This window comes from Elgaria multicarinata, chromosome 5, assembly GCF_023053635.1.
Source record: "Elgaria multicarinata webbii isolate HBS135686 ecotype San Diego chromosome 5, rElgMul1.1.pri, whole genome shotgun sequence".
NCBI classification, from domain to species: domain Eukaryota; kingdom Metazoa; phylum Chordata; class Lepidosauria; order Squamata; family Anguidae; genus Elgaria; species Elgaria multicarinata.
In genome coordinates, this window is record NC_086175.1 from 49,457,128 (window position 1) to 49,601,306 (window position 144,179).

Genomic DNA, 144,179 nt, shown 5'->3' on the forward strand with positions numbered 1-144,179 from the left:
TTCAAATACCTGATATATTCAAGAAGTCTTCTAAAGCAGAGCAGTAACAATTGTTTGTTTCAAGCTTACCAAGATAGTTTACAGGCAACACATTGGGGGTAGCTGATCCAACAGGGTGCCTGCCAATGCTGAGTGTTCAAAGTCTTCTTTATGTAGATCTTTGGAGGTTATAAAACATGTTTACATTGTTTTTACTTTATAAATATATATTCCATTAAGCCACATTCACGTTGGATACATTTCAATTCTTTAAATCATTTGTCTAAATAACATTACTACTTATCAAGATAAATGATTGTAATAAAATACATATAAAAATATTCCATAATGCCTTGACATGTTACAGGTGCACTTGTGACACAGGAATTATTTCTTTGATTACATCCGGTCTTATGAGTATGTATTCTCAAAAGATATCTTTTGTATTTATGATCTGAGAACATCATCCATTACCTAATATGATCGCATTCCTATTGCTATGATACCTTTTTATAATTTAGGTCACTATAAATCTGATATGGGCACTGGCTTCCTAGCACCACAAGTGCAAAACCTGGCACCTATGGTTCGGACTACTTCCTTATCAGTAAAGAGTAACCTTGAGCCAATCATCAATCACAAATGGTTTTGCACTGTTTCCCACCTGGGAAGCTTAAAAAATAAGACAAGTTTAATTACTCTTGAACCAAGAGGTCAACTTGAGTTATATTGATTTTTGGAATTCTATATTTTAACCTAGAATTCTCTTGGATGATTCTAATAACTGAATTTCCTAATTTTACCGGGGGGGGGGGGGGCAAAGTGGTGCAAATATGAAAGAGTTCTGTAATCTGCCACAAAGAGGGATTGCCATCCTTGGGGGGGGGAACAATCGAAGGATAAACAACTTTTCTGGGACACAAACTTTCCTGCCTCCACAGGGGAATAATGGGATGAATTTGCAAGGACACTTGCTAGAGGTTATTTCTTTCTCCTCCATCAGGGGCAAGAGCTGGAACTCAAGGAGAGGGTCTTTTCAGAGGCTACACTTTGGCTTTGGAACCTGGCATCCAATTTGTATTTAAATATATAATTAAATAAATAACAAATGACCAAAGAGGGGTAAACTCTTTACCAACCGCTCCTCTACAGGAAGAATGGGAACTTCTACCTCCCCCAAATGACTATCTATTATTCTGACCCTCTAGTTCTGCTGTCCTGAATGAAAAGGGAAACAACACATAGAAATTAAATATACCCCATTGTAAAAGGTATGCAAATGTTTAGCACTGTGAGCTTGCACTTTTGTGCAGAGGTTTTTACTGAAAGCTTCAGCAAATAGTTCTGCATGTGTGTACATGTATTTAAATAGTGAATGATTTAGTCCATGTCCTATGCATGCTGTTGGGCCTGTGTGGCCTCCCCATGCATGCAGCTCTCCATGTGCAGAAGGGCGGATAATTGAGGCAGGGAGGATTTGGAACAATAGATAATGCTCTGGCTCCTTCACCCTGCAGATCCCACATATGGCAAAAGCTAACTGGTCCGGTTCCACAACCAAAAAGCATTATTTGGCAATGTGAGAAGAACATGGAGGTGAGTTCAAAAATATTTTTAAAGGAAGATTTAAGATAATATAAAGGTGAATGGCTGTCTTTTTCTATTCATAAATTAAATTTAAATTAAATTCTTTATTGCTAAGTAGAAGGTGCCATTAAATAGGATGCTTAGAATTCCCCTGCTTGCCCACTGAATCTTCTCAACAACCCTGTGAGGTAGGGGCTGGCTGCAAACTATTCACTGGCCCAAGGTCACCCCACCAGATGAGCTTCATAGATCTCCCTGGACTTGATCTGACACTCTAACCCACTCTTCCCCAACATGGTGCCCTCCAGATGTTTTGGATTTCAAATCCAAGCATTCCTTCCCCCTTTTTTTGTTGTGAATATTGGCAAAATATTGATAATGTTATTAGGTCCTCGATCCATTGCATTATGGGAGGTGTGGATTTGTCCTTCCAATGTGATAGTATAAGTCTTTTGGCTGTCATAAGGGCTCTGAAGATCCATCTGCACTCACCATGTGTTAACTTGCAAGAAGCCGGTAGATAATTTAGGAGGACATGCACATTGTTCCATTTTATGGATTGGCCATGCTGCCTGGGGCTGACAGCAATAGAGCTAGGTTGAGGAAGATTATTATTATTATTATTATTATTATTTATTTATTTATATAGCACCATCAATGTACATGGTGCTGTACAGAGTAAAACAGTAACCTTAGCCAATCAGCAATCAATTTATTGAAGGCAACCAAATACAGGTTTTAGCCAATTACATAGACAAAAGTTATACACAGAGTATAAAAGTGCATCATATAAAAAAGAATAAATAAAATGTTATAAAATGTTAAAACATACATGCACATACAACTAAAACCTTACATGTTAAAATATTAAAACATACATGTGCATACAACTAACACCTTACATCTCAAGGCATACACTATATGCTACACTGTAAACTGTATGAAACACCTAGGGAAAAATATTTAGAGAAGCTCTTAAGGGTGATTCCTACCCTCAGTGATATGGACAAGGTCAAATATCTACTGTCCAGTACAGACAGGTTTGTAATGTTTAACACAGCCAAATTTGCTGTGAAGGCTGCTCAGCTTAGCCTTAGCCAATGCACCAAACTGGCCCATCCTCCCTGCTTCCTTCGCAAATACCCTTCCTTCTAAAGGAAGTCTGGTCCCAACATTCTTTCTGTTGGACTGACAATATCCCAGTGCTACGTAGAGCTGCTTCAAGCCATTTCTTCTAAAATAAATAGGACTTTCAAATAAATTGTTTTGATTGGGAAATCTTGAAAAACTAAGCACACAGAATACAAATACCGTATTTCTTCGATTGTAAGACGTCATCACTTGTAAGATGGACACTAATTTCAGTACCACTAACAGAAAAAAATCCCTAAGAAACACCCACAATTCTAAGATGCACCCCATTTTTAGAGATGTTTATATGGGGGGGGAAGTGCATCTTAGAATCGAAGAAATAGGGTAGTGCTACACTGAAAATGTATTATACATGGAAAGTTACCGTATAAAGAGAGATCGTTGGATTATGCAGCTTTAATTGCCTATACATTTGGAAAAATAAGGAGAGAAGCTCAGTATAAGCAACATATTGTTCTGGCTTTGCATTGGTCATGTCAAAAGAATTTTGCAGAATAGAACTGGGGCTGGGACAGTTATGAGCCTTAGAATTAACCCAAGAGGATTTTCTCTCTTCCCTCTTCTAGAAAGCATGGGTCAACCAGATACCAACAGCAGAAGAAAAAATAACAGTGGTGGAAGAAATGAGTACAAGCTGCAGAAATGTATGAGATATTTTCCTTGACCACCAAGCTACAAACCTATGAAACTAGAGAAATACCAACATTTTGGGGTGCTTCAAGAAAGACGGTTCATTAGTGCTAGTGTATAGCACTTATGCTCATATAATACTAATTGAAAAAAAATCATTGAAAACTGTCTAGAGAGTGTGTCCTGGGCCCCAACAGTTGTCACTACTGTTATAAACCATTTTAAAGCAGTAGTGTAGACCCTGCCCCTCTCTCATTTGTAGATCCTGCCCCTGCCTCATTTGCACATGCAGTTTTTCAACTGCTGTTCATGTACACCATTCCTTTATGAGTAGGTCTAAGGGTGACTGTCCTCAGCTCCTGTGGTCTAAATCCTTTGACATATGCTGCTTCACTATACCTTTACCTGTCTTCTCCCATGGAAGGGTTCCTGTTGGGCCTTTCCTTCAAGAAGGTTCTCTCCAGGGAGGTAAAAGAGTTTGAGTTCTGATCCTGATAGGGATCTCTCAGTGTGGGTTTTTCTTTCTTTCTTTAGTGTATGTCATCTCTTACCATGGAACACAGGTGCAGCAGAGAACACAACATTTGTAGTCTTATTTGCCTCAGAAAGGGGCCTTTGGGAGATGTTGCCACACAACCTCATTCATATGCACCTGTCAACTTCTGCACGTTTACATGTAATAACAAATGGAAGTCTAGCGAGAACCTTTACCAGAGGTGTGGTGTGCACACAGTAGATTTGTACACTAATCTCTGACAAAACGGGGAATAGCTACTTCTAGAATGGGGAAGTTCACTCATTGAAATTCAAAAACATAGACCTCATTTTAAAGATTTTTATCTCAATGCACAAAAGGCATATGCATTACAAAATGTACATGAACAAGTATGCTAGTTCTAAAGGACTGAACATATAGACAAAGATTGGAGAAATTTCTATTTGCAAAATAAGGAGTGGAAGTTGCTATGGAAATGGCAACTGTTAAAGATACAGGAGCCCTGTCCTCCTTTCCGTATGGTCACCCTAAGCACTGACTCATATGTGTGGTATTTTAGTTTGCGTGTGTATGTGTGTGCGCATGTGTGTGCACATGTGTATGTGATGTGTGTGTAATAGCAAAATATTACATCAATTAAAGTTTATTTCACATGGAAATAATTAATTTCCACATAAATGTGTTCTGAAGAGCATTGTCAACACATCTGCACCAAAGTAAATGTCAGAATGTCAACTCATGTCTCCTGAATGGCTGGTTTCACTTAAAGGACTCTCACAGCTCTAACAAAGAAAAAATTACTGCTCAAAATAAACATTTTGTTGCTACATATAACAAAAACCTCTGCACACCCATTTATACTCAACTATTGATGTTTTTTAATTATAAATATGCATGCAAAATAAAAGCAGTTTCTTCACTGAGGAAAACATATTAAGGTAGGGCATGTGGACAGTTATTTCCCCCTGTTTTTGTAAACAGGGGTGCTTCCTTTCTGGAGATGACAATGTCTGGACACCCCCGTAAAATTCTAGGAATGAAGCAGTGCAGTTGCACAACAAAAGCCTTACCAGTAGCACAGGGGTTTTTATTCAAAGTCATTTCTCTATCAGACCTCTTACAGAAGTATAACTGTTTCCTTTCCTGGCGGCATCATATTAAGCTCCATCACACCTACTTGTTTTTCCTGCTTTGCCTCCGAGATTTCCACCTCTGTTTTACTAGCACCTCAAGCTAATGATCCCTTTCATGTGGGTTTGGGTTATTCCCACTGTACAAGTGAAACCTCCTTTCGCTTGTTCACTCTCCCACTCCACCCCATCCTTTCTCCTTCCCCCTCCAGTTCATTGGTTGAGACATTGTGATTGACGTGGGAGCCTTCCCCCACCTCCCGGCTTTGTTGTCTAGTGTTTTACTGATTTAACGTTTCATCGGCTGGGTGCCATTTCTGCAGGCAATGAGAGTGGGGTTGGAGCAGCAAAAGCTTGTTCAACTGACTCAGCACAAGCCCATTCATTCCACATGGCGTGCTGGAGGAGGAGAACCACCCCAGCTTCCCCTTTTGTCAGCAAGACCTCCCTTCAAAGCACACACCTGCAACAAAGGATATAGTATGAGGATGAGAACACATGGGGGCAGAAGGGTGCTTTAATCTCACGTGGAGGAAGTAAGCCAGACTTTCCCTGCTCTAGGAAAAAAAAGCAAGGCGGAGGGGAGAAGCAGGGTGACTGCAGGACAGGCATGACGTCATGTGAATACCACACTGCCAAACAGCCAAACAGCCATGATGAGAGTGTGATAAAATGCTGGTGTGATGGAGCCTATTGTGTATTCAGCTAGAAAATGTATTCCTTTAGCAAGGCACAATGCTTTCCACCTAATTTCTACCACTGATTTCCTGGTATTCTTTCAAAATGTCTTCATTTCCATCTGGTACAAAACAATGTTAATTTCAACTGGCTCAGAAGTGCATTCACCTTATTAAATCATCTAAACCTCAAACCAGAACATTCACAGTGTAGCTAGCTACCAAAGCCAAGCCCAGGCACTGTTAATTCATTCATCAGCAATTAGTTTTGAAAGGTAATTTCCTACCTAAGGCTCCTGGAATTTGTCTACAATCAAGTGCAATATCAAGCCTAACTGTTTCTCTTATTCACTGACAAAAAAAAGTCTTTGACAGGAGGAGGAAATACCTTTGTAATACAGCTAGGGGTTCAGATGATAAAACCAGACATGTTCCATATCACGCCATATCATTTAAATATATGATATTTCATATTATTATAAATATATTTTAATATAAATAAATCTATTTGACATGCCTGTCACTTTATCCCACATTCCGAAGGTTATGAAAACTGGAGGGTCAGAGAAAAAACTGATGGTAGAGACTTCCTAATTTGCCAAAGAAAAGTTAAAGGGATCCAAAATTACTTATCTGTTTTTCCCACAAGACTTCCAAAACAGCAAAAGGCCAAGAGCTGGAGCCAGGAAATACTCATAGTAGCAGAGAGCAGGCCCTAACTTTGGGCCTCCAGGGAAGCGACTTCTGGTAGCTGAGGGGAAGTAAGTTGCCTGTTGTTCACTTTGCCTCAGCCTTTTAGAAACCTCTTTCTCACCCCACATGAAGAGGAGAGGAGAAACATAACAGAGATGGCCCTGCAAACCTTTGAATAATTCCACCTGAGATGTCAGCTGCTGGTTGATACACTGATTTTGGACTAATTTCATACTAGCTTTTGTGGGATTTGTGCTGGTTGTATGGATACTGTTTAAAAACTATTCTGATGTCATTGTGTTTTATTTTAGATTTTGTTGATTTATATGTCTATAAACCACCCAAAGGAGTTGGTTGATGGGTAGTATAAAAATGTAATAAAGAAGTTAATAAATACGTGTGGATCTTGCTAAGTTCATCATCACCTTTTTCAACATCACATGTACTACTCTTCATGGGGATGTCCGGACTGGAAAGCTTCTGCAGTTGTGCAGTGTTATGATCTGCTTCCTAATAGGTATGCTGAGAAGAGAACAAAGTCTGACAATGACACTGGCTATCAATTAATTTCCTTGTCTATACTGCTTGTTTACTCCGACCTAAATGTGCATATTCACATTTCAGGACACATGACGCAGCCGTCCATTCACCATAGCGCAGGGGTTTTAATGTGATAATGCGCATATTCACATTTGCAATTTACCGTGACTTTTGGATCACATCTGAGTTTGCACCATGTTATGGTTATGTGTCATTGGAGAAGTTAAATCGCATTTTGACATGTGAGTGTAGCTTTGGGGGTAGGACAAAGTGATTGGCCGATTTCCCGCCTTCCCACCTATCGGCTGCCTTGTTCCTTCACGTCGTTTTCAGCATGAATCCTATGATTCTGCAGAGTTCTGCATATAGAGGTTATTAAAACAAACAGGGGAACGGGCAGCCAGAGGGAGGAGACGTGTTCAGCCCCTCTCTTGCATTCTCCTCTGCTACCTTGTTCCTTTCCCCCCCCCTCCTGATTTTTTTCTTCTAGGAATCTGTGGAGCTCTGCATATAAAATTTATAGATTCCCTCATCTCTCCTCTGTATCATCGCATATGCGCATGTGTGCATTAATAACTGCACTACAAAAAAAGGAGATAAATCGCTGTTGCTGCTGCCTAGATTCGAATCAACAAAAATTCGGGTTTACATTCAATGAGGAGCAATCCCATTGTCATATAGACAGGGGCCTGGCCAACATTCAGGTGCAGTTTTTAACCTTTAAAGACCTTCACAGACTGGGACCAACATACTTCAGAGAGGCTCTTGTCATATAAGCTTCTCCAATGCACTTGTTGAGATCAGGGCAGTGTCAAGGATAGGCATGGTTGAGCACCTGCCAAGGGCAAACAGCCCAGCAGGGGCCCATTGACAAAAACAAACAAACAAACACCAGGAGTTGCTTCACTTCTTCACCATTGCAACCCGAATGTTCACCTGCCTCTCACTCTGGCTCAGAAAATGGCGGAACTGAGGAGGAGCAGAAGCAGTAGATGCCACTGCTTACAAGTGGTAGCAATGATGAGGAGAAAGAGGATGAAGAGCCATAGCAGCTGCTCACAATAATGATGAGCAGGTAGACCATCTGTCAGGGATGCTTTAGGGTGGATTCCTGCATTGAGCAGGGGGTTGGACTAGATGGCCTTGTAGGCCCCTTCCAACTCTGCTATTCTATGATTCTATGATCTGCTATGTGAGGGGGTCCATTGAGAGTGACTTGCCCAAGACAAGAGCCTTCCAAAGGCTGGAGCCAGCACTGGTTGAGATCTTCCAATAAATTCACTGTTCTGTATTACTTCTGTACAATAGCAAAGGGAGCCCTCTTCAGGCAATCTCCTGAACACACGAGGGCTTTACATGTAGGTTGGGACAAGCATACTGGCTCTGCCACCCACATACCAGTGTGCGCTAACTCCCTCCCAGTTCCCCCGTCATTGTCGTGTTGAATCACAATGTTGACAGGACAGTTCTTCTTTTGTTTGCTTGAACAAGTTAGAACTCCCAGCATGATCAGAAACCCAGAATTCAGAGGTAATTCAAATGCTGACAAATTTTATGATGTTTGAAACAATTTATGGAATATGTAAACAAAGAAAGTGGAAGTTGCCCACCACAATCTGAGGGTCAGCATTGGAGAGGAGTAATGAAATGATCTGGTGATATGTCCTAGAACTGTCTTTCTTGTGATGCAGTGATCTGAAAGACTATCAGAAAAGGGAACTTCTCTTTGTGATACTTCCATGCACATGCTGCTTTTTACTCTGTGATTGCAAGTGGCGCTGCTTCTCGTTTCTGGTTTCTTGTCTGTAATAATAAAAAGTGGAGATGTGGACAGATCCCCCCCTCCCAGCCTCGATTTAAAGCCCAATTCAGTGCTTTGGAAAATGGCTCACTTCTGCTCTGACCAATTTGGAGTTGGTTTGCCTTGACTTGATACCAAACCTGAGCCAAGTTTTGGAAAAAACAGTGCTTTGTGCTTGCCACGGATTATCATGGGAAATCCAAAAATGGCTAAAACCTTTTCTTCTCTTGGTCAGAACTGGATGGTATTTGCAGGCATAGTAGCCTCTCACATGGGGATTACCCCTGCCAAATGCCAGAGAAATAGGTGCTGGGAATTTGAGCCACATGCATTTATATTTTGATTTTAAAAAAAATGTGGGGGGGGGACTGCAATCACTTTTAATTTCTGGACAGAAGTGGATGAAAATTGCAAGGAGAGCTTCCTGCTCTCAGAGGTTGAAGCTTGCCAGAAGTAGAACCATCTCACTCCCATTCTTGCAAATCAATCCCTCCACCAAAGCATATTGATTGGGGGGGGGGGTGTTTCATCAGTCGAGCGTTTTATTGCACGTTCACTACTGCCCCCTCACAGTTTTTCGTGCATCCTTTGGATGACGATGATGTCTGCCTCCCACACACCTCACGCTCCTTCTTGCCTTTTTTCCATCACAAAATGAACCCCTTTTAATAATCTTTTTTTGGGGGAAACGGAACATGCCGCCATTTCCTGCAGTGTGCAGGGAAAGCAGCACTATAACAATGGCCCCTGAATGGACCATGTGGTCTTGGTTTACTTCCTCTTTCTTCTCCAGGAACCGTGATTTCCCACCCATCTGATGATGCTCTGGATCGACTGATAAAATGCGCCCTTGTATTAGGTGGGTCTTTCAATCACCCAAACCCAGTCCGTGCTCCACCACTCCCATTGAAAGTTTTATTTCTGGAGTCTGTGCTGAGCATGTATATCCATAACACAAGTCACAATGAAGCCTTGTTCTGGGCTGGGGTTTGAAACCCTACCTGAACTCAGGAACCATCAGAACCAAACTGAAGCTGCTCACTGCTGCCCAAAGTTTAGGATTCATCCAAAACTGTTGCATATAAAACTGATTTTAAAATGATTTTTTTTAAAAAGTAAAAAGGAGTGTGACTATACAGTTTATTATACTCCTGTTTGCTTCAGAACATGCCCTTTCCAGGGAGGGCAGTACGCAAGACCTCACATATGGAGCAAGCCATATGAACATTAACAAACAGTTCACTCTAACTGAGAAGAGAAGGAAGGAGGTCCTCAAACAGACACTGAGACTCTCAGCTTTTCAAAGTCTGAAAGATCCTACATCAGAAGTTTCTGCACACTAGAAATAACACTAGTTGTTACGGAAGTAGGCACAGGGTAAGAGAGAACTGATCACAAAAGAAGATGCATTGTGGTAACTGCTACATCCTGCTCTCTTTGAGGTGGTTTCTATATACCAAGACGTATAATGAAGCAGCAAGATGTTTTTTGGGCAAGAACATCTGTAGTGCACATATTAATTCAGTGGGCTTTCTTAAGTTGGAGAATTATTCTTCGTGCACCATTAAACCAAGACCATGAAAATCTTTTGGGGATATATGCAGCAGTCTTATTTATGTTGAAGAATTAAGAACATAAGCCAAGCTGGATCAGACCAAAGGTCCATTAGTCCAGGCACCCGTCTTTATGGCGACAGGTTGGCGCTGCGATGCCTCAGACTCCCATGTTGACGCTTCTTCCCAGCATCTGCATGGGAAGAAGCACCAATGTGGAGTTGCCGCCACCATTGCCGCTGGGCCAAGCACTGGCGAGGGGGGCAGACGGCTCTCTGACCTCCCTCCGGCTGCCCTGGTCCTCTCCCTTCACCGATTTTTGTGCGCTGTGAAATCAAGAACAATCTTTTGGAAAGGACATCTATAGGGAACCTTTTTATTAAATGGGCTTATTCATGGTGAATTACAGTACCATCCTGAATGGGGTGTGTGAAGCCTAAGCTCTGCACTCGCTTGCATCAGCCAGGGTGGGGATTGACTTACTTCATTTTGTCATGCACAGGCCTTTGATTTTCTTCATTCCCTACCATTAAATGAAGAACAGGAAGTTCTTTTGGCCTTGTTCTTCAAGCACCATTAAATCAAGAACACAAAGGGGACATGGCAAGACCTCATGAGGATTCAGTTAATGAATGTGAACAGCATATATAAACTTGATTTCTCAGGTGAAACCCACTTAACATCTGCACTGCTGCAGTTTCCCTCAAACTTCAGCTTCCTTGAGGAGGAGGTAAGGACAACTCCCCAGCCAGCAGATAACCAGCGGCCAAACACACACTTTTTTTTTTACCATGCTATCACTCATTTTGAGGGGGAAAGGGGAACACTAGGAATAGTGCTTCCAACACCCTTACCATCCAATCCCACCCTGCTCCCCCTCCAGAACTTACTGCCTAAACCTTTTTGTCAGCATGGCAGCAATTACCAGCTCCCACCAGCACCATTTCCTAGTTGCCACCTGCCATTGCTTGCCCTCCAAGCTCTGCTTACATACCACAACAGGTGCTTCTGCCTTTTCTACTGGCCTAAACATCTCTACCATCCAGGCCTCCATCTTGCTACAGAACGCTCCCCCTGCCCCCACCCCCCAGACACACAATCCACACCCTTTCAGGTGCTGAAAAAGTTGTGTTGCAAATTCCACACTCTCCATACCTGTAGATTGCAACAGTTTCTTGCTGGAAAAGTGATTTCTGGGTTTAGCTGAACCTTGCCCATGTGGTGGTGGTGGTGGTGGGGGAAGCTACTGTGATTTTACACAAGTAGCTTTTCTAATGCTACCCCGAATTTATGAGCCACTTCTTCACCAGTTCCTAATGCAATGGAGGAGAGATTGATACTCATTAGTAGAAACTACTAGGTCACAGTGCATTGCTTCCTTGCCTTACAGATTTATCCCACCTCCCCACCAGAATGGGTATACACTTACATTAGTCTTTTATATGTATGTATATATACTTTTGAATTTCTGCATGATTTCACAGACTCAGATTTCACAGTGTTGTAGTGTTATTATTTATAACAACCATTTTATTGTAAAAGAATTTGGAAATATACTATATATTTTAACTGCTATAACCCGGAAATTTATATATATATATATATATATATATATATATATATATATATATATATATATAATCAGATTGTTAGGAATCTGTGTTTATTAAATCAGACAAAAGGATAAAGCTTAGGAAATACTGAATTCTCAGTAACCAATGAAAAAACAGAACACAGAGAACAGGAATAAATGGTAAACTCTCCCAATGGAGGGATGTAAACAGTGGGGTCCCACAAGAAGCTGTATCAGGACAATACTTTTCTACATGTTCATAAATGATTTGGAATTACAAGTAAGGAGTGAGATGGCCAACTAGCAGCATGGTATTGCACAATGCAGAATAAAGTAAAGCATTGTTGGGCAATACGTAGGGTGACCACATGGAAAGGACAGGGCTCCTGTATCTTTAACAGTTGTATTGAAAAGGGAATTTCAGCAGGTGTTATTTATATGCATAAATATAAATTTATGCATATAAATAACATGCGCCCACTGCTGGGCGCCCACTGCTGTTTCCTTCTGACTTAGCCCAACAAACAAAAATACCATTACATTTCTGCAGCTGCAATATCAGTGGCAGTAAGGTGACCATAAGGAAAGGAAGAGAGGGCTCTAGTTATACTCTAGCTATACCAGAGTGACCAGATACAAAAGAGGGCAGGGCTCCTGTATCTTTAACAGTTGTATTGAAAAGGGAATTTCAGCAGGTGTTATTTATATGCATGCAGCACCTGCTGAAATTCCCTCTTCATCACAACAGTTAGAGCTACAGGAGCCCTGCCCTCTTTTGTATCTGGTCACTCTGGTATAGCTAGAGTATAACTAGAGCCCTCTCTTCCTTTCCTTATGGTCACCTTACTGCCACTGATATTGCAGCTGCAGAAATGTAATGGTATTTTTGTTTGTTGGGCTAAGTCAGAAGGAAACAGCAGTGGGCGCCCAGGAGCTACCTAGTAACATGAAGCCAAGCCTTATGTAGTTTATGACATCAATATGTTCCACATGGGATCTTGGTCTAACTCCTTTCTTTCATTTTAAGATTTATTCCTGTCTATTTAAAAAAGAGGGAAAATCATAATGGCAACCTTTCTAGGATTTGCTCATTTGACCTGGCTCACTGTGTTGTGCTCCATATTATCTATTACTTTTGCAGAGGAAAATGGTGAGTATATATTTATAAGATGATTTTGACGTTGTTTTAATTTTAATTTTTAATTTGCAATATAACAAAAACAAACACTCAGTGTCAGTTCATAACTAGCCATTTTCCTCTTAACAAGATACATAACAGATGTTGTCTTTTGCTGAACCATGCTCAATTTTGCATCTAAGACATTCCAATTCCTTATTCCATTTGCCCCTAACATTTTAACATCCGATGAACTACATTCCAATAAACCTTCATAAAGTGCTATTATAGATTTAGGGGTTTTGGGAAATCTGTCCATACATAGGCACCAAGAAATGTTGTAGCTGGAAATATTGCCAATCAGCACTAGTTGGCAAATTGAATCTAGACTGCAATATTGAAAGTAGTTAAAATTCTTGATGTAACTACATAAAGATTCCACTATCACCCAGTTCTTCCACAAGAACAGGCCACCTGCCTGTTTTGAAATCAGGGTTCTCCCATAAAGTTAATTTAGCATGAGAATATGGATCAACTGCAGTTCACTACATAAATGCTATATATGATCATCCTTGATTTTATTTCTTTCGAGGCATGGATGGAAAAAAAGCTGAAGGTTTCTCCTGTGTGGTTAACTCATACACTTTTAAGACTCCTTCTATGAAATGCACTTGGAAGGCTGGTAAAAAGGCTCCACGAGATACCCAATATTTTCTGTACTTTCAACACTACATAAGACGATTTACGCTAGGGTAATTCACTTTCATTTGTTAAACTGGAAAAAATGGTTTCAAATATGTGATTGTTTTGTTTCTAAATGAATGCTTTGGCCTACACAGGGGAGAAGAGAAAGAATGTCCACAGTACATAAATAATAAACGTGGAAGACATGTTGGATGTTATTTTCCAAACATAACTATCAATCAATACCACGTTCACTTCAGACTGACTGGGTCAAGCAAAGATTCAATCATTCAGCCTTCCACGTATGATCTCCGGCTATATGAGCATGGTAAGAGGGTGGGGCTTTTAAAACTTTAGTAAAAATGTTTTACTGCTAGTGATAACATAAATCTTGAGATCAATTATAAATATAAATAATGTGGTCACTAGTGAATCACTGCTGAAGCCTGTCCCCTGTAAGCCATGAATGTTCACTTCAGAGTGACTGGGTCAAGCAATGATTCACATATTCAACTGTTTACTTACGATCTCCGAGTATATTTGCTTAAAGTTGTTTTAAGATATATGTTGTCTTCATGTATACTGTTTCTTTATGTGTTTTATGTAAATGGTCTTTTAACTTTGTATACTGTATATTAATGTTTTTAGTCTTTGTACACCGCCCAGAGAACTTCAGTTATGGGGCAGTGTAAAAATGTAATTAACAGCAACAGCAACATATGAGCACGGTAAGAAAGAGAAGGTGGAGACTGGGTTATTTTTTTTACTGTTTCCTTTTTTAATTTTAATTAAATTTATTATTTAAATTCATCTGACCCCCTTCATCTACAGGCTGCTGCTATGCAATGTGTAGTGATGCCCCCCCCCAATTTGGATGGCTTTAAAAGGGGGGGTGGATAAATTCCTGGAGAAGAAGGCTATCAATGGCTACTAGAGTGCTGGACTAGATGGACCCTTGGTCTGATCCAGCATGGCATTTCTTATGTTCTAATCAAAGCCAGCATCAAGGGCAGGCATGATCAGGCACCTGCTAAGGGCTCTCATCCGAGAAGGGGCCCACTGACAAGAGTTGCTCCTTATCTTCATCATTGCAACCTTTCGCTCTGAGCCAGACAACAGTGGTGGTGGTGAGGAAGAGCAGTAGATGCCCCTGCCTACTTGTACATTGGCTCTCTGCCTATCAAGCAAGAAAGTGGTAGCAATTTGAAAAAGAGCACGAGGAGCAATGGCAACTGGTGACAACGGCGATGAGGTCAACTCACTGAGGCAGGAGACCCATTGAAGGTGTCTTACCAGAGGGCCCTCCAAAACCTGGAGCCAGCACTGCTAATGATAACAGAAGCCTGCCCCAGTGAGACACAGTCATGGATGTTAGAGGGAGGGGTGTTCCAGGTTCATTCTTTGAATTTCCAGCACTCATTTTTTTAAATAGTTTTTTGCCATTATAGTTGCAAGCAAAAGCATGAAGACAGTATTCTACCCATTCCTTTACTAAGTAGTTAATCTACTTCTGTCTTCCAGTGCTCTGTCTCATGAATGCAAATGCATTGAGATAACTGTCAACTCCTAGGCCCTTATTTTTAAATGTTGAAAATAACATTTAATTTTAATTTTTAAAATGTTGAATTCATTTAAATAACTCAAAAATAAATTAAATTACCTGTGTTTAGGTGTGTTGTGTTCTGCACCAATTCACAACTCCACATCCCATCCAACCGCAGGAACCCTGACCACAACATTTCTGGCTATAACTTGGCCATGCACACCCAGCAATGTATGTGATTCTCCAATATTTGTGGAGAATGTAAGGGACGTGGTGTTGACCCAGGTGTCTGTAAAAATTCCATGGGTCTCAACTTGTCAACTGCAATATCAACAATTTCATTCCAGAAAGGCTTGACCCACCACATAATATCACTGTGAATTGCCCTCGACAGTCAATCTTCTGTACAGTTAAATGGAGACCCCCTCCAAGCAGCCGTAATGTTTCTGATTACTGCTATAAGTACCAAATCAAGGTAAGATGCAAATTGTTTTTGTTTGTTGAACAGCCTTGGATTGCCTTTGCTAATCCCATGTTAATGTTGATAGAGAAACGCATATCAAAATAAACATTTCAAATGTATACAGAATTTAGTTTTAGTGCTATTCCATATCTTCTAAACTACATAGCAATACTTGTTCCATCCATTTCACTTGATATATTTGAAGGTAGAGGTGGGAACATGGGCAGTGCTTCCTAGAGTAAAGAAAGTACTATGAATAATCTCAGAAAGGCTGCAATGTGTGGGTTACACCGACATGCAAGTACTGCTACCCCATGTGTGCAGGTGCCTCAGTGTTCTTCTGTGAAACTGTGTCCAGTGACAACTTACACACCAGAGATAGGAGTTCTTCTTAGCTCCACAGAGTGCACCTCTGCTTAAGAAGGCATGCCTGGATCAGCTGTTCACTCAGACAGAGTCCGTCCTGCACGTGCGAATTGGCCAGTAGAAATGGCTTACTGCAATACAGGAATCAAGGAGGAGGGAAGTGGGATGGGGAGCTAAAGCGGGGGGAAGGCTCCTGTGGTATTGGTAAGGTACATGAAGGTCCTGCAACTTTCAAGCAGCCATAGCACCAGCTGGGCTGGGAGAAAACGGGTTGTCTGGCTGAGGGTTAGAAGTGCCCCCAGCAAAATGACTAAAGCCAATCCTGTTTACAGTGGAAGGCAATGGAAGAAGAGAATATTAAGGGGGAAGGTGATTTAGGATGCAATTATATGCATGTTTAGACAGAAAAAAAAAGCCCTACAACTCCCAGCATTCCCCAGTCAGCCACGCTTAAAAAAAATCTACCCACAAGGAAGTCAGACTTCCCGCCCCCACCCCCAATCTTATCAATTGCTACTACTGTCTTCCTTGATCAAGTACAGATTGAGAACATTGAATACAAATTTTTATACAAATACTAACAAAAAATGTAACTTTTGTTTCTTAGGATGTTGTAAGAAATATTGTGTTCACTGTAAGTATCGTTACCTTATATCAACATAGAATATATGTGCACTGAATTTACATAGGCAATATAGAATTCTTTGATCAAATCTGATTTGAATGGAGGTGAAGGTGTACACATGGCAGAGACAGGACTTGCTTGGCTGTGGAAAGACTCTGTGTTTGTGTTCTTGGTTGTGTTACATTACACACAATGCTAGAGTGTACACTGAGCACCACTATAAAGATATATGGAGATTGGTCTACAAAGTTTCTGAAGAATACTATTTTTATTCAAAACAGTAATACACCAAGGTTCTGTTGACTTATATCATGGATATGATGGATGACTGTTATGACTAATATATGTACATTGGGATCATTGACTTGTTGTGTAATTTGGTACATACAATTGATTGTTCCTTGTGTGTGTGTGTCCTAAATTTCTTATGAATTCACACCATATATATAGTGGCATTTTGCACTTCAAGAAAGTTCCTTTGAACCTTGTATGTTTTTGCTGATTTCTTATCAGAGATCCTGTCTTTTTTTGTGGGGGTGGGGTGTTGACTTGGTAGACATTACGGTACAGCAGATGGAAGTTTTTGCTTATATGGATGCTGTGAAGCAACTATTATTAGAGGGGCAAACCCCTGTTTTCCTTTGGGTAAAATTCTAGCCAAATTGCTATTTGGAGTTATTTTGAGAATGTCAAAAAAGGGAAAACTAGATAGGGCAACTAAAATGATCAAGGGGCTGGAGCATCTCCCCTATGAGGAAAGTTTACAAAGGATGGGATTGTTTAGTTTGGAAAAAAGGAAGCTAAAGGGAGACATGATAGAGGTGTACAAAATCATGCATGGTGTGAAAAATGTAAATAGGGATTTTTCTCCCTCTCCCATAATACTAGAACCCAGGGTCATCCCATGAAGATGATTGGTGGGAGATTCAGGACAGATAAAAGGAAATACTTCTTCACACACTGCAGTTATACTATGGAATTCTCCATCACAAGATGTAGTGACAGCCACCAATTTGATTGGCTTTAAAAGGGGGTTGGATAAATTCCAGGCTATCAATGGCTACTAGTCCTGAAGGCTATGTGCTACTTCCAGTATCAGAGACGGTGAGCCTATACACACCAATTGCTGGGGAACATGGGTGGGAGGGTACTGTTGTACTGTGTCATGCTTGTGGGTCCCTGCTCAGCAGCTGGTTGGCTACTATGTAAACAGAATGCTGGGACTAGGTGGACCCTTGGTCTGATCCAGCATGGGACTTCTTATGTTCTTATATGAATTACATGTATCTACTTTGATTGAATATTGTAAGAACGAATATTGTAAGAATGAATTTATCCATTAGGATCTTCACATTAAATGTATTCCAGGGATGTTTAGGGAGGAAGAGGCCCTAAGGAATAAATGGTCTGACAGCTTCAACAAGTGTTCGCTTAGACTTACGTTACTCTTTATTGAACGAACTAATCAGGAGATACTCACCATGGATTATTATTATTATTATTATTATTATTTATATAGCACCATCAATGTACATGGTGCTGTACAGAGTAAAACAGTAAATAGCAAGGCCCTGCCACATAGGCTTACAATCTAATAAAATCATAGTAAAACAATAAGGAGGGGAAGAGAATGCCAACAGGCACAGGGTAGGGTAAGCAGGCACAGGGTAGGGTAAAACTAACAGTGTAAAGTCCGCACAACATCAAGTTTTAAAAGCTTTAGGAAAAAGAAAAGTTTTTAGTTGAGCTTTAAAAGCTGCGATTGAACTTGTAGTTCTCAAATGTTCTGGAAGAGCGTTCCAGGCGTAAGGGGCAGCAGAAGAGAATGGACGAAGCCGAGCAAGGGAAGTAGAGGCCCTTGGGCAGGCGAGAAACATGGCATCAGAGGAGCGAAGAGCACGAGCGGGGCAATAGTGTGAGATGAGAGAGGAGAGATAGGAAGGAGCTAGACCGTGAAAAGCTTTGAAGGTTAACAGGAGAAGTTTATATTGGATTCTGAAGTGAATTGGAAGCCAATGAAGAGATTTCAGAAGTGGAGTAACATGGTCAGAGCGGCGAGCCAAGAAGATGATCTTTGCGGCAGAGTGGTGAACAGAAACCAACGGACTGATGTGAGAAGAAGGAAGGCCAGAGAGAAGAAGGTTGCAGTAGTCCAACCGTGAAATAACCAGCGCATGAACAAGCGTCTTGGCAGAAGAGACAAAAATGATCGAATCCTGGCAATATTATACAGGAAAAAATGATTTAGCTACAGCCTCAATATGAGGAATAAAGGAGAGCGAGGAGTCAAATATAAAGCCAAGGCTACGAGCTTCCTTGACAGGATAGAGGAGATACTAACTGTATTTAAGTCCTCTATGCCAGGAGTCCCAAATCTTTTAGGAACCATGGGCACATTTGGGAATTTGAGATACTGCTGTGGACACCACCACAAAATGCCTAATCAGTGGTTCACCACTTTGGCAGCTACATTTCGTGTCACATGGATGCATCTTATGCAACAAAAACTGCCATCTCTCTTTAATAAAGGAATGCCTAATTCAGCTAATTGTTAGCAATGCAAAACAGCTAATGCTTCTTTTAAACATGTTACTTTCCCCCCGCTCAGGGAGGTTATTATTTAGAAAAATATATAATAGTCACTGATGTACATGCTTCATAGAAATTAATAAATGGTGGCTGTAAATGGATTGTCTGCACCTTTTTGACACCTAAAAGATTGATATTAGATATTAGAACACTGGAAGGATAAATACCTCCTATAATGAAATGGATTGAGGGCCTTACACACTTTCAATATTTGAAAAGATTGCATATCATCACCTTCAAATGGATATTTAATTGGATATTTGGTCCACTTTTGTTGCAGCCTATGTCTAATTGCTAGAAAACTGTATGCATTTCATGCAAAGTAATGTACATATTTTTTTTAAATGGGAAAAAATAAAAAAAATAAAAAGTTTTGGGAGCCCACGGGTGCCATATTGGGGACCCAGGGATGCTGCATTTGGGACCCCTACTCTGATGGTTTGAATGTCGGTTTGATGAAATTGGAGTCTGAAACTAACCACTTAGAATAAGATGTAAGTGAAAGGTTTCTTTCTTCAACAATTATTCTATGGAAAATGAAAGCAGTGAGTATCAGGTATCTGGGACATCTTTTGGATAAGGAAAAAAAGACTTCAATGGCTTTTTTTAAGAGAATGTGTGCAGCAATGATTTCCAGCCTACAATTACTCTCGGACTTGATGCTGCTGAAACAGCAGGATACAGACATTGTTGTTTTTCACATCAAGACATTTTTTTTAGTGAGGAGTGTAGAATATTGAATTTTGGAGGGGTGGAAACTTGAGGACAATCATCATAATCTTATTCGTGTGTTTTAACTATAAACATGCCTAATTGAATAAATCCTGGAAAGTGGAGGGCATAAGGTGGAGGGCAAAACCTCTTCTTGGTCACAGAGAATACCTGAGGAGACGGAAGAGATAGCTCCCCCTGCCCAGTTCCAGCCCATTTAATTTGTCTGTTAGAACTCAGGGGTGAGGTGGGGGCTAATAAAACTAAGCTTGGCCCATCTGCATTGCCCTAGTCTAGATTCCATGTCCAGGTCATACTACAGTGTGCTAAAGATTTGAAACTGAGGAAATAGAAATATTGGAAAGAGGGAGGAAGGGATAATTAAATCAAGACAGCAACTACAATAACATTGGCATGTGTATGAATCAATGTGAAATAGCAAGTCATTTCACTTACACTAATGTAAACCAAACTAATATTCTACTTTCAGATATCTGAGGTCACTTCCAAAGATTTCCTCAAGGGTTTGAAGTACAACTTGAAGCTTCGTACAGCCGGACAATTTTGTGCCATTACAACAAATTTTGGTGGATGGAGTGAATCATTTGTGTTTGGTAGGACTATTGGAGGCTTTCTTCTAATTATTCCCCCCTCTTTGCCCAGTCATTCCTTCTGAACAGCAAATTCAGGTTGTTGAATACCTGTCACTTTGGAAGTGCAATGAGGCCATCCGAACTAAAAGCTCCCTCACAACAGCGTTATATTCTGCTGTCGCAGTGAATTCCATGCAAAGGACTCAGATGACACCGATCATGTCCTGCTGTGATTGCGGTTCTTCCCCAACCCTCTTAGTGACCTATTTTGGCATATTATTATTATTATTATTATTATTATTATTATTATTATTATTATTATTTTATTTATATAGCACCATCAGTGTACATGGTGCTGTACAGAGTAAAGCAGTAAATAGCAAGACCCTGCCGCATAGGCTTACAATCTAATAAAATCAAAGTAAAACAATAAGGAGGGGAAGAGAATGCAAACAGGTACAGGGTAGGGTAAGCAGGCACAGGGTAGGGTAAAACTAACAGTAGAAAGTAACAGTAGAAGTCTGCACAACATCAAGTTTTAAAAGCTTTAGGAAAAAGAAAAGTTTTTAGTTGAGCTTTAAAAGCTGCGGTTGAACTTGTAGTTCTCAAATGTTCTGGAAGAGCGTTCCAGGCGTAAGGGGCAGCAGAAGAGAATGGACGAAGCCGAGCAAGGGAAGTAGAGGCCCTTGGGCAGGCGAGAAACATGGCATCAGAGGAGCAAAGAGCACGAGCGGGGCAATCTGGCCCTACCCTGTTGAATGTCATCATACAGAAAGTCTGCTTCTTCCGGTAATAAGAAAGCACAGATCTCTTCATCATCAAGAGAAGCTATTGCCAAGGAAAAAGCAGAACAACACTTAGTAGCTCCATGTCCATCACAGTCAGTGCAGGGGAGTCGGAGAGTTGTCCAACCACCACCACCCAATAAAGTGTAGGGGGAGGTACGAAGGAGATCCGCGGGTGGATGCAACAGCGATTCACAAGTGCGCAGGGGAGGAGAGGAGTAAAGATGCATGAACCCTAAAAGTGCACAGGTGTAAGTGATCAGGGCTTCACAGGCTATGGAAACGAAGGGGGATAATATGAGGGCAAAAGTGTAGGTGTGATGGAGCTTTAAGATCCTTCTGCATACTCAGGGAATTCCTCCGGTTTACAGAAGTACATAAGTTTCTGCATTGATGATGATGATGCATGGGAAGGACCTGTAAGCCTCCAGGTCTTAGGGAACATTGTTGGCAATTCAACATATACAGATATGAAATATAGAATAACTGCCCCTATTATTTGGAGCTAAAACTTCTAGGTTCACACTGAACACCAAAGAGATGAACTATTTTCTTTGGTGCTACATTTGTAGGATGTGGAGATTGTGTGTACAATACATGAAAACCCTGGGTTTCTCTATTGCTTTCTATAAGGACCTATCACTTCTACTCTGGGGGAAGGGGAAAAAGGAGTAAAAAGGTACCAGGTATAGGACAAACTCTGTTAGGCTGGCAGATAAGTCTGAGGTTGAGACCAGTTGAGAGACAGTACATTAGGGCAACAGCTGGGAGATAAAAAGCAAAATGGTGGGGGTAGCAGGAGAGTGAAAATATCAACCTGCTCAAGCCCCATGATGCTTGTTAGGAAATAACTGAGAAGGGGGATTATTAATGGGGGGAGATTGTCATTACATTAATAAAACCCTCCCTACACTATACAGGGATGTTACAGAAGGGGGGAAGGAGATCTGATCATTTATCCTTTTGCACTTTCCAACCTCCATACCCTCCACTATATAGCAATTAGTAGGGCTGTACACGGACCCCCTGATCCGCTCTGGATCCCGATCCGCAACTTCCGGATCTGGTCCACTCCGCCCCGCATCGATCCACCTATGCTCCGCTCCGATCCACTGCGGGGCTCCGGATCCGAGCTCCGTGTCCCCCCCCCCCCATAGATTTGCATTGAAAATCAAACGCCTATAACTTTTTTACTTTTAATGTTAGAAATCTCAAAATCGGCACTATGAGAGCTTATCCATGTATCCACATTCATGCCCAGTTTGAAGCAAATCCGAGCATCCAGAGCCAGGTAAGGACCCCCTCCCCCCTTACCTGCCTCCGCCGAGGCCTCAGTTGAAGCTGCCGCCGGACCACGACAGAGGCAGGTAAGCCCCCCTGCCCCCTTACCAGACTCCGCCACTGTCACTGCATGGACTGCGGCGGTGCCAGGTAAGCCCCCCCTCCTGCCACACTTACCTTTTTTGGGGAGCTCCGGATTGAGGCGAAGGATGCACTTCGTCTCGATCTGCTTCATCTCAATCCTCAGCTCCCCCGACCTGATCCATCTCCGTCTTTGTCAGAGGCAAATCAGGCCATTCCACTATCGGTTCTAAGAAGCGAAGCGGAACACAGCACTAGCAATTACATATTCAAGTTTGGGGCAGGCTGAGCAATCTAATGCTACACAGCACAGGGGAAGGCTTGGAAAGGGGGGGAGGTGTCTTGTCTTTCCCCCCACTTCCCACCTCCTTAAACTCACTACTGCCCTCTCTCTGAGGCATAAGGTATACCATCAGGTAAGGTTATACTGAATTGGTCTCCAGCTATTGTGGCTCCATTTTTGGACTGAATTTGGAAGCCATTTTATCTGATTTTCAGAAGTGTACGGTTTAATTCTCCCCTTAACTTGGGGTGATCAGGCTGCCAAGATCAGAGGCAAAAAAAAAAGGAAAAACAATAACTCAGAAGCTCCCTTGCTAAAGTGAAGGATCCCCAAGAAAGTTTAGTGTGCCCCCATATCCCAGCAAATTCACCCATTTAGCAGCCTGAATTTACTCCCTCCTCCATACATATTGCTTGAACTCTTTTAAGTTCAGACAGTTCTGGAGCCACAAACAGCACCCCCCTTATGGGGTGGAGAATACAGTACAGCATCTCATTGAAGGTCCCACATATCTGCCTTATAAACTAATCCCTGATTTGTCCTCTGGGAGAAAAAAAAAGTTTGAGGGTTGTCTCCCAGATGCTGGCAAATTATGGAGATAGACATCTAAGCGAGACTAATTTCCAATTTGAACTGCAGTAATTATTTCCTTATATTAGTTTGAATCCAAATGTTCTAACATAGGTTGATTCAAAATATAGTAACACCGAAGGCTCTTCTGATGGATTTTTTTTTTTAATACACCATGGGCGCGCATGCACATATTGAAATAGTTCATGAGTTAATTCATGTCCTAAGCTTGTTGGATATGTGCAGGCTCTCCATGCATGCAGCTCTCCATGTGCAGGAGGGAGGATAACTGAAGGGAGGATTTGGGACAATGGTTGTCACCCTTAATTCTTTCTTTCTACAGATGCCCCATCTACCAAAGGCTAACTGCTTCAGTTCCACAACAAAAAGACATTATTTGGCAATGGGAGAAGAAAATGGAGGTCAGTTCTAAGTTGTGTGGAATACAATGATCTGCCCCCACAAAATCAGTTAATATAAGGGTGATTTTTTAAAAATCCACAAATCAATTTTACGTACATCTATACTGCGAAGTAGGTGCCATTAAATAGCTGGCCCTTTACTACACACTTGCATTCGTTAATATAAATGAAGGGAGATTTTATTTCTGAAGCTACTGAAGTAGTTCTATGGAACCATCCAAAAGTATTTAACAATGCTATCTGAATTCTACATCTTATGTTTTAAGTCTTCAAAGACCACCCCTATTTTTTCAAGCCTACCTTTACTGCTGTAAAGGTTTAAAATGTACAAGTTCCTAGACCGCTTGCCTGTAACAGCTTGGAGCCAGATTACCTGAAGGACTGGCTCCTTTCATATATATTTGCCCGGACCTTAAGATCATCCTCAAAACTCCTCCTCTGGATGCCCCACCAAATGAGGTGAGACAGGTGGCTACTAGTGAAAAGGTATTTTCAGTGGTAGCACCCCAGTTGCAGAATGCCCTCCCTGGAGAGGCTCACTTGGCACCTACATTGTGGTGGTTTTTTGCACCAGCAAGGCCTTTTTGTTTTCCTAGGTTTCTTAATCCTTCAGTTTTAAATTTAAATGTGTTATTAATGCTTTTAGATCTTTCCCTGCTGTTGATTTCTACTCTGATTTTATTGTTTTAAACTTTTAAACATTTTATATTGGTTTTTTCATGCTGTGTTTTGGTATCTTAATTTTTGTTTATTGACTAAAGATCTTTGGCTATTGAGCAGTATAAGATGTATTAAATAGGTGAGGTAGATTACGCTGACACTGATGGTCCAAGATAGCCCATGGAGGCCAGATTGCTTTCAGGCTAACCCACAGGGAGCCAGATGACCAGTCCTAGCAGTATTTCTGTTGCAACTCAGAAATTAGTAATTTTATTGACAAGCCCCCAGTGCTAAGGATAGTTTCTTCAAATAATTCCATCTAAAATAAAGAGAATTTTCAACTAAATAGTATTACATAACTGGGTATCATGAAACCTGTACTTATAAATAGCACTATGCTGCAAACGCCTAATACACTGAAATTTTCATAACGAGATTGTTAGATCTTACAACTTGCTAGGGAACGGGGAATAGAACTGACTATGATCAACAAGTGCTTTGGCTTTGTACTGGGCGTAGAATTTTGCTATGAGCTAGAACACAGAAATGGTACTGAAACAGTCAGTCGTGACCCAGAAGGTGCTTCCAGACAGAGGGCTCCTACTACTACCAATCCAAAGACCTTGTGCAGCTATCCCAACTTTTCCTGCTTAATGGGTTTTTTATGGAAGAAAAGAGAGAAGGCTGAAGATGTCATAGGAAAACACAGGAAGGGTAATAAAATGAATCTATCATCTACATACCCCGTAAAATTCTTTGAGGCAGGCCACTTCTCTTTTGCAGAAAGAATGGGTGGACCCTATACCAACAGCAGAACAAAAATCACATCTAGCTCAAAAACCTGAGGAATTTTCCTAAACTACCCATCGACAAACCTAATAAATTAGAGAAATGCTGTTATTTTTTGTCTCTCCTTCCTTTCCAACTGTGTGTACACATGCACATTCAAATGCAAGTGATGGGACCCAAGACAGCGGCTTCCTGCTGGTGGAAGGCAAGTGGGGCTGCATCTCCTCTGAAAGCAGCAGCTGGAGGTGGGTGTAAGTGGCCATATAAGGCAGGGTCTGTTTTTACCACCATCTTGTCTTGGCGGAATATCCATAGCTCCTGAATAAGCCAGGTAGTTTGTAAGATTCTGCACGTCAAACTGATCCCCAGCACCATGGCTGTTTTGAGTGTTCCCTGAGGGGACAGGTGGCTATTAGCTCAAAGGGAGGTTTAGCACAAGCCAATAGTTCCTCAGTAAAATCCCATACGGGGAGGGGAGGGGAGGGGAGATTGTGGACGGATTGGAAAGGCCACTGCTTTTATGAATCTGCTCACCGGTGAGTGTTGTAATACAACTGCCTTTCCTATGGCCAAGAATGCTTGAAATTGCAGCCACTTCACATTTTAATATGCTGGTTCCAAGTCCCTTATCCAGCAGTTATCACAGTATGAAACCTTCTGCATTCTACTTCATAGCTGCGACTGTGTGCAGTAAAATCCCAAGGCTGTAACCCTGATCACGTTTACAAATTACACAGTACAAATATACTAATATTGTTCTATTAAATCACATTGTGTTGACTGAGCGCCCCCAAACCCAGTGTCAATGCTGATTTCTTTAATACCTGATTTAGGAGAGATTGTTTTCCTTTATTCAAAATCACCAATGTAGCCTCAAGGTTAAAAGAAAAAGATAGCTGGATCAGCATGAAAGCAAAGTCTGCTGTATCATCGTACTATCAAAGGGGAATGTTACAATTGCCTGTTACAACCGCCAGCATAATCCTTTTCATTGTGTGGGAAACATTAAGAAAAATGCTGCTTTGGTCTTGATAAGAAAAAAAAACTTACCCTTTGTGGCTATGCTGACAATACAGTACAATCATTTATTCTAAGATTAAGATTAGGAGTCCAGAGAAACCCACACTATCTAGTTTGGTAACTCTCAATACTGTTCAGCTGACCGTGTTTGGATTGCCACAGGGATTGAGTTCCTACAATGCAGATTAAAAGTGAGACTGAAAGCTGGTCAGATTTTATTCCCACATCCATGTGGCTTACCTAAAATGAAATCGTTAGAGAATACACACAATAGAAAGTAATCCTTGCTGAAGTGCTCCAAATTCTCCCTTTATGGGGAAAAAGGTCTTACTGTCTTTTTTCCAATCTCAGTGAAAAATCTAAAATAAGCAAAAGACTAATGTAGCATTTCCCCATAAGCAGCTGCATCAGTTCGTAATCAAGTGATTTTTGAATACTTGGGCCCTTTTTGAACACTACTAGAGCACTGCACAATTTATCCCATATGAAAAGCCCCCTCCCTTAACAGCTGTTAAATGCTCTCCTTATACTGAACATACAAAAATAAGATTTATTCAATCTTGCACGGCACCCATTTATAGAAGAACTACTTCCCTCGGAAGCATTTTTTTTTCATTGACTTTGGTAATTTGACAGCAGACATTAGCAGTACAAACAGCAGAACAAATCTAAACACTTATCTATTTGCTTTCACATGTGCTTTCTGCTGCCTTCCCTGAGATGGCCAAATTTCAGTAACATTACACAATCAATATATTGCCAAGACATTTTATTAGTATTTTGCAGACTCTGTTTTCTCCATATTCAGAACACAAGATTTAGGTCCTAGATCAAACTATTTTGCCCACTTTTCATAAAGGTGTAGTCAAGTCCCTTGAAGCCACACCTAAACAGACCTCATTTTTTTAAAAAAGTGAAAGTCTCCAGAGATTAAGAGGTCCAGTGATCAAGTGCAATGTGAACAGTACAAGCAGCTGAAAACATTTCATTGCCTGAAGTGGAGCCCAATTGCATTGATCCCACCACCTACAGCCAACAGTTTAAGAAGTCTTCCTGCCCCTCCACCACCACCACACACACACACACAGTGCTGCATGAAACTAGTAGCTTCATCTTCCTCTACGGATGGCCCTGAATGTCAAGGTGTAACAGTAAATTCAACATATGAGTTAATTCTGTTTATTTTTTCACGGAATGCCTCAAATTTAAAAACAAATGCTAGATGTTCAGCTGTGCAAAACAGTACATAGTGCTTCAGTACAAGTGTAAAAAAACCCATGATTTGTTAAGTGAGTACTTCTCAAAACATTATTTTATGGTCCTGTAAAATAGGACTTGAAACGTCCTGCTGATCTCCAGACAAGTGCAGATCAACTGCCTTGGAACCAGAACTGCTACCACTACAATAAACACCAAACAGAGACAAATCTAATGAGCTGAATTGTCTGTTTTGATGCCTAAATAACGGTACCTCAAAGTTTATCAGTTCACTGAAGGCAGTTTCTAGCCCTATTTAACACATGATTTGGCCCCGAGAAATAAGACTGCACAGGAATTTTTTTTGAAGGTCAATGGTCCATAATGGCAAGTTATTCTACATGATTTGCAAATTTAAGTTACAATTCTACTAAGGTTTGTTTTACATGACTTTCTTTAACTCATCATACAACACCAGCACAAAAGCTCCACCCATGCCTCGAAGAACATTAGACCATGCACCCTTGAAGAAAGCCTTTCCACCTTCATCTTTTGCAATCTTCTTCCAGCAGTCAATTGTTCCAGAGTACATGATGTCAGCTGCGGGCAGAATAAAATGATTTGTTTGAAGTATTTAGTTTTAAGGACATCAAAACTACTGCAGTAATTTTTTTCCAAAGGAATTTAAAAGCTGCACAGAGCTAAGACATTTTAGATGCTCTTCAAACTACATAAAACACAACTACTTTTTATTGGTGGGAGGGAGTAAAAGAACCCAACTGATTAACTAAGCACATCTTACAATGCTTATATGAAGTCATCCCCAAGTCTCATGACTGCAATAGGACTTCACTACAGAGACAGTCTATTGAATATCTGGGTGTTTGCCTCATTAGCAATTAAACATTAACTATTTAGAATCATTACCATGTCTATACAGTGGCTAAGCCATAAACTCAAGAGCACACCAACCTGTTTGCGAGATACTTAGAAGACAAAATATCTGCAATTATTATTATTATTATTATTATTATTTATTTATTTATTTATATAGCACCATCAGTGTACATGGTGCTGTACAGAGTAAAGCAGTAAATAGCAAGACCCTGCCGCATAGGCTTACAATCTAATAAAATCAAAGTAAAACAATAAGGAGGGGAAGAGAATGCAAACAGGTACAGGGTAGGGTAAGCAGGCACAGGGTAGGGTAAAACTAACAGTAGAAAGTAACAGTAGAAGTCTGCACAACATCAAGTTTTAAAAGCTTTAGGAAAAAGAAAAGTTTTTAGTTGAGCTTTAAAAGCTGCGGTTGAACTTGTAGTTCTCAAATGTTCTGGAAGAGCGTTCCAGGCGTAAGGGGCAGCAGAAGAGAATGGACGAAGCCGAGCAAGGGAAGTAGAGGCCCTTGGGCAGGCGAGAAACATGGCATCAGAGGAGCGAAGAGCACGAGCGGGGCAATCTGGCCCTACCCTGTTGAATGTCATCACCTTTTAAAGCTGAGGATGCCAATGAAGTGCTTGGCCAAGTCTGGCCAACCACCTGTATGCTTGACCTTTGCTCCTTTTGGCTTATTACATATTACAGGGAGGGATTATCTGGCTAGGTACAGGGTGCCTCATTGAGAGGGTGTTAATTAACTATAAAGGAGGCTTTGACACAACTGCTCCTGAGAAAACAAACCTTGGGCCTGGAAAATCTGAACAGGTATCAGTTGCTGGCTAATAACCCCTTTCTGGACAAGATGTTCAAGCAAGAGGTTTCTAAGATTTCTTGGATTAAACTGATTTTCTAGATCCATTTCAGTCGAGTTTTAGGCTTGGTTTTGGTATTGAAACTGCCTTGGTTGCCCTGCATGATAAGCTCTGCCAAGAGACAGGGAAAGAAACCCTATTAATTCTCCACAATTTGTTAATGACCTTCAATATAGCTTCTGGAGAACTTGTTTGAGCCAGGGATCAGAGGAACTGCTCTTCAATGGTTCCACTCAGATTTGTGTGGCCACTTTCACATGGTGGTACTGGGGGAGTTCTGCTCAACTTGATGGAAACTCTCTGCTTTGGCATCCCACAGTTTTCAGTCTTATCTGCCATTGCTGTTTCACACCTATATGAAATTGCTGAACAAGGTCATTTGGAGATTTAAAGTGTGATGTCATCAATATGCACAAGACAATGGCAGGAAGAAAGCTGAAAGACAGCTGTTCTTAGCATATAAGCCTATGAGTGAATTGCAATCATAAAGGTTTAAGGCTCATATAAAATTAATGGTGGAGGAGAGGCACAAGTACATTGGGAGTTTTAAAGCTGAGGAGCCATCACAGAGAAGGCCATGTTCACTGTACTTGAAAGCCTAACAGGTTACACTAGTACTTTGCCATCTTCATGGTTCCCAGTCAATTTCTGGGCCCAATTTGAAGTCCTTGTTTTTTAAAGCCTTCGTGCTTTTGGACCACAGTACCTGGAGGATTGCCTCTACTCTCATGTATCTACCTTGACACTGAGATCATCTTTGGAGACTCATCTCCAGGTATCCCCAACAGATGAGGTGGGGCCTGCAGCTACTAGTGAAAGGGCCTTTTCTCTTCAGTAGTGGCACCTTACAAGTACAGTCCATCTGGCATCTATTACACGGCCTAATTCACATATAAGGCTACCTACGGTACGGATTATTGAATTCTGGGTTGTTGTGATGTTTGACCGTAGCCGCACTAACAAACCATGATTTGTTAAACACAAATAAGATGGGAAGATAATCCATGTTTTGTTTTGGGGTTGTGAAGACTGAATTGTTAAAACCATGGGTAGTTCATACATGTGAACCCAGAAACATGGATTGTTTTGTCAGGCTACAGAGAAAACAGGTAAGGGCAGTAAACAAACAAACTAGCTACTTTACATGCCAGTACTACAGCACTGCAAATATATTTGGGATACAGGGAAGGAGTGGGCAAATGAGGTGGAAAACAATCCAAGGACTGAGAAAGCAAACCACACTTGGTTCAATTGTCTGCCAAACAAACTCTGGGTAGGGCAACAAATAGGTTATTTCTATGTGCAAACCCAGGCCACTGTCTTTTCAGTACCAGGCAAAAGGCCTTTTCTATTCTCGTAGGACATTTCCTAGTACCTTGTGGTTTTAATTTTTGTGAACCCAGAGAGTTTTAGCTATTGGGCAGTGTATAAATGAAATAATAAATAAATTTTGACTTGAGTTTGACTTTATGCTGCACAACATTTTATAATACTGTTCAAGTGACTGCGATTGATTTTTAACTTGCTTTGTCTTTATCCTGTAATGCCACTGAGAATTTTTGTTGCATGGTAGCTTATGAATACTTTAAAGAAAGTAAGTTTATTCCCCAACCAGAACTACTAGAAACCACCTATGGCTGACTCAAATGCCTACAGAAATTGGCACAGAGATGGAAGATTGCAGACTTTCATCTCAACTCCCCTAAACATACAATCCAATTAAGTTGATAGGAATAAACAAACTTAAGTCATCGTACTCCACTTTCTGATAGATGGTGAATGCTGCTGTAAGGCTTCAAACCAAAGTAATTCAAAATCGTATCCTATGAAAAGGTATCTTCGTGCTTCACAGGAGTTTGTGTTGCTTACCTGCTTTACGCCCAGACTGCATCATCATTCGACGTCGCACGGTGTCAAAGGGATAGGAGATCACACCAGCAACAGAAGTCACTGTCTGTGCAATCATCCAGCTTATCACAATATGAGTATTCCTGGGATCTGGGAGCATACCTATAACAAGACAAGAGACATTCTGCATTTTTTCTAAAAAGATAAGCTGTTTTCCATTAAATGAGAACTTCAGCCAATATATACTCTCAAGCCTAGAATGCTAAGGGCTGCATAGGGCAAAATAGCAGTACTTCACTCAGCAACTGCCTATTTTGCGCAGTTAGTAGACCCATGTAGTGCACTTCACTGAGTCCTAGCTGTGAACTACCTTTTCATATGTTTCACTGTCACCAATCTTCTTTTAATTGCTTATCTAAGGATGCAGTCTCAGTTCCTCCAAATCTTTTAGTAAAATTCTGTTGTTGTTTAAACCCTCTTTCTTTCTGTTGCCTCTCATATGCGAGAGAGATTCACAAGATGTCCTGCCAGGTGTTTTAAAACAACTAAATCTTGAATATTACAATATCCAAACACTACTAAAATTCATCTTGGCAATAAGATACGGGATTAAAGCTGTTAGAGCTATTTTAAACTATTTCTCTGCTCCAAACTATTCAACTGCTTAAACACCTATTTTTATTACTTTGGCCGTTTCTACACCAGCCCGAAAATCTGGGCTGGTCATGGCTGAGTCCCTGTGTGTTCAAATGATGCACAGGGACTCCCGGGAGGAAGGAGGGATGAGAACCGGTTTTCCCAGGGACAAGTACTCCTTGGGAAAACCCAATTCTTCCCATGGTCTTGGGACCATCCCGAGACCGCAGGGGGTGTGGCCGCCCATACCGGCTTCTTCCCTCCTCTTCGTAAGTAGCGAGGATCAGTAGAGGGAAGGAAGCAGGCTGGGCGGAATTGGGGGGGGGAGTGGGGTTGAGTCTTTTTAATAATAATAATAATAATAATAATAATAAATTTGTTACCCGCCTCTCCTTCTGGATTGAGGCAGGGTACAACACAAATGCAAACTCACATTTAGTTGGAGCACACATGCACTCATCTCCTTTTGTCCCTTCTTAATAATTACACAGTGCTATAAAAGTCTTCAAAAACACCAGAAATATGGTTTCTGAAAATCAGCTTGAACTTCTCATTTACCTTTTGCCGTGTCATAGATTCCAAAGTAGGCAGCTCTATAGATGATAATACCCTGGACAGAGACATTGAAGCCTTGATATAAGCCACGGAGACCATCAGACTTGAAGATTTTGACTAGGCAGTCCCCCAGACCTCTGAATTCTCTGTCAGCACCAGCTTTTCCAACATCAGCAGCCAGACGGGTTCTTGCAAAATCCAAAGGATAGACGAAGCAGAGGGAAGTAGCTCCAGCTGCACCACCAGAGGCTAGGTTACCAGCAAAATACCTCCAGAATTGTGTGTGCTTGTCTACTCCTCCTAAAAATACTTGCTTATACTTATCCTTGAAGGCAAAGTTGAGAGCCTGGGTTGGGAAGTACCTGATGACATTGGCAAAATTCCCACGCCAGAAAGACAGCATTCCTTGCTCTTTAGGAATGCGGACTACACAATCAATGATGCCTTTGTACTGTTTGTCAGCAGCAATCTGTCTGCTTGCATGTTGTACCTGTAAGAAAAACATTTTCATAATTACTCTGAAATCTTTTTATGGATTGAAATAAGCATTACTTAGAAATCAAATCTAATAGCTGTTCCTTATTCTTTCCACTTTAGTATGAAGTGTACACTTTAAAAACCTGAAGCCAGTTCTTACTTATGAAAATTAGAAAAAAATGCAGATACATATTATAAAGCAGTATGTTAAAAGACCGCTTGAGACCAGCTGAAGAAATAAGCAGAGTATCTTTACTGAGAAAGCATCTTTAAAATGAAGGCTACATCTATTACTATTTTCTCAACATAAAATGGAAACTCAATATGCAAACTCTAGATGAAGATTAAGAGCATTCAACATGGTAACTCACTCTCCAGCCACTGTTTATTGTTAAAAAACCCCAGTAAAGGCTGAATTTTCCTCAGTCTTGCAATATATGCTTATAAATAGAAAATAATTTTAAAATACAATTGATTGTAAAGGTGAACCAATGGATGGTCATTATTCCTACTTAATACTGGAAGAAATTAAACCCATAAGGGTACAACCCTGCCTAATAAAAACAATGGGGTTAAGTTTTTAAATAAACCTGTTTAGGAAAAGAGTATATTAGTTAAAGTGAATGCATTTTAAATAATTGCCTTAAGTTACTCTGATGTATGTTACTCTGGACATAAAGAGAGGTCCTGCCAAGTTGGGATGCCCAGATTTCAGGACTAGAATGAAGGAGTGTTTCTTCCCATATATCTGCTTGGACCCGAAGATCATCATCATCAGCAATCCTTCTCTGGGAGCCCTCGCCAACTGAAGTGAGGCAGGTGCCTACTAAAAAGAGGGCCTTTCTGTTGTGGCACCCGTTAGGCTCGCGTAGTGCCCATGTTATTTATTATTTATTAATTTAATTTATATACCACCCTATAGCCGAAGCTCTCTGGGCAGTTTACAAAAGTTAAAAACAGTGAACATTAAAAAGTATACAAAATTTAAAACCATCAAAAACATAAAAGCAACAGTATGAAAACAACGGTATCCATTTAAAAACAACAGTACATATGAGGAGAGGTATACTGTAACAGGGTACTGTAATATCCTTCTATTTCCATGATATAATCCAGCATCTGTGCAATATGATATATGAGAAACTGTTAGCCAATTGCCACACAGCATCTTTGAGAATGACATTTATCCCAATCATTGCAAAGAACAACTTTTTAAGAATGGGATGTGACTGGGATGTGCTCTTAGGATGTTGTTTTTCAATTCTACTTAAGAAGGTTCAACATGGGCTGGATTGCATGTGTATAGTTTGCTGATATCTTTTTACCAAGCTCCTCAATGGTTAAACTGCTATCTTCAGTCTTAGTGGATCTACTGCAGGTCCACAGTTAGCAGCATCTAACTGATTATAGTCCTCTATTAAATCTGACAAAGATGAAAAGGCTTCAGAGAAACAGCTCTGCTCCATTCCATCAATGTGTAGGTAATGATGAAGATGAGCTTTCTTCTTGTACAGCTTTATGAATCTCTCCTTGAGCTCTATAAAAATTGGCTTCACACAAGTGTTATTTGCCAGTGCTAACAAGGAGTGAGAATGGCCTACAGGAGGTACTGAACATAAGCCAGTTCTCCATCCTTCTCGATTCCAAAAGACAAATTGAAGTGAGGGTTTCAACCTTTCAGTGTTTCTAGGAAGATCCGAAACCTGTACGTTTCTGTGCTTTGGGTCAGCTCATAACAGTTGGTGATCTTTGCGAAAAGCATCTGTTGTCATCTTTTCTGTGCCAGGGGAATACCTTAATTTCGCAAGCATCTTGTCTTTCAGTTTCTGTTGTTTTAAAATCTGTTGCTCAATCTTTACACTGCTGCTGGTTTTTACTTTGGCTTTATACTGTAGTTTGGAACTTATAAAAGTTTTATATTATGTTTTATTGTATTGCATTTTACATTTTTAGTTGTTGCTTTGCCTCTTGAGCGCTACAGAAATGTAATTGATTAAATTAATTAAACCGAAGAATTTATAGGTTGCAGAGCGATTGGGGCCATATGCTTACGGGAGACTCGTTGCAAGGGGGCAATTTGTGCCTTTCCCACGCGAGGGAAACAGCCTTAAAAGCTCGTGCTACCTCTATGCAGGGGACGGGCGTGCTTTGCAGCTCTCAGGGCTGCTGCATTCAATTAGGAAGCCAGTTGCCCAAGAGTAAGGGCTGGGCCGGGCGCGGCTGCATCACTCGACGCAAGCAAGTCACCTCGCTTGCTCCGCAGGGGTCACGTCTCACTCAAGTCGCGCGAGACAGGAGCGGGAAGAGGCGGAGCCTGCCGCCGCCGCCGCCGCCTCTTTGCCTTGACTGGGCTATACGTCTGCCGCCGCGTCAATCAGCGACACGTCGCCGGAAGGAAGATGGCGGCCGCCTCCCTCCTTCGACCTCCCTGCATTCCCGCCTTCTCTCCCTCTTTCTGTCTCAACGGAGACTTCGTGGGAAGGGAAGGGAAGGAAAGGAGCGCCTGCCTGCCTGCCGTGTGGGAGGATAACCTCCTCTGGACTCCGCCGCGCACAGTCCAACCGCCACTTGCTTCACTCCTGCGTCCAACGGACGTTCTGTAACGGAACCGGCCTGACAGGAACCTCCCGCGCGCGCTGCGCCCAGAGAGGAAGAGCGCCGGCACCGTCGTGCCTCTATTGTCCCTGCGGCGAGAGCCGCGTAAAAGCATTTGACGGGCAAAAGCGACACCCACACACAAATATATAAACCCGCCCGCCCCACTTCTTATTTTTGCAGTAAGCGCGATGGGCGGGCCGACCTGAAGCAACAGCTTGACCCGCTCGATAGGCGCCACCGCCGTCTTGCTGATGGCCGCTGCTACGCCGCCCGCCAGGAAGTCCTTGGCGAAGGAGATGGCTTGCTCTGTCATGGTAGCGCTGGGTCGGGAGCCGTTGGGTGGCACTGAGGGGGGGAGGGCCGAGATGCGAGGTGCCGCGGACGCTGCTCAAGACACCGAAAGGAAAGGGCCGCCTCAGCTCAGGAACTAAATGGCCGGCTCGGGAGGCTCCGCCCGTGGGGCGCCATTGGCGGGGAAGGCGCAGAGAGGAGGGCTTCTCTGGATGCGATTCGCCGGGGAGGAAGCGGCGTGTGCGCGCTCCGACATTGGCCTTCCTCTCCGGGTCCACGACTTCTCCGGCAGGCTCCTCACACACACAATAAAGTCTTGGCATGAATGGCGAGCCGCCGTATGCTTTCAGGGCTGCGATTCGAAACACGCGCACCTCGGGGTGGATCCCATCGTACTCAACGGGATTTACAACTCCATCCTATACATGTCCACTTAGAAGTAAGCCCCAACTGAGTTTTTAGCTGTGGCCATTGAATCTGGACTTATGTAGACATCCTCCAGAAACCACTGCAGAAGAAACCAGGGGAAGGATTGTTATTGCTGCCATCATGCATACACACATCCCAGGCGCTGCTGTGAAGAGTTTCCAGAAGCTGACAACTGAGAAGGCTTCCGAGATACCTGTAAATATATTTTTCAGGTGTTTTATAAATTTGCAAGCTCTGTATGCTTTTGAGTTCTACAGAACTCATTGGGCTGGTTGTTAAAAATAGCAGATGGGGGAAGGGGAGAAAAAAGTCCAAAAATAAAGCCAGGTGTTGCCAGAGGTATTCTGTCCAGTCCCAAAGTTGAGATTGTGGACAGAATGAATTAGTCACTGATAGGTGTTGCAAGTATCAGGTAACACCCAGCATTCTGGGACAGTGGCTTGCCCTCATTTCTGAAAACATAGAAGTTGTCTCTTGGGCTGCAAAGGTTCCTGGATAGGCATGGAGCAAAAGTAAAGAAAAAAGAAATGTCACTTTATATTAACAAAGCTGGTAAGTCCCTTATCTCAAAACGTCCAGTCCAAATGTTACTATGCTTTAATTGTCTTTAAGCTAGTCATGTAGACATCAAACTTATTTCTCACATCTGTAGACAAAATGAGTTCTGAATCAAAGAAGGTATACCCCAGAGCTGAGAGTGATGAAACAAAATAGGAGACCACTTGAGGGCAGATGGAGACTAACTCCTAGTGGTAAGTGCCTATATAGTAAGGAATATTCAGGGGCAGTGAGGGCAGCAAAAAAACAACAACCTTGCTGCCATTATCAAATCGTCAATCTGCCATCCAGCGGAGCTTTTCAGAGTTGTCCAGGGGCTACTACATGCCGGTCCCAAGGACATTTATTTATTTATTACATTTTTATACCACCCAATAGCCAAAGCTCTCTGGGTAGTTCACAAAAATATGGTAGAATCTTCTGGGGCCTACTGTAATGAATTTGCTAGGCACTTCCAGAATAAAATCTTTTGCATCTGCCAGGACCTAGACTCCAGGTTATAGCAGGTGAATCTCGTGGTGTCCAGAGCACAGCCTTGTCGTTTACTTGGATGAGTTTCAGTTGGTACAGCTCAAGGATGTTGACAAGGTGCTTGGACAGGTTCGTGCGACCACCTCTGTGTTGGATCCTTTCCCTCTTGGCTAATAAGAGCTAGCAGGGATGGAACGGCTGGCTGGGCTAAGGAAGTGATTAATGCCTCTCTGCGAGAGGGAGTGATTCCAGGCCGTTTGAAAGAGGCAGTAGTGAGACCACTCCTGAAAATATCATACTTGGACTTGGAAAATCTTAGTAACTATAGGCCGGTGGCAAATGTTCCTTTCCTGGGCAAGGTCCTTCAGATGGTGGTTGTGGGCCAGCTCCAGACACTCTTGAATGAGACTGATTATCTGGATCCATTTCATTCGGTTTTCAGGCCTGGTTTTGGCACGGAAACAGCCTTGGCTGCCCTGTATGATGACCTATGTCGGGAGAAAGACAGAAGGAGTGTGACTCTGTTGATTCTCCTTGACCTCTTAGCGGCTTTCAATACCATTGACCATGTTATCCTTCTGGAGCGACTGACTGAGTTGGGAGTGGGAGGTACTGCATTGCAGTGGTTCCGCTCCTACTTGGCTGGTCGGCTCCAGGTGGTGCTTGAGGAACATTGCTTGGCCCTGTGGATTCTCCAGTATGGGGTTCCGCAGGGTCAGTCTTGTCCCCCATGCTGTTCAACTTTTACATGAAACCATTGGGTACGGTCATCTGGAGTGTGTGTCATCAGTACGCTGATGACACACAGCTCTATTTCTCCTTTTCATCTTCATCAGGTGAGGCTGTGGATGCACTGAACTGGTGCCTGGCTGCGACAATGGACTGGATGAGGGCTAATAAACTGAAACTCAATCCAAACAAGTCTGAGATGCTGTTAGTGGGTGGTTCCTCTGACCGGATGGTGGGTGTCCAACCTGTTCTGGATGGGGTTGCACTCCCTCTGAAGGAGCTTGAGGGTTCTCCTAGAACCATCTCTGTCCCTTGAGGCTCAGGTCGCCTCGGTAGCATGGAGTGCCTTCTACCAACTTTGGTTGGTGGCCCAGCTATGCCCCTATCTGGACATGGATAACCTAGTTTCAGTTGTCCATGCCCTGGTAACCTCTAAATTAGGTTAGTGCAATGCATGGGTCTGCCTTTGAAGACGGTTCGGAAGCTGCAGCTTGTGCAAAATGCAACGGCTAGATTGATATCCGGAACCAGAAGGTCCAAACATATAAGAACAATTCTGGCCCGCTTGCATTGGCTGCCTACATGCTTCCAAGCCCAATTCAAGGTGCTGGTTTTAACCTATAAAGCCTTACACTGCTTGGGACCACCATACCTGATGGAATGCCTCTCTCGACATGAACTTACCCGTACACTGCACTCAACAACTAAGATCCTACTCCGAGTGCAACTTGAAGGACAGCAACAAGGAAGAGGGCCTTCTCAGTGGTGGCCCCCCAATTATGGAATGATCTCCCCGATGAGGCTTGCCTGGCGCCAACATTGTTATCTTTTCAGCACCAGGTCAAGACTTTTCTCCCATGCATTTAACAGCATATGCCGAGAATAGTTGTTTTAAATGGATATTGTTTTTTATACTTTTGGTGTTTTTAAATTTTGTATATCTGTTTTTAATGTTCATTGTTTTTAACTTTTGTAAACCGCCCAGAGAGCTTCGGCTATGGGGCGGTATATAAATGTAATAAATAAATAAATTTCAACAAACCACTTTCAGAAATTTTATTTTTATTTTGGACCATCAAAAGATGCTTTGAAGGATATATGCCAGGATTTTTCAAACTATGTAGTTCACATGGGCCCCATAACCTTTTGGAATTGCTCTCCTAACAGTGCAGCCTTTCTAGATGTTTACTCATAAGTAGTTCCCACTAAGTTCAATGGGGATTCTTCACCAGTAAATATTGCTTAGGATTGCATCCTAATTGATTTGGGCTCCAAGTTTAAAAGTGTGTGTGTGTGTGTGTGTGTGAGAGAGAGAGAGAGAGAGAGAGAGAGAGAGAGAGAGAGAGAGAGAGAGAGAGAAGTGAACTTGGTGAGCAATTCTCTCTCCCTTCTGTTCAGTTTATTTGGTTTCATCACTGGCCATAATAGAACATAGAATACACACACAAATAAAACAAGGCTGATGAGGCAGCAAACAAAAATAAAGGAAACTCAAAAACTAGCAACAGTACAATACAAATCTAAACTCGACAGCAAAACATAACTATTACAATCAACAATATGTGAATAAAAATATTTTTGCTATTGTTTTGTAGCCAATAGGGCAAAACTAAACACAATATAAATTCTTCTTGCTTCTATTTGCTAGGAGAAACTTTTTCTGTTGAATGAGCTAGTACTGATTTGGTTCACACATAAGGACAATCCATCCATTTAAAAAACAATAGAATTGTCAGGCATGAGTAGATGTGCTGCCTGCAGGGTGCCTGCCTCTTCCGCTTTACAGCACAACCTGTGATCAGCTCCTTCGTAGGTTGTACAGAATGATGTGTGAACCTGGATCACTGGTTGCTTAGGGGCTTAACAGCAGTTAACCCATTATTTGTTTTTAAACAGATGGGTTGTGGTTATGTGCGAACAGCCTCAGGCTGTAGCTAGACCTAAGGTTTATCCCAGGATTGTTCTGGGGTCAAACCTGTTCATCTAAGTGCCACACAAGGCATCCAGCGCTCAGGCAGGATGGGATAAACCTTAGGTCTAGCTACGGCCTCAGTGTGTGTGTGTGTGTGTGTGTGTGTTGATGTATACACACAAGAAGATTCCTTTTTCTGTGGTCTCATGTTTCTCCAGCTGTTCCTATTGCATGGTAATTGAGACGACTGGGCATAGACAAGAGGACTGGCATAGATATACACTGGATGCACATTCATCCCTTTTCAAATACTGCTCTATGGATGCATCATGACTAAACGTTTACTCAGAAGTACCACTGAAGTCCGTGTAGCTACTGGTGAGAAAAACAGCACTTTAAAATGGCACATTTTTATTTTCTCTGGCTTCCTTTTTGAATCTTGAATTTCTTGAACTTTCCTCAAAGGACACACAGAAGGAAAAATAAGCAAAATGGATTCAGAACCAGAAATTGCCACTGGTTATAGAAAGATGGAGGCAGTACATTTTCCAGAGAGGGGGCGAAAGTCATTAGTGATTTCCTTAGTAGTATTTTAATCAACAAAACCAGGATAAAAGGTTTTACAGACAGTTCATAAATTGTAACAGAACAATCATTAGAGCAACCCGAAATAGAAACATACCAATTTGGACTGATGGGCAGCGCTAAATTACAAATGACTTGCTCACGTTATGTTTCATCCAATTTAACGGGCAGACATTTTCTTAAAGCACAAAATTACATCTAATAGGTTTCCTGTGATCTTAATCTGCACATTGATGAATCCGTGCTTCTCCAATAACTGTTTGTACTCCAAGCTACTTCTTTGCTTGCCTTCTGTCATACTGAGGGACTGTAGGACTGCCCTAGCAGGGTTTGTTCGCTTCTCATCAAGCACGGTTTCTGCTACTAGCAAAGCACCTCCTGCATTTCCAAGAAACAGAAACACCGCAATAAAAAAGCGGTTAAGTAACACATCCCCAACTTCGAGACACTGCAACAGGGAGATTTTGCATGAAGTTATTAGATTATTTTCCCATGCAGTTTTTTTTTCACCTCGAAATTGGGTCTTTTAAAAACAAACACAGAGAGAGAACGAGAGAGCAGTTCTTTGTTTTAAATAGCAATAGGAGTGCCTGATCTGGACTGAGCAGTGTGTGTGCGTGGGTCTGTGGTAGTGGTGGATTTAACTCTTTCCTGCACCAATGGCAGCTTCCTTCCCAGGCCACATAACAGCTTCAAACTTCCAATTTTAATCATGTCCCTGGTCTGTGTGTGTGTGTGCGTGACAGGGTTAACCGCCACCTGCTACCAACATACTGCTGTCAGATTCTGATTTCCCTAAGGCTGTCTATGTTAGGGTAAGTCTTAAAACATCAGCTGGAAGGGGTTAAAATCAGACTGTGGCATGCAGGGAATGAGATTTAACCACCCCCACATGAAAATGGTGGTGGTGGTGGTGAGCTGAAACAGGAATACAGACTAAAAGGACAGCTGTCATTGGTGTGGGGAGAAGGGTTAGACCTCCCCGCCCTACAGGGCTGTGATCCCCAGTGCCTGCTATTTTTTAAAAAATCAGATACAAGAATTGTATTTACATGCAGATTAGTACAGCTAGAGCAGGACCTTGGGCCATGATCCAGGTTCCACATCCTTCACCCAGAGATGGAAGAGCTGCAAACAGGCCTGGATCCACAGCTTCCTTCTTATTTTTAAAAACAATTTATAGTCAGGTGTGGGTGTCAGTTGGGTATGTACATGGTCAAAGATGATTTTTTTAAAATTACCTTTACTTTAAAAATATATTATCTTTTTCTACAACAAAATGGAGGTTATTCCCAGGCAAAGCTGTTCAGCATCAGGACAACAGAAGCAAATTCCATTTTTCCCCCTGTAGTCATGATGGTACTATGATTTACGTGGATCTAAAATGAAAACCTTAACATGTTTACAGTATTACTTTTGAAATGTCAGTATGTGTGTGGGGAGAGGAAGAGAACAATATGTGCTTCACAACATGGCCATCTAAAACTTCCCGACTGTGGAATGATCTCCCCGATGAGGCTCGCCTGGCACCAACACTGTTATCTTTTAGGTACCAGGTCAAGACTTTTCTCTTCTCCCAGGCATTTAACACCATTTAACAACGCTAAGTTTGTTTTTTAACGGACCCCCAGAACTGTTGTTTTTAAATAGATACTGTTGTTTTTATACTGTTGTTTTTATGTTTTTTGAATTTTGTGTACTTTTAATGTTTACTGTTTTAACTTTTGTAAACCGCCCAGAGAGCTTCGGCTATGGGGCGGTATATAAATGTAACAAATAAATAAATAGAATAAATAAAGCCCGCCCACCCACCCCTGTTAGAACAGTAAGTCCAGGGTCTATTCTTGCCTAGCTCCACCACTGTACATACATTTTATTTGTCATTTAATTTGGCCTTAAGACAGTATTTCCTCAAAAACAAGGAAGTTAGAGCCTTTCCACACAGATGTGGTGTTGTGCAGAGAATGCATCATGATGATTCAATTGTTGCAAAGCATCTTTCCTCTGTGTTGGGGAAATTATAGTTTGAGAGCTAGAAAAAATTAATGTTTTGTCTCTTGGGGGAACCTTATCCCATTCCAGAATATTCTGATTGGTATTTGAAGTGCTTACGGACACCTAGGAGTTAGGGCCTGCAACATCACTGGTCTCTGGTGATGCATTCCTTCATTCTTTTAAAAGAACGTACCTTTTAAATGCATTTTTCTAGGTTTACGATTTGTACTGTACCATTCCAGTTCTCATGTAGACTTTTAACATTTAGAAACAAAAATAATAGAAAGCACCAGCAATGTAAAGCTTCATTGCCTCATTTGTTCCCTGTTTCCCCATACAAAGTGGCAAGGTCATATGAACATTTTCCTTCTTTTTAAAATGATAATTCTTGGCTGTACACTTCTCCCCAGCGCTGGCGTGTACATCATAATGTCTAGAATTTAAGGGATCCGGGGTGGGTGGAGCTACAAACAGGTGATCAACTTGTATCATAGCCACTCCTCATCCTTTGAAAAGGCTTATGCAACTTTTCCATGTACAGTAGGCCACATTTTCACATAACATTAAGCCAAAAGTCCATGATATATACAACTGACACGCATGTGCGCACATCCTCTTTCCTACCACTTCCTTCCTCTCTTTGTGTGAGCAGCAAAGCAAGGCAAAATGTAGTGCTTAAACATACCTTTCCGTGACATGTGAACCTGGAACTATGATAAAGTGCTTGCAAACAAGCCAAGATTGAAATCCAGCTTTAAACCAGCCTTTGAAATTTGGCTTACAAATCCTGGCTTGTTATAATTCTAATGGCAAGATGTTTGGCTTAGTGTTATGTGCTAACCAGGCTAATCAGTTCAAGAATAAGGCTGCAATCCTAGCACACATGCTCCCAAGTCACCCCAACAGAACTCAGTGGGACTTATTTTCTGCTAAGCCTACACATGATAAGGCTGTAAGGCTGCAGTTCTTTGCAGATTTAGAACAAGTCCCAATAAATTCAGTAGGATTTACTTCTGAGTAAACATGCACAGGCTTGGGCTGCAAGTAAGTTGAGTTCAATACTGTTATGAGATGGAGAGTTGGAAGGGATTTCCTGCTGAGGTCTATCTCCAGGTGCTCCCCAAAGGAAAGGTCTTTCTCAACAGTGATATCCCAGCTATGGAATGCCCTCCCTATTGTAGGATATATGCGGAAGGCTTAACAAGTGCATAGACAGCAGTTGCAATAAACAGTCCATTAAGACTTATGGTAAAGGTAAAAAAGAAAACAAGCAGCTTTATTCTAAGGAAAAGTATACATACGTCATCATCTCAGATACTGAATACTGGAGAAGCAAAAACAAACTTCATTTCAAAGTGAGGAGGTAAGATATAAGAAATGGAGGTGTGAAGGCAGAACAGATTGGAAAGGGAGTTGTCAAGATATAGGAATGGAAGAAAAGGCAGAACCAATTAAGCCAATAAAGAGAAATTAAAGGAAGATTAGTCAGGTTAACCCTTTCCAGACAAACAACAAGAGTTGTTGCCCATTTTGAACCCCTAAAGAGACTCAACAAGCAAAACAACATTCTTATTCCAGGAATAATCTAATATTTGATTGTTTTGCGATATAACTGAGTGTAAATCACCCTGAAATCCTGATGGTATGGGCAGTCTATAAATGTTTTAAATAAATAAAGTATCTTGACGTTAAACTTTGGCTCTGAAGTACCATTCAATTCCTGCTAACATCATAAACATCTTTCCGTTCTGCAAGTATAATGCAGGATGTCATGTTGTTCTGTAAATACAAGGGAAAAGTTGGGAAAAGAGTCAAAACTCTTACCTGGCTTGCAAACAGCATATATTTTGCTTAACAGGGTATGAATCCTTTCCTCAGAACAGTCATGCAGAATTCGTGAAAGAATATAAAGATGTGCTTCTGGAAGATTGTCTTTTAAAAAGTCACCTGTTTGAAAAGACATTTTTATTTGTTCTAAAAAGTGTGACTTTTTTTTTTTAATCTCGGCAGCTTCGTATATACATTAATATTCTAACAGCAAGTAGATATTTAAATTTCCCAGGTGTGCAGGGCTGAGACATCCAGGAAAGGAACAGGTTTCACCACTGCATGTTTGTAAAGGACCTTGCAGCCATGTTTAATTATACTGCTCATAGATCCCAAACAAACAGTGGTCAATTTGCATCAAAATAAATATTTGGCATTTCAGAAGTGATAGCGTACATATTTTTTTCTATTCATCTCTATGTAGAAAGCCATCTTATATTAAGCAGCATCATATGTCCTCTTTTTCACCAGCACATTTGTAAGAAACTGAGTGTTTAAGAAAGCGAAAACCTTGGTCAAAACATGCTGGGTTCTGCATTCTAATAGTGGAAGGAACCAGAGCCAGTAGAATGGATCAGGGTTCACATTAAACCACATTAAGGTCCCTACAGGTTCTCCATTTCTGCCCTCTAGTCTGCACTGCACCTAACAGGTGTGTCTACCTGACGTGAAGGATATTCGAGTAGCATATTGTCTTGAAGGCTGAAAGCTGGACACGCTTGTGATGACATCTGGAAGGTCAAATACAGTGACTTTCATTTCTGGGTAGACACGAGCTAGCTCATAGGCTAAAGCTCCTGTGCAACCTGTAGAGAGCAAAATATTCAAACAGTAGAGGTTGCTATTAATGTTAATTCAGTTCAAATATATAACTGAGATATATATCTAGGCATGCTGACTATAAGGTCAGTGTGGTATACACAATAATTAAATAAAACAAAGTTCTCTCTATAGATAGATATGACTGATGTATTAACATTTAGTCCTTCCCAACTTTGCAAGGGGCTTGCACAGGCTGTGCAACATCTCTTATGTAACCTCCTCCTTCAGAAATTACAAAACTATGCATTCAGCTGGCTGCATGGGATCATAGCACCATATCTATCTATGGTAGTTGCTGGACAGTGAGACTACCACAAAGAGGCCCTGACTTGCTATGGAGTTTTGAGCATCTTAGCTAATTGAAACCCAAACAAAAGGGTATTAACTACCCCAGTAAAAAGATTTGGACTGTTCTATGTACTCTCTCTGAAGTTACCCAAAAGGCTATTTTACCCAAAATGTCATAAGGAGGCATACTCAAAGGGGAGCAAATTTATTTTTAGAATCGCAAGTTTGATCAGCATTTCTATGATGATTATGATTATATTTTCTATGAATTTACACAGATGTTATTGTAGGAATACTTACCTCCCAAATCACAGACTGCTCCGAACTGTGAAAGATCAAAAGCTGTCCCTACATCTCTTGCTGTCAGTTTGGAAGTGCAGTGCATAGCACTCATAAAATGCTGCTTCACCTCTCTAGTTTGGCAACAGAAATCCTTTTTGAAAAAGTCAGAGGAAATACTTAGAATACACAGCATATATAAAACAGTGATGTTCCTAAACCTGAAAATTATAGTATGGGTTGTTGTTGTTTTTGGAGTCTTGATAAAGAAATAACAAAGGCTTATAAAATCAGTTAAAAATGAATTCAAACATTTCAGACATTCCAGGAGGAAATTTCAGAGCACAGAAAAGGTAAAAATCTACAATGATGACGATGGTAATGTTGATGATGTCAGAAAAGAGGACTCATTGATCTTGCCATTAATGAAATCTGCAATCTCCTAGGTAGAATTTTGTTAATGCTGGCAAATTACATTTAGACTGAAAACAAAATTCATTTGGACAATAAAAAAGAAATCACAGTGTGTCTCTAGCACTCATATGACTGAATGATCCTCAATGCAGAAAAACAAAACAAAAAAACCCATCTCCCTCCCCAAAGGAAACTAGATGGCAGGGAGAAGGGTTCTCTTTGAGTTGTAAATTTCCTATTAGAAAGATTTTTAATTTTATATTTGGTAGAAGTGGTACAGCCAAGACACAGGTTTCCACCTCAGTGAGAACTTGGATGTATCTGTTTATTCCACTGCCAGAGAGCTCCATATCAACAACAGAGATCATTGATTTGCAGACTGTAAAAATTTTAGGGTTTAAATGTGCACTACAGACTTTAATTTCCCTCCACCAGGAGGTTGGTGGGTACATGTAGCAGGGCCTTTTCTGTAGCACTACCATCACCTATTTTTGAATTTCCTTCCTAGGGAGGGTAAACTTGCTCTCTCTTTGCCTCCGCTCTATCCTATCCAGCTTTTGATAGATTTTAATTTCACTCTATTTTCAGTTTTATGTTGTCTCTGTTTTGCTTTGAATGGGTTATTTTGGATATATATTGTTGCTTTTTAATTGTACATTGCCTTGAGGACCCTTGTGGGCAGAAAGACAATCAATAAATATTTTAAATAAATAAATGTTGTGCAGCAAGACTTTTAAAAAATAATTCCTGCGTGTGCTGTGATAACTCTCACAAAAACCTGGTCACTGACCATTTTCAATAGTCTTATTGTTTAAAATTCAAATTTCTTTTACAGATTTTCTCACATACTCTCTAAATAAAGAATATGCAGCATCTACATTACCTGAACCAAATCATCCACTTTCTTCCCAGATGTATGATGCTTTTGTGAAGTTCCTCCTTTGACTGCCAACTCCAAATGTGTATACAGAGGCCACAAGTGGTCATTACAGTGGAGAATGTAGTCATGAAGTGAATATTCACTCTTTGATACTAGATATAAGTTTGTCAGTTCTGCATTGCTATAACCTTTAAAGACATTAAAAAAAGAATCCTAATCCTGGAAAATTATCTTAAAAGTACACTTTTCAATTAATTCATCCAAAAAGAGTACCTCCTGATAGAGATTCACAGCTGTGTTGATTTCCACAGTTCTGCATATAGTTTAAATGAACCAAGTATGATTTTTGCTATACTTATACAGTTTGTACATTTCCTTGCCAGCAAAGCATACATTGCAATAGAAAGCACTGCTCTAAAACACATCATTTTCGAATGGGGATGTAACAAAGCCATGGAAGTGGGAATATGGGAAGTCTCCCAGAGACAGGCAAGTACCTTTTCCTAAAGGGCTGGACACTGTCATACAGACCCAAATGCTGGTCCAAGATATTTCGAGGGCCCGCGGGAAAAAATCTAAATGGATCTCCCTTCCTGCTATCTGCTGCGAAGTTAGCAACCATCTTCAAAGCTGCTCTTTGTCCCTGAAAATGCCCTTCAAACAAATGGTACATTTGGGGGACAAATAGCAGTTTTGTGGGGGAGGGAACAGCATGGGAGAAAGGATCAACCCCCTTCTCCCATGGTCCCAATTCAGATGAGGCCCCTTTCCCCATGTGTCTGATACTTAAAAAGAAAACACTGGTGGGAAACAGACAGACAGATGGTGCATTTAACATCAAAACCAGTTGGGCTCTAATTGATGCTTTTTCTTTAAGGCCATATATCAAATTCATTTTTATGGTAATGAAATTTCATTCATTAGTCTAGCCACACGTTTCCCTCCTCAGTTATAAATACCCACACTCTAGTGAACAATCCAATTGTTTCACGTGTTACTACAAGTTGTTCTTCCAGCCCTCCTCCCTCGATTGTTTTAAAGCAAAAGGTCACCTTGATGGGTCTTTTCCAACAGGCCAAGAGACGTGCAGGCATCAAGTAATCTTTCTGTGCCACACAGAGAGGTATGAAGTTGATTTGCAGCATCGACGGTGGTCATGGTGCCCTTATCTTTGAGAAGATCAAATACCTTCAGCTTGCAGGCCACAAACAGAGCCTATAGATGGGAAATATGCAGTCATTACTAGAAGTAAAACCACCACCCCTAAAAAAATATCAAGTCCATCCATACACCCAACTTAGACCTGTTAATGTGTATTTTAGCTGGTTCAGCTCTTCTGGGATGAGCTAATTCACATGCAAGTTCAGCTGCTAAAATGCCTTGGTGATCACAGCATTCAAGGGAATATGACCAGTATACAATAGTGCTTAAGATTTCTAATATACAAGAACAGGTTGTTTTACAGCAGCCTGTGTCTAGTGTTAGCTCCTGAAGAAGGATTTTGTTATAATCCAAAATGCTGAGCCTTTGATACAAAAAGAACTATTAAAGATTTTATACTTTTCAATAGCACCAGAGCCTGTCTATCATTTATCACCAGTATACAATAGTCACATGAAAGCCAGCCTTTGGGGGAATTGTTTGTTTCTATTGATTTTCTTCCAGCTCTGCACTGTTACGTTGATCACAGTTTGTTCTGAGGATAAACTATGGTAATGATATTACAAAAGAAATGATGCTTGTGAGCTTCAGCAAAACCAACCGCCTGAACACATTTCTGACTTAATGGCACTGAATGGATACTCAAGTTTTCTGAAAATGCAACTTTTTGAATATGGAAAATATCCAAAATTGGTATAGCTGCCAAGGATTCACAACTGCACATCATTAAGCAGATTAAAAAAGGGGGGAAAGAAAAAAAAAGACGAGAAATAAGTATACTAGAAATACATTTAACAGCAAAGTAGTTATGAGCAGAAGACAGTAGGTAACAGCTTGTTTTTGTTTATCTTTTGGGAGAGGCAGTGTTTCAGTTCACACTGTCCCAAAGCTAGGAACATAGGAAGCTGCCTTCTACAAGGTCAGATTATTTGTCCATCTAGCCCAGCCTTCCTCAACCTGGGGCGCTCCAGATGTGTTGGACTACAACTCCCAGAATGCCCCAGCCAGCTCTGCTGGCTGGGGCATTCTGGGAGGTGCAGTCCAACACATCTGGAGCGCCCCAGGTTGAGGAAGGCTGATATAGCCCAATATCGCCTGCTCTAATGGGCAGCAACTCTCCAGGATTTCAAGCGGGGGTCTTTCACATATCCAAAACATATGTTCTATCCCTGAACAATGGTTCTTCAACTAACCTAATCTGTTCCAATTAGTGGAACAGAATTTTCCCCAATGCTGCTTTAAATCAGATGTCCCCAAACTGCTGCCGTGTTTCGGACTACAATTCCCAGCATTACTGACCATTGAACATGCTGGCTGGGGCTGGTGGGAGTTGAAGTCCAAAACACCTGGAAGGCACCAAGTTGGCAAAGGCGGCTTTAAAGACTGAGATTTGCCCTTCATATGTGGCAAGGGACATAGAGAAAGGCTCCTCCTATCCCATGTATCTGGATTGGCAGACCAGCTGTATAGTCAAATCCTGAAGCTTCTTCTGCTGGCATCAACTCTACATCGTAGCACTAAAGAGAGTAGTCCCACTTCATCATGAGCAACACAGATTCAAATTTCTGAACAGTTAGATATTAATAGAGTATTGTTGTTTAGTATCTCAGGATGTACAACAGCTCAAAGTCATCAGTTACCTATTTAAACTAAATCTGGATTTCTGCTTTTTAAGGAGGAGGGGACAACCAATGGACTAGAGTCTAGATCTGGAACTTTAGTCCATGAATAAGTATAAAGTAGTGCAGCAACAGCATCTGCCCCATACATAATTTAGAAAGGGGCACATCATTTTAATATTTGTCAAATATATTGAAGTTAAACAGGTTAATCTTTTCATTATTAATGGTGTTCTCAGGATAGAGATAGTAGATGAAAAAACAGAAACCAGCTTGCTAAGAAACTTCGTGAGGGCATCAGACAGGCCTGAGGGCATACTAAAACTTCTCTTTGGACCTGTAGCTTCAACACAATGCAGTACATCCCATTTTCACCAATGTATTCTTCTGCTAAGGAAGGAAGATTAGAGAGACAACACCAGACAGCATCTGATTGCACAAGAACATCTGAGCAGAAGATGTCTGAGCAGAGAGGAGTGTCGTTTCAACATTTTCTTAACGATTCATGGCCAGTCGACTTGCCTCTCTGCTGGTTTGGGGGAGTGGGAAGATACAGAGGAGCCTTCAATGGGCATAGCCATCATCAGTTGCTGCATCGAGTCCATGTCGTGTCATCAGCCACCTCCCACATCCAACAAGAGACGGAGGATTTTGGAGTGGTATTTTACAGGTGCCTTAGACCTGCTTTCAGGTCTTCCCCAACAAAGGGCCAGTAAGAAATGTATGAATCAGAGTGTAAGATTTGTAGCTGTAAACACAGCAATTTATTACATTTTATTCCAACAATGTACAAAGCTATACAAAACATAACTGCCACTCCCCTCTCTACTGGGAGTAGGGTAAAACATCAGTACATTTATATTAATGGAGCTCAGACGGTTGTCCTTAAAATGTCAGCATGAGTCAGGCCCACCAGCCCATTCTACCTAGCAAAAAATCCAAAGAATTTGTTACCTTTGATGCTCTGAAACCATCCAGGAGATGCATAAGCTTTGATGGGACTTGTGTTGCATTTTCTGCTACTCCATTCTGACTTTCCACAGGCACGTTATAGTTATGAATGCTGTCTATGCAATTTCCCAGGCTGTGGGCAACTCCAACACTGTCTAGCTTTTTAGCATCTTCAAACTGCACATGTTCAGAAGAATCACATTCCCCATCACTTAGGATCTCAAACGTCTCTACTGAAGGGATAGAGTCATGCTTTATATGATGGATGGTGTGCTTTGGGGGTGGATAATATAATTCGGCTAACTTTTTGCAGAAGTGATTCAAAGGAAATCCCACCACATTCAAGAAATCTCCATGAACGTATTCTACTAACATTCCCCCAAGGGCCTGGATTCCATATCCACCAGCTTTGTCCCTGAGAAGGTCAAAAACAAAAACATACATTTAAAATGTAAGTAGTGCTTAAAAAAAGCTGAAAGTCTAAGTATTTCAGTTCCAACTAGTTAATATATTATACTATGTATTTAAAAAGCTTAACAGATTGGCCAGGATCCAAAAAGCTACAGCGGCCCACATAAGGAGCTTATGTTAGCCCAAGGGAATTTGTGTCTTTTTTGTTTTCTTTGAACAGTTGACCCTACTGCCACAACATAAACTATTTTGACCCCCTCTCCTCGGTTTCAAAAGAGGTTCACCATGTGGCATAAAGGGCTGCTGTTTAAGACCCATTGAACTCATGTTGCAATTCTTTGGCTTTTGGCCTTTGTCTACAATCTACACAGGAAACAAATAGAGCTTGAGTCTCAAGCAGCCTGCCCTAAACTGGTGCCCGCTGGATGATTTGGTCTTCAACTCCAATCAGCCACAGCCAGCATGGTCAAATTGGTCAATGGTCAGGGATACTGGGAGTTGTAGTCCAAAACATTGGAAGAACACCAGGTTGGGGAGGACTGATCTAGAAAGCTTTATATCCAGTTCTTACATGAGGGTCCCTGTGGGTCCCATCCAAGATACTGATCAGGTCTGCTCCTACTTAGCTTCAGCAACTCTGTGACAGCAAGTGGTCCCAGAATATACACTAGTCCCTAATCGCTCCAAGCTTACCCTTAATGGCTGTGATTAAACAGAGCCATCTGGATCCCATATGAAGAACACAGTCAAATTGGGTATCTGTTAGAGTAATATTATATTAAGCTTTCAAGCTACTTATTCCACTCTAGGCACAATTCAAAACGCTCGATTTGGAGTATACGTTGACTAGCATTGCCAGCACAAAACTAAGGTGCCGTGCAGCACATAACCCATACATTGTTAACCTATAAGGTGCCGCTGGACTTTGCTGCAGCAAAGTAAATCAGCGGCAAATCCAAAAGGAGCAGTGTAATAACGTCCGAGATGGTTTGTTCTTCTTTCTCCAGGGAAAGAACCACGGAAGATGAGCATACTCTTATTTCTGTCTCATTTTCATAGACATAAAAACATACACTTTTAAATCATGGTCACTGCTGTAAGAATGCAGGAACTCATTATTTCCCTAGGGCCAAATCTGGCCCTCCTGGGGTCACAATGCAGCCTTCTGGGGTTCCCTGGAAGGCCACGCCTCTTTCTCTGGCCCCACCCCTTCCCCTGACCACCTTTGATTTGGTGGTTTTACCACTTTTGCACAGTTTTTTCCTCCATTCTGAAAGGCTGAAGTGCCCTTCCGAAGGCCTAGTTACTAGCAGGAAAAGCTTTAAGCAAACATGACCTGTCCCCTTTTGCCTTCAGCCCTGCCCACCACTAGAATGCAGCCCCCAAAAGCTGCTCTAAGATGGAACTCAGTCCTTGGGCTGAATGAGGTTCTGCACACCTGCTATAATGTATCAGCTGCACTGGATGGAGCAATATGAGCTACAAGAGTAGAGAAATCCTCTTTCCTAGCTACCTGCAATAATTCTAGGTTACCTGTGGTTTGTTTAACCTACAATTGACCCATAGTGTCCAGGTTTGCATGTCTCAAAATAATCTCTGATTGGCCTGATGGGAAGTTGCATATTGAAAATAGAGGCAGCACACACTGTGGCAAATCGTCGGTTAATTAACCCATGATTTATTAACCCACATTTTGCCACTGTTATGTGCGAACAGGCCCACAGTTGAGACCAATTTCTAAACCGAGAGGGCATGTTTCTCTCTCTAGGTCATACAGTTTTAAGGCTGACTGCATTCTGTTTCATTTTGAGATCCCATGAACTCTTCACCCTTCTGAAGCACATATTTAATTATGAGTAATGTACATAGTCCTGGCAGTAAGAGAAACAGCCAAATCCACTGCCAATCCCTCCCAACAACTGCGTTGCAGCAGCCTTTATGTATTGATCCGAGCAGAGGTCATAATCTGAACATCTGTCTTTCCTCGTTGCAAGACTGAAGGTCTTCCTAAGCGCCCCCTAGCATTTACCATGCAAATCCCACTATTTTGATCAGTTATGTGCTCTTGAGGAGAAAATATTTATTTATTTATTTATTACATTTTTATACCACCCAATGAACGGTTCACAAAAATTAAAACCATGAAGAGCATAAAAAACAGCCAACAATCTTAAACACAAATACAAAATACATTATAAAAAGCACAACCAGGATAAAACCACACAGCAAAAATTGATATACAGTAGATTAAAATACAGAATTAAAACAGCAAAGTTTAAATTTAAGTTAAATTAGGTGTTAAAATACTGAGAAAATAAAAAGGTCTTCAGCTAGTGATGGAAGGAGCTCTGGGGAGCTCGTTCCACAGCCGGGGTGCCACAGCAGAAAAAGCCCTCCTCCTAGTAGCCACCTGCCTCACTTCATTTGCCAGGGTATCACAGAGAAGGGCTCCTGTGGATGATCTTAAGGTCCGGGCAGGTACAAATGGGAGGAGGCGTTCCTTCAAATAACCTGGCCCCAAGCCATTTAGGGCTTTAAATGTTAGTACCAGCACTTTGAATCGGGCCCGGACCTGGACTGACAGCCATATTGGGATTTGCCTGTTAATCTGTGCACTGCAAGCAGAAGTGCAAGGAATTCTGAGATTGCCCCTCTTCCAGAATCAGCTCCCTGTGGTGCCCAGCAATTTCTAAAAAGAAAAATCAGGAAAGCTTTGGGAGCAGCCTTTGATCATAGCAGGCAGAATTATACCCAGGGCAGGGCAGGCCATAGTCCATGCCCAGAAATATTTGTGTGCAGAGTATTCATTTAAAATATGTCTATGTTATGCTGTATTTAAAGGACAACCTTCTCAAGGCAGCTTACAGAAATAAACATAACATTATATACAATATCCATATAATCCAATTAACTAAAGCAGGAGCATTAAAATACCATTTCAATGCAAATAAAAATAAATAAATAACAATAACGATCTAAATTATAAACAAATTATAGGCCAGCATCAGTTAAAAGTTGACTGAAATATACAGCACTTTAAGACCCATTTAAAGAAGATCAGGGCAGGAGCCATGCGTATCTCCAACAAAAGGGTGTTCCATAAGGTAGGGGCCACTGCAGAAAAGACCTGCATTTTCTCTTGCACCTGCCAACCTGATGATATACTGCTTTTCTGCCATTTAATCTTTAAAATATAGTAGCCTCTGAACTTTGCTGTGAACATTTCTCTCTCTTCCCCACCCCCAATCTGAAGTTGTGCCACAAACTATCCCAGTCTTTATAGAAGACAAACAGAATGAGATATTTTACTCCACTATGTTCCCAGACTAGCACTTCACGTTTGCTTCACACACACCCTATTACACAGCTGATTTTCCTCACGGTACAAGCTTTACAGCACCAACAGGGTCTGCACCCAAGTCCTATCACAAACTCCGAATAACTGTACTTACATTGGCTCACCACTGTGAATATATTCCCATAAGAGTTCCTCAGAGAGTTCAGAAAATTTAACTTTAGTTTCTTCATAGAAATCTGTAATGTCAGTCTCTAGTTGGTTATCTAGAAAATTAGAAGTTGGGGTAAAAACAGTTGTATCAATAAAGACATTGAGATGCAACTTGTTAAGAAACTTTGGACCATATGATGTGGAAGCCAGAACTAGGTATTAGTGGAAGTGTGGAAAGCAGCAACCTGCGTCTCCCCACCACCCACCCACGATCTCCCATGATTTCAAGTAAAAGTAGATGGCAGCACCACTTTGCAGGTTTCTCTCCCAAATGCACTACAAATAGCAGCCAGGATGATGTGAAATCTTGACAAGTTCTTTGACAAGTATGGAATATGGCTGAGCTAGGCTAAATGAAATAGTGTATGAAGAGGATGAAACTGACAAGGATATTTACAAGTGGGGAATTTGCCTCTGCAGGGCCACATAGCAGACAGGAGGACTTGCAATTGTGCATACTTGCACAAATTCACCAATAAAAAATATTTTTAAAAAATTCCAGACACCATCTGCGCAAATTTTAAAATCTGCTCCCAAAACCATTTGTGCAAATTAACATTTGCGCTAATGGTGGAAACCGAAAAAAATATGCATACAACTTATTTGGAATCTGGGGTGGGGTGGGGATAATCTGCTAGAGTCAGCCACCACTTACCAGAACGGAAACACTGTAGAATCCCATCGAGCTTAAACAGAACAGAATTCCTAGCGTTGTACGTCCCTACTTAAAGTGGGTGCCACAAGATTCTCAAGATGCCATTGAGGTAACAAACATATCTATTGGGCTGGGGTGACCAATATTTCGTCAACTTTAAAATGAATGAGGATCAAGGCCTCTCTATTTTTATTAATCTTAAAGTGAAGTCCTTCAAAAATAAAGTATTCTGCAATATGAGCACAGAGAGACAAGTCAAATTCCTGAAATGTCCAGACTCACAGTGGCACTAAAGATAAGTAGGTTACAGAGTTCACGAGACTTAGTTATTTTAATTACCTTTACTGCTACAGTGAACAATTGCGACACCGGTGAAAACACTATGCTCCTTGCCACTCAACCTGTTAAGAACAGATTTAATTAATTTGCATCCATTTTTCAGTAAATATTAATTTCTTACTAAGACTAACATTAATTTCCAAGAGACCCATTCTGGTAATTTATAAATAATGCAGCAATGTTAGCAAGCTGCTCAGTTTTATAGCTTCATACACTACATCTTGAACGACATTAGATTTTCCTTTGAGAGTGTTGAAGAGCTCAATATCCTCAAAGAAGACAGAGTAACGTAGAGATTGGCACAATAGTGTGAAGCTTTTCAAACCCAACACACTTCTGTTGCATAACTCACTAGTCAATGATACATAAAAGCATTAAACTAATTAAGAACACTTCACAAAGGAAATAAAAAGTATTGGGTAGGATCAAGTGGTGGTGCAGTGGTAGAATATATCATATACTACTCAAATTTACTTTAAGACAAGTCTTCAGCATAAAGGACTAGAAATCAAGCTCTAGAGTACAATCTTTATGCTGAACAGGACATGGTTGAATAGTAGGTCCAATTGTTTGCTACTACTATTTTGACATGAAACAACCAAAATTAATCACCTTCATGTCCTAATGATTTCAGCGGGTGAAAAATAAACACACATTTGATTTTTTCCATTGATTTCGATATGATTTATAAGTGCTTGACTTTGGCTGGATGGTGCCTGTATTGATTACTAGCAATGAAAAGCTTTGGTTGTTGGGTGGTATGGAAACGTAATAAAAATAAGGAGATTCCGATATTACTGCTACTTTAAATAAGGCAAAGGGAACCAGATACAAGATGAAGGTGGATTCTCCCATTCAAAGGAAAAGCTAAGAAACTGGAAAGTTTTGGTGGAAAACCAATTGATATTATATGCTTTGTGGTTACTATTCTTTGACAGAAGTGGTCCTCAGTTTGGAACTTTTTAAAAAAGGATTTAATATAAATTATATGGTTCACATGTTTATTGTCAGAAGCAAAAGATGTTAACTTTTCTAGGAAACCTGAGTATGTGATAGACAGCCAGGGTCTAATTATGTCCCATTTAGTTATACCAAACAATACGACTGAGCATCCATTAAAGACTTTTGATGCTTTAATGAAGTTGTGTCATGTCCTATTTGCTAGTAAACACTTGCAAGTGTTTCACGTACAGCTTTTTTTTTAAGGGTTATTTTTCTATTTGACAACAGATGTAGAAAGTGAATGACAGATTAATCTGAGTCTTACCCAAAATACAGTGTATGTATTGTATATTGTGGGAGTAACTACACTCAGAAATTCAGGTAACTGGCTGTAATAGGCAATTTGCTTAACAATGAAACGAAATGCATATCATTTCTTAATACATGCAACTGAAAAGCATATCCCAAGAAAGGAATTTCTCATATGCTTTCCATATCCACAAAGGGTGAACGTAAAGGTATCAGTTTCAGAGGCACTAAGGCTATTTTTATCAGTTGCTGGGGAACATGGGCCAGGAGGGTGTTGTTGCATCAGTATCCTGCTTGCAGGTTCCTGGTCAACAGCTGGTCGGCCACTGTGTGAACAGAGTGCTGGACTATATGGACCCTTGGTCTGATAACGCATGGCTCTTATGTTCTTAAAGTAGTACACTGTAGACGGCTAGAGCTGAGGACAGATGCAGTGATGTGAGATTTTAAAAGGATAGTTTAAAACTATAAACCTTGAAAGCATCTTATATGCATCTTGCTTGTCCACTGGTTTCTCCAAAATCTGTTCTTCTATCGTCTGAAATAGAAATATTATTATTATTATTATTATTTATTTATTTATATAGCACCATCAATGTACATGGTGCCGTACAGAGTAAAACAGTAAATAGCAAGGCCCTGCCGCATAGTCTTACAATATATGTTAACCTGTTCTGCAAAAAGAAAGAGTCTCCCAGCATCTTAAAGTCTGTTGCCCGGTTCACATGTCATGGCTACCCAAGATTTAAATAAACCCTGGGTAGCCATGGATGAGTGGGAAGGAGCAAGTGTGCTGGTTCCTGGCCTCCTGCCCACTTCCACTGTGGTAAACCTCCCAGGGATATGTCATACCTGAGTTGTTTATCATGATTTCTGAAGTCCTCTCATAAACATTAAGAAATGAAAAGACACCCATGCAGAAAAGCCTAAGAAAAAGATGTTATTACACTAGAGTAAGAAGGCATGTTGACTGAAGGATGGCGTAGATGGCTTGGCAGACATAATTTCTATTGTGCAATTAGTTACATGTTGATAAAGTAGAAGGCAGTTTTAATTACTAATTGCTATTATATACCGTAACTCACCACTATAGTGTCTGCTCCTATAACAACATCGGGTGTTCTAAGATGTTTCTGGAAAAAAACCAAAAATATTTTAAACAGTTTTCTACCTTAACAATGATCCCACTGTAACCTGGGAATGCGCTCCATGAAGCTGAATGCTCCCTAGCAGATAACAAGAGAGGCATTAGCCCAGCAGAAGCCATCTTAAATTCATCTTTATACCAGCCTTTTCCCACCTAGCCCTTTCTACACTTAAGGATTATCCCAAGAAAATGGAGGGATCGTCTCTGCCTGCTCCCAGGATACCCTATGCATGTACAGAGATGATCCCAGGACGATCCCTGGAAAAAGGCAGGCATAGAAACGGCCCTAGAGTCTCCCAGATGCTTTGGACTTCAACTCACAGCATTCCTTATAATGGCCAGGCTGGCTGGGGCTGATAGGAGTTGAAGTCCAAAACACCTGGAAGACACCAGGATATGAAAGGTTGTTTTGTGTTTGATTTCCCAGCCAGCCATTAATAGACAACATTCCGAAGGAGGAGGGGCACGGAGAGTGAAGGGTTATCCCTTCACTCTGTTAAAACTTTTCCCAGTAAAAGATCCAGATCAACCTTTTATCGTCCAAGTTGAATATCATTAATAGTAATTAGAAAAAGTATCTTGTTTTGAAGATGTAACAGCCCAACCTAGAATCCCAAAAAAACGTTTCCAAGGAAATGTGTTTGGAATGATGTGCCCATAGAATTGATTTGAAATGTTTGAGTGTGTCTTTACTGACCACAAAAATGAGAGTGTAGCAAAATCCAATGGGACTAACACCCAAGCTTTAATATTTGTTCTAGTGAGCTTAAGTCATATGGCACAACTCACTGTGTATTACTCTGTTTTACATACTGATGCAATGCTGTAGCTAAGGAGCTGGCCGATAATAAGCCAAATCCAACCTTGATGTCAGTTGATGTCAACTGACATTGGCTCTTTAGCCCCATCTCCTGCAGGTTTACTTCTTTCTGCTGCCCATTACACACAGCATGTATTTTATGTATCATATTCATATCCCGATCTTCCTCCCTGGAACTTAGGACAGAATACAAAGAGTTATTCCATATGTTCCCCACAACAAACCTATGGTAAGATGAGAACCTGTGAATTGTTCAGGATCATTTCATGCCTAAATGGGGATTTGACCCCGAGTTTCCTTGCTCCAAGTCTGGCATTTAATCCACAGGCCCTTTTTTCTGTGCCCAAAAGAGCCAAGCAAATGTATAGTTTGAAATAATGAACTGTGGCTCTGGTGAACAAGGTCCTCCTTGGATAAAAAGGCAGGGATGTGAAAGCAGAACTGAGCGTCCACGGATTCGAGCATAGGTGTGCTGTCTCAGATTTAATTGTAAACTGCCTAGAGAACCTCAGCTAGCAGTCACATAGGAAAAAGCATAGGGTCGCTTTTAAATCAATGCAAAATGATCCTGAAAATGCATGTAATCACAGCCAGAGCACAGACCCAAGTTTACAGAAGCATCAAATTAGACAGTGGAGGTAAGTGGCTTACTAGATGCATTCTTTTTGCCACTTCCAGTGCCTTTTGTTTTGCAGTTTCTACAGCATATTCATAAGGGGCCGCAAAAGATGACTTCTCAAGTGTCTCTTTAAACCAGGAGGGAACAACTTCAAATCGGAGACCCTGTGAGAGACAGAGAAATCAGAAAGAAATAATAAAAGACAACGAAGTTTACATCAGGGGTGCAGAATCTCTGGCCCTCCTGGAGTCCCCAGACAGTCATGCCCCCCTTTCCTTGACCCCATCCTCTTTCCCCCTACCACTGATCATTTGGTGGTTTCACCATTCTAAAAAGCTCTCCTAAGGATTCGTTCTTGGCAAGAAGAGCTTAAAGCAAAAATATATTGGTGTTTTGATATTGTTGCCCCCTCCCCCCATTGCAATGTGGCTCCCTGAAAGGTTCTTCAAAATAGAATTCGGCCCTCAGGTTAAAAAAGGTTCAACACCCTGGTTGACATAGATGCCCTCTGCTAAAGACTCTGGTGGAAGGGAGACTGAACTGCAGGGTTGCCAGATTGCAATCCAGAGAATTTAATAATATTCATGATGTACCAGGAGCTTGGGCACTGGGCAGCATACCAAGCCTCCCATTTAATCTTTCAATTCACCCTTCTCCCTTACTTTGCTGCAGCCAGCCGTACTTGAATAAGCGGGGAGGTGTCTAAGTGAAAGGACTGGGTGGGTGACATGGAGGCCATACAATGTCCTACGGCATCATTATCTGTATCCAGCCAGGTTGCAACCCAGTGACCCAATCCTCTGTTTTGTTAGATTGGAAATGTATAATACAGCAAAGGGAAAGCAGAAACTATGTTTCTAAGTTTAAAGAGTAATCATAAATTAACACAGCTCACAGGTGAACACACTTGCTAATCTAATGAAAGATTAATTTTAAGAAAGAAAGTTTCACCATCTTCCCCAAATCCTGAATTTTACACTCCAGGGCTTTCATGGATAATCACTATTGCCTTCCCCCCATTTCTTTTTCAATTCGCACAAAACATCATACATTTACAGTCTGCATCTATACGTGTTTACCTAGTTGTATCGCTGATAAGATATATAATTTTCTATTATACAGAATTTTCCCAGATCTTTAAAAAAATTATATAAAAACACCTATTACTCCCTGCAGCCATATAAATAGTAAACTCATTGTCAGAGAGTGAATCCTATGTAACCAAAACTGCACAATCAAGACATAAGAGGGAGGTGATCAGCAAGCTCTGGGAAATCCCAAGATTTGCAGAAGAACAACAACAAAAAAAGAGTTGGAAAGTTAAAAAACACACACAAAAAAAATCTAATTGGTGGGGAGCATGCCCAGTGGCCACAGAATGCTGACTATTTGGGAGGGAGAGAAATGGAGTGTCCTGGAAAAGGGCATGGCTGGATAAAACCCTGAAGAGGAACACTCGACACCACAACGTCTTGTTACAGGTCTCACTTGTATTTAGCTGTTCTCCTAGTGATAGGAGACAGACATCTCATCCACCTAGTGAACTCATGGTTGAAGTGAGATGTGAACTGGACTCTTCCTGTCACACATCTCCCTACAGCTATTAACGTATTAGCGGCTGTATTCAATGTTAGTCTAAGCTAAGTCCCATTCCTTTCAACTGCTATACTCTAAGTAGGACTAACATTGGATACATGCTTAGGTGACCTTAAGCAAGCCATTATTCTGTCAGCCTCAGTCCCCCATCTGCAATGTGGGGATAATACTGGCCTGTCTTACCAGGCTGTTATAAGGTTATTAAGTTATATATACAAAGCCTATCGGAACACCTGATGTGCTATATAAATGCTAAGTTTATTTCCTGAATATATTGTGTAGGTGGCCATTGTGAGGGTGGCGTGTTCTTTACAGTCTAGAGGCCCATCTGCTGCCAAAAGAGCTGAAAGTTTCCTTATTATGGAATAATAAACACAGAGGAAGACATAGAGACAGAGACATCACAAAGGTTAAGCTTGGTGAACTTTATTCAGAGGGCTTCATCTTGGAGAATGACGATGAAGCAAATATTTGCCATTTCTAGCAGACATCTATATCCCAAATAAATATCACAACCCCCCACCCCACAAAACAGGTTTCCAAATTACACAACCCTTTGCTTCATAGATAATACATATCATAGAATCATGTCATATCATATCATAGAAACATAGAATAGTAGAGTTGGAAGGGGCCTATAAGGCCATTGAGTCCAACCCCCTGCTCAATGTATAACATCACCCAAGGCAAGCTTTACAACAGCTTGGGCAGATCCAGAACCTCCAACTCCACATTTCTAGATTGTGGATTTCTATCAATCAACTGGTTTTCACTGACTGAACTCACCTGCAGCTATGTCCACCTACAATTACATCAGCAACAGGTAAACTTTATATTACATACCAGTGAGATGGAATTTTTTTCAGTGCTTTATTTTTCTACAGATTTTTCTGCAATTTTCGATTTCATAAATTCATTAGTAAAACTGAGTGGGTGCCAATTACAAATACAATATTGGGCAAGTTTATCAGTTTTAAAGTTGTAGATGATTGGTTGTCAACATATCATGCATTGCTCTTTGGATGGCTAAAATTTATTAGTGTGTCAACAGTTCAGTGGTTTTCCTTTAAATTTAAACAATGTAAGAGAAGGACATGCTATAATCTTTAAATTTTTACAAGTATTCCAATAAATCCTACATATTATAACATTTAAATAAAATTAAGTGTGCTTTAATTTTTCTCCTGAAATATTTAAAGTCAAATAGTTGTGGTGTTTTGGGACAGAAAATTAACATGGCTTCCCCCCCCCCCCCAGTTTTGCAATTTACTAAATACAATTAAACATTACACTGGGGCATCAGAAAATTTCCCAATGCAAATTGAAAACTTTCAGATGCAAACCAACCTATGCAAATTAACCTAAATTAACCCAATTTGCATAGGAAAAAATTCCAATTTAATTTCTTTTGAAAAACTTACTTCACTAGCAAATTCTATAGGCAGAAATTAAACAGATCTATATTTGACTAATCATACTATAGAATCTTCCAGCAGCCCCCCCCCCTGTAATTAATTACAGCATATATGTATTTTGGAATTAGGAAAATGACTCAGATGCCACGCCCTTTATTGCATTGCATTCATCTTCTCTGAACAACTATAAAAACTGTTGTTGGATTAATACTATTGAACCATATAAATGAATCCTTTAAAAATGTCTCATTTTACACTATATGAAGGTAAAGGAACAAAAGTGTGTGGGGGGGAAAGCATTGCTGTGCAGTCCTCCTTTTGAACACTGGTACATTATTTTCTCCACCTTAATGAAATGGAACTTGTACGCAAGTAGCCAAGTAACCCAATCCTGACTATATTTGACAGTAAATCCCATTGGCTTCAATGGAGCTCATTTTCAAACTCCACAGCCATTTGATTTCAGTATTACATAACTTGCCAGAGTAAGTATATACATCATAAATTAAATAAGCTGCACTTCGTACTTAACAACGGACTAGTACAGAATATCCTTGTTTGCACAAACACAATTCCAGGTGTTGCAGGGGCATTTGGAGAGCAACCCAGATTTGGAGCTGAGTGTGCCAAATCAAACTTTCTGAATTAAAGAATTTTGTTCTAGAGAAGTAGAAAGAGTTCAATACGTTTTGGAGTCTAAAACCACTTCAAGACATGCAAAAGCAAAGGTAGAGGGAATACCTTTATTGCAATGAAGTTTTTAAAAAAGTGAGAAAGATTTCCAGCGCATCAAAGGCTGGAGGCTACGCAAGAAGGGCCATACCTCTGTAGTAGAGTCCCTGTTTGCATACAGAAGGCCCTAGGTTTAATCCCCAGCATGTAGAGCTGGAAATACTCCTGCCTGAAACCCTGGAGAGCCATTGGTACCAGTCAGTGTTGACATACTGGGCTAGATGGACCAATGATCTGACTGAGTATAAGGCAATCTCCTATGTACTGGAAAGAAACATGGGGAATAGAAGCCTAAATTTGTACTCTGTAGTAGGTCACTGAAGGAAAGGTCTATTTATGCAGACACCTTGCAATTTTTGTCCCTTTCACAACAGTTGCTCTTGTGAGTGACAGGTTTGCGATTTGAAGCTAAGACAGCAGCTCCAATACATATGATTAGCGTTTTGAGTACCTAACATATTCTCAGCACTTCATAATTGTGGCATGAACACAGGCTGAAGATAGGTTCTGGGGCTAAACTTCAGCTTAAATTAAACCCTGCTTAACATAACACAAAATAAATGATTACTAATAATTTCTAATTTGAGAACTTAATGAACCATTTTCTTTTTAATGAATCTCACAGAGAGGCTGTGTATTCCAGCCTGACCCAACTTGGTGCTCTCCAGATGGTCTGGACTAAAACTGCAGTAATTCTTTATTGTTGGCCATGCTGGCTGGGGCTGATGGGAATTGAAGTCAAACAGCCTTACCCACCAGGCTGGATAAGGCTGGTCTATGCAACCTTAACTATCAATGGTAGGGAGGTACGTGGCAGCTAATGAGACCAGCTCTCCCATGAGATGGCTCTAGAATTTTCAACGGGTGCCTGACAGCCAGAAATTCAAGAGGTACAGCCTTCCCAGCAGGAATATGCAGTGGCAAGTTTCACTGCAGATTTTTAAAATTATTATTATTGTTAATATCATTATGCAGCCAGGGCAGCTGTTAAAAGCACGGTAGCCTTGCCAAAAACAAAAGCTAGCATTCCATGATGCTAAGCCAGCCTTCGCCAACCTAGCTCTCTTAAGATGTGTTGGACTACAACTCCCATCATTCCCGGCTGGCCGGGAATGATGGGAGCTGTAGTCCAACTCGTCTGGAAGGCCTCAGGTTGAAAAAAAAAATCCCTGCTTGTCTGCTAAGCTGAGCGCAGTAGCTCGGAAAGCACAGGTCCCCCAGCTCCGCGCATTCCGCTCCAGCGCTTTCCGACGGTTCAGTGTGCACACTCACCACGTTGGTGAGAATCTCCTGCCTGCGTGGAGAGGCACTAGCCAGCACCACCCTCTTGTTGAGCAGCTTCCCGATGACAGGGTTTAGCACCATGGCTACGGCAGCACCGGAGAAGACGGCAGGACGGAAAAAAGCGAGGCAGACAAAGCAAGGGAGCAGGCGGCTGGCGGCGTATTTATCGCGGCGCACTTGGACAGCGGAACAGGGCGGAGTCTCAAGCTCTCTGTTCTTCTTTCTCGTCTTCCCGGCTCGGGTCCGCCCAGCCGGCGGGCGAGGAAGAGCGCCGCGGGGGAGGGAAGCCCTCCCTTTCATCCTCGGCTGTGCTATGATCAAGAGACGGGGAGGGGGGAAGCGCTAGGGGAAATGCCCTGGTGATGGTTCCAAGTGAAAGGCGCTCTTCCACAGAGTGGGCAAAGGCCTGTGTTGTTGTTTTGAAAGATCACTTCCCACCAGCAATGTTTCAGGGAGAGCCGCGCACACACACCACAAAGCACACACGGCCTAAGTCGGGAAATAACTTTTGAAATTGGAGGACTGAATGTCACTCAGAGCCAAAATGCCAGAAATTGGCCCTGAAGTATATAAATAAGGGAAGGCAGAATGGTCTTGAATTATATCAGTAAGGAAGAGCCCCTGCGAGCATATGCAAAATGTCTTCATATGAGAGTAATCACAGCCGGCTCATCCACAACTCGATAGGCTGGACCAGAGGTCTCCAACCTTTTTGAGCCTGTGGCCGCAATAGGGTTTTTGGGGAAATGTTGCAAGCAATGTAGGTGCTGGGGAAGTGTGTGTGTGTGTGTGAATAAATGGCTGCAATCACAAAATTTACTGCTTTAAGAAAAATCCATGTCATAGAAAGGTGAGCTCAGAAGATACATGCCTTTGACACCCCCCTTTTTTTTGCTCCAACAAAGCATATCACAGAAAAGCAAATCAATTTCCCCAAAACACTTCTAAATTAATTAGTCTAAAATAATTCCCCAAAATATTTATTTATTTATTTATTTATTGCATTAAATAAGCTATTAGGAAAATCATCCCCAAATAATTTCCCCCAAATAAAAAACATACAACTCCCCCTGCCCACACAGCCAGCATGCCTACACAAATCGACAGATGTGCATCCCATTTATTCATCACACAAACAACACACCGCCTTACTGGGTTTTTGAACCCTTTCCCCACTCTCGCTGGGGGTGGGGAGTTGAATGTATGTAAGCTTGGCACAATTCTGGTACTGAAAACAAATTCTTAGGCTCAGAATCTGTTTGGAGAAGCCCTCTTCTTTCTTCTTAGGTATCTGTATTTTGTACCTGGCTCTGATTGGTGGATCTTGGGGTTCTAGTACAAGAACAAAGTAGATCCAACAAGCCTGAAGTCTACCCACCCCTAATGAAACGGATATGGTCATAGAATCATAGAATAGCAGAGTTGGAAGGGGCCTACAAGGCCATCGAGTCCAACCCCCTGCTCAATGCAGGAATCCACCCTAAAGCATCCCTGACAGATGGTTGTCCAGCTGCCTCTTGAATGCCTCTAGTGTGGGAGCGCCCACAACCTCCCTAGGTAACTGATTCCACCGTCGCACTGCTCTAACAGTTAGGAAGTTTTTCCTGATGTCCAGCCGGAATCTGGCTTCCTTTAACTTGAGCCCGTTATTCCGTGTCCTGCACTCTGGGATGATGTTGAACTTGAGCTGAGTATATAATAAAGGTGAGTGGGAGGCCTCTCCGTATTACCTACCTCACGGGGTTGTTGTGAGAATAAAATTGGATAACCCCATGTACACTTCCCCAAGCTCCTTGGAGGATGGGTAGGACACAAATGCAATAAGTAACTCCTTAACCACCTGGAAACAAAAACTTATGAGATTTCTAGTGTTGGCAGCACAACTATATGAGAAACAGTGTGTCACAGCGGTTGGAGTATTGGACTGGAACTGTAGAGATTTGGATTCAAACCCATACTCACCATGAAGCTCGGTTACTTTGGACCAGTCACTACCTCTGAGCTTAATCGACTCAAAGTGTTATTGTAAGGATAAAATAGGGGGTAGCAGAGTCAACCATGTGCTCCACCTTGATCTCCTTGGTGGGATATAAATGAAATAATAATAATAATAATAATAATAATAATAATAATAATAATAATAATAATATGCTTTACTAGAGAAAAGTTATTTTGCTAGTATTATAAGGTTCTAGTACAGCAAAAAAATAAATCACAAACATGCTTGCATTAAACAAATTTCTCCCTGTTAGACTATCTGTGGGAAAGTTCAAATATTCTTGGGTGAACAGGCTAAACAATGTTTACTAAGCTAACACAGTTGTGTCATTAGCACAACTAATGACAAAAAATTATATATTATTAACTCACTCAAGATCAAATTTTCAGAAACCAAAGGAAGACCATGAGCTGATTGAGATGGAGAACAATGACACGAGGAGTTATCAGGAAAGTCGCTACCTAGCCTGGATAAGCAGGTCAAAGATCAGTATGTCCAAGGTTTAGTTTTGAAACTGTTGACTGTTACAAATATGTACTGTATTTTTTACAGTATGGATTAGAGACACAAGAGAGTGGTCTGTAGAGATAACCATTTAGTTGTACTGTACCAGTAGTATTGTTTCTAAATATCTGTTTTCTACCAAAGCCATTCCTAGCATATCCATTTGTGTATCCTACCGATACACAAATGGATATAAAGGATTTAAAATTAACTAACAATGGATAGATCCAGTCAGTATTAGTAAATTTCTCTAAAATTAATCCAATTATCTGTTTAAATGTATATATCCCTCCTAAATCCATAAACCATGATACAAAACAAGTTTGGCAGGATCTGGAACAAGTGTTACAATGTATTGAGGAAACATTTCCAAGAATAGAGGTTTTGTTGTGTGGAGATTTTAAAGCCCGAATTTGGGGTGGGTGGGATAGTGAACAAATGAGTAGCTTCTAAGCCAGCATGGAATAAAGTGACACGTGAACCCGCTATTAGGGTGTTTCCAGACGAAGTGCTCCTAGCATAAACCATCAGAAGGCATTGTGCTGCTATTCTGTCATTTTCACCTTAACAGATTTCCAGCAGTAAGAAAAGAAAAATGGAAGAAGCAGTGGGAAAGCACAGGAGGATTACATGTGGAAAACAACATTGTCTGGACACCCTGTAAAATTCTGTGAATCACACAGGGTGATGGCACCATAAAAACCTCATCTGGAAAACCCTTACTTGGCAATAAATTCCATTGAACCCATTGGGACTTACTTCCAAGTAAACATGTATGGGGCTGAGTTGTACATTGAATGCAGCCTGATATTATGCATATTTGTTCAGAAATAAGTCTCACTGTGTTCAAAAGCCACTACTCCCAACTATGGTTAGGATTCAACCTAAGGCTTCAACTCCATTCCCATTTACCTGGGAGTAGGTGCCATTGAACTCCACGAGACTTACATTTGAGCAGACATGTATAGGATTGCCCTCTAATTGTAGTTTTCAGGGTTATGAACTGTCCTCTAATAACTCTCAAGCTTTTTAGTTCTGGAAATATTAAAACTTCTCAAATGCACCTTGAGCTAGAAGTAACCAATGTTTCACTGGATGCTGAAAGCAAGCATTTATGTACACAAACATTCCAACATTTCAGAGATGAAAATGAGTGGATGGGTCCAGGGTCAGTATCTGGCAGCTCAACAACATGGCCAGTTGGACAACAGTGGGTCCACTCAATCCATAGTCAGATGTGCTAGAAGTAGAAGGCATGAACAAGACATGAGAGGCGCCTTTACTATAAGCAAAACATGGGACCTATGGAGATTTTATTTTATTTTATTTTATTTTATTTTATTATGAACCGCCCAGAGAGCTTCAGCTATTGGGAGGTATAAAAATGTAATAAATAAATATAAATAAATAAATAATACATGCTACAGGAAAAGCTGTGCAAATCATAACTGTATTAGCCAAAGAGGCAGATAGTATATTACATGTAACATAACATTGCTAATATATGTAAATACATTTAACATTATACAGATTGTTATACTTGAAATCCATGCAAACATATATGTTATAAGGGAACAAGCCAAGACTCAGAATAATAAAACGACAACTCCGGATTGTGATCAACATTTCAGTACTTATTCAGTCAACTCTGCATGATGAAACCTTGAAACTTTAATAATTAAAGGTACTTACTGTGCCTCTCGCTACACGTTGGAGAGTAGCTAAAAACAAAGGAAACAAGTAATTATTCCTGCAAAACTTATTGGAAATTTTTATTACCTTATTTACCTTAAAAGGTAGAAAGTAGACAGGGCCAGTGTCAAAGGTAGGCATGGTTGGGCATCTGCCATGGGCCCACATGCCAGGAAGGGTCCACTGTCAAGAAACCCCAGGACTTCTGTCTCCTCTTCACCCTTGCAACCTGCCTATTCACCCGCGTCACACTCTGGCCCAGATAGTTGTGGCGGTGAGATGGAGCAGTAGATGGATGCCACTGCCTACGTGCTCCCTGGCTTTTCACCCATCCAGCAAGGAAGTGGTAGCAATGAGGAAGGAGAGGAAGAGGAGCAAGAGGAGCTGGTGACAATGGTGGTGGGAAGGTAGACTCGCAGACAGAGGGCCCCCACTGAGGATGTCTGGTCCAAAAGGCCCTCAGAACCTTGAAGCTGGCACTGAAAGCAGGAACTGAAAGTGCACACAAGCTGGTGGGAAAAGCACTGAAGCAAGCCAGACGCTACACGGCAAGTCAGACACCTCAAATGCAAATATATGCAACATTTTGCATGTATACTATTAAAGAACATACTGAAGCACAGCAATAGGTGACTGTTCAGCCAAGGTCAGCGGACAGAATTTTAAACCAAAAATGACAGTTAAGTAAAAATAGCAAGTGGCTCTAACAGCTAAATTACATGCAACGTTAAATGTGTAGTGTGTGGCTAATCCCTACTTTTTTCTTTTACTTTCAGGATAAGGATTAGGACCCCTATGAATGAGTAGCAGGGTGGGTGGTTAAACCTTTCCACCCAGCTACTTTCCTCCCCTAAATTAGGGGCACACACACACACAGACTAGAACAGGGCTTAAGGGGAAAAAAACCCTTCATTGGAGGCTGGTGCCAATGGAGGATTAGTCCTGATGGCTATGTGCTACCTCCAATATCAAAGACAGTAGGCATATGTGCACCACTTGCTGGGGAACATGGGTAGGAGGGTGCTGTTGCACCATGTCCTGCTTGTGGGTCCCTGGTCAACAGCTGGTAGGCCACTGTGGAAACAGAGTGCTGGACTAGATGGTCTGATCCAGCATGGCTTTTCTTATGTTCATATGTTTCCTTTGTGTTTTGCCGTTAAGCACCGATTCTGCCACCATTGCCAGCAATCAATAGGATATACCATTCTAGAGGGTGGTGTATGAAATGTAGGGCTGTGCATCACTTCAGATCTGAATCCTGATGGCAACTTGTTCCAAAGATGAGGGGGCACTGCAGCGGAGGCCCTCTCATGTGTTCTCACCCACCTAAGTGCTCTCACAGGTGGGCAAATGAGAAGGGTGTATCTTTCTGAACCGCCCAGAGAGCTTCAGCTATTGGGTGGTATAAAAACGTAATAAATAAATTAAAGTGCATACAGGCTACGGGTGAAGGCAGACCTTCAAGTAGCTTGGTCCCAAACCATTTAAAGCTTTAAATGTCAAAAACAGCACTTCAAATCAGGCTCGGAAACACATGGGTAACCAGTGCAGCTCCGCAGTATAGGCGTTCCGTGATCAAATCGCTTCGCCCCACCAAACCCAGTGAGGGTGGGTAATTGGGGTGGTTAACGTACTACCTAGCAGCCCAGAACAGGCTGTGGCTTCTGGATGGTTTGTTAACTAACCACCCTCACCAAGTTCAGATGTCACAACTAGTTACATCTGGTGAGGGCACGAGACATTTTGCTGCCTGAGGCAAATGTCAAAAAAGTGGTCCAGCCCATTCCATGTACAAAAGCCAGCTGGACTGGTAGCTGAATCTTTCTTCAACACTGGAAATGAAATTAGCATCCTCCACTGCACTGAAGGTAGCAAGCCAGCTCAGATGGTACAAGGCAGGCCACAGGGCCCCAAACTCCTCCCACATTCTGCTGCTGCCTCCCAGTGTATTGGGCAACTGCTTTACTTTGCCTAGTGATAGGGCCAGCTCTGGTAATTATGAAAATCAGCACGCTGCAAACGCACAGTGGTTAACAACCACCTCGGAATGGAAAGTTATTTAAAACCTCATGTATGAAGTTTCACATTGTCTTGCTAAATATGCAATTACCGGTATTATACTATTGGGGGCTTTTTGCAGAATTGACCACAAGAGGTCAGTCTAACTCAGCAGTTCACTCTTAAGTTAAGACTATTCTTTGTCTGAATTGGTTTAGCATTGTCATCAGGGAAAAATCTCCATTGTCAAACAGCTTTTAAGACAGATACCCATCACTGAAGCAAGGACTCTGCTGTTTTTCAAACCACATCTATCTTGGCCTACAATTAAATGAGGGTGGGTCAGCCAACTCCACATTATCCTGGTGGCCTTGAGGCTGTTTTTTTAAAAAAATGTGCATGCTTTCGGGAGCAAGCCTATGTTGCCCAAAAACCAGGGTCGTTCTCCCAGGAGGACGGACCAATTGTCCCACTAAGAGGCACAGAAACTTCAGACCAGTCCAACGCTGTTTTATTCGAATATGGTACATTCAGCTGAACGGGTGAGCTCTCTCTTAGCTCGTGCCGAGGAGAGCCACACCTAGAGCTTACGAGCTCCTCCATTATATAGGCAAACGGACAAAGAGATTCTTAACTGACATCTAGCTATGTGATGCTCCATCTTGAGTGAAGCCAGATGCCTTGGCTGGAGTCGGTTTGAGCTAGGTGCACTTACTAATTGGATTGATTAACTGCAATGACATGGTCTTTGGTAAGGCAGCACTGGAATGTCTGCTCATTAGCAACTCTAGATACTGTACCAGGCTTCATAGCATTCCTTTGGTACAGATAAGCACATCTTAATATGAACCTAGGCAGAAAAACTTCACTGACTCGGTCAACATATCCAAAAGGCATTGCAGTTTAAGCAAAGATGGCCCCACTTTGGCTATCACCTATAGCCACAGTTTGGGAGTTGTTGTGTTCCGAAGTTGGGTACCCACATGGGAAACAGTACAGCCCTTCAGAAAGCTGGCACTGTGTGAGCAGGGCAAGGACAGGTGACTCAACACTCCCTTTGTGAAGCACAAGAAACCTGAGGGAGTGAAGAAACACATAAGAAGGTGAAGTGGGAATCCCACCAGCAACAGCGAAAGCAGCAACGTGCAGCTAAAGACTCCCTGTATTCTGAGATTTTTCACCAAGCATACTGGGAGCATAGAGCAACAGAAAGTTACAGAAAAGCTGTCTGCAAGCAGACACCGGGGCGCCAGGGGGGTTACGCCCTAGAGGAGGACAAACACGTCTGCCAGCAAGACATTTTGGGCAGCATTGAGAAGGGAATGAAGTGTGGCTCTGAGCCATTTGAGATGCCTGGGGATTGAGCATGCAAACAGCTGGTGCATGGAGGCATGGGGGGGGGGGACTGGAAATCCCATGTGTGACCCCGGAGTGTAAGGGTGCTGATCGGATGCTCTCACTGAAGGAAATGGGAATGGCAAGGCAGGAGTGACTGCAGGGAGGGAGGGGAATGTCTCACTGGATGCCGAGGAGGTTCATGGACAGCAATGCCCATCCAAGCCAAGAGGCCAGAGCTCCAACTTTGGGAACAGTATGTTAGCAGAACAGCAAGAACCTTATGAGGCTGAGCTGTGTGGAATCCTACTGAAAGGAGCACACTTTACCCTGAATAAATGACACCGGAGATTCTGGGTCAAAGGATTAAGAAAGCTTGCATTTTATTGCAGGAAATACAGTATATGTCATATAGGAAGGTCCCCAACTCAAGATGGACGGACACCCAAAGAGATGCCTTCTTCTCTGAGAGGCAAGAGCATGAAGAAAGAGGAAGTAGGGTCAGCAACCCTAAGATTATTCATCTACCATGGGAAGAAAGGTCACCACTGATCAGAGGACAGTCTAGGAAGCTTGGAGGTCCTGTATCTATTCCCTTTCCATGCAGACACATCAGCCTTTCTCTTTTCTCTTTGAAGCTAGCTGAGTTGTACCCACGCTTCTAACACGGTACACATGCTTCTTCAAGAAATCGTCTTCATTTTCTGGATGATGCAACACAGGACGTGTTCCCATCGCCAATGGACCATTGGGCTTGCTTAAAGTCAACTCTCCTGCCCCCCTCCTAGCATTGTGCATGCCTTATGTTGTTTGGCAGGACAGTTCGTTGTCCTGAACCATCCTGGACAGGTCAGGTTATCTGATGAATGCATGGACAGCCAATATTTCATTCCCCTTGCTCTTTGTCAGGTCCTCCACAAGCCCCCATGTTTTGTGGGGGCTTTGTGAGAGGTGTTCAATGTTTGTATTTAGAGGAGACTCAGGGCATGGGAATGGATGGTGATGTGATGCATCTGCCTATCTTTGGACAAAGAAACCTGCATTGGACTCGTGTGTGGGCATCCAGATATGACCGGTGCAGCATCAGTGCACATTAACTATTGCCATAGACCCTAGCCAGTTTTGCTCCTGTGCCCTTGGCAGTTCTTACACAGTCAGCAGGAAACCACAGCTGGTACTGCCAGGCAGATACACTACACAGGATCCATCCGCACTTGTACCCAGGGTGTCTGTGTTTAATGTGAATGACTACTTGGATTTCTCAGTGTGTGCGTGTGTCAATTGTCAACACTATAAGGAGAGAGGAATGTTCCCTCACTTCTGAATGGTGTGTATTATGGACTCTGTCCTCCATCATTTTGGACTGTAAATGGGCCTGAGTGTCTGGGCCTGTCTTCACGGTGCTGCTTCACCACTCCTTACCCCTGAAATCCTGCAGTATCACTGCTGCGAGGTGAGGGCAGGAAATCCCCATGCCAGCAGGAAGCTTGGGATTTACTAACCATCTGGGTCCTGAAGCCCACCCTCTTTCTGGGCTTCCGCTGACTAATCAGCAGTCACCATCCACCCCAGAATGCCCCCCAGATCGAATACAGAGCAAGATCACACAGTGGAAGGGCTATGGTGACCTCAGTTTGAAGAAAAAAGTCAGGGTAAGTCCTGACTTATTTATTTATTTATTTATTTATTTATTTATTTATTACATTTCTATACCGCCCAATAGCCAGAGCTCTCTGGGCGGTTCACAAAAATTGAAAACATTCAAAGTATAAAACAACAGTATAAAACCATAATATAAAATACAATATAAAAGCTCAACCAGATAAAACCAGCAGCAATGCAAAATTACAAATTTAAAACACCAAGTTAAAAAAAATTACAGACTGTTAAAATGCTGGGAGAATAAAAAGGTCTTCTCCTGGCGTCTAAAAGCATAGAATGTAGGTGCCAAGCGAGCCTCCTTTTAAAGCGCAGCTTCAGGGCAAAGCCCCGCACTGGCTGCAAATCGGTAGCTGTGTCGTATAGACAGCCTGCCTGTCTACCAGGGGAGCATTACATTGTAGAGAGCTGAGGGGAGGGAGGGGAATAGTGCAAAGGAAAAAAGTGTTGCATTTATATAGTTCGGTCCGTCTAAATAAGTTCAACTGTGTTTTCACCAGCGTGGATTTGCTGAGGAATGAACTATTGGCAGGTACATACAATCAGAAGCGATGAAGCCCCACGATATTCCATGCTGTGAATTGGGCATGCAGGTGTGCCTTCTGACTTCCGTCGCTGTCGTATATCAGGATACAGAAGTAGGTGTGGAGTTAATATTTAGAAATCTTTAAATAATAATGCAGACACATCCTCAAGCCTACCAATGTTGTGACAAAAATCTTTTCTTTTTCTTGACTGTTAAAAACATGTAACCCAGGGGTGTTATTTACCATTGTTTATTTTGCTTCAGAAATACAAACACATGAAATAATATTCCAGAAAGCTATAGAGAGTGTGCGCTTATAAAATACAAAAGCATCGAAATAAACGCCGACCCTCTAACAAACTAGTTAACCGAGAAGTTATATATTAAAAAGGTCGTTGTGACCACTTCCACTCTACAAGTGGCCAATGTAAAGTTCATGAACTCAAACCTCAGTGGTTTGTGAGACCAATATAAGGCTGCTCTTGTGGTACCACAGTGCAACCTCATAGGGCAATTAGCAGTCAAACCTTCCCAGTAAATAGATTTTGGGGTAATTAACCCACATAATAAGCCCACTGGAAATTTTATTTATTTATTTCATTTCTATGCCACCCAATAGCTGAAGCTTTCTGGTCAGTTCACAAAAGTTAAAACCATAAGTACAGCATGAAATATAATATGAAAGCTTAAAACCAACCAAAAGTGTAACCAGAATAAAACTGAGCAGCAATGCAGAGATTTAAAGTGCAGATTTAAAACAGCAAAACTAGGATAGTAAATTGCTAAAATACTGGGGAAATGAAAAGGTCTTCACCTGGCACCAGAAAGAGTACAACGTAGGTACCGGGCACATAATATCAGCTTCTAATTCCATTCCATGTATTCGTACCTTAAGGATTTGCTTACAGAGCAGAGAAACTTGCCAAAATAGCAAGTAGGTGAATAAAATCCACCCTAAAGAGCAGAGCCTTTTCCCAAACTTACTTGCCCTGCTGTGGAAAACGTGAGGCGTATGCTTAACCTGAAGCTTGGCATGACATGAATTTTAACAATTAATGTCTATCTGTTTGTTCTAATTTACGGTTCGTAATGGGTTGCACTGATTTTCTTGTGTAACATCGTTACTGGACTGCAGTACAAAACTCATACAACTGTTATTGTTTTATGTGACTTCCATTTTGGGTGGCCGCGTGTCATGCTTCATAGAGGAGAGTCCTCTGTTTGAATGACTGTCAGAGGAATCAGAGGCAAAAAGGTTCATCAGACGAGCGTTTTATCACTTGCTCACTACTGCCCACTTACGGATGTGCACTCGTCCTTTAGGTTATGGCGTCCACTTCTGCGTGCGTCCTGCTCTTTCCACTCATTTTTCCATTACAAAATAGACTCCCTTTAGTCTGACTTTTTTTTAAAAAAAGAAAAGAAACAGAATGTGCCACAATTACCTGCTGTGTGCAGGAAAAGCAGCACGATTAAAACGGACCCTAAATGGGCCACATGGTCTTTGTTTCCCCTTTGGGCAGAAGAGGACGGGGTGGGAGAGTCACCGTGATTCATAGATCTTCCATCTCTATCACCAGGAAACCACTCCATCTTGGAGCGGGCCTTGAGGGTTTGCACCTGGTGTTGGGCCAGAGAGACAGATTGGGGATGCTGCTGGTATACCGCCCACCCTGCTGCTTGGCATCCTCCCTGACCGAGCTGGCGGAGGCAGTCTCGAGTGTGGTGTTGGAGGAACCCAGGACAGTGGTTCTGGGTGACTTCAACTTTCATGCTAAGGCTGTCTCTGGAGCTCTGGCTCGGGACTTTATGGCCTCCATGACAACCATGGGGCTGTCTCAGTTTGTCATTGGCCCAACACATAAAGCAGGGCATACCCTTGATTTGGTTTTTGCTCCAAGCTGTGAGATGGGTAGTCTGAAGATTGGGGGCGGGGGGAGTCCAAGTAACCCCATTGTCATGGTCGGACCATTTCCTGGTGAGATTTGAACTCACGGCATTACTACCCTCCTGCAAGGGTGAGGGACCCATTCGGATGGTCCGCCCCAGGAGACTGATGGAATCCAATGGATTTTTGAATGCTCTTGGGGATTTTCCAGTGGAGAGAGCTGGTGATCCAGCCGAGGCCCTAGCCTCACCGTGGAACGGTGAGATGTGGAGGGCCATCGACTTGATTGCACCTGAGTGTCCTCTCCAGTCCTGTAGAGCCCGCTCTGCTCCTTGTTATACTAAGGAGTTGTGGTCAATAAAACAGGCTGGACGTTGGCTAGAGAGCAAATGGCGGAAGACTCGAAGCGAAGATGACCGAGCACGCTGTAGAGCACATAATCGTGCCTATTGCATGGCAGTGCGGGCAGCAAAGAAGGCTTATTTTGCTGCCTCCATTGTGTCCTCAAGTAGCCATCCAGCGGAGCTCTTCTGGGTGGTCCGAGGGCTGCTAACATCCTCCCCAGCAAATGGGGCCCTGGCTCTGTCGAGGACCCACTGTGACCTTTTTGCATCACACTTTGAGGACAAGATCGCTTCTCTCCGCAGCGAGCTTGACGTTGTTGTTAGTACAGTTCCAGTTGAGGTGTCCTATGCCACCATCTGCCCAATTTTGTGGGATCAGTTCCAGTTATTGCAGCCTGATGATGTGGACAAGGTGCTTGCAGCAATGCGACCAACCACTTGCCCTCTTGATCCCTGTCCCTCCTGGCTTATAAAAGCAAGCCGAGGGGGTCTGACTGGGTGGGTCCAGGGGGTGATAAATGCTTCCCTCCGGGAAGGGGTGGTCCCTGCTGTCCTTAAGGAGGCAGTAGTGCGACCGCTCCTGAAGAAGCCCACCCTGGACCCGATGGTATTAGGCAACTACTGCCCAGTTGCAAACACCCCTTTTTTAGGGAAGGTACTTGAGAGGGTTGTGGCGGAGCAACTGCAGGCACTCTTGGAGGATACTGATTATCTAGATCCATTCCAGTCTGGGTTCTGATCTGGTTATGGGACTGAATCAGCCTTGGTTGCCCTGATGGATGACCTTTATCGAGAGAGGGACAGGGGGAATGCAACCCTGTTAATCCTGCTCGATCTCTCATTGGCTTTTGATACCATCGACCATGGTATCCTCCTGGATCGACTCCATGGGATGGGCATTGGAGGCCCTGTGTTACAGTGGTTCCGGTCCTACCTACGGGGTCGTTTTCAGAGAGTAGCATTGGGTGACCAGTCCTCGGCCACTTGGCAATTGAGCTATGGAGTGCCGCAGGACACCATCTTGTCCCCAATGTTATTTAACATCTATATGAAGCCATTGGGAGCGGTCATTAGGGGATTTGGAGCTAAATGCCATCAATATGCTGATGACACGCAGCTCTATCTCCCTGTGACAACTGAATCAGGTGAGGCTGTGCAAGTCCTGGACCAGTGCCTAGACTCAGTAATGGGCTGGATGAGGGGCAATAAACTGAGACTGAATCCTGGCAAGACGGAAGCCCTGTGGGTGAGCGGTTCCCGAGTCTGGGAGACAGGCTCATTGCCTGTTCTGGATGGAGTTGCACTGCCTCTGAAAGAACAGGTTCGTAGTTTGGGAGTACTCTTAGACCCATTTCTGTCGTTGGAGGCTCAAGTAGCCGCCACGGCTCAGAGTGCCTTTTACCATCTTCGGTTGGTTCGCCAACTACGGCCTCTCCTGGACAGGGATAGCTTGGCCACGGTGGTACAGGCATTGGTAACCTCAAGATTGGATTATTGCAATGTGCTCTATGTGGGGCTGCCCTTGAAGTTGCTCCGGAAGCTGGAGCTAGTGCAGAATGCTGCAGCTCGGCTGTTGTCTGGAGCTGCCCCTTTCCAGCATGTAACTCCTCTGCTGAGGGAACTGCACTGGCTGCCTATTCGCTACCGGGCCAGGTTTAAGGTTCTGGTACTTGTATACAAAGCCCTAAACAACTTTGGACCAGGATACCTGAGAGAGCGCCTTCTCCCTTACCAACCTGCCCGGTCACTGAGGTCATCCGAGGACCTGCTCCTGGTGGTTCCACATAGATCCATCCTCTGATTGGAATCCACCAGGGGAAGAGCCTTCAGCGTGGTGGCGCCCCTCCTGTGGAATTCCCTGCCTCTGGAGGTCAACAGGGTTTGAGATGGAAGCGGTATCAACCCAGCGCTTTGAAGATGTTCCGCCTCCTGAAAACATCTTTATTCCAAGAAGCCTTTCCTTAATATGCAGCCTTGAATCTGTTTTTGCTTCTTTTAAATTTTGTTTTAACTGTTTTATTCTGTTTTTATTTTCATTTTATCTTGTACACCGCTCTGAAATTTTTCAATGGGGAGCGATATATAAATATTCTAAATAAATAAATAAATAAATAAATAAATAAATAAATAAGAGGAAGTAATGAGGGACAAACGGGGGGTGGAGAAGCGATGGTAGGGAACCGCGATTTTCCCCCAAGTGATGATGCTCTTAGAAATAATTAGTATAATTTAAATAAAAATACAATATATCTCACTACAGTTGGGAAGACTGTGACCTGTGGTCCTTCTGTCTGCTGCCCAAGTTGATGGGCAACTTCAGGAACTCTGCTCGGCCTTCTCAGTGTGGTTCTTTATCTCCAGACTGGACTTGGACTGGACAGCCCTGCAAATACAGGACGCTTTTCTTTGTAAAGGAGGATGCCTGCTCATCATAGCCTAAAGTGACTACAAAGCCTGCAAACTCACTGAAGTGCTCCCTTTTCAGCTGTGTCTGCCTGTGCGGTGACCTGACAACCAGGTTCAGCGAGTGGATGTATCAAATAGGAGAAATCCATCTACCATCCTTTCTAGGCCGCCTTTAAGGGTGAAGTCCTCTCAAGTGGTGTTACATGTCACTGTCAGGAACTGCCATGGCATGGTTTGTGTTACTGTTTCTTGCAACACAGCCAAGATCAACAAGGTCATGAGGGTGCAGTCACTCATCCACCGCTTCTTCCGGTCTGCTGATACTGTTGTGAGCTGTGTTTACTTCCCTAAATTCACTCAGTATAAAGGTTGTGGTTTTGGTCCAATTTTTTTAGCGAACCCAGAAGCCACTGCACCAGTTCTCAGCTCTCAACATATTCCCTGAGCAGTAATGGGGTTTGATTGGTGCGATGGTTACTGTTGTCACAAAGGCATCACTGTCCCCTTAAATAATACAGCCACTGGGAAGGGCTACAGCAAAACAGGACTGGATGGATGAGGGGAAGTAGGCAGAGGCCTCAGTTCAGATGAAACAGGAGAGAGGGAGGAATTAGGATCCAGGGGGGGTGGGAAGCAGAGGTGAAGCAGGGCTGAAAATGAATAATTCATCAACACATGGGACCTGCAATAAAGTGTTGCAGTGTGAAAAGCGTTTGTCACTGTTTCAGTCAGCTAGCCATGCCTTTCCCCAGGATATTCTATTCTATTACACACACACACACACACACACACACCAGTTAATGAACATTTCAAGGCCACAAGCATGCTCAGTTCTTATTGAGCATTAAGTTTCATTTACTATTTACCTTCTAATACTCATTCTATTTCTTCTTTATTATAATCCTAGAGGCTGTCGAAATGCTCGGAAAGCCCTGGACTGGCTGCACAGTGGCGCAGTGTTGATTATACGCCGCTGCTGCAATCGCGCACCCACCCTGGGCCTTTCCACCAAAGCTGCAGAGAGAAAAAGTCAGGGACTTACCCAGACTTTTTTCTCCAGAGTGAGGTGAGGATGCATTAGAAATGTTCAGACAGCCCCTCACCTGGCTCCAGAGTTGCAGCAGAGGTGTGGCAGGGCAGTGCCTGGTGGAACATGGCCTGCAATTGGTTGCCTTCTACCAGGAAGAGGACGGGAGCAGCCCCAGCCCCGGATGGCTGCCCAGAAATCCTGCGCTCCCTCCTCAGTGTTGGGATTACCCCACCCCACCCTGTGGGAGGGAAGCTGAGGGGTTTGAGATGGAAGCGGTATCAACCCAGCGCCATGAAGATGTTCCCCTAAAGACCCACAAGCTCCTTGTTCTGGTATGGAAGAATATGAAAACACCAGCATTCCATTCACACCTTTTGAGATACTTTATTTAAAAACAGCAACAGATTCTGTTTGTGTTGGTATATGATTCACTAACAAGCAATGAAACTTTCTCATTTGTGTCATTTTGGTTCAATGCATTATTACTATATCCTATATATTTCCCATATATACATTTGCTTAGGACTTAACAAATTAATATCAATATCTAAAGTTTTTCACTACAGTGGACTGTTGTTTTAATAAAAAACAAACAAACATACGCATCATAACATAAGGTAAACCAAAAGTCAAACAAAAAGAAAATCCCAACATTGTACATTCATAGGGCAGTATCCTACTTGACACCTCCATTAAAGTAAATTACAGGGTGCTATCGTAAATGACGTCTAGCACAATGCCAATAGCATTATTTGGTATGACAGGAAAAGTCAGTTTTGGGAATAATCTCACAGTTATTTTCTTTAAGAGAGTTAAATAACAGTGCAATCTTATATATGTTTACTTAGATGTAGGCCTGATTGAGTTCTATGGAGCTTACTGCCAGGTAAGTCGGTATAGGATGTTTTTATTTTCATTAATAGTTTATAAAATTTAGAGAGGATCCCATCTTCCTAGGAAGACATCCCAGGGACCATGGAACCATTCTCCCTCTGAGGCCATAAACAATGCTACAATCTCAGGAAGGGAAATTCCAAATGCCCATTCCCTCCCCAACTGCTCTTCTCATAAAATGTATATCCTAGATAATATAGACACATGTGCAGTTTTTCCCAAACTGATACTCCCCAGACTTTTGGACTACACTTCCCAGCATTCCTGACCATTGGCCATGCTGGTTGGAGCTGATGGGGATTGAAGTCCAAAACATCTGGAGGGCATCAGATTGGGTGACGTTGCCCTGGTGCATGCTCTTCTCACTGGTGTTAAAAAACACTTTCATGTCTTTGCAAACAGGGTCTAAGTGCCTCGGGCCCTTCCATTTGTCCACTAGACATTGTTCTTGCTGATGTCCTTGCAGAGAACACACTTTCCCTTCTGGTCTCCATACTGTCACTTGCCCTCCGACCTACCACCATCATGAACTTCTGATAAAACTCTTTCGACGCGAAATAGTAAATGAAAGGATCTATGCAGTTGTTGAGGCAACTGAGACACAAGGTGAGTTTGTAAATGTGGTAATAACCCTCATTCCCATTAAGACGGCTGACGATGTGCACCAGCAGGATAAAGTTGTTGGGAGCAAAGCAAATGATGAAAACCAAGAGGACAAGGATAGCTAAGTAGACTGCCCGGCTCTTCTGCCCATTGCCGTATCTGTTGGAAGCCTGGATGAGCTTCCTGATGATCTTTATGTAGCAGGCTACCGTCACTGTGAATGGGATCAAGAAGAAGAAGAAAAACGGCATCAGCAGGAAAAATCCCCATGCAGTAAGATTGGGAAGCATGTTCCATTTAAGGACATCAAAGCAAGTTGTAATATTCAGTTCTTTCACTTCGTAAGTCAGGTCTGTCTTTGCTAGTGGTACCAGGGCCAACAGTACAAAGAACCACATTACAAAGCAGCCTACAATGGCACAAAACTTTCCACTCCATTTTTTGGAACTCATTGGGTAGACCACTCCCAAGTAGCGCTCGAAACTGATGCAGGTCATTGTAACGATGGAGCAATACATGTTTGCATAAAACATCACTGTGACGAAGCTACACAGGTGCCTGCCGTAGAACCAGTGATTCCCATAAAGGTGATAGATAATTTGGAAGGGAAAACAGCAAGCCAGTGCAAGATCTGTAATGCTAAGGTTGATCATGAAGATGACTGATCTCGTTTTGGGCTTGATGTGAAGGAAGAGGACCCACAGGGAGAAAATATTTCCAGGAATGCTGATGAGAGCTATTAAAGAGTACACAATTGGCAAAATGGTCTGAATAGCTGGGTTCCTGAGCATGTCCAAAGTTGCATTATCCAACTTGTTCTGGTTATTAAACATTTTGTATGATTGACTTCTTGGCTCTTGATAGTCTGAAGGATTGTATTATGAAGCTTAAGTCTGTAACCTAGAAAAGGAACAAGTATAGAAAAGAGATGAGTGAAAACAATAGGTGGTAATAATCATGTTGACTTTTACGCTTCATTTATAGTTAAATTATTTCATTGCAGCTGGATGACCCCACATTAGTATTATTATGATATTAATTATTATTAATGATAATATAAGAATGATAATATGATAATGATATATTTTGTATATCTTGTATTCTCAATCTGGTCATGAACCGTAATAAACAGATTAGATATTGGATGAGGATAATTTGCATATACACCCTCACATATTCAGTTTGTTGGATGATGAACAGATAAATATATTATTAATTCTTATGAGTGTTATCATAAATATTAAAATACAAAACTAGTTCTTTTCCAGTACCCATCTGACTAAGCATCTATAGGTTACAAAATCTCTCTTATTATACATTTCAGGCAGATTCTTCCTCTTCAGCCCTTCATGACTCAGCCTTATATTAAATAGGTGCATGCAGGAATCACCTATAGGATGCATGATCAGGTCATCCCAAGACACTGATTGGTCAGTTTGAATTTTGCCTCCCTGGCCCCCATAGAAATACCATTGTTGATAAAATATTCCTTTGTCTTCCAAGTGGCTGGCAAAGAGTCAAGGAGTCCCAACTGGACCTCGTCCCTCCCCTCCTCCCACTACTCACAGCTGCTTTGATGAGTTGTTAGGGTGACTACTTATGAATTGCCAGAAGAGAGAACAAAAGAAGACAGCAATTTGAAAAAAAAAGCCTATGCTCAATATATATGTGCGTGTGTGCACACGCACATGCACAAATTCAGAAATAATTACTATTATTTAAATAGAAATACAGCACATTTCATCATAATATGGATACTGTAACTTGCTGTCCTGGGTGCTTTGCTCAGTCTGCGGTTCAGGTGCTAACTGTTAATGGGCAACTCCAAGGCCCCTGCTAACCTTTCTGATGGCTCTTTATCTTGGACTGGACAGTTTTTCAGATAGAGGACATCTTCAAAATAGAGGACAATCCTCTGGCAGCACTTCAAACAATGGACTTTCCTGTGTAAAAGAGGATACTTGGCCACCCTGTGCTCCTGCTAAGTTTAAGCTTTCTAATGATAAATTTCGTTTTCTCTTCTTTGTTCTTTAATAAATATACTGAATTGGAAACAGAGTTTAGTTAGTTCTTTTTGCCTAATCTGAAGACTGGCCTTATCCATGTGCCAGACTGTTTGGCAAGCACACTGACTTGATATTTTCTTTAAGGAGTTTTATTTATTTATTTATTTATTTATTATTACATTTCTATACCGCCCAATAGCCAGAGCTCTCTGGGTGGTTCACAAAAATTAAAAACATTCAAAGTATAAAACAACAGTATAAAACCATAATATAAAATACAATATAAAAGCTCAACCAGATAAAAACAGCAGCAATGCAAAATTACAAATTTAAAACACCAAGTTAAAATTTATTTATAGACTGTTAAAATGCTGGGAGAATGAAAAGGTCTTCACCTGGCGTCTAAAAGCATATAATGTAGGTGCCAAGCGAACCTCCTTAGGGAGCTCATTCCACAGCCGGGATGCCACAGCAGAGAAGGCCCTCCTCCTGGTAGCCACCTGCCTCACTTCCTTTGGCAGGGGCTCACAGAGAAGGACCCCTGAGGATGACCTTAGGGTCCGGGCAGGTACATACAGGAGGAGGCGTTCCTTCAGATAATCTGGCCCCAAGCCATTTAGGGATTTAAATGTTAATACCAGCACTTTGAATCGGCCCGGACCTGGACTGGCAGCCAATGAAGCTGGAGAAGGACTGGCGTAATGTGGTCTCGTCGGCCAGTCCCTGTCGGTAACCGTGCTGCCCTGTTTTGTACCAGTTGAAGTTTCCGGACCGTTTTCGAAGGCAGCCCCATGTATAACGCACTGCAGTAATCCAAACGAGAGGTTATCAGAGCATTGATAACTGTAGCTAGGCTATCTCTGTCCCGATAAGGGCGCAGCTGGTATATCAGCCTAAGCTGATAAAAGGTGCTCTTTGCCACTGAGTTCACCTGTGCCTCAAGTGACAGTTCTGGATCGAAGAGCACCCCCAAACTACGGACCCGATCCTTCAGGTGGAGTGCAACCCCATCCAGGACAGGGCAAACATCACCTCGCCGGACAGATGAACTACCCACTAACAGTACCTCCGTCTTGTCTGGATTGAGTTTCAGTTTTTTAGCCTTCATCCAGTCCATTACCGTGCCCAGTTATAAAGAATAGGGGTGTGCACTCCGCCCTGGAATTACCTGGTAACCGCAAAAATCCACGGAGCATTCAATCTTCCAGAGCAGAGATTGGCCACTTCCAAACCCATCAAATACATGCCCAATTGGAACTTCTAAAGACTCCAGAATTAACCAGCTGTGTGTCTCTCTATATTTGGAAGACGCTGAGTGGGGTGAAGGGTAGCTTTCATATTGACCTCTGTGGCTAACCAATAGGAATAGCCACAGTGGTGTCCTCCTCCAATCACAGTGTTTAGGGAAGTGGGAAACTACTATTTCAGTGGTTGGGTGCAATAGATTGGGAGGGCACCAAGTTGGTGAAGGCTGGAGTGGGGGATTTTAAAAAAGAAATTCCTAAAAAAATCAAGGCTTAAACCAATCTAATTCAAACTTGGTGGAGCTAAAGCCCTCCTTAAGAGCTATCACTTTGCCATGTTTCATCTCTTTATCTCTAAAAATTATGCAGATGTAAGCATTTTGTTAATTTCCATTTTAAAATTCCTAAAAAAATCAAAGCATGAACTGATGTGATTCAAATTTGGTGGGGCTAAAGCTCACCTTAAACACTATCACTGTTACAAGCTTTATCACTTTATCTTTAAAAATGAGGGAGCTGCAAGCATTTCTGTTAATACCAGTTACCCAAATACTGAATGGTTCTTCAAGGGTAATTCGACGAGGCGGAGAGAGAGAGGGAAGAGTTCTGAAATCAAGGCAGATAATCACCTCTATGGAGCTCCAGATCAGATTTCGAGGCAGAGAAGACCCACTTTACACACCCCTAATAAAGAACAGGAGCCTATTCTTCTCCATAAGTATATGAGCTTGGATTCTTGTGCATCCAGGGGCCTGTGGTGAGGTGAGTTATCTAGATGAAGGAAGGCAATGTGGGGTTTCTGGCAGCCATTCAACTCACTAGGCCTGTCCATTCCCCCTTGTCCGGCTTCCAGCAACCAATGCGAGGTCACCTTCTGTGTTGACATTACTCCGGCAGGAAAAGTCGCAGTAAGTTCCTGTAATCCAGTCGCCGTAAAAAAAAAAATGTAGTCCAGAGATTTTTCTCTGCTGTTATGTGATCTTGAGGTATTGGATTAACATAATAATTTGGGTAGACATTCTGATTCTTCTGAAAACCCTTAATTTGATACCAAACACAAGATATTTACTTCAGTGGTTGACGAAAACTAGTGACCTAAAGAACATTATTCACCACTTTGGAAATAGCCCCTAAAAAAGTTTTGCTCAAGAATCAGAATGTCTACCCAAATTATTATGTTAATCCAATACCTCAAGATCACATATCAGCAGAGAAAATCTCTGGATTTTTTACAGGGATATATTGTGGGGACAGGATTAAGTTGGTCGATCTACAAAGACTGCTCCATGTGTAATGAGTTTCAGTGGGCTAACTCAGGAGTTACCTGGAAGTATTTCTTCATGGGCACACAATGGGTTACTTGACCAGGGCTCCAAAATGTGTCACATTATCAAGACCAGCCTAAGGCATTTTGCTCCCTGAGACAGAGCTGCAAATGGTGCCCTCACCCAGCCACATCAAAGTACACAGTATCCGAAAACAGCCAAGTTATTTCAGCACTTGAGGTAGAAAATCCGCAGTAAAAATTGGTAGTAAAAATGCAACTGTAATAAATTAAATAACTAACAATTTGCTGCATTTTCATGACACCTAAAGTTGGTTAACAGAGTGGCTGCCTCACTCTGCCTAATGGTAGGGCCGGCCCTGCACAGTATTCATGATATACAACAACCTCCATGAAGCAGGTCACTATTGCTCCTGTTTTACACAATGGGAACAGATGGGTATGTTTTCAGGCACTTTCAGCTAGAGGACTATTCTCTGTAAAGCAAGACACACGTCCAACCTAAAACTTTTTTTTCATTTAAAATATAACTCTGTTTTGTCCAAGGAGCTCATAGTGTTTTACATATGGTTTCCATCCAGTCTCCCATTCAGATAGTTTTAGACTGGACATGTGTCTTACTTTCAGAGGACTGCCCTCTATTTGAAAGTGTCCTCTATTTGAGGGGCTGCCCAGTCCAAGTTCAGTTAGAAGATCAAGAACCATAAGAGGAGAGAGCAGGAGCTTTGAAGTTGCCCAACGCAGTGGCAAAGAGCACCTTTTATCAGCTTAGGTTGATATACCAACTATGCCCTTATCTGGACAGAGATAGCCTAGCTACAGTTATCCATGCTCTGATAACCTCTCGCTTGGATTACTGCAATGTGTTATACGTGGGGCTGCCTTTGAAAACGGTCCGGAAGCTTCAGCTGGTACAAAACAGGGCAGCCTGCCTACTAACAGGGACTGGCCGGCGAGATCACATTACGCCAGTCCTTTTCCAGCTTCATTGGCTGCCAGTCCAGGTCCGGGCCCGATTCAAAGTGCTGGTATTGACACTTAAAGCCCTAAACGGTTTGGGGCCAGGCTATTTGAAGGAACGCCTCCTCCCATATGTACTGGCCCGGACCTTAAGATCATCTACAGGGGCCCTTCTCCATGAGCCCCTGCCAAAGGAAGTGAGGCAGGTGGCTACTAGGTAGGGTGACCATATGAAAAGGAGGACAGGGCTCTTGTATCTTTAACTGTAATGTAGAAAAGGGAATTTCAGCAGGTGTCAATTGAAGAGGGTGAAATTCTCTCTTCATCAACACAGTTAAAGCTGCAGAAGCCCTGCCCTCTTTTGTATCTGGCCACTCTACTATAGCTAGTGTTACTTTAACTGTTGTGATGAAGAGGGAATTTCACCCTCTTCAATTGACACCTGTTGCAATTCCCTTTTCTACATTACTGTTAAAGATACAGGAGCCCTGTCCTCCTTTTCATATGGTCACCCTACTACTAGGAGGAGGGCTTTCTCTGCTGTGGCACCCCGGTTGTGGAACGAGCTCCCCAGAGAGGTCCGCCTGGCGCCTACACTGTACTGCTTTCATTGCCAGCTGAAGACGTTTTTATTCACTCAGCATTTTAACACTTAATTTTAACTTAAATTTAAATTTTACTGTTTTAACTCTGTATTTTAATCTTATATCAATTTTGCTGCGTGGTTTTACCCTGGTTGCACTTTTTATACTGTATTTCGTAATTGTGCTTTTAACCTGTTGGTTGTTTTATTGTGGTTTTAATTTTTGTGAACCGCCCAGAGAGCTTCGGCTATTGGGCGGTATAAAAATGTAATAAATAAATAAATAAATAAATAAATAAAGGATCCAGTGATTTGTTCATTCTAGAAAACACCATGTGTTGAGATTATATATATATATATATATATATATATATATATATATATATATATAATATTAAGTATTTTGGTAAATGACAAATAGCTTCCTTTTTGCAGTTCTTCATATAACTCGATTTGAAGAAGCCATGATTATAATTGTACATTGTTAATTTTTGATACAGAGAGGTCAACCTCAGTGATGAAACCAAAGATGTTATAAGCAGAGACTTCCATTGCATATGTCTGACTTCAGATTATATTTGTGTTCGAATAAATCAAACTGGCAGGGGCGGGGGGAAAGAACCCCATAGTGATGGACTCAAAATGATCTACTCTGCCTGAAGAAGGATATCTTACAATCACAGTGTGAATCACCTGATCAAAGCAAGCAACTTTCATCAGGGTCTCACGCATGTTGAGTCTCACAACTTGAGTCTCACACATGTTGATATTGGAAACTGTTAGGAAGGGGATATGACATATAATACAAATAAGGCACTTCCAGATGAGGCTTTTATCCTGCAATCACCCTGCCTTAAGCACGGAATGTTATGAGGGGTCCATATAATGCTGTTTTTCCTTTGTAACCAGCCATGGCTTCTTCTGGCTTTTTTCATACTAGAAAATATCTGTTAAGGTGGAAAAGCTGGTGTAGAATGCCTTTTGATTGGTGGAACTAGGAGCCATCCATCTGGAAGCACCTATCTTGCTACAATATCTCAGTATAAAATCAACAAGGTGCCCATACCTTGAGTGCTGTGTGACAGTCCTTATCACTCATTAAATGTTTAATAAAATTGAAAAAATTACAACAGCTTTTTCCAACCTCTTATTCTCCAGATGTGTTGGACACCAGACTGGGAAAAACTGGCTTACAGAAAACAGCAATAAAGAAACAATTAAGTTTTCAACTCTTGAGCATAAAACGGAAATGTGTGTATGTGTGTGAATTGGCAGATCCAATTGGGGACGGGTCCAAAACCAAATACATTGAATCTTTTTTGTTTGTTTTGACTCCCCACCCCACTGGTGAAAGAAACAGGGGAGAATTCACTATGCCAGTTCCAGGCTGGTATAGTTGATGAAGGCAATTTTAGGGTCTCTTGGAGGAATGAAGAGGCTGAGGAATCAAGGCTGCTTCCAACACGCAATCCAGGCATGCCCCCGGAACACCCCATTTTGGGGCCTACTGCCAGCAGAAGCAGCAGTAGTTCTACACCTGCAAAGATTTCTGCAGCCATACCGGGGCCTTTGTCACCTTGGGAGGGCTCCTGTCCTAAATGGTGAATCATCATCATCATCATCATCATCATCATCATCATCATCATCATCATCCCCCCTCTCTTCCAGCAGAGCACTTCTATCCCATCCAAACCTCATCTAGCCAGCAGGTCTGCAGGTTAGGATTGAAATGAAATTGCATGTTTTTATCATTAAGAGAGAGGGGGGAATATATAGTTTCGGGTGGGGGAATAAGATAAATGCATTCCACATACACAGAACCTAGAAATATTCCTATTCACAACTGAAGGAGAAACAGTTCTGTTATCTGGTTTCTGGCTGGATTTCTTTCAACCAAAACTTTGCCAGTTGCCAGTTTTCAATCACACATACAATTTGCAAAGACAACTATGCATTTAGAATTCCATGGGACAGGGAATCCCTGGGGGTTGTTTTGGAGCAGAGAAGCCACCCGCATGAAAAGGGTTAATCCTTCCTGCCCCCCCCCCAGCCATTTCTCCTCCTTTTCCTTCTTAAAAATGCCCAGCAGGGGATTGTTATATATAGCTATGCATAATTTTAGTTTGGTTCCAGATCTTCAAGAATTCCAAAGAAAGGTCCAGTGTGTTTGGCTACATAAGATAATGTTGCATATTAAACGTTGGTTGTAGCTTTCCACGTATACAGAGTTTCTGAACCTTCTTTTCTGTCAGTTGTCATCTTGTGCCATTTTTATTGCAGGAATACCTTTTATGTATTTACTAATTTTCAAATGCAGAAGCCAGAGGTTGGCCACAAAACCCCCAGAATTACATCTGCGGTATGAACATTTTTTTTATGTCAACACAGACTCAAATTATCCTTTGATTATATGTATCTGCCAAACATTTCCCTCCCCCACTTTTCCTTGAATGATAATGAGGAAACTACAGATGTGATTCATATACATATCCTTTTATCTTTCAGACATGTTATGTTTATTCCTCTGATATTACCATAATAGCTGCACAAAAATCATCAAAAGGGACCATACGCTAAACCCGTTACTTATTGGATTGATTGATGGGGACAAGGTGCAGGACCTTCTCAGTGGTGGCATCTTCATTCTGGAACACACATTCTCTCTCTCCATCCATTCAGGTGAAAAACATATTTCAGCTGCTGGGATCAATCTGCTCTATTTCAGATACGGACAGAATGGATGATGCCCACCTTGCCAAGCATAGCACTGCCAAGAGTTTGCAAGGAAATATAGCCTGCCTATGGAGCCTGATTTGTGGAGTTTGTGCTGTCCTAAGAAACTAAGGGGGCAGCCTACACCAGCCATTTATTGCAAGATCGTATTGCAGTCATCACTAACGGCACATGACGTTCATGGTGATCTCATCTCCCCCTCTCAGTTTTCCTGGAATATCCGACTGCTTCTGACGCAATTTTTTGGGTTCTCTTGCTTCCTTTCCAAAGAACAATTGCGGTGTGCCCCACCTTTGCAAGGTTGTTGCTGTTCACCATGAGTTCTGGGCTCAGTGAACAGCCAATCAGCTGTGAGGGGCATGTGCATGGATATTGGAGGTGTGCAGTAGTGGACCTGTCAGCTATTGCCACAAGTTTTGGATGGGTATCGTCAAGTTTTACCGCCGTGTCTCTGTGTGTGTTTTAATACAAACATATCTCTGCACAGGAACACATATCCGATGGAGTTCCTATCCCCTCAGGCCGCACAAGTCATTAAAAAATCTCTCTGTCCGTTGCTGCATCATCTGCCCAGCACTTCTGCTGATCCACATGCACAAGCGGTTAACAGGCACATGTGCTCCTGCAATGGCACTCCTGAAATTGCAGTATACAGCAGTCCCCTGTGCCCTGTGGGTGTCGATCACAGAGCGAGGAATATTCGGGAGCATGATTCCTGTTCTTTACTCTGGTTTCTTAAGAGCAAAAGCAATAATTCTGGAGCCAATCCCCCCCCCAAAAAAAAACATTGGGCCTTTTTGCATGATCACTCTGGTGTAAACAGCCCATGGGCTATTTGTGAGTTGTTTCTCCCTCCATCAAGCCATGCCACCCCAGGCCTGATGGCATGTCAAACCCCATAATTAGAGGTACTTAGGCAAATGGTGCCTAGCATGCATCATCATGTGCCATAAGCCTCAATGGTTGTGTGAACCCAGTCCTTGACTCATCCTCCGATTCACAGGGCTTTTACTTAACTAAAGTTTCAGGTGATGCCCTCTGCCAATTTGGAGGGGAGGCATCTGGATGTCACACATCTGTGGCCAAGTTGAGGACCTTGCACATTACATGCTGTTTTGTCCACTGTATGTGGAACCAAGGGGGAGATGCATTTCGTATATCATTGAGGCCCTGATCTATGTATCGCTGAAGTACACTGAGGCCTCAGCTAGACCTACTGGTCTAGCATAATGGAGGGGTGAAGATCTCACGATATTTTTATTGCGAAATCGCCCCCTCTGTTTACATGTGGTACGCAACAACCTCAGAGGGAGAGGATGTCATGCCCACCATTTTGTGGCGTGTTTTTTTAAAGAGGAAGGAGCGCACGAGCGCTAGTGAGCAAAAGTTAAGTGTTTTTTAATTTTTAAAAATATTTTCCCACTCCCCCCACCCCACCCCCGATGGGGCTCTGCACGGGTCCCAGCTCCTCGCGAGTAACTGCAAGGAGCCGTGACAAACTGTGATGGTGGGCCACACTTTCCGTGGTCTCGGGATCATCCCGAGACCACGGAAAAAGCAGGCCTAAAGTGTAGAGTCATATCCCAGGGCAAGGGAGGGATAATCCCTCCCTGATCCTGGGATCCCTTGTGCATCATGCCTCCCTGATCCTGGGGATCGCCCTGGGAAAAAGCCCCATCTAGCAATGGCCTGAATTTCAGTTGAAGTACAGTATATGGGAACATGACAAAGGGCCTTATCAGTAATGGCCCCCAGACCCTGGAATTTCTTGAGCAAGGAAGCACATTTGGCTTCTTCCCTACTTATTTTTAGGGAAGAGGTGAAGTTGGTGCTGTTTAGGAACCTAAGAACCTGCCTTGTATGAATTCAGGTTATTTGTGTCCCTTGCCTAATATTGTCTTCTCTGGCAGGCTGCAGCTTTCCAGGGTCTCAGACAGAGAGAAGTATGTCCCTGACCACCACCCCCGCCTTTTTAAAAAGAAAGAAAGAAAGAAAGAAAGAAAGAAAGAAAGAAAGAAAGAAAGAAAGAACTGGAACTGGAGCTGCCAAAGATTGAATCTGAGACCCATCTGTACGCAAAGGATATGCTCCACCACAAAGCTAAGGTACTTCCCTTGGACCGCAACTGAAAGTCCTTGCTCTTTTACTGATTCACCACTACTGGTAATGTATTCCAAACTGCTGCTGATTTCTCTGTTGTGATTATCTTTGCTACTATCGGCCAGTGTGCCGTTTTAGATGTCTGCTTTGTGTGTTTTTTATTTATGTGCATTGTGAGCTGCCTTGAATGTCCTGGTATGGGGACTGAAGAAACAGGATAGAAAGCTTTTAAAAAATAGTAAGTTTTGTTGTGGTTTTCATTGTTCTTTAATACAAGTTTGAAAAATGCTCTGAATGTTCTGCAGAGCCACCATGAATGGAAAACAAACAAACATTGTAACTATGGTACACTTACCCATAGAAACAAATATTACAACTATAGTATACCACCTAAGTAACCTCTTGTTGCTCTGGTTGTCCTGGCTGTGTTACTGTATTGCTCTTTGCAAGATTGCATTCCCCACATACAACGAGCAGTACTGAAATGACTTATGGAGAGGCACCAGAGCCTGTTGTTTTAAAAGAGGAAGCCAGGCACCCTATCACCAGTCCGTCTACTCATGGGAGATATGTCCGTCACTTTCCACTTGAAACACAGACTGCCGCACTGCGCCGCCTTGCAAGATGTACTAAAAAGGAGGTGACCAGTTTGCTGATTGAAACCATGCCTGCTAGCTGCTTAGGGTAGCCACTTGCACATTGCCAAAGAGAGCAGGGAGAGAGGGGAGGAAATGCATCATTTACAATAAGCACAAAAGAAGGCACAAATTTGCATGACGCTTCTTGTGTGCTAATTTATAGTACAGATGCAAATTGAGAAATATTGCGTTGGATCCAGATGTAGATAGACAAACCAACTGCAAATAACAGGACTTAAGGTTGTCATGCCTACCTTACATCCCATTGATCTCATTGAGCCACTGTAAGTATGGCTAAATCTGGACCCAACCTAATTACTATAGTTTAAATAGAGATACAATACATTTGACATAGCACGGAAGATTGTGACCTGGGTGGTGTCTTTACACTGTATTAACCCCATGGTGGCTACACAGTGGTGCTGCATTGTTTATATGATGCAGCTGCCAACTCACAGCCATATTGGGCTTTTACCCCTGAAACTGCACTTGTTTGCAGTGTCATTTTACTGCAACTTTTCTGATTGCTCCGATGCCACCACATTGTTTATTTTGTCTGTTTCTAGTGGCTTTGGTTTGGGGGCGTTCCTAGGCTGGATCCCAGTACAAGGCAAGCCTGGGCACACAGAGCAAGGAGCAGACTTGGCAAGCTGAATGGCCCCCAGTGCGGAGGTTTTTCTGGCCAAATAGCCAATGCTTCCTTCTGCCATCTAGGTTTCCCAATTCCACCTTGCAGCAGCGATGCTATGGGGTTTTTAGGGAATCAGGGTACAAAGCATATAGACACCCTCCAGGTGAGTTGTAGGCCTGCATGTGCATTCCGACGTCAACAGGCTGGCCCTTGATGGCCAAATTAAAGGCCTTTGCTCTCCCTTCATAAGCTTCTTTATCTTTTATGTCCCTTCAAATAGAGGGCACCTTCTAACAGAGGACTGTTCTCTGTAAAGACACTTGGCAGAGCAGGCCACACTATGTAAGTAGCAGGTAAGTACTTGAGCCTTCCATTTCAAATAGAATGTTGGAGAACCTACTCCAAACCAGCTCTAGTTGGGAAAAGGCACCCAGTCTTATCTGGTCAAGAGGGCAGGGCTCCTGCAGCTTTAACTGTTGTGATGAAGAGGGAATTTCACCAGCTGCTGCATGCATACAAATGGCACCTGCTGAAAGTCCCTTTTCAACCCAACTGTTAAAGATACAGGTCCCTGTCCTCCTTTTCATATGGTTACCCTACACTGTTTCAAGTATAGGAACAATATAGAGTTAAGCAGATGCAAAAGAGAGACAGGGCTGTTGTGCCATTAACAGTAGGGGTGTGCACGGACCCCCCACTCCGCTTCTCTTACAGATCCGCAATTTGTGAATTGGGCAGCTTCGCTCCGCCCCCACTCCACCTATGTCCGCTCCGCTCCGCTGCGGAGCTCCGGATCCGGATCGGAGCTCCGTTTCCCCCCCCCCCATAGGCTTGCATTAAGCTAAAAAAGTATACAACTTTTTTTCTGTTAAAGTTAGAAACCTCAAGTTGGCACCATGGAGGTATACACACGCACGCCAAGACTCAAGGCAATCCCATCATCCCCTGATTTTTGGGGAATTTATGAAAATCGGACACCCCATTCATACCCCTTTCGATAGCTCCGTCAATTTGCATGTTAGAAACCTCAAACCCACCACCATGACAGCTTATCCAGGGATACACATGCACGCCAAGACTCAAGGCAGTCCCATCATCCCCTGATTTTGGGGGAATTTATGAAAATTGGGCACCCCATTCACACCCCTTTTGATAGCTCCGTCAATTTGCATGTTAGAAATCTCAAACTCACCACCATGACAGCTTATCCAGGGATACACATGCACACCAAGACTCAAGGCAGTCCCATCATCCTCTGATTTTTGGGGAATTTATGAAAATCGGGCAGCCCATTCACACCCCTTTCGATAGCTCCGTCAATTTGCACATTAGAAACCTCAAACTCACCACCGTGACAGCTTATCCAGGGATACACATGCACGCCAAGACTCAAGGCAGTCCCATCATCCCCTAATTTTGGGGGAATTTATGAAAATCGGACACCCCATTTGCAGACATGGGCTGTTCTCCGACGGTTTGACAGATAAAAAAAATTGAAGCGGGCACCCTCCCAGATGCCACCCTAATACTAATTATAATATTATGTATAAGAATATAATACTAATACTAATAATAATATGTATAAGAATATTACTAATACTATATATAGGGAAATGGGAGAAGAAGTGTGTATGCTTTGCCCAAACAGGATTTGAAATGCTCAATCTGTGGCTGTTGCACTTCACAAACAGTGCACACAGCACACTCACACAATAACACAGTCACACACACAGTCCAAGTAACAGAGAGAAGAAATAGAGAATAATTTTTTTTTTTGGTATTTTTTGTATTGAGAAGAAACACATCAGGCTTTAAGAGAGGGAAGGGGGGGGAACCAACCAAACAAACAAACACCCCAAAATTTAAAAATAAAGTTTATATTAAATCAAAGTAAGGGAAAAACACAGAGCAAACTAAGCAAAAAGTCAGAAAGAAGCAAACAAAGACACACACATGCCAAGCTAAATCTAATCTATCTCCAAACACAGCAGCAGCACCTAACTAACTCCTCTCCCCACGAACGCAACTCCCACAAGACGCTGAGAGCTCAAAGCTCTGAGGGTGCCTCTGCCTTAGGCCCCTCCCTCCAACGCTGGGATTAGAGGATGCTTCATGAGATGATCAATTCTCATCAGGATTGCTTCAAAAAAAACAAAACTGCCGGTTTACCCGCTGTCCCTGTTTGTTTTCCCGACTTTTCCAAAAATTCTAGCACACGAACCGCAGCACGCAGAGAGCTGAGAGTAGGCTCAAAATGACCCCCATCCATGACTCTCTAAGCACAATAAGTTTCAGAAAGATAGCTTAAAAAACAACACAGTTATCCCCGATTCTTTTCCGCAATGCAATCCTATGGGCGAAATTTTTCAAAATGGCGATCGGATCGCTCCGCGTAAAGAGAAGCGCTCTGCCAATGGCCGCTTCTCTTTGCCTTGCTTCTACGGGTCCCCGGTCCGCTTCTACTCCGCCTCTGGGCAAGGCGGAGCAGGCCAATTCGCTTCTGATTCGCCGCTTCTAATCGGAGCGGAGCACATCCCTAATTAACTGTTACGTAGAAGAGAAAATATATCTTGGCCTGTGCTGCTTGCCGTTCAAGTCTCCCGAAATTGACACCTTCCAGGGCTTTCTGTCTTCTATACAACTATTAAAGGGACAGGAGCCTGGTTTCCTTCTGCATCAGCTTTTCATAAAACAATGTCCTTCCCAATCCCTCTTAGAACAGGGGTGGGAACCTCTTTCAGCTTGAGGGCCAAATTCATTTTGGTGGTAAAGCTCCCAGGAGCTCAGTTCCAGTAGCCGATGGGGCCAAAGTCAAAGGGGGCAAGGCCAAAGATACCAAAAATGCCAGCATAGTTTAGCTTAAAGCTCTTCCTGCCAGTAATGAAGAGGCATTTCAACCTTTTAGAATTGAGGGGGGGGGGACTCCATAAAAGCTGGGAAACCTCGAAATGATTGGAATTTGGGGGGAAGGGCATGGGGCCAGGGAAAAGGGTCATGGCCACTAGGAGAGCCACATTAGGATCGCAGGAGGGCTGGATTTGGCCTGAAGGGTCAAATCCAGACATTGCAAGGAAAATTATGGGGAAATGAGTACTTCTTTCTCACAATAAATCCAGAAGTGGCATCCCAGACATAGATACAAACATGGATAAACATGGACTAGACATGCCCCACAAGATGAACAAAGCTTATGAGTGAAGCATAACTCTTGCAGCAGCCACAGTGACAATATCAAAAAGCTGTGAAATAACCCTTGGATGTGGTTTCCTCTGAGGCATCACTCCCTAGCACATGACCCTTTCTGCAGATGTTAACTCTGTAATGTACCCAACTTATAATCAAGGCACTCCTCTCAGTTACAAATGCTTTGTGTTTATTGATGGCACGTGATCTGATGCTGCTGCGAGAAAAGGAGCAGCTATGTGTCATTCCCACCCATCCGCCACCTAAAAAGCAAACTGTATCTCCGCCACCATCCTATTCCCTGACTTAAAGGTGGATTCCAAAGACCAGAAGTGGTGGGCTATTGAACTCCCTTTTTCTGCATTCTAAGTGCTACACACAACTCTCTCCTCCAAGAGAGGGTAATGCCTGGGGGGGGGGCCCTCAGGAGGAACAGCCAAGGGATGCTGCAGCTGCTCCTGCCCCTAGGATCTGCGGCTTGAGGTGGTTGCCTCACTCTGCCTAATAGTAAGGCCGGGCTTGACATTTACTGAAAACTTTATACACTTGCAACAGGAAATATTTCTAAAGAGCCATGCATCACAAGGCAAAGAGACTGCTTTGACTGCTGAGCATGGATTTAACTTCCTTTTTATAGATCATATCATGTGCAAACTGTCTGGTGCACAGTTTTTAAAAACAAGCTAATAAAATACCTGCTAATGTTTAGGAGCAGGAGAAAGGGCCCCTTTGCCTTTACACTGCATGGCTGATGGCACAAAAATGGTGACTGGCTGTCATGATGGAAAGGAAAAATCAAAGGAGAACTTAGAATTGATTTTACACCTACATCACCTAAATGCAGTTTTTGTGCCTTGCAGTATGTGTGTGTGTGTGTGTGTGTGTCAGAACAATGGAGTGTAAGAAGTGCCATGCTGGATCAAACCAAGGGTCCATCGAGTCCAGCACTCTGTTCACACAGTTGCCAAACAGCTGTCGACCGGGGACCCACAAGCAGGACACGGTGCAACAGTACCCTCCCACCTATGTTCCCCAGCAACTGATGTATATAGGCTTACTGCCTCTGGTACTGGAGGTAACACATAGCCATCAGGACTAGTAGCCATTGATAGCCTTTTCCTCCAGGAATTTATCTAACCTCCTTGTAAACCATCCAAATTGGTGGCCATCACTACATCTTGTGGTAGTGAATTCCATAGTTCAACTATGCACTGTGTGAAGAAGTACTTCCTTTTATCTGTCCTGAATCTCCCACCAATCAGCTTCATGGAATGACCCCAGGTTCTAGTATTATGGGGGAAGGAGAAATGGTGGCAAATTATGAGTTATGATTTGTGGGGGATGTGCACTGCCTGCAAGCCACTTCTGGTTTCTGTAAACAAGCTCTAATCAGAGGTTGTCAGTGTGACATGTGAACCCAGAACAATGGGTTGCTTCAGGGTTAAAAATCCCAGCAGTTAATTTGTTAATCAGTCCACATTAGCACACCATACTGATAATCTCCAATCAGGCCAATCAGAGGTTGTTTGCAGTAGATGGAAGTGGCTTCCCATGATATGCAAACAGACTCACTGGACCTGTTCAGGCGGCATGCTAAGCCATGGTTAGGCCGCTAACCTAGGGTGACCATATTTTGGAAACTAAAAAGGAGGACAACATGGTCAGCCCCCAAGGGGGCGTGTCTACCCGAACATAGCCTTGGTCACATGTCTGATTTTACAGCACACATTTAAGACAAATCTGTTCTACATAGCATCTTAATGTTAAAATCACTGAAATAAAGAACAAGTGAGAGATTCAGTGTATCTGAAATTAACTTCACTCACTCCTACTTTTGTAGGTTTTGCTGTACTTTGAAGCTTTTGCTATGCTTTGTGTGATACAGTCTCCCCTTCCCTCAAATATCTTTTCTGACTGTGTCTTCACTCATTGCAAGCTGCTGTTGTTGTTAACAGGGTTTGCTACTGGCCGGCCGGATGGCTGGCTTTTTTAAATTCCAACTTTTTAAAAAAGCTTGTGTATAATTGTCACAAGTTTCTCTACTCTAACATTAAGGTGGGTGTTGTGGCAGTTTACCTAAAGACTGGAGATCCCCTTAATGCCAAGGGCTGAAACTGCTCAATATGCAAAACCCCAAAGAGGAGGTTTGACAACCTGAGTTCGAAGGATATGGCTCCAGCAGTTTTAAAATACAATAATTTTAAAACTTTAAACTTTTTAAAAAATCCTTTAAAAAAATGGATGAACAGATCTGATTCAAACCTGGCATGGCTAAATCTCTCCTTAAGAGCTATCATGGTGCCAACTTTCAGCCCTTTATCTTTTAAAAAATGTCATTTTTAAAAAATAATTTTAAAACCTCAAACTTTAAAAAAAATCCTAAAACTCAATGGATGGACAGATCTGTTTCAAACTTGGCATAGCTAAAGTCCTTGTTAAGAGCAATCATGGTGCCAAGTTTCATCTCTTTATCTTTAAAAATAATAATTTAAAAAAATTAAATCTCAAATTTTTAAAAATTCCTTAAAATCAATGGATGAACAGATCTGTTTCAAATTTGGTATGGCTAAAGCTCTACCTAAAAGCTATCATGGTGCCAACTTTCAGCTCTTTATCTTTAAAAATGACAGTTTAAAAAATAATAATTAAAAAACCTCAATTTTTAAAAAATTCCTAAAAAAATCAATGGATGAACAGATCTGTTTCAAATTTGGTGTGGCTAAAGCTCTACCTAAATCCTATCATGGTACAAAGTTTCATCTCTTTATCTTTAAAAATGACGATTTTAAAAATAATAATTTTAAAACCTCAATTTTTAAAAAAAATCTAAAAAAATAAATGGATGAACTGATCTGTTTCAAATTTGGTATGACTAAAGCCCTTCCTACGAGCTACCATTGTGCCAAGTTTCATGTCTTTATCTTAACAAATGACGGAGTTATAAGCATTTTAGTTAATTCCCATTAAAGCTGCTCTTCAGAAAAATCCGGATTTCCCCTTCCCCTCCCGGATTTGTCATCAAAAACCCAGACAAATCTGGGCAAATTCGGTTATAAGGTCACCCTAGCTAACCCTTTTGCAGCAAATAATTAGTGAGCGTGTTTAAACTGTGGTTATGCAGCCACCATGGTTAGGAATGGTTCACACAACACACTAAGCCATAATTTTTAGCTCAAAATGCTTAACCACCATAGCTTAGCGTGTCATCTGAACAGGGTCACAATCTCTCAGCCTAACCTACAGGATCGTTGTGGGGATTTCCATGTGTGACAAGGTCTTATGCAGGCTTCACTGAAGTCTTGTGGCTCAAGTCTCGCAAGACATGGGAATGCCCTTTTCTAGAGCTTGTACATAGAAATAATAATAATAATAATAATAATAATAATAATAATAATAATTTTTTTAAAAATTATGTCTTACCCGCCTCTCCTTCTGGATCGAGGCAGGGAACAACATTAAAGACAAAAATTACATGAAGTCCATAAAACTGATTAAAAACATATAAAACTGATAGAATATTAACAATCAGAAATCTTAAAATGCATCTGGGTAGGCCTGTCGGAAGAGATCAGTCTTTGTGGCTTTCTTAAACTCAGAAAGACTATTAAGTCAATGAATTTCTCCCGGCAGGCCATTCCACAGTCTGGGAGTGGCAGAAGAGAAGGTCCTCTGGGTAACAGTTGTCAGCCTTGTTTTGGCTGACTGTAGTAAATTCTTCCCAGAGGACCTAAGTGTGCAGGGCGGATTGCATGGGAGAAGGCGATCCTGCAGGTAACCTGGACCCAAACCATGCAGGGTAAAGTGACTAGAATAGCTGTTATAGCCACCAAGAATAGAAATGGTGCCCATCCCTGTTTAGATTACAGCCCACAACCTGCTTAGTCCACCATTTTGTTATTGGTGTTAATAGCACTACTCAGAAGTAAATCAATAGTGGATTCAATCATTCCTGTTCCTGGATTATTTGGTAAGAACTGGTCCCTGCGGTTTGAAAGGGTGATGTCTACTCTGTCCCCATACAAGCCATATGTAAGCAAGTTCTAGGACTAATTGCTATATATATGTTTCATATTACACATCCCCCTGCCAGATTCACACCTCTTTTTCATTTTCGTTCATTCTATTGCTGCCCCTACCCACCTGCAAGTTTCATACTTTATAGATTGCAGGATTTTTATTTTCATATGAATGACTTTGTTGTTGTTGTTCTATTCCCCCCACCCCCCGTGCTGTTTTTATGTGACTGTGATATGATGTTCTTGTTTAAACCATATTAATAATACCAACTTTATTTTATAGTTCAGCTCCCTCTGACTCTTGAGCACACATCTCCTACAATTAAAAAAAAAGGTTTTTCTTCTCTGTGTGAAGGAAAACTAGATATCCGTTCTCTTCCATTGTGCAGGGATGGGGAAAACAATTAATATTGCTAGCTGCAGTAAATGGCTAAGAAGAAAATACCATTACCACTGCAGGAAGAGACCATGGCCAGATCTATACCAAGCAGGATATGACTCTTTGAAAACGGTTTGAAAACTGTCTATGGAGTGTGTCCTGGGCCCCAACAGCTGCCACTACTGTTATAAACCTTTTTAAAGCAGTATTGTAGATCCTTCCCTTATCTGGACAGGCCCCAAGCTCTCTCTTGACCCCCTGATCTAGACTTCTGTGTAGAGATACTCTACAGCTGGTCAACCCCATCAGGAACAGTCCAAGACATTTTGCTGCCTGAGGCAAAAAACAACATGGCACTGCCTCCCATTCCATGTACAAAAGCTGACAGGACCGGCAGTTGAATCTTATCTCAATAGGGAGGATGGGACAACATCCTCCACTGCATCTGACGGTAGCAGGCTAGTAGGAGGTGCAGAGCACACTTAATGGAACTCTCCTCCAACACATCCTAGATCCATTCCCCAGCGTAAGTCATCAACCAAGGCGACCAAGGCTCTTTCTGTCCCATAACCAGGTTTGAAACCTTATTGGAATGGATCTAGGTAATCAGTTTCATTTAAAACAGCTTGGAGTTGTGAGGCCACCACATGCTCCAACACCTTGCCCAAGAATGGTAATTTAGATACAGGGAGGTAGTTATCTAAAACCATTGGATTGTTTTTTTTAATAAGGGTCTCACCACAGCTTCTTTCAAAGCTGTGGGGACCACACCATACCTCAAGGAGGCATATACTACCTCAGAGGTCCAGATATCCAGCCCAGCTCTGGCAGATTTCAAAAGCCAGAATGGACAAGGATCTAAAGGACAAGTAGTTGGACTCAGTCCTCCAAGGAATTTGTCCACATCCTAAGGTTGCACAAGCTGAAAGGTATCCATAACCTGACTAGATGCACTAGTCCCGTCCATATCAGACTCTGGCAAAACAATGGCATCCAAGTCGGAATGAATACAAGTGGTTTTATCTGAAAAGTGTCCTGCAAATTGTTCACAGTGGACCTCTGAGGATTCAGGTTGTTGTGTTTCAAGGCCTACACCTAAGAGGCCTTTAAATTATAACATTTATTCCTAAATCTGCACCTACACAAATACATTAGGACATACAAATTTTATACAAATCTGTATCCTCTTTTGTCATTTTTTTTAAGTGATGCATTTCTTCATTTTGGGGCAATGTGTAAGTTGCCCCCCCTACTGCTGGGGGCTGGGAGACTTTGGGGAACAGATGAGGGGGATGGAATCCCCCCCCATTTGTGTGAAATGGAAGAGTAACTTTGGGCATCATCAGATGAGTGTTTTATTGCACACTTGTTACTGGGCAGTCATGGATTTTGCTGGTCCATCTCACAACGTGATCTGTGTCCCATGCCCCTTCTGCCCCTTCTAGCCTTCTTTGCACCACAAAAAAACCCCACAGTAAGTCCAAATTATTTTTAGAGATGGAACTTGCCACTATCTCCTGCTGTGTGCAGGAGAAGCAGCAGGATCAAAATGGCCCCACTGAATGGGCCACATGCATGTTGTTTACTTCCTCATTCAAAAGAGAAAGTAATGAGGGACAAATGCACTGGTGGAGAAGTGACTGCAAGCAAACGCGATTTCCTTCCGTGTGATGATGCTCTTTGAGTCCAAGACCTTAGCTAGACCTACCTTTTATTCCACGACAGAGGAAGGAAGATCCCGCGATGTGATTATCACGAGATCCCTCCTCCATTTACATGTGAGGCGTGACGACCTCAGGAGGAGAGGCGGCGTGCCCAACATTTTTTTTTAAAGCAACAGGAGCGCAGGAGCGCTTGAACGCCGAAAGGTAAGTTTTTTAAAAAATAATTTAATTTCCCAACTCCCCCCACCCTACCCCCAATGGGCACAGCACTCCTGAGGAGCACTGCGCCCCATGTGCGGCTCCCAGCCGGGTCGACCCGCGGCAATGGGCCACACGTTCCATGGTCTCAGGCTCAGTCCAAGACCACGGAAAAACCGAGCCCAAAGTGTAGGGCTCTATTCCGGGGCAAAGGAGGGATCATCGCTCCCTGATCCCAGGATCCCTTGTGCGTCATAAGGATGCACAGGGACCATCCCGGGGTGCGCCCCAGGATAAAACCCCATCTAGCTAAGGCCCAAACCGTTGCCCTCCTCTCCCCTGCTACTGAATGTCTGCAGCCTGCTTCCTGATTGCTTTATTAGGACTGCTCCTCCCCCCTCCCACTTACACAAATTATTCACATTTCAGCATAATCAAAAGAGGATGGGGGACAGGAACAATGTTAGCTTTTGCCACACAAGTCATCTACTCAGAAAGGACAGTGGTTTTTGTTTTGTTTTAGCAGGTGCCATTTTTTTGGAAATTTGGGTGTGTAAAGAAATTGTGGTCAGGCTTACCGCACAGAAAGCACTGCAAAGTACAGAGGAGGAGGCAGAAAGAAAAAAGAATGTGTTTTGGGCACAAGCTGCATTTTGAACTGCGCCAAGATAGGCAGCATGGAATAATGGGCTTTGAGGATTTCTTGCAGGTTGGGTAGGTGGAGGGACTTAGGAGCCCTGGGCTTAGCGCACTTCCATTTCAGAGGCTGTGCAAGGACTGCTTTGCACAGCATATGAAACAAAACACCTGTCGAGTTTCTGATAATGGTGGGAGGAGCGGTCTCTCGGGGGCTGTCTATGCACATCATTTGCCCTGCGGTGGCTGCGCAGTGGTGCCGTGTCAATTATATGACGCAGCTGCCAACTTGCAGCCACTATGGGGCTTTTCCCAGAAGCTTTGAATTTTAAAAGTTGGAGACTTAACCCAACTTTTTGCTTTGAAGCAGGTCACCGTGGTCTTCGACTGTGTTGAGCTGGGGGTGTTCCTAGGTAGATGGCAACTGCTGATAGGTTGCCAGAAGAGTGGGAAGGCCAGTCAGAGGGCGGGGGAGGGCCCGATGAGCTGAATGGCCACTGAAAAGCCTGCGCTTGCTCCTGCCATGGGGATTTCCCACCCCCAACCTATGGCAGTGATACTATGGCATTTAAAGAGGGAGGAATGGCAAAGTGGCACTGTGAAGACACTTTCCTAGGGTTGGGGAACCTCTGGCCCTCCGCAGCCCTGTAACCCCCCTTCAAATCACCCCTCTCCTGCTGCATTTAGGCTTTTTTAAAGCGTCCTTTGGTGCCAATGAAGACTTTGACAGTCTCATTGCAATGCAGGAGGGATGGCGTGTGGGTGAGTGGATGTGAGAGAGATGGGCCATGCGAATGGGATTGTATGTGAGTATCTGAAAGTTTGCATGTGAGTGACTATATGAGTGTGTGCAGGGGAGGGATCCCTGCCATGGTGAGATGGGCTAACGCTCCTCTCCCAAACTCTGACAGGATCTACACTACTGCTTTAAAACAGTTTATAACAGTAGTGACAACTGTTAGGGCCCAGGACTAACAGTTGTCACTACACCATATACAGTTTTCAAACCATTTTCAAAGTGTCATATACCCTGCTTGGATCTGACCCCTGTCACCCTGATGAAAAATTGTCCCTTTACCACTGCAATTGGGCTTTTTAAAAGTATCCATTGCTGTGAATAGACGCTTTTTTGATGCATGAATGCATTGCAGGGCCCTGCCTTCATGGCACCACATTGCCAACACTTTGCCTTTAATCACCGTGGTTTTACTGCTAAGGGATGGCAGCGGATCATCCTGATTGCAGAGGCAGTGCAAGCTTTCCGGTGGCCATTCTGTGTATCGGGCCCACCCCGTGCCCTCTGTCCAGCGTCCAGTGATCAATCACTGGTCACTATCTGCTCCGGAATGACCTGCTTCAATGCTGGAGTAAGGTCACACAGCAGAAGGGCTGTGGTGACCTCACTTCTTCAGGAAAAGTAAGGGTAAGCCCCAACTTTTCTAACATGCAGCTTCAGGAAAAAGCCCTGCGGTCCCTGCAAATTGGCAGCTGCATCGTATAACTATGGGGCTTAGAAGATGTATAGACAGCACCGAGGGGAGGGGGGGATGAGGTGTGAATGAAGGAGAGGGGAGGGGCGTCTGGGCAAACCCATTGGAAATGCATGCCAGCACTGGGTGGCCCACCCACTTTGTGATGTGGTGGCCCCACCCACTACCGGCATGTGCGGCCCCAATGTGCTTGCCCAGAACCAATTCAAAAACATTCCTTGGCCCTAGACTAGATCACTGAGCAAAAGGTGGCCATTTTTTTCTTCTGCTTACTTCAAAACATATTCATAATCAAATTCTTTGTGACGATAGTAACTCCATAACTCCAGAGTTTGCTCCAGTGTTTCTCTTATCTCCTACCTTTGTTCTCTGTAATTCTGGATTCAAGACTTCTGGGGGCATTTTCCACCTTCTGTCTTTCTCCCCATTCATATGTTAAAAGGAGGATTAGTAATAAAGAAACAAAGAAAAACTTTTTAAACAACAACGGTCAGGGTGGCAAAATAGTTAACTAACTGCATTTATTTAAATGTAATTTAACTGCATTTATTTAAATGTAAAGTAATTAAATAGATAAATGAATGTGAAGCCTAGCAGAAGGAAGTGAGGATGCTAAGTGGACCTGTTTGGAACTGGCCAAGTGAGATTTCAGCCCACAACCAAGCTGCTGAGTGCAGAAGGGGTGACACTCCAGGTGTTGGATTACAACTCCTGTTACTCCTGACCATTGGCTATTCTGACTGGACCTCATGGGAGTTGGAGACTAACATCTGGAGGGGCCCAGGTTCTCCAACCATTGGTCCAGAACATCAGTGGCATTAAAGCATGGCAGGCTGGGGTAAGAAGGGAGTTGTAGTCTGCCACATCTGGAGGGCACCAGATTGGGAAATAGTGCTCCATAGCATCACAGACAGTTCAACGGGATAATGCAGAGAAACATCTGACCTGCGAAGGGCATCACTGCACAGTGTGCCATGTGAAAGCAGTTGCCAAGTGGAGAGATTGAAAACAGCCTTCACGCAGCAACTGCATGTGCCAGGCCCTGAAAGGCCGGTACTGGAAAGTAGAATTTCAAGCCAGAAAACAAAAGCCACGAGAAATAAGGAAGTGGTTGAAACGATTTGCATCAAAGGGTAGTGCAAATCGGTGTGTGTGTGCATTGCTAAAACCGAAGGCTGCGTACAGACAGTGGAGTGGAAATTGGAAAGTAACCTTCAGACCGTATAACCTGTGAGCAAGTAAATGGATATGCTAAGTAACTGTGGCTGTAATCTATAGTAGTAAATGGGCTGGTTTGCATTAGGGGTGTGCACGGACCCCCCGCTCCGCTTCTCTTACAGATCCGCGATTTGCGGATCGGCCCGCTCTGCCCCGCCCCCGCTCTGCCCATGTCCGCTCTGCTCCGCTGCGGAGCTCCGTTTCCTGGTCAGAGCTCCGTTTCCCCCCCCCCCCATAGGCTTGCATTAAGCTAAAAAAGTATACAACTTTTTTTCTGTGAAAGTTAGAAACCTCAAGTTTGGCACCATGACACCTCATGGAGGTATACACACGCACACCAAGACTCAAGGCAATCCCATCATCCCCTGATTTTTGGGGAATTTATTAAAATCGGGCATCCCATTCACACCCCTTTCGATAGCTCCGTCAATTTGCATGTTAAAAATCTCAAACTCGCCACCATGATAGCTTATCCAGGGATGCACACGCACACCAAGACTCAAGGCAGTCCCATCATCCCCTGATTTTTGGGGAATTTATGAAAATCGGACACCCCATTCACACCCCTTTCGATAGCTCCGTCAATTTGCATGTTAAAAATCTCAAACTCGCCACCATGATAGCTTATCCAGGGATGCACGTGCATGCCAAGACTCAAGGCAGTCCTATCATCCCCTGATTTTTGGGGAATTTATGAAAATCCAACACCCCATTCACACCCCTTTCGATAGCTCCGTCAATTTGCACGTGAAAAATCTCAAACTCACCACCATGATAGCTTATCCAGGGATGCACACGCACGCCAAGACTCAAGGCAGTCCCATCATCCCCTGATTTTTGGGGAATTTATGAAAATCCAACACCCCATTCACACCCCTTTCGATAGCTCCGTCAATTTGCAAGTTAAAAATCTCAAACTCGCCACCATGATAGCTTATCCAGGGATGCACACACACGCCAAGACTCAAGGCAGTCCCATCATCCCCTGATTTTTGGGGAATTTATGAAAATCCAACACCCCATTCACACCCCTTTCGATAGCTCCATCAATTTGCACGTTAAAAATCTCAAACTCGCCACCATGATAGCTTATCCAGGGATACACACGCATGCTCAGACTCAAGGCAGTCCCATCATCCCCTGTTTTTTGGCGGGGCTTAAACATGCAGACAGCTCAATGGGGCCATTTCAAAGGAAATCCCAACATGCCATGAATTGGGGAGTAGAGGTCAACCTAAATGAATCTTCTTCCACATTTGAAAAATGGATTTGGAACTTCCAAAAGTCTAATTGTGCGCAGGAAGGACTTCTCCCCTGAGTCAAAGCCAGACACACACAACATCCCTCCGAGGCGGGCAGGGGAGGAGAGAGGGAAGGCAGGCAGGCAGCTGACATTTCTGGGGGCATAAGGAAGTGAGCCAAGGATAAGCCAGTAATGCATATAAAATGGAATAAATAAATAAACAAACAAAGGAGGGGTGGAATTAAAAGCAGCAGTGTTGCTGAATAAACAAGAAGAACTTTTTTAAAAAGGCTATATCTGTCTTTTACCAGCAATAGGGGGACGTGCCCAGGGGAGGGGGAAGCAGCTGACAATTTGACTGGTCCTAGTGACCAGTCTTTTAAGAAGCAACGCTGTCAGTTCAACTCATGAAAGCCATTGCTCCACCACGATAGCTCTAAGGAGTAAAGCTCTCACTTCAACTCATGATAGGCATTGCTCCACCAGGTTACTCTCTTTGGAGGGCTCTGATGGCCCTCCAAGTACAGGAGAGAGTGGGGGCACGTCCACATGGCATGCCCTAGGGGAGCTCATCCCCTTGCACCACATGTATTCAGTTGTTCCCCAAAGTTAGGGTGGGTAGCACTGCTGTGTGTTTCCTATCTGTTAGTATGATTTGAGGTTGTGTTAGTGCATTTGGTGGAGCTACTGTTTTAAAAAAACACTGGGAAAACTCCGTTCAGAGTAGAAAGAGAAGTTTCCCAGAATCCCAAGTTACCCATTTTGCCTATCCCCTCCTCCAACTTTGGGATCATGTGATCATGACCAGGAGTTGACTCTGCCCGTCAGCAATCGAAACAGGTCACCTTTTCCCTGCCTTTACCCTACTTTTTAAAAAATTATAGCACGCGAACCGCACCACGCAGAGAGCTGAGAGTAGGCTCAAAATGACCCCCATCCATGACTCTCTAAGCACAAGAATTTTCAGATAGATAGCTTCAAAAACAACACAGTTATCCATCTTTCTTTTCCGCAATGCAATCCTATGGGCGAAATGTTTCAAGATGGCGATCGGACCGGACCGCGGAAAGAGGAGCGCTCCAAAAATGGCCGCTTCTCTTCGCCTTGCTTCTAGGGGTCCGCGGTCCGCTTCTACTCCGCCTCTGGGCAAGGCGGAGCAGGCCAATTCGCTCCTGCTTCTGCGCTTCTAATCGGAGTGGAGCACATGCCTAGTTTGCATGACATAACAGCCCATCATGGGTTATTTATGGTGAGGTTGTAGTACGTACTGGGTGAACGCAGCTGCCATTTTGCTTTTTGAACCCCCGCTCAGGGGTTGTTGTGTCATGCAAACCTGGTGAGTGTGGATTATGCGAAGATGAAACAACCCTCACATAACCTAGAACAAACCATGGATTATGCAGGAATTTTTTAACCCTCACATAATCCATGCTTGCCAAGTTTGCATGACGCAACAATCCCCGAGCAGGGTTTAGATATCTGAAATGGTGCCCGGGGGGCTGCGGCACCATTTCAAATAACCCACAATGAGCCACACCATGTCATGTGAACCATATCAATTCCTTGCATGATATGTCTCTTACAGACACCAGATTCTATGCATATTAACTCAGATGAAATGCCATTATGTTCAATGGGGTTTATTCCAAGTTAGTGAGCACAGGATTGTAACCTAAGATTGCAGTTCTAAGCATAGCTACTTGGAAGTAAGCACCATTTCAAAGATGCTTAGAAAAGGCCTGTTACAAGCTCTTGAAATCACAAACTTTTGTAGATTATATTAGTTATCATGGTTTAAATACCGCAACCACCCAAAAGTAGCTTTTGAAAAGATAGTGAAAGGGATTTTGTGAATGTAAATAACATATTGTACAAATTGAGGCTGCAGTTGTTCAAACTACAGAATGAGTGGGTATCAGCGTTGTCTTTTCATCTTGACAGAAATTCTGAGGCAGGCCTTAGATCTGCACATGAGTGAACCAAAGCCTTTAACTTGCTCCAAAGCTTTGCTAATGAATTAGAGCTTACAAAAAAGAGCAGACTGAAAAAGGGATTTCCATTTAAACCTTAAATTATGGCAATGTGAAGTGTTTTAGATACAGTTTACATATTAACTGGGGTCCAGTTTTCTTCACTCACATGAGTGAGAATGAACAATATTGTTGTGCATAAGTATATACTCAGATTTTATCTCTAACGTCTTTGGTGAGCTCTCTGAACTATTAACCTGTGGAGGCTGCTGTAGCCGAGTTCTGTGAATTGCTGATGGAACATAGATTTTGTTCATGTTCACAAGCATCTCCAGTGAGCACAGTGTGGGGTGGGAGCAGTTCAGCGCAGCCTTCTTCAATCTGATGACCTTTTGGAGTACAATTCTCAGCATTCCTGACCATTGGCCATGCTGGATGGAGCTGATGAGAATTGAAGTCCAAAACATCTGGACGTTGGAGAAAACTGGTCCAAAGTAACATGTGAATTAGTTTTATGGTGCTTCTGGTGGTTTCTAACACAACAAGGTGCACTTGAAGACTGAAAGTGATTTTACCCCTCCCACCCCACCCACACACATACACTTTGCAACAAAATGCAGTGATGAAAACATGATCAAAGCTAGACAGAAACAGAGTTCTGATAAAACTGAGTTCTGATAATCTGCAGCCAGTTACACAAGGAAGGCTTCCTGAAATAAGCATGATTTCAGGAGGCACCAGAAGAAGCAAACATTGGCACTTGTCTGACTCTAAAGGCAGGGAATTCCATAGGAAGGGAGCCACCAAAGTGAAGACTCTTCTCCTGGTGGACTCCAATCAGACCATAGACCCATGTGGAACCACCAGGAACATGCCTGTTGACAACCTCAGTGACCAGGCAGGTCGGTAAGGGAAAAGGCTCTCTCTGAGGTATTCTGGTCCCAAGTTGTTTAGGGCTTTGTAAACTAGTATTAAAACCTTAAACTTGGGCCATAGCTAGACCTATGGTTTATCCCTGGATCATCCAGGTGTCTAACCTGTTCATCTAGGTGACATACAGGGGATCCAGTGCTCAGGCAGGGGTGAACCCTGGATGATCCCAGAATAAACCTTAGGTCTAGCTGTGGCCTTCGTTCCCTCAGCAAAGCAGTTGTATACTGAAAAGCAGCAAGTCCTGACAACAGCTGCATTCTGCACTAGCTCCAGCTTCTGGAGCAGGGTTAAGGCCAGCCCGACAGAGTGCATTGCAGTAATCCAGTCTTGAGGTTACTAGGACCTGTACCACTGAGGCCAAGTTATCCCTGTCCATAGCTGGCAAACCAGCCAAAACTCTGAGCCGCTGCAGCCACTTGTGCCTCCAGCAATAGAGATGGGTCTTGGAGTACCCCCAGACTATGGATCTGATATTTCAAGGGGAGTGCAATCCCATTCAATGAGCCTCTTCTTAGCCCTTAGTTAAAGAGCTTTTTATTTGAATTTGACTCCTGACTACTTGGTGTTGGTGTTTTTAGGTTAGATCATTATTGTTATATTTTAATTGGTACTTCTTTAATTAATATTGTAAGCCACTCTGTGCTCCTTTTTGGAGGAAGGGAAGGGTATACAAATTCTAAATAAATACATAGCCTGTTAGCATGATGAGCAACAACATTACTGGGTGGGATGGATCCTTGTCAGTGGAGGGTTCCCCCTCATACACATAACAAAGACTGAAGTATTTATTGGCCAGCTACACTGATGATGCAGGAAATCTGATCCCATATTATACTTTTGTTGTGGTTTGAACAGTCATAACTAAAATGCTTATTTCTGCCCTCCTGAGGAAACCCCTCTTTTGGTATTTATTTCTATGAAAACCAGCTGTGTCATTGGGTTGGCATTCGTGGCTCCCAAGGCCCTGAGGGTGCCACGCCGAGAGGCTATTACTGCACTTCCTCTTTGCCAGAGATGACCTAGGGCCTTGCTAGACCTAAGTGAGCATCCGGGGGAGAGGAGGGGAGACCTCGCGTTATGAATAAAGCGAGATCTCACCCTTATTCACCAGCCACCAGCCATGACGAGCTCTGGAGGAGAGCTGTTGCGGCCGCCATTTTTTTATTTTTAAAGCGGCAGGAGGCAGGAAAGGTAAGTAGTTTTTTGTTTTGTTTTTTTAAATTCTCCTTCCCCCCCATCCGCGATCTCCCCCCCACCCCATTCTCTTGTGGAGCGCTGCGGCCCATCCGCCGCTTTTTCAGGCTACTCGGGAGCAAATCCGGTAGCCGGGAAAAGCAGCAGACCTGGCTACACCTGAGGTCTGCACCAGACCTGAGGCCGGGACCATGGGAAGAACCGCGCTACAAGCGGTTTCCGTTAGCGCGGTGCCAGGGCAGCTCAAGGCCTGGCTGAGGCTGGGATCCCCTGTGCGTCATCTGGACGCACAGGGATGAGCACGGGCCTCGCACTGTGCTAACCCCTGGTCTAGCAAGGCCCCATGCCTGCTTCCAGACAAGACTTTAATTGTGCCATTGCCGTGCCCCATTCACAGAATTTTATGGGAGTCCCAGCCGAGACAACATTGTCTTCTAATTGTAACCTTTCTGTGTTTGCCCACTGCTTCTTCCATCTTCGTTCTTACTACAGAAAATCCGTGAAGGAGAAAATAACAGAATAGCTGTGCAAGTCCTTCTGATTGGGAGTGCTAAGAGCCCTCTGTTTGTGAGTACTCCCAGGGCTCATAACCACCAAGAAGGGTATTCCACTTTGAAAGCAGTATGAAAGTGGTATAGAAAAGGTAGGAGCCACACTACTGCTTTATAGCAGTATTGAAGTGCTCTGCAGGAACTACACTACTGCTTTATAGTGGTACTGAAGTGCACTGACAACTGTTGGGGCCCATGACACATCTACACGAAGCAGGATATAACACTATGAAAGTGGTATGAAAGCGGTATATGGTATGTTTCATGGGCCCCAACAGTTGCCAGTGCACTTCAATGCCGCTATAAAGTGGTAGTGTGGCTCCTGCCTTTTATATATTGCTTTCATGCCGCTTTCATAGTGGAATATCCTGCTTCGTGTAGATGAGCCCCTAATGTCCTTGCATAACACATGTATCAAACAACAGTTGCTGATGTAGCAGAATCAATGGCTACTTCTACAGTGGTGCTGGCTAGGGATTTGGTGCCAATGTAATGGTACTGGTTGTACATTTATGCTGGAATTGGGGTGCTGGGCCATAGTAAAAGGTCAGTAGGCTGTGTATGGCTCAGCACAAATACATGTTGGCCTGTGCATGTCTTTGTTACAAGGGAGCTCCAGAAATGCTGGCTCTCTGGCATCTGTAGTGTGTGTTATGGATTTAATTGGCATTACCTTGACCCCAAAATCCAGGTGCCAGGAACTCTATGAAGGCTCTGTAACTGGTGTAGAGGCAAAGGAACCACAGAATGTGTGTGTGTGTGTGTGTGTGTGCACTTCTTTTTTGATTAGATACATTAAAGAAGGTTGTTATCTATGTCTGGGGAAAACAGGCAAATGCCTGCCTGATTGAAATGCAACTACCTAGCTGACTAGGGCCGGATCTACACCAAGCAGGATATGCTTTGAAAACGGGTTGAAAAATGCGTACGGCATGTGCCCTGGGCCCCAACAATTGTCACTACTGTTATAAACCATTTTAAAGCAGTAGTGTAGATCCTGCCTAGCTCACAAGTCCCTCCCACCACCTACCCCTTTTGGTCCAGATAGATCCATGTGGGAGTTGTCAGTTCTGAGCCTCAAAGGCTGGAATTGGCCACAAAGGGCAGAATCCAATGGAGAGCTTATGCTACTGCTGCTTGTGCAATGCTGATTTACTGCTTCTGAGGCAACACAAAACCAGCGGAAAAGTTCATTTCTGGAAGGAGAAAAGTCAATGGAGCTCACATAAGGGACTTTCACAGATCTGCCTCCTTCAAGAAATGAGTATTTATGCTTATTTTGGGGCTTCCTATAGGAAGCCCTAAATCTCCTTTGTGTAAATTGTGTGTCCCACAGAAAGGAATCGCCGGCAGGGGCATGAGCACTCCCATTGGATTCTGCCCAAAGGAAGCCTAGAGGCATTGGCAAGCAGCTACTAAAAAAGTCTGAAGTTGAACTCTAAATTTGTGGATTTAATTGGAAATTAAACCCCATTGGCTAGGTGCTCCATCTAAATTTGGTTTTAACCAAAATTCTGTTGGCTCCATGGTCCCTAATAATGGTTGAGCCTCTGTTCAGAATCTGTATCCTTATTCACCAGATGCCTTTCTCTGAGATGTTTGTGGGCAACATGGTGCAGCTGATTGTCAACAAGGCTGGAGTGACATGAGGCCCTGTTTTTGAACGATGAATTAAAACTCAGTAAACTGAGGGTAGTGTGTGCCCAGAACAATTGTCTATTTTTTGGCAACCAACCAGGAGTGAAGTCCTGTGGGTTCCCCTTCCTCTGAAGTCAGGTAATTATAGCAGCTCCTGCTCTATTTCTGTTCGTTTCCTCCTGAATCTATCCATTTCCACCTGGGAGCCCCAGCCTTTTCACCATCATCCAAGCTTTCTTGGCCACATAGCCTTCCTATCCCCTGCTCTATCATTTCCACAGTGCGAATTTCTCCACCTTATTTGGTGAAAAGAGAATTTCCCCTACACTGCCCCACTACACCGTCAAAAAAAGAGAACACGTCTCCCCAAAAGAAAACAAAAGAGGGCACTGATTTGCATAACATGTGCATATGCAAATTTATATGTACAGGTGCAAATTTAGAAATAGTAACTATAATTTAATTAGAAGTCCAAGACATCTCACCATAGCGTGGAAGACTGTGACCAGGTGACCTACATACCTACTCTGCCTGCAGTCCAAGTGCTAACTGTGTGGATGGGCAACTTCAAGGCCTCTACTTGCTCTCCCTCCTGATGGTTCTTTGGCTTCAAACCGGACTTGGATTAGACACTCCATTAAATAGGACACCTTCAAATGGAGGACTGTCCTCTGCCTGCCAGCTCTGCAAAACAGAGAGCCATCCTCTGTAAAACAGGACACCTGGCCACCATATTTTCCCCAACCTTCATCTTTTTCTATTGCCTAAGTTGGGCCTGTTAGAGCTTGTATACTGACTCATGTGTTAGGACATGGGTATACTAAGCAAGCCAAGTAACTCCTCTAAACAAATATCTGTAAACAATAAAGTTCCTGTTTCTGGATTTTGAACAAGTGTTTGAACTAATTTCCTCATTTAAGTGGTAGATATTCCCCATTTTAGTAAGAGCATGGTGCATGTGTCTGCTCTGTTCACACCACACCTCTGGTTAAAGGTCCTCTAAGAGCTGGTTGTTAACACATGGCAATTACGTGTCTGTGTGAACAAGGGTGTGTGGTAACAAATCCACCTTGTAGCTGTGTGCACACAGTAAACACGCATGCACAAAAAGAAAGTGTTTTTTTTTAATCTCCATATTATTAAATATTACGTAAGATTCATTGGTGAGCACATCCTCACCACATGAAGGATGAAGAATCAAATTATTCCTGCTGAAAGAAGTATAATAATCTTCTGGTTCCTCTTTCAGATGACCTAAATGAACCAACAATGCAGATATGGGCTCAAGCTACTAGTCCTAATAATTTTCGCTGCAGACTATTCCATCTTCATTTGCTTAGAAGCTGATTCTGTGGTTCCTACAGCTTTACTTTAACATTATCCATACTCAAACATTGTAACTCTCCTTTCTTCATTCAAGAGAAACTGCATATATGGTTAAATCACAGTCTTCCCACAACACTCATCGCACCTGCCACTTCTCCCCACTCCCTACAAGAACATTTCACCAGGTCTATTTTAGAAAAACAAAAACAGTACAGTTGGTCTTCTTTGAGATCCTCTAAAAATACATTGCAGAAGATCACGAGCAAGAGGTACACCAAGGCAGCAAGGCAGGGTCTACACTACTACTTTATAACAGTTTATAACAGTACCATTTTCAAACTGCTTTCAATGTGTTATATTCTGCTTGGTGTAGATCTGGCCCAAGTTTTCGTTTTGTATCAAAAACTTGGCAAAACCTGCTTGCTGAAAGAAGACGAATGTGATCCAAGAAATATGTGTACACATTGGGATATTTATTTATTTATTTATTCATTCATTCATTTCATTTCATTTTATTTCATTTCTATACCACTCAATAGCTTAAGCTCCCATGACAGTTCACAAGAATTACGAATTGTATCAAGAATGGGAGTAAACACCAGCCGGTATTGTACATTCACCAGATGTGGTGAAGAGTGTGCACATATATGATGAAAAGCAAAAACTTCTTAAACTACTTTCAATCCTCTAAACAACTATTGCCTGTCTCCAGCTTATGGGTTGATTAATTATTATTATTATTATTATTATTATTATTATTATTATTATTATTATTATTATTATTATTATTAATTTCTTACCTGCCTCTCCATTCTGATCAAGGCAGGGAACAGCAGTAAATTATTAGATACTTATTCCATCTTTCTCATAAGGAAGTCATGATTCATCCCCACCCCCTGTTGCTACCTCCCAATCTACCCTTACAACAGTCCTGCAAAGGTTAGGCTGACAGATGGTGACTGGCCAAAGCCACCCAGAGCTTTTCATGACCGAGCGGAGATTTGAATCTGGGTCTCCCTGGCTGGGATCAACGCTTTAACCACTGTACACTGAAAATACTATACAACTGATAATAGCAATGATGTCGAAGGCAGATAAACAAGTTTACTAAATATGAAAACCTTACAAATAGATGGTGGCACAGACTTTGGGGAGCAGTAAAGACCAAACTTTCCAGTACGTGAACATATCCATGGATCAGTAATTGTGCAAAATCTTACATTTCAGAGGGCAAACCGGAGACGTACGTAAAAACTATTTTCAATAGACTTGTCTGACCCTATATAAAAGACAAGAAGTCTAGTTTGCTTTCAGCCACTGTGGGTTTTTTTTAAAGTACCCTTAAAAGCTGCAACTCAGCTTTCATAGTGGCAGGGGATTGAAAGCTCTCTTCTTCTGATAAAGATTCAAGACCATCACCCTTACATACATTGTGATCGATCCCCTCCTGACAGCAATTTCAGAATTACTCCAAGTCATCATATCATGTGTCTGCTCCAAATATAGAAATGTTATTAATGATTTCATTTGTGATTCGACTAAAATGCTGTCACTTTAAAATGGTGGGTTATACAGTATACCAGAACATCAGCTGCTAATTTAATTTTAATAGTTGTGAATACTTAAAACCAGTTTTCTTTCTAGCTGTCAATTGCAACCTGCTTAACTGCTTTGATAACAAGTTATAAGTACTGATGTTATATCAATAGCTACAATATAATTTATATCAGAATTTAGATTCAAATAGTGAACATGAAAAATTACCCGTATTACATTGAATAAAAATATTATTCTAACAATAACAAAGAAGTAATTAGTTACCTGCTGTGGTGTGTGTAATTCATAGCGTGCAAGAGCTACATGTGATGGGAAGTAAGTTATAAGATGTTGTTTTGGCAGTACTTTGAAGCTCAGGAAATGACCATACATACATATATATTTTGTAACCATTAACTGTTTCCTCACTGGTGTGCTGATACAAATGACTCCGGATCCCAGTCTAATGCCCCATCATTTGAGCCCCATTTTGGTCACAAAGGCAGACTACAAATTTATTAAATAAATAAAACAGAATCTTGATTATTGAAGTGATCAGAGTGTTTGACAGAATTTCAATTAGGAAGCAGGAAGCTGATGGGTAAATTAACCTTTATCTGTACGAGTGTGATGGAGCCAAGCAAACCTATATTTTTCAAGGTGGCCAGAGATCCTTTATATACTATTATTATTATTATTATTATTATTATTATTATTATTATTATTATTAATAATTTATTTATATAGCACCATCAATGTACATGGTGCTGTACAGATAACACAGTAAATAGCAAGACCCTGGTCGGAAAAGATTTAGTGTGGCTTCAGATGTGTATTTATGTTGCATACATATCTGAGGATTTCCAATGGCTGTCATTTAATGGTGTATTACCATAAGGCAAGGCAAGGCTACATCATTCTAGGAACCTATCAAGGTCCCCTACCCCGCCCACTTTTTTTTTTTTAATAACAAATTCTGTTGTTGCTGAAAAGTTGGGGTTTAAAGGAGTTGTTTAGTGCTCCATCACACCAGCATTTTAACACACTCTCAACATGCCTGGTGTCGGGTTTTGCAGCACAGCACTCACATGACCTTGTACCTATCCTGCTGTGATTTCGCTGAGATCGCACCGTTTCCCCCTCCTGTTCTGTTTTATTTTGGGGCAGGGAAAGTCTAGTTCTTTTCTCCATGCACAATAACATCGTTGTTCCTGTGTAATTTCCTTTTTGATGCTATTTCGGATCATCCTGATTTTTCTGCTGGGGGTGTGTCTGTGGAAGGGCATGTGTGTAGGGCGGTGTTGCTGATGAAAGCAGAGGGCAGGGTGGTTCTCCTCCAGTGCAAGATTTTAATTTCCTTTCCTCAGCATTCTCCTTGGGAACACCTACTGGATCATTGGTACGGAGTTCACCAAGTCAGTCCATCATACTTTCGGTCTTCCAACTCGATTTATAAGGGTCCTAGGGAAAGCATTGTGTGTTCTTTTTTTCTCCACGCACCCTTTCTCCTACGTTTTACAGTGCAACAATACTTCATTGAAATGAGGATAGGCAGACCAGTCCGTGGACATGCAAGGGGTTGACTTTCTCTAATCCCTTAAGTACACCATTGCATCATTACACCATTGTAGCCTACCAGGATTGCATTCAATTGCATTTGCGCAAAAATAAAATAATAAAACATGGGAAAATAAGAATTAGGGTGGGGGAAGGAACCCACATCCATCTCAAGGTCCCTCCCAGCCACAACAACCAATGAACTGCAAGGGGAAGGAGAAGGGAGGAGACAGGGCAGTATGTTAGTGATGCGAGCCCGCAGAGGTAAAAGGATGCATGTGCTGAAATTGCATTGAAATCGCACACACGTGAAAGTGATTAGTGCTTGACGCACTGTCAAAACAGAGGCAGATAGTGCGGGGACAACCCAGGGGAAAAAATGTGGTGCGATGGAGCTCTTCATGTGTTGGGGCTCAGCACCTTTGCTTTATGCTCCATCTTTTGGGCTGGCTGCTGTTTCATGGTGGTGCCTGCAACAGTTTCTCAAATTGCCAAAATGTGCCTACAAACCACAAAAGGTTGCTTACCCCTGCGTTAAGGTGTGCCACTAGAAACATCCTTTGGGATGCCCATTTGTATGTATGGTGAGGTACAGCACTTGCAATCTGAATGGGCAAAGACACAACTGAATTGGGTGACTTAGGGCTCATCTACACCAAGCAGGATATTCCACTATGAAAGCAGTATAGAAGAGGTCTATAAAAGGCAGGAGCTACACTACTGCTTTATAGTGGTACTGAAGTGTACTGACAACTGTTGGGGACCAGGACACATCTACACAAAGCAGAACATAACACTATCATAGTGCTATGAAAGTGGTATACGTTGTCAGTGCAATTCAATACCACTATAAAGCAGTAGTGAGGCTCCTGCCTTTTATATATGGCTTTCATACCACTTTCATAGTGAAATATCCTGCTTGGTGTAGATGAGCCCTTAGTTTCCTCCCAAGCAGAAGAAAATAAGTTTTTCAAATATCACATTAAACACGTATTGGCCCTTACTGGGTTTCCACTAGCAAGCATGAAGTCATGATAATATGTAAACTGGACCCCTGTCATGATTCTGCTAGTAGGTATTGATTTGTTTTCCTGTTTGTTTGTTTCTTTGATCACTTGTATGTTGCCTTTCTGCTATATAGTGTCCAAGGCAGCTTGCAGACAATTAATTTTTAAAAACAACAATCAAGCAAATCTTTTGATTTTTTTTAAAAATATTTTTATTGTGAATATCAACAAAACAATATCAACAAAATATCAACAATGAAGCAAATTAAACAATAAATAAAATTAAAACAAATAATTAAAAGACAGAATCAGCAGATACATCAACTTACTTCAACTTCTGGTTCATATCCTGAATATTTAAACAAGAAACAGTATGAGGAAGACCTGTTTGTGATCAGGGTGAAAGAGTATATGATCACAGCCTCAGAGACATGTCAGCATACTGGAAGCACTCTATGATGATTAGTTTTTTTAATGCAGGAAGTGGGATGGTTTTGTTTCAAATTAAGTTCTACTCAATTACAACCACTGAAGGGGTGGTGGTTTCAGATTCACCTAAAAAGAAGAGGGGTGGTAGCAGTTACTGGTTAGCAACTAGTTTTCCTCAGGATCCACTTCAAGAATAGTTTGAAGGGTGGTAGGCCAAGGCCCTGCCCCAAGTGGGTTTGCTGTATGGCCTGTTGCTACATACATGATATGCATTATATACACCTACATTATATGCTTTTAGATGCCAGGTGAAGACCTTTTTATTCTCCCAGCATTTTAACAGTCTATAAATAAATTTTAACTTGGTGTTTTAAATTTTAAATTTTGCATTGCTGCTCTTTTTATCTGGTTGAGCTTTTATATTGTATTTTATATTATGGTTTTATATTGTTGTTTTATACGTTGAATGGTTTTAATTTTTGTAAACCGCCCAGAGAGCTCCGGCTATTGGGCAGTATAGAAATGTAATAAATAAATAAATAAATAAACTTCAACCTAAACTTTTACCTCTTGATCCGCAGCTGTGAGCAAGGGGACATTTCTCTGGAACCTCCAAGTATGCTCTCTCTCTCTCTCATTACACACACACACACACACACACACACACACACACACACACACACGATTGGTTCCTGCCCTTCAACAACTTCCCAGAGTGGCTAACAAAGAATGAAAATTACAGTAAAAATTTAGTTTACAAATTCCAAAATCTGTTATAAGCTTCAGTTGGTTTGTTACAACGACTATGTGACTGAGATGAGTTACTGTTGTTCTGAGTTTACACAAGAAATCTGGGAGTAAGGAATGCTTTGACCAAAGTTTTCCATTCAACCCTTCAATGAAGTGTTTTTTGAACATCTCGCTCTTGGCCAAAGTGCAAGACACTCCAGTAGCATCAGTGAAAAACTGGTGAATTTCCAGCTAGGAAGCAAATTCTGTTAGACCTTAAAATAAAAATTAAAACATCCAAAATAATTTTTTATTAGACATATATTAAAATACTTTCCAAATATCACATTAAGGTACCATTGATAGAAGATGCAGTGATCTATAAAACAACGACTTTGGCATGTCTTTTTTCAGATTCAGCAATAAACGCTAAACTGTGCTGCATACTCCTTCCTGAGTAATTGCAGTCTGTCAGGCCAAGCAGATTTCAGTTTGATAAACCTACCACCTGCTTACAAATTGCAGCACTTTCCTTGACTATTTTTAGTACAGCATATCTGAGGCTTGGACTGTCATTTTCACTCAGCTCCCCTTTTCACTTAGCATAGAGTATGTGCTGATCTCTCATTTGTAGAGATTTTATTTATTTGTTAGCTCCCTCTTACATGTGGGTGTTGTTGTTTTGGCTACATAAGAAGTAGTACTCACCCGTGAACATCACTAATAGAAGGGATAATGCGAAGGCGCAATCCTAGGCATGTTTAGATAGAAAGAAGTCCTACAATGCCCAGCATTCCCCAGCTATTCACCCAGTCCCTTCGCATCTTCTCTCTGGCTGCCAGTTCCTCCCCCCACCCCATTTCTTTTTATTTTTATTATCTGTATCTCTGCAGATGCAGAGATGGAGGCAGGATCTACACTACTGCTTTATAGTGGTATTGAAGTGCACTGGCAACTAACACATACCATAGACCGGTTTCATACCACTTTCATAGCGTTATATCCTACTTGGTGTAGATGCGTCAACAGATAATTAAAAAATAAATAAAAGGTGGGGAGGAACAGCCCCATTCTTCTCCTCCTTCCATTTTTGTTTTTTACTTTTAAACACTGAGAAAGTTCGCACCTCGCAGCGCCAAAGCACCGCCGTAAAGACGGGAGCCTGCTGAAATTTCCTTTTCTCTCTACAACTGTTAAAGATACAGAAGCCCTGTCCTCCTTTTCGTAGTGTACCCTAATGTTGAGGGGGCATCATCTTGTCCACTTCAAGCACCAGGTCTTTCCTTAGCATTATAGTTGCACTAGCTGCAAGTGCATGTGACAGACAGAGATAAGTCTTGGAGCAGTGGGGTAGTCTGTTCTCTCCATCATCCAGGAGTAAGGCCCCCTGGTGGATCCCTGCAGAGAAACATTTTTTGTCTCTGAGATAAAGGCTTCCTAAGACTACAAGAAACTGAGGTGATTTAGAGCTCCATCGGACAAGCGTTTTATTGCATGCTCATTACTTGGCACTCACGGATTTTCACGGTTGCCTCTCGCGACATTGTCTGCCTCCCTCACACCTCACACCCCTTCTATTTATTTATTTATTTAATTACATTTATATACCGCCCCACAGCCGAAGCTCTCTGGGCGGTTTACAACATTCTAGCCTCCTTCGCATGACAAAAACACACCCCAGTAAGTCCAACTTATTTTTTGAGATGGAACTTGCCGCTATCTCCTGCTGTGTACAGGGAAAGCAGCATGATCAAAACAGGCCACTGAAGGGCCACATGCACGCTGTTTACTTCCTCTTTCAAAAGAGGAAGTAATGAGGGACACAGGCGCGAGTGGAGAAGCAATGGCAAGCAAATGTGATTTTCCCCAGTGTGAGGACACTCTTAGGAAGAGGAGGAAAGAGCAAACACACAGGGAGAAAGGAGAGCCATCCAAAAAGGAGCTGCAAGACGGGCCATGAAAGAGATAGGAGCAGCTTTCTGTTTGTCTTCCACAATGGAGCCAACAACCGACAGCAGCAGCTCTACAGCCTGAGGGAGAATGACAGATGGAAGGTTTTCAGCCACATCTAACCAATGCTCTCCTGAGGACTACATTTCACTCTTTTGAGTGGTGTAGTGAGACTATGCTCTTCCTCTAAAGAAAGAAAGAAAAAGTAATCATTAAAGTACATTTCAATTAGAGCTGTGCGCAGATGGCCTCTCAAAATTCTCCAGAGTATTCGTGGGCAGAGAAATTGTGTGTGTGGGGGGGGAACAAATTCACCAAATTTCTCCAAGGGGAGGAGAAATTCCCCAAAGTTTCTCATAGATAGGACTCACTATTGACAGGGTTTGTAGCACAGCTTTTTGCTTCCCCCCCCCCTAAGGTTTTTGTTGTTATTTTTGTTGCTTTTGTTGTTCTTTTCTGCTGCCACAACAAGTGTTGATTCTTCCAATTTTCTGCAGTATTCTCAGGGCATTTTATAATTTATTTTGATGATGTTTTTGACCATCAAAACCTATTCACTGCTATGTGACAAAGAGTGCTCTCTCTCTCTCTCTCTCTCTCTCTCTCTCTCTCTCTCTGTGTGTGTGTGTGTGTGTGTGTGTGTGTGGTGTGTATTTTCTTTCTATTATATATCTCCCAATTGCTCTGCAGCCTCCCAGGCTGCCTGTGCTTCCTGACCTGAAAAAATGATTTTATTATGTCTTCCCCTGGGCTTTAACTGTGAAGTGTGGGAAGCCAAGGAGGCTACAGGCTGCCACAAGATGATGGTACAATGAAAGAGCCCTGAATCCACCCATGATAATTTCTCTGAATTTTTTCTCTCCTTTAAATTGCTTTTTGAAATCAATTTCTTTTCTATCAAATTGAATGAGAATGGTTGGAAAAAATATGGGAGATATTTTTGGCACAGCACTAATTTTAATGTGTGTGTGTGTATGTGTGTGTGTGAGAGAGAAAGAGAGAGAGAGAGAGAGAGAGAATGTATATGTATATATCACAAAATGGCCTAGGCATGGAGAAGAGTTATAGTATCACAGATCATCACAACTCATCACATCTAGGCATGGCATTTATTGAGGGGGTCCCTGAGACCAATAGGAGCTATATTTCTATCACTATTTTCAGCATGGGGGAGGCATTTTTTGCCTGGATTCCAGCAGGAGGGGAAAGGTTTAAATCTCTTCTCCCCATATGCTGCAATCCCAATAAAAAATAAGGGCTCCCGTGCTTAGAATATATTTTTTAAAAATATTCCCTGACATTGTTGCAAGTAACACATTTAGAGTAGCATGTGGTAGGGGCCAAGATGTTGTGGTTTATCTGCTAGGCAAATGTGATATCTCTACAACAGAAGCAGTATCATGAAAAAGAATAATTAGAAAAGATTAGGATAGGGATTGAAAATATAAATTGTGTAAAACCTAGAAAACACTAGGGGATTGGAGCCATTTTCATAAAAGGAAAGTCTAAATTGGGGGAAAAGATAACTAAAAGATAACTAAAGGAACAGGGGCATAATAGAGGTTCATAAATGTATGAATGGTGTGGAGACAATGCATAAAAATGTTTTCCTCCCTGTCTTGTAAAAGTAGAATTCAGGGTCACTCATTGAAATCAATTAGCAGTAGGTTTAGGGCTCCACAAAACAAAGGAAGTACTTATTTACATAACAGTTAATGAATTTAAGGAGTTTATTACTCACATGTCCAAATGGATTGGTCAGTTTTTGAGGATAGTGGAAAACTGACCAACAGCTATTATACAGTCTTCAAAACGTTTTCTAGATCTGGCCCTGAAGAAGGACCTTAGATGATGAGTGTAGTGTATGGGTAGGTTCATATCGGGAGAGGTGTTCCGTAATCTATTTCTTGAAGCCATCGTGTGTCCTAGATGCACGTTCTCCTTCAGACGCACAACTATACCAAAATATGCTTTACCTTTCAATCAGCTTTGTTTGTTCCTTATGTTTGGAGGGTGTGTGTGTGATCAGACATTGAAAACCTACTCCACGTCCAGAGAGGTGTTGCATAGAGCACATAATGAATGGATTCCATTCACAATCACGGCTGCATATTGTTTAACTGCTGTGATCAGAGAGGGCAGTTCTGGAAACCTGAATGCCCAGGCCATCCCTTACATTATCAACACAAATACATCCTTGGTCAGAGTGTATTATAGGGAGATGTGTGAATGTCTGAACTAATTATTTGAGGGACACTGTTCTTTCTTAGAGTGTTGAGGGATTGAAATGATGCAGGCACACGTAGAGATATGGTTAATGAAATTTTTAACACCTCTTATCAATACTGAGTTTATGCAGCTTCTCTGATAAAGAAGTACATAAGTAATGAGCATAGTCAAGTCCTCTATCCACATGCACTCCAAAGGCTGTTTGCCCTTTCTGGTAACTCCTACTTTACGCCCTTCTGTGGCAGTACCCACAGGAAGCGAGAGTAGTCCCAACTGTGATGGTATATAGGCAGGCAGTGAAAACATTCTTATTTACCTTTTAATCATTTTTGATCTATGGTTGGTTTTAGCTCTGCTCCATTTGATTTTAAAGCTTTCTTTTAATTTTTTCTTATTTGATAGTGAATGGCTTGGTTCTTTGAGGGGGCCTTCTTAGGGCCAGAAAGTGATATAAAATTGCATGACAATGGTGTGAAATTGTGGTTCCAATAGTGAAAAATAGGCTGGGTTGCTGGGTGTGGTGTTTCCTTCCTCTTGCATGTTTTTTTTTATATATAAATGAAGTTGAGTATTAAGAAGCAAGTAGGTCATGAAAGGGGTGTGTAGAGGGGGGGGAACACCTACTGATAAGATTTTTAAATGTAAAACAAAATATGCTCTCAACCTTCACTGTTTCCCTGTTCACTCTTAGCCACAATTCTCAGAAATATATGTGGGGTTGATTCTGAGCAAAGCTCAAAAATGCATAAACAGAATGGAATCAAATTATATGGATCAGGGATCCCCGACCTTTTTGGACATGTGGGCACATTTGGGAATTTGAGAAACTGCTGTGGAAGATGTGGTCATCACATAAGGCTGCTGTAGGGGTCTGGCTAGCCAAAAAACAAGTAACTCACTGAAGAAATGGAGTATGAGCAGAGGAAGAGTCTGAACTCCAAAGCCAATCTACATATTTGACTCCACATAGGATAAGAGGGGGGAGAAACTGAGAAATGGTGACCCCACCTCTTTACCTCACTGTTTCTCTCCCCTCCTATCTTCCAGTCTTGCTCTTGCTCTACTCTTTACCCCTTGACCTTGCTGTTTCCACCTCCCTCTAAGCCTCTAGCCTCGTTATTTCTCTCCCCTCCCAACTCTTTACCTTGCTGTTTCTCCCTTATTTATTTATTTATTTATTTATTATTTGTTATAGCACTTTTATCCTGCCCTTTAGCCAAATAGGCTGTCAAGGCAGCTTACAAAAATATTTGTTAAGACAGGCTTATAATCTAAAAAACATGAAACAGAAGGAAAGGGGATTGGGAGGGAGGAGGAAAAAAACCAAAAACAAATTCAGGCACTAGATTCTTCGGCCCTTTCTACACCTAAGGATTATCCCAGGAAAATGGAGGGATGTCTCTGCCTGCTCCCGGGATCCCCCTGTGTGTCATTTGCATGCATAGGGATGATCCTGGGATGATCCCTGGAAGAAAGGCAGGTGTAGAAACAGCCATAGTTGCAAAGTTCAGCAGCTGCCTCCTTTCCCTCTCCCTCTAATAGCTTCATACAGATCAAGGCATGATGGGGGGGGGGATCTACACTATTGCTTTTAAAGCGCTTTAAAGCACTTTGAAAACGTTTTGAAAACTGTATATGCAGTGTGTCCTGGGCCCAACAGTTGTCAAAACTGTTATAAAGCGCTTTAAAGCAGTAGTGTAAATCCCTCCCATGGAGGGATGCCTGACTGCCACTTCCTTTCCCTCTGATGGCCTCAGCAGTGACAGCTGGTAGCAGGAGGGAGGGGGCTTTCAGCTGGAGCTGGACCCAGGCACAATGGAGAGGTGCCTGGCTGCCACTTCCTTTCCCTTCCACCCTGCTAGACTCTGGGGTCAAATATGTAGATTGGGTTTGGAGTTCAGTTTTCTCCTCCGCTTGTACTGAGTTCCTTTGGTGAGTTCCTTGTCTTTTGACAAGTAAAAAGGCTCTCACAGCAGCCATCACGGCTACATCCTTCATGGGAGCCATATTGTGGTGGTGCCCACAGCAGTTTCTCAAATTCCCAAATGTGCCCATGGGTACAAAAAAGGTTGGGGACCCCTGTTTTAAGGAATTTAATAATAAACTTCTTAAGTAGCCAGTTACTTAAGGATAGGATTTTACCATTAAGCTACAGGAAGGTAGAACTAGTTGTAACATTAGAGAAAATGTTGTAACTTTAAAAGCCATTGAGAAATAACAAGCTGACCAGGATCCATTTTGGAGTCCTCAGCACAGCAGATTTTCAGGGCAAGTCATCTGATGGGTATGCTACAGATATGGAGCAATCTTCCCCAACATGGTGTGTTGGATCACAACTCCCATCATCCCCAGCCAGCAGGAATACTATCTTGAGGGCACCAGATTAGGGAAGGCTGATTTAGAGCACTCTATTTAGGGAGCAAACTTGGCAGATGTAGGGAAGAAGTTCAAAGATGTGTGCAGATGCCCTTCTGCATCCCAATTTGATGTCTTTGAGAGTTCTGTGTTCTATTCCAAGAGATGTACACCAAAGCTAAAATTCACACCAGACTCAAATCAATGGTAAAATGTCTATTGGCTTTTGTAGTTCCTGAATTCATAAGCGAAGTCTAAATCTACTCTATCCTACCCAATCCAGACTCAGAACTGATGACTTTACCCTCCCTGGAAAAACTCAGTGGCCTGGTTCGCAGGTAATGAGAAGCCACCATGGGTTAATTTTCCCAGGGGGCTTCTTGTTTTAGCTGCTTCTACCATTTTAGATATTTGGTGTGCAACAGAGGTGTGCCGTAGCTGCTTGTTACATGCGAACCCAGTGAGGGTCGGTTGTTGGGCTGATTGGCAAGCTACTCACAACCCTAAAACACTCCATCAGTTCTAGGTGGCTTGTCAACCACTCCAACAGCCCACCCTTGCCAGGTTCACTATGGCTCATCTCCACCATGCCCCAAATGTTCAAAATGGCCAAAGACACAATGAGAAATCTCAAAGGGAAATTCACCCACAGTGGCTTCCCATTATGTGTGAACCAGGTCAATCTATTTGCAAGGAAATCTGGCTTATGGGTTGAGAGTTGTTACTTAAAACATTGTCACTGATTAGGGGTGTGCGCTCCGCTCTGCAAATCTGAGGGTCCGTTGGAGGTCTGATCTCATGGAGCAGATATTGGGCGGTTTTAAAACTGTTGGATACCCGCGGTGCAGAGCAAAGATCGTTCAGGGCTCCAAAGGTATCCAAAGCTTTTTTAGGCTTCGTGAGGGGTCATTTTATGTTGATAGACTAACTGAACATGTTTCCATATTAGGAAGACACTCAGGGGGGAGGGAGGGGTAGTTTTGAGATTGACATCTGTGGGTAACCAATAGCCACAGTGTCCTCCCTGTCTTCCCCTCCAATCACAGTACATAGTGGGAGGGATTGCAAATGATATAACCCATTTGTCTTTGCCCTGGAACTCATTCCTTTGCTAGCTCATGGAGCATTAGGAAGGGAGGAGGAGAGAAAGAGAGAATCGGTCAGAGAGAGAGAGAGAGACGTCCTACTTGCTGGTTTTGCTGCATTTGCTTTGCAGTCTCTCTCTGTATCTGTCTGCTCTTCTTTGGTTTGTGTGTGTGTGTGTGTGTGTGTGTGTGTGTGTGTGTGTGTGTGCTAGTTCTTCAATTCCAATTCAATTCAATTCAATTCAATTGTTATTTATTACAGTCGCAGACCAGCAAAATCAATATAAAACATGCAAAGAATAAATAAAAAGTGACATAAAAACAAAATACAGCTTGGTGAAGTTCCTTCTGTCAGGAGGATTGCAACAGTATTTTTCTAATTTGCATTCAAGTCATAAGAAACTTAGAGATCCTTTCAGTAATATGGGAGGACACTTCCCTTAAACAAATTAATACCAAAGCTGTGGGGTTACATCCAGAAAAGGCTGTTAATAATAGAAAGATTAACTTCTTTCTGCCTTTCTCATACATGTTACAATGCAAAACGACATGTTCGACAGATTCTATTGCTCCAGAGACACAAGGACATATCCATTCATTTACCGTCCTTCTAGTAATGCTGATGGCAACACATTAAAGCGAGCAAGGGTAAATGCTCCCCTACTTTGGAGTGGTTATCGCATACAGATATGAAGCTGCTGTGAGTCCATAGTTATTAAAATTATTATAGAGCAGTGGACAGCAAGATGTTAGCAGCAGTGCATTCCAATTCTCAATTTCTAAGCACCTTATAGTACATCGTGTGTTAGTGTGTGTGTGTGTGTGTGTGTGTGTGTGTACGCATGCACATGCGTGCATGTGTGTTCTTGTTCTATCCTATTACCCCCACTATTTTTTTAAAACTCCCTTATCTTTCCAATCCCAGTCTGTCTGTTTCATTCAGTGTAGTAGTAGTTTCTTCTTGCTGTGTGTGTCCGTCTATTTAAAATCCAAGTTCTTTCCAAGCACCCACTCCACACTGCCCCTTTGCTAGTATTGTGTGTGTGTGTGTTACTGTATAAATACAAAAAAACTTCTTTATCTTTCCTTCCCAATCCTTTTTTAAATTGTTTACCTTACATTTCACACAACACACTCCAGTGCCTGCTGGTGTGTGTGTGTGTGGGGGGGTAAAGTCTACACCCTAAATAAAAATCTTTTTAAAATTATTTACATTTATGTTCTTGTCTGACCTCTCATTGTTGTTTGTAATATGCTGCCACCTGGCTGGCTGGCTTTTTTATTTTTAAATTTCAATTTTTTAAAAAACTTCTATACTACTCAAGGTCCTAGATCCCAAAGTGGAGGTTTGAGTTTGAATTTTTAAAAATCCCTAAAAATCAAGGCATGCCCAGATCTGTTTCCAACTTGGCATGCCTAAATTGCTAATTAAGAGCTACCATGTTACCAAGTTACATCACTTTATCTTTAAAACTGATGGAGATGTAAGTATTTTTATTACTTTCCATAATCTGCAATGGAGCAGTTATTTATTTATTTATTTATTGCACTTATATACCGCTCCCATAGCCAGGGCTCTCTGGGCGGTTTACAGAAATTCTAAAATTAAGATAAAAATGAGTATACAAAATTTAAAATTCTAAAACGCAGAACATACACACATAAAGCAATAAAAACTGTTTTAAAAAAACTAAACATGTGGGTGATTAAGATGTGCCGCCATATGCCTAGGCAAAGAGGAAAGTCTTAACCTGGCGCCGGAAAAATAGCAGCGCTGGTGCCAGGCAAGCCTCGTCAGGGAGATCGTTCCATACTCTGGGGGCCACCACCAAAAAGGCCCTATCCCTCGTTGCCACACTCCGAACTTCTCTCGGAGTAGGCATCCAGAGGAGGACCTTAGATGTTGAACGTAGTGACCGGATATGTTCACTATTTGAACTTTAAAAATATCCTAAAACTCAAGGCGTGAATTCATCTGCTTCCAACTTGGCATGGCTAAAGTCCTACTTAAGCGCTCTCATGGTGCCAAGTTTCATTTCTTTATCTTTAAAAATGATGGATCTGTAAGCATTTTGGTTAATTTTCATTGAGTGTAATAGAACGGTTATCTGAAAACTGAGCAGTTCTCCAACAGATAATCTGATGTGGCGGAGCAAGGGAGCCACTCTGAAAATTGGAGCAGAGAACCTGGTCATCAGAGCACCACTCCAAATTTCAGAGCAGAGCAGACCCGGTCTGCACACCCCTATTATTGATTATTTATTCATCTTTATAATTACTTGTATAATCTATTCTGTCTCCAGGTAGTTCAGTGCAGCTTACATATGGTTCCCAGGATGTCTCCCATCTAGATTGTGCTGAGGAGCCAGACTCTAACTCCCAGCATTCCCCAGCAAATTAGTGTCTTCTTTTGGGGTGATACAGTTTCTCTTTTTAGCAAATGCATAAGTGACCACCCTACTTAACCCAGATGGTGTTATTTTATCCCATAACTGAGAGCCAGAGCATTTCTACACCAGGCTAAAATCCCACTTTACTGGGGCTTCTGCTTCTGGATTTTTGCAGGATTACGATCATCTCCTTTCCATTTGTTTTTTTCCTGCTCCCCCGCCCTTTATTGGAACATTCTAGATGTTTCATTATAAAGCCACTAGATGGCACTGTAGAATTATTTGCCAAAAAAAGAAGCCATTTCATCAGTAGACCTCCCCTTCATAGCAAGAGGACTTTCGCCCTCATCAAAAACAACACAATAAAGATTGTAAAGAGTGGGAGGTGCCTTGAAGAATTGTGACATTGTGTAGGACCTGCAAACTTCTATACAGCTTTGAATGATACAAATTTTCTAGACCCATTTCAAACTGGCTTCAGGGCAGGATACGGAATTGAGACCACTATGGTCACCTCAGTGGATGATCTACTCTTGAGTATTGACAGGAGGAGTGTGTCCCTGCTGGTACTTTTGGATGTTTCAGCGGCTTTTGATACCATCAACCATGGTATCCTTCTGGAATGCCTGGGGGGATTGGGAATCGGGGGCACTGTGCTAAAGTGGTTCTGGTCCTACCTCTCAGGTAGGTTCCAGATGGTGATGCTTGGGGATAGCTGCTCCTCAAATGAGGAGCTGTTGTATGGTGTACCACAAGGTGCCATCCTATCCCCAATACTGTTTAACATTTACATGAAACCACTGGGAGAGATCATCCTGAGGAATGGGGCAGGCTGCTATCAGTATGCTGATGACACCAAAATATATTTCTCTATGCCTTCGACAATAGCATCAGCTAAGGATAGTGTGTCTCCTCTGAATGAATGCTTGGAGGCGGTAATGGGCCGGATAATGAAAAACAAACTGAAGCTGAATCCAGACAAGATGGAGGTGCTTACTGTCAAAGGCCCCAACCTGTGTTTGGAGGTGTGTAAACCAGTTCTGTATGGGGTTAACCTACCCCTGAAAGACTGTGTTCAGAGCTTGGGGGTGCTTCTGAATCCGTTGCTCCAAATGACAGCTCAGATATGTAGATGCGACGGTCAGGAGTGCCTATTATCAGCTTCAGCTGATACACCAGCTGCGCCCCTTCCTAGAGTTGGAAGACCTAAAGACGGTAGTGCACGCACTGGTAACTTCAAGGCTTGACATCTGCAATGTGCTGTACCTTTCTACCTAGTCTGGAAACTTCAACTAGTTCAAAATATGGCAGCCAGGTTGGTCACCAGTACACTTGGGGTGACCATATTACACCAACTTTAAAATCACTTCACTGGCTACCAATTAGTTTCTTGGTGAAGTATAAAGTGTTGGTTATTACCTTTAAAGCCTTACATGGTTTGGGTCCAGGTTACCTGTGGGATCACCTTCTCCCATACAATCTGCTCTGCACACTTAGGTCCTCTGGGAAGAATTTATTCCAGTCAGCCACAACTAGGCTGAAAACTGTTACTCTTCTGCCACTCCCAGACTGTGGAATGGCCTGCCAGGAGAGATTCATCAACTTAATAGTCTTTTCTAATTCAAGAAGGCTATAAAGACTGATCTCTTCCAGCAGGCCTACCCAGTCAAATGTAAAGATATTTGACTGTTATTTTAATATTGTATTTGTTTTATATTTTTTAATCGTTTTTATGTATTTTATGGTATTATTGTTCACCACCTAGACCAGAGGGAGAGGCGGGTAAGATATTATTATTATTATTATTATTATTATTATTATTATTATTATTATTATTATTATTGACCAATCACAAGCACATGATAAATGATTCATATAGAATATACCCCCAATTACATCAGCAGAATCAAGGGGTAAACCTATTCCTGGACTGTATCATTTTGGCCTGCAGATGGCAGGAACACACTACTTCTCATTGAGATTCTTATTTTATAGTTTGTTTCATTGAGGAATAGTCAAAACATATAACTCTGCAATTTGAAGTGGTACAGATCAGGAATACTTTTGCCACTTGATTCCACTGTCTGTATAAACTGTCCCTGAGTTCTACTGATATCTCTAAAATGGTGAGCAAACTGTGGCCTTCCAGATGTTTTGACCTACAAGTTCCATCATCCCTCACCATTGACTATGCTGGCTAGAACTGATGGGAGTTGTAGGCCAAAACTTTTTGGGAGCCACAAGTTGTGAGCCATTGTGGTGTAGTGGTTAGAGTATTGGACTGGGATTCAGAAGATCTGGGTTCTAGTCCCCACTCAGCCACGGAAGCTCAATAGGAGACTTTGAGCCAGTCAGCCTAACCTACCCCACAGGTTTGTTTTGAGGATAAAATGGAGAGGAGGAGGATCATGTACCCCACCTTGGGTTCCTTGGAAGGAAAGCAGGTTATACATGTAACAAAGAAATAATATATAAATAAGTTGCTCATCCTTGCCCTTGAAGAACAGAGGACTAAATGGTATTATTTACTTAAGATCAGAATGTAGAGACACAACATACATTGTTTTATTAGAACTATGTGATTGAATATCTTAGGAATGACATCTGCCATATCATTATAAAAAGTTGGCAATCCTCAAAGAAACTGTGCTTCACACCATATAGCAGGACTTATAAATACATAGCTTTGTCAGACCAACACCAATATTAAAGAATATCTTGGTGCTCCCAATAGCTACATCTTTTGGCTGATGGTTAGGATAATTTTTGACATTCCAGGAAGATGGTCTTAAAAGATGTCTTCTTCTATTCCACCAAATTTTCTGTTAATATTTGGTCCATAAGTTCTGCACAGTCAAAAGTAGCTGAGTAAATGTGTGTTTTTTCCTGAACTGAATACTTTGGCATATACCACAAAGCCAAGAAACAGTTGCATTTTAATTGTCCCTTATACACACCAATCTGGACTTTGACATCAGTTGCCTTTGTCCTATACTTGGAGAATGATGGAAGATGTCAATTGTTCATTTGGTCTCCCAGAAGTGCTTGGCATATTTTCTGTAAGATCTGCACTTTTGTTCTGACTCCTAAACTTCATGACAATTCAGTGCAATGGGAAAGTTTATTCTATTCCAGAGAAACGCTGCCTACATATTTGGTGCTTTTCGTATTGGTGCTACTTGCATGTCATACTCTGAAAAAATAGGGGTATTTTCACTGAAACCAACAGCCACACACCTGCAGAGCTTCTTCTGTATCTTTCGTCGAAATTCTTTGGAGCCAAAGTAATAAACCAATGGGTCAAAACAGCAATTGAAGCTGGCTATTGCAAATGATAGTTTATATCCTGTATAAAATGATCTATCATGGTAAGTGAAGGCTAAATGGATAACTGACATGACAACGTGAGGCAGGTAACATATTGTCATCACCAAGAGCAAGACGATTATCAAATAGACTGTTTGCTTTTTAGTTTCTCTGAGTTGTGTGGAAGAAGAATGAAGAAGTGTTGAGATGATTGAGATGTAGCAAAATCCCATGACAAGCAGAGGTAGGAAAAAGAAGACCAATACCAGAACGCCAAAATAAATGATGAAGGCTTCTAGTGTGTTAAACATCTCTTTTGGCAAAACGTCAAAGCAGGTAACCATGTGTGACTCGTTTATATGAAAAAGTAAGTTATTCTGCATGAGGGGTGTGAGTGGCAGTAAAACAAGTACCCAGATGATTACGCATGTCAGAACAGCAGTTCTAATTGGTCTTATGGCTTTGTAGCGCAAAGGGTGAACAATTCCCAGGTAGCGCTCTATGCTGATGCTCATCATAGTTAAAATGGAACAGTGCATGTTTCCAAAGGACAGAACTGTGACAATGCGGCACAGCATTCCCCCGAAGACCCAGGTGTTTTTGTTGACATGATAAGCTATTTGAAAGGGCAGGATCATGCTGTAGACCAAATCAGCAATGGTCAGATTGATGCAGAACACTATGGTGGGAGTCCAGGGCCTTGAATATTGCCAAAGGAACCACAAGGAGACAGAATTGAGAGGGATGCTGAAGGCGAAGATAATCGAGAACAGGGTAGGCAAAGAGATCTCGATCACACTACTCCGAAGATTGTCCAATGTGATATCTGTGATATTTCGTGTGGGTACTGACTCTAGCAACCTTCTCGATGTCAGGACAAGAGGGCTATCTTGAGGCATCCTTCTTCAGGAAAGAACTTGAAACTGGTGGAGGCTTAGTTCTAGATTGAAGAACAAGACATATGTTGGTGAAATCATCCTTCATTGCAAGCAGTATAATAATGGTATTTGTTTAAAGCTCAACTGTGCATAAAATATAAATGCGTAAAAGCTGATAAACATCCACGGGAGTTCAAATTATGGAGCTGCTTATGTGACATGAAAAATCAGTAGATACAGGGAGAAATAGAACAGGCAGTAAAGCAGCCTGCTGTTGCATAAGGAGGACATGAGGTGGCACCAAAACATAGAGGTGTGTGTGTGGGGATGTAGGAGAATGTCATTTTGATTCATTTGTTTACCAGAACTTGCTCTGTTCACACACCCCAAACACTAACACCTTTTTTTCAGTCGAACCGCATGTATTCCCAAGCTTGTTTACGAAATGTGTTCCCAACAAAACTGTTCACTTTAAAAATGCACATTTTGGAGCAGGGGAAAATATGTGTTATCATGCCTTAGTCAATGGGTGGGAGTAGTACACATTTGAGTGTGTGCTTTTAAAAAATGAGTACTCAAATGTCCACCTTCCCCATTTGAGCAATATCAAAAGCTTGCATTTGAGAAAGGGAACAAGGCAGACCAAACTTAATGTTTCCATTCTCCTTCAAGACACCTGAGGGCGAAACTGGCAAATTTAGTAGCAGTGCTTGAAATTAAATAGGGTTAAAGCTCCATGTAAAATGGGTCATTCTCTCCCCATTTCTGCCCTTCGAATCCCACACCTGATGTGCAGAGGGAACAGGGGCCATTGGGACCATGGAGGGAATGAACAGAAGGAGATGACGCTGCCCTTCCCTCTACATCCTTTTCTGTTTCGTGGGCTGGTCCATGAAGTCATGAAGAGTCGGAAACGACTGAACGAATAAACAACAAAATTATTTTATATTGGAAATCTAGGTATGGTTCTAAACAGGAGTATTTGAATTTGTAGCCCCACTGTAGCCTCAAATATGGAGGCCAGAATGGTGGCAGTGCTGATGGTGATGGGAAATGAGGCAAATAGCTTATGCGGTTTGTTGTCTTTTGCTGTTTATTCACTTGAATATGAGGACTGCAAGTACCTCCTGACATGATGGTATTAGGAAATGCACCCATTTTCCCCCATTGTGTGTAACTCTAAAAAAATAATAAAGAAAGCAGGAACTAGCTTGTTGTGACATGCCCTTTATTACACGACCCTCTTTCATCACCATTCTTGCGCAACTGAGAAGGGGTGAGGGTTCCCTGCGTCCACAGGCTAATTCTTGCCTTCCTTGTTTCTTGAGGGACACAGAAGCCTGCAAAGGGAAGGCTAAAGGAACTCTTGGTACACTCACTTCCTGTTACAGAGCATTTCCTTGCACGCATTGTGCTGAAGGCCACTTCTCGTATTATTATATTTTTAAGTGTTGGGTGCATTTCCCTGAACTCTATCTACAAGCACTTTCATAGAGTGGACTTTCCAAGTGCTGAGGGTGCAGAGTCAGCCAGCACCTACAACCCATCCTAAGAAGGTGATATCTGTACTGACTGCTGCTAATGTAAAGACCTTTCCACACATTTTTCATGCATACAATGAATGCATGTATGTATGTGACAGGGGAGAGGAGGGGTGCAGAGCATTCCAGTCATTGGATCCACTCTATGTATGTTTATTATAAGCTCTGTAAAGATCCCCATGTATACAACTGTTTGTGCAGAGGGCTCTCTTTCCACAGGCTTGGGAGCCCTGGAAAACAGACATCCCAAATACATGGACAAAAAGAACCCTCTCCACATAACACTTGTGTGTGTAGAGGTTACAATGAATGTGTGAGGTTGGGGGCAGGGCCTTAATGTCACACACGCCTTCTCATCCACTCACGTTCGCATCCACCCATATTCACCGTGTGCATGAAGAAGCTGTGAAAAAGACTCGAAAGAACTATAAGCTCACCAGTTGTGCAAACACAACCATCAGGAAGGGTGAAGCCTACCTCAGGTAACAAATATCAGTGCTGCAAATTTAGTGATTTTTTTACAATATTTTTAACCTGCCTCTCTTCCTAAAAGCCCCTGCCCCTAGGCAGTTAACCAGTAACACAGAACCTATTAAAGCAAATGGTAAAAACAAAGCTAATAGCAAATATACCAAAAGACATGCAACAGCAGAAAGTATCACATATGTATCTCAAAACAAATCAAATCAGCTTGATTTGTTGGCACTGAGTGGGCCCCCGCTGAGAGTGCACTCTGTAACTTAGACACCATAGCTGAAAATGCCTTGTCTCATAGAATCATAGAATAGCAGAGTTGGAAGGGGCCTACAAGGCCATCAAGTCCAACCCCCTGCTCAATGCAGGAATCCACCCTAAAGCATCCCTGTCAGATGGTTGTCCAGCTTCCTCTTGAATGCCTCTAGTGTGGGAGAGCCCACAATTATCGTACTGCTCTAACAGTCAGGAAGTTTTTTTTTCCTGACTCATGTGCTCACCTCTAATATACAGTGACCCTATGAAAAGGAGGACAGGGCTACTGTATCTTTAACAGTTGTATTGAAAAGGAAATTTCAGCAGGTGTCATTTGTATATATGGACCACCTGCTGAAATTTCCTCTTCATCACACCAGTTAAAGCTGCAGGTGCCCTGCCCTCTTTTAAATCTGGTCACAGTATAGGGAACAAGGCAGACCAAACTTAATGTTTCCATTCTCCTTCAAGACACCTGAGGGCGAAACTGGCAAATTTAGTAGCAGTGCTTGAAGTATAGCTCCTGCAGCTTTAACCGTTGTGATGAAGAGGGAATTTCACCAGGTGCTGTGTGTATACAGGTGACACCTGCTGAAATTCCCTTTTCTATGCAACTGTTAAAGATACAGGAGCACTATCCTCCTTTTCATATGGTCACCCTATCTAATAGCTCAGACAGCAGTGGGACACAAGGCTTCTGATGTTGATCTGGGTATTTGGAATAGGTTTATTCAAGAGGAGGAAATCCTTGAAATATCCTAGTCCTAGACCATTTAAGGAACAATCTTATGGTCCCTAGTAAATGTCTGAGGGGGGGCATAGGATAATGGGGATCCCTCCCCTCTGAGACTGGAGACAGTGCGCCAACCTTGGAAAGTAAGAAATTTGCCCCCACCCCCTTTGCTGCTGGAATTGAAAAAACTGTGCTGGCCGGCCTCCGAGATCAGAAAATCAACCTTGGGGGTGGGGAGAGTCTGTTCCAGTGGGCACAGCTATCCTGATCCTCTTCCCTCCCCTTCCAAAGTGCAAATAAGCCCATTTAGCAAAGCATGGCAATCTGAGGACAAGCAGCTGAAGATTGCCTCCACTGCTCCTCCCACCCTGCTGGCTTCAACCTGGGAAGGCATCAGATACATGGAAGCCTCCTGCAACTCATAGGAACTTGCTCTTAGAAGGTTTTTTTTAAAAAAAATCTGTTCGAATTGTGCCTGGGAACAAATTAGTTAAGCGATGAAGATGGCACAACACTGGAGTTATGGGCTCTGTACAGCAAGCTCAACCTAAATTATGGTAGCTGCATTTGGAAGCACTTGTAATTTCTGAACACACTTCCAAGGCCGCCTTGTGTATGGCATGTTATAGAATCTGGATGTTACCAAGTCATGCATATCTTCCCCAGGAAAGGGCCCCCTTGCTGACATACCACTAACCTAAGCTACTAAAAATGCTTCTGCTACCTTTGCCATCTGGATGTTTTGGAGCAGCGCTAGTTCCAGGAGAATCCCCTACACTACAAACCTTATACTTACGGGGAAATGCAACCCCAAACAAAAAAAAGACGGTACACGTAACCCCAGATGAAACCAACAAAACTCCCAAGGGGTTGGAAGCTTTGGTTTCTCTATCTGACTTAGCTGAGGGAGATTTGCTGTTCGTTAGAGGCAATATACAAATCAGTCCTTGTGCAATATGTGGTTTCCTCTAACTGAACAAAGGTTATTACCCAGTGGATGTTCAAGATCAGCTGCCTGCAATTAAAATGTTAGCTTTGAATAGATTTCCAGAGTAACTGTTATCTTATTTTGTTGTGTACACAAACTTTACTATCTGGCATTTATCATTATATTTATATGTTCAAACTACTGTGTCACAAATATTTGTTACTGTAGTTATTTTATGTATCATTGTCACCTTTTAATTCTTTTGTTCTGGCTAGTGACCTCTTTCGTTTTACAGTATTTTGAGTGGAACTCTTCTCTTTTTTCTTGGTTGTTAGTGAGAAAGGGGCCCTGTACATGAGTAGCACTCTTCCATCCAGACAGAACCCCTGGCCAACAAGTAATTAAAATTCCAGTTTTCAGATATTGGGAAAGGAGAGGGAAATAGCCTTATCACTTTCTCCATTAAATGGAATAAGTTGTGCATCATTTTTAAAAATGCATGAAGCTATAAAATGAAAATTATCCCACTAGGAAATCACCATCATCATTATCATTATCACATTCATATTTATATTTATCCCTCTTGTAAGGAACCCAAGGCAAGGTCCTCCTCCTCCTCCTCTTCTCCATTTTATTTTCACAACAACCCTGTGAGGCAGGTTAGGCTGAGAGTCAGTGACTGGCCCAAAGTCACCCAGTGAGCTTCATGGCCAAGTGGGGACTAGAAACCGGATCTCCTGAGTCTAACATTCTAACCATACACCAGACTGAATAGCAACATAAAGTCACTCTTCAGGCCCCTTCAAAATCATTATCATAAAAGTCAATTGTTTGTGTCGATGTTACTGGCGTGGAGTTAGAAGTTCCCCAGATTATCCAAGACAGATAACACAACTGTCTCATTTATCTGATCTCTTATCATTTGCAGGCTTAGCACTGTCCTACTTTTGCAATCACATCCACCTACTTAACAGGATATCTATCCAGTCCTCTAGAGATCTCAATATTAATTTATTATTCTGTATGGTACCATTTGATTGTGTTTTATTTCATGGTATTCTTTATGCATCACCTTTAGTATTTTGTCATACCATGTGCTTTTGAAAAATAAACGTCTTTTCTTCTAATCCTAGATCAGGGCTGGGCAATGCACAGTCTATGGACTGCATGCGACCCACCAAAGACATTGGTGCACCCTCACCTGCCACCGAAAATTGCTGTATGAAGGGGGAAATAACTATTTTATTGTTTTACTCTGTACCGCACCATGTACACTGATGGTGCTATATAAATAAATAAATAATTATAAAACTTGTTAAAAGGCCGCTAAATCATTAATGCATGCAGGGATTTGGGGGCGCTGGTTTCGGTTTCACTTTTGCCTACTTTACTTTGCTTGCTTTCATTGTAAAAAAAAAATAATACATGATTATTAAGTAAAGGTCCTGTTTAAAGCTTTCAGTTCTCTTCTGTCTCAGGTGTGGTCAGAGAAAACTTACCCTAATACCCCAGTCCTAGATCAATGGGAAATGGCTATGTTTATTCAATTGGGAAGAAAAGATACTCCAATGTATTGATTGGGTTCCCAACACACAACCCATCATGGGTGGTCACTCACGATAGCTTAGCATGTCATCCAAACCTGGGCAGCTTCCCATGGCATAGATGCATTTTTGAAACAAGCCATGGCAACAACCAGTGGTGTGTCATCCAAACCTGGGACATCGAATCCATTGTGGATTGAGGGAAGCAGAGGGCGAGTTACTCACCAAGAGCAGCAAAAACTTCTGCCACTCCTCCTGATCGCTGGTGCGATCACTCTTTGCGATTGTGGCCGAGCCACCTCAAGCCTCCATCACCAGTGGCAGCTCTTCTCATGGTGCCCAAACAACACTTTGGGGACTCTGTCACTGGTTCCCCTGCAATGATGATGATGATGACGACGATGCCATATTAGCAATTTGTGCAAATGGACTTTTAAAAAAGTCTGTTTTTTTAAAAAAGGGGAAAGCAGCTGACAAGAGTGGAGATGAAACTGAACAAGACATTGACAGAATGGGAAAAGTAGTGAAAACACCACACATGAACAGAACAATGTGGGGGAAACAGAACAGGAATATGATGTCCCAGCAACAGTCAATTGCTCCATCAGAATAATGCTATAGGACCATGAAGATTTCCCCCCCAGTTATCCTGATGTTGAAAGTCAAAGGTCCCAGCTAATCAAATCTGAGTTAGGATTCCTGGGCCTGAGAATAGTTCAACTGATAACCCTTAAATGAATTTATATCCATATATGAAATCGTCTCTGAAAGATGAAATTATCATAGGTATTAGTGGCTTGGTAGATTCTACAATAGTAAATGGGAAACATACTGACTTGTAGGGTGGGGGCTAGGTTGCCCCAGTTTTATGTCTAAGGAATGTTTGTCATTGGTTTGGGGGGATGTTGTAGCATAGCCTGAGGTTTACAAGCTAGGAAAGCCTGCTTTGTTGTGTTCCGCATCTTCTATCAGACAAAGAACAAGATGATCTTATCTCTGGATCTGTCTGCTAGCTTCTGAAACAAACAATCTAGTACACATTTCCTTACATGCAGAGACATGAAAGTACCAGCTCTTCTTAAGTAGTTCTGAATGTTCCAAAAAGAGCATCCTGTCCAGCAGATCTCCCTAAGAGTCATACTAGGAGGGCGACAGAAGCAAGAGAAGACGACATGCGGAGGAAGGCAGAAGAAGTAGCTCTAGCCCTTCACTCTTCGAGCACATGAGGAGGAAGGCACACTGGGCTGCAGCATCCTGCCCCAACTCAAGAAATTGCAGAGAATTGCAGTGCTGGTGGGAAAATCCTCTCTTTGGGGCACTGAGAAGCCATCAGTTGAGCCACCCAGAGAGCTTCGGCTATGGGGCGGTATACAAGTGCAATAAATAAATAAATAAATAAATCAGTTAAGAAGACCTTTCAACACATCTTCACATTCTCTAGTACTGGCTACTGATTTGAGTCCAATTGTTGTGAATGAGCCTAAATCACTATGATTGTGATGGTCTAAATATTTATCCCTGATCAGAGTCACAGTGCAGCCCTACTCAAAGGAGGGCCCCATTGAGTTACTCTATGCTAAGTAAGAGTATAGAGCCTTAATGTTCTTTTAACTTGAGTCCCTCCAGATGTTTTAGCCTACAACTTCCATCATCCCTAACTATGCAGGTCGGGGCTGATGGGAGATGTAAGCCAAAACATCTAGAGGGTCAGAAGTTACTCACCCCTGTACAGCTACGGGTATTTACTAAATGAACAATCCCATGCTCTGCAGGTTATGCATAAGAAAGGGTGCTTCTAGCAGCTCCTGGTGCTCTCTAATCATTCCTCCATTGCTGTAAACTTCATGCTGAACTGAAATTGATTTTATACACTTAGGGTGATATGGCGCTTTGTGTATACATCCCACTATGTTCCATCCACAGTCATGAACACAATTAGGGTGTGGTTATAATGACAGAATTGTGTTCTGTCATTATAACCACAGCGTTCAGTCTATTGTACCATCCACAGTCATGGACATGACATAGCTGGGTTGTCTTGACAATGTGACTTTGCCTCTAACCCCCCACCCCCACCCCAAACATCGCAGCAGTGGGGTGGGAGTGGCAAATCTCCACAGCAGGATGGAACACTGGCTTTCCAGTTGAAAAAGCTGCAGTGCTGGCAGCCATTCAGCTCGCCAACTCTGCTCCCAGTCTCTGCCTGGTCTTCCTGTGCTTCCCCTGACCATTCCTGGGCCTCAGTCTGCTCCCAGAATGCCCCCACCTTCAATCCAAAGTGAGGTCACCAACGACAGATGGGGGAAAGAAGGTGGTGACCTCAGCACAAAGGGAAAAGTCACAGTAGGTCAGTGACTTTTAAAAAGTGCAGTTCCGAGGGGAAAGCCCATGGTGGCTGCAAGTTGGCAGGCTGTGTCATATAAACAACGCAGCACAAACTCGCAGTCAGCGTGGACTAAACAGGGCATATAGACAAGCTCCTGCTGTGGGTGTAGAAAAGACAATTCACCCAAGCTGCCATTGTATTTAGAATTTCCCCAAAAACATTTAGACTTTTTTTTAAAAAAAATTGCACTAAAGTGTTCTATTTAGCTTATTTGAAACACTTTATGTGTGATTGCACAATGAATACAGTGATATTAAGAAAAAAATACAAATCTAAGAAACGAAATAAAAATAAACACTTTGGTGAAATGGTGCTGACCAGAAAAACTGGAAAGGAAGTCTGTTGATCAGTTTTTAAATTGCTTTTTTTAAAAAAATGTGGTGTGTTTTCCCCCATTTCATTACTATTATGTGAATATTTAAACAATTAAAATAGAGGAAGAAAAATACAAATTAAAAGACTGAATTTAAAAAAACCCACAGGGCTACAATGGTGCTGACTGGAAAGGTGTGTCATGGTATAGATGCATAGTGGTAGGATCACATGCCCAATACTGGGCTGCACATGTCAAAACCATGCCTCTTTTAAAACATGGGAGAATAGCACTTTCCACTTAGGTGATCTGTATGTGGGGAGATTTACCTACTCTTCTGTTCATTGCACACACACACACACACATCACAATTTCTGCAATCTGTTGGGAGAAGATTAGGAAAAATAGAGGACAACAATTTGATGATGCCAGGAAAATGCCCTGCAAAAATGACCTGTAGATGTGTTCCCCAGGTAGATGAACAAAGCATGGCTATTCCACAGTAAAACACAGTTAAAGAGAGTGGTTCTATGTAGGGCTAGGTAGAAACGTGTTTAGCTTTCTGGGCTGTGGGTGCTAAATGTTACTCTCTGGGGATCTACTGCTTGTTGAAGGAATGTCCATTTACCTTTCGTGCCCTTTGATTCCGGTGCCTCCTGGAAGCAATCCTATTCCAGAAAGCATTCCTTGACTGACAGCCAAGTTTTTATTGGCATTCTGTATTATTATTATTATTATTATTATTATTATTATTATTATTATTATTATGTGTTTTCATTTTTGTATCTTTTACTGTTTAAATTCTTATGTTCACTGCTCAGGTATCTGTTTCAGGTATGGAGTGGTATACACATTTTGAAAATAAAGAAAGAAATAATAGAGCAAATATTACAAAAGTGCACATGGGAAAGTAGGGAGCATGCAACGCTATGGAGTGCATTTACCCACCATCAGCCCAAAACTTACCAGGAGATTTGGTATTTGCATGGCTTGCTAGTTAGATTTATTAGAGCTAATTTAGCTTTATAAGAGCTAATGAATTATAAGAACTAAAATTGGCTTGATAAGAGCTAACGGGGAGGGGGCAACTTCCAAGGGTGACCATGTTGCCCTGACCCCTGCTTTAAAAAGTAGGGAAGGCTCACAATATGGCTGGCTGGAGGGATGCTGAGAGCTGTAGGACTTTTTTCTGCCTAACATGCATAGGACTGTGTCCTGAGAGTAAAACTGGTCCTCCAAGTAGATGGTAAATTAAAAAATAACTAAATATAAATTCCTGGGCAGGATCTACACTACTGCTTATAACCGTTTATAATGGTTATGACAACTGTTCAGGCCCAGAACACATAACATATACCGTTTTCATACCATTTTTAAAGTGTTATATCCTGCTTGGTGTAGATCGGCCCCTGGA

The 144,179-nt window shown here is 42.3% G+C and overlaps 5 protein-coding genes across 6 annotated transcripts in view; 1 reads left to right on the forward strand and 4 right to left on the reverse strand.

Moving 5' to 3' along the window:
- LOC134399595 (granulocyte-macrophage colony-stimulating factor receptor subunit alpha-like) overlaps positions 1 to 3,792 on the forward strand; it is an 18,859-nt gene extending 15,067 nt beyond the window's left edge. Inside the window, exons 8-9 of the mRNA XM_063127678.1 lie at positions 1,497 to 1,575; positions 3,285 to 3,792. Of these exons, the coding sequence (XP_062983748.1) occupies positions 1,497 to 1,575; positions 3,285 to 3,368 (163 nt within the window). The 3' untranslated portion in view covers positions 3,369 to 3,792. The remainder of the gene's footprint in view (positions 1 to 1,496; positions 1,576 to 3,284) is intronic.
- A 23,764-nt stretch (positions 3,793 to 27,556) lies between these two features.
- On the reverse strand, positions 27,557 to 35,862 carry SLC25A6 (solute carrier family 25 member 6). The gene is made up of 4 exons (XM_063126328.1): positions 35,658 to 35,862; positions 32,384 to 32,870; positions 31,211 to 31,351; positions 27,557 to 28,190 (listed from the first exon to the last, which is right to left on the reverse strand). The coding sequence occupies exons 1-4, from the start codon at positions 35,766 to 35,768 to the stop codon at positions 28,033 to 28,035; spliced, it is 897 nt and encodes a 298-aa protein (XP_062982398.1). The 5' UTR covers positions 35,769 to 35,862; the 3' UTR covers positions 27,557 to 28,032.
- Positions 35,863 to 40,038: 4,176 nt separating this feature from the next.
- Positions 40,039 to 64,561, reverse strand: ASMTL (acetylserotonin O-methyltransferase like). The gene is made up of 13 exons (XM_063126332.1): positions 64,432 to 64,561; positions 59,449 to 59,580; positions 57,916 to 57,963; positions 57,304 to 57,368; positions 55,580 to 55,641; positions 54,530 to 54,638; positions 50,670 to 51,081; positions 47,988 to 48,150; positions 46,939 to 47,123; positions 45,663 to 45,795; positions 44,915 to 45,058; positions 44,250 to 44,372; positions 40,039 to 40,808 (listed from the first exon to the last, which is right to left on the reverse strand). The coding sequence occupies exons 1-13, from the start codon at positions 64,522 to 64,524 to the stop codon at positions 40,591 to 40,593; spliced, it is 1,887 nt and encodes a 628-aa protein (XP_062982402.1). The 5' UTR covers positions 64,525 to 64,561; the 3' UTR covers positions 40,039 to 40,590.
- Positions 64,562 to 80,192: 15,631 nt separating this feature from the next.
- On the reverse strand, positions 80,193 to 116,992 carry LOC134399462 (P2Y purinoceptor 8-like). Of its 2 annotated transcripts, none has more exons than XM_063127512.1 (2): positions 116,962 to 116,992; positions 80,193 to 82,221 (listed from the first exon to the last, which is right to left on the reverse strand). In XM_063127512.1, exon 2 carries the CDS (start codon positions 82,152 to 82,154, stop codon positions 81,090 to 81,092), a length of 1,065 nt encoding a protein of 354 aa, XP_062983582.1. In that variant the 5' UTR covers positions 82,155 to 82,221; positions 116,962 to 116,992; the 3' UTR covers positions 80,193 to 81,089. The 2 variants fall into 2 exon arrangements, with proteins under 2 accessions (XP_062983582.1, XP_062983583.1); XM_063127513.1 differs by lacking the exon at positions 116,962 to 116,992 and adding an exon at positions 105,428 to 105,475.
- A 16,065-nt stretch (positions 116,993 to 133,057) lies between these two features.
- LOC134399463 (P2Y purinoceptor 8-like) overlaps positions 133,058 to 144,179 on the reverse strand; it is a 12,286-nt gene continuing 1,164 nt past the window's right edge. Inside the window, exon 2 of the mRNA XM_063127514.1 lies at positions 133,058 to 134,653. Within this exon, the coding sequence (XP_062983584.1) occupies positions 133,554 to 134,612 (1,059 nt within the window). The 5' untranslated portion in view covers positions 134,613 to 134,653 and the 3' untranslated portion in view covers positions 133,058 to 133,553. The remainder of the gene's footprint in view (positions 134,654 to 144,179) is intronic.

Bases quoted from the DNA above. Each gene is read 5' to 3' on its own strand.
- SLC25A6 (XM_063126328.1), bottom strand. From the start codon at position 35,768: ATGACAGAGCAAGCCATCTCCTTCGCCAAGGACTTCCTGGCGGGCGGC. The intron at 31,352-32,383 runs GTAAATGAGAAG...GTCTTGTTATAG, and splicing joins AATCTATGACACGGCAAAAG to GTATGCTCCCAGATCCCAGG. The intron at 28,191-31,210 runs GTAAGCAACACA...TTCTGCCCGCAG, and splicing joins GCAGTCTGGGCGTAAAGCAG to CTGACATCATGTACTCTGGA.
- ASMTL (XM_063126332.1), bottom strand. From the start codon at position 64,524: ATGGTGCTAAACCCTGTCATCGGGAAGCTGCTCAACAAGAGGGTGGTG. The intron at 57,369-57,915 runs GTGAGTTACGGT...TTTCTATTTCAG, and splicing joins TAGGAGCAGACACTATAGTG to ACGATAGAAGAACAGATTTT. The intron at 45,059-45,662 runs GTAAGTATTCCT...TGCTCTCTACAG, and splicing joins AGCAGTCTGTGATTTGGGAG to GTTGCACAGGAGCTTTAGCC.
- LOC134399462 (XM_063127512.1), bottom strand. From the start codon at position 82,154: ATGTTTAATAACCAGAACAAGTTGGATAATGCAACTTTGGACATGCTC.